We start from the raw sequence: 144,179 nt of genomic DNA, 5'->3' as shown, positions 1-144,179 counted from the left end.
GAGAAGGAGACTCCAGCCCCGTCTCTGTAGTAAACACAGTATAAGGGAGAAGGAGACTCCAGCACTGACCCTGTAGTAAACACAGTACAGAGGAGAAGGAGACTCCAGCCCTGACCCTGTAGTAAACACAGTACAGAGGAGAAGGAGACTCCAGCCCCGACCCTGTAGTAAACACAGTACAGAGGAGAAGGAGACTCCAGCCCAGACTCTGTAGTAAACACAGTATAAGGGAGAAGGAGACTCCAGCCCCGACCCTGTAGTAAACACGGTACAGAGGAGAAGGAGACTCCAGCCCCGACCCTGTTGTAAACACAGTGCAGAGAAGGAGGAGACTCCAGCCCCGACCCTGTAGTAAACACAGTGCAGAGGAGAAGGAGACTCCAGCCCTTTTCCTGTAGTAAACACAGTGCAGAGGAGATGGAGACTCCAGCTCTGGCCCTGTAGTAAATACAGTACAGAAGAGAAGGAGACTCCAGCCCCGACCCTGTTGTAAACACAGTGCAGAGAAGGAGGAGACTCCAGCCCCGACCCTGTAGTAAACACAGTGCAGAGGAGAAGGAGACTCCAGCCCTTTTCCTGTAGTAAACACAGTGCAGAGGAGATGGAGACTCCAGCTCTGGCCCTGTAGTAAATACAGTACAGAGGAGAAGGAGACTCCAGCCCCGACCCTATAGTAAACACGGTATAGAGGAGAAGGAGACTCCAGCCCCGACTCTGTAGTAAACACAGTAAAGAGGAGAAGGAGACTCCAGCCCTGACCCTGTAGTAAACACAGTACAGAGGAGAAGGAGACTCCAGCCCTGACCCTGTTGTAAACACAGTGCAGAAGAGAAGGAGACTCCAGCCCGACCCTGTAGTAAACACAGTACAGAGGAGAATTAGACTCCAGCCCCGACCCTGTTGTAAACACAGTGCAGAGGAGAAGGAGACTCCAGCCCCGACCCTGTAGTAAACACAGTATAGAGGAGAAGGAGACTTCAGCCCTGACCCTGTAGTAAACACAGTGCAGAGGAGAAGGAGACTCCAGCCCCGACCCTGTTGTAAACACAGTGCAGAAAAGGAGGAGACTCCAGCCCCGACCCTGTAGTAAACACAGTGCAGAGGAGAAGGAGACTCCAGCCCTGGCCCTGTTGTAAACACAGTGCAGAAAAGGAGGAAACTCCAGCCCCGACCCTGTAGTAAACACAGTGCAGAGGAGAAGGAGACTCCAGCCCCGACCCTGTAGTAAACACAGTGCAGAGGAGAAGGAGACTCCAGCCCCGACCCTGTAGTAAACACAGTGCAGAAAAGGAGGAGACTCCAGCCCTGGCCCTGTAGTAAACACAGTGCAGAGGAGATGGAGACTCCAGCTCTGGCCCTGTAGTAAATACAGTACAGAAGAGAAGGAGACTCCAGTCCCGACCCTGTTGTAAACACAGTGCAGAGAAGCAGGAGATTCCAGCCCCTACTCTGTAGTAAACACAGTACAGAGGAGAAAGAGACTCCAGCCCTGGCCCTGTAGTAAATACAGTACAGAGGAGAAGGAGACTCCAGCCCCGACCCTATAGTAAACACGGTATAGAGGAGAAGGAGACTCCAGCCCCGACTCTGTAGTAAACACAGTAAAGAGGAGAAGGAGACTCCAGCCCTGACCCTGTAGTAAACACAGTACAGAGGAGAAGGAGACTCCAGCCCTGACCCTGTTGTAAACACAGTGCAGAAGAGAAGGAGACTCCAGCCCGACCCTGTAGTAAACACAGTACAGAGGAGAATTAGACTCCAGCCCCGACCCTGTTGTAAACACAGTGCAGAGGAGAAGGAGACTCCAGCCCCGACCCTGTAGTAAACACAGTATAGAGGAGAAGGAGACTTCAGCCCTGACCCTGTAGTAAACACAGTACAGAGGAGAAAGAGACTCCAGCCCTGACTCTGTAGTAAACACAGTATAAGGGAGAAGGAGACTCCAGCCCCGACCCTGTAGTAAACACGGTATAGAGGAGAAGGAGACTCCAGCCCCGACCCTGTTGTAAACACTGTGCAGAGAAGGAGGAGACTCCAGCCCCGACCCTGTAGTAAACACAGTGCAGAGGAGAAGGAGACTACAGCCCCGACCCTGTAGTAAACACAGTACAGAGGAGAAGGAGACTCCAGCCCCGACTCTGTAGTAAACACAGTATAGAGGAGAAGGAGACTCCAGCCCCGACTCTGTAGTAAACACAGTATAAGGGAGAAGGAGACTCCAGCCCTGACCCTGTAGTAAACACAGTGCAGAGGAGAAAGAGACTCCAGCCCTGACCCTGTAGTAAACACAGTATAGAGGAGAAGGAGACTCCAGCCCCGACTCTGTAGTAAACACAGTATAAGGGAGAAGGAGACTCCAGCCCTGACTCTGTAGTAAACACAGTACAGAGGAGAAGGAGACTCCAGCCCCTACCCTGTAGTAAACACAGTACAGAGGAGAAGGAGACTCCAGCCCAGACTCTGTAGTAAACACAGTATAAGGGAGAAGGAGACTCCAGCCCCGACCCTGTAGTAAACACGGTACAGAGGAGAAGGAGACTCCAGCCCCGACCCTGTTGTAAACACAGTGCAGAGAAGGAGGAGACTCCAGCCCCGACCCTGTAGTAAACACAGTGCAGAGGAGAAGGAGACTCCAGCCCTTTTCCTGTAGTAAACACAGTGCAGAGGAGATGGAGACTCCAGCTCTGGCCCTGTAGTAAATACAGTACAGAAGAGAAGGAGACTCCAGCCCCGACCCTGTTGTAAACACAGTGCAGAGAAGCAGGAGACTCCAGCCCCTACCCTGTAGTAAACACAGTAAAGAGGAGAAGGAGACTCCAGCCCTGACCCTGTAGTAAACACAGTACAGAGGAGAAGGAGACTCCAGCCCTGACCCTGTTGTAAACACAGTGCAGAAGAGAAGGAGACTCCAGCCCGACCCTGTAGTAAACACAGTACAGAGGAGAATTAGACTCCAGCCCCGACCCTGTTGTAAACACAGTGCAGAGGAGAAGGAGACTCCAGCCCCGACCCTGTAGTAAACACAGTATAGAGGAGAAGGAGACTTCAGCCCTGACCCTGTAGTAAACACAGTGCAGAGGAGAAGGAGACTCCAGCCCCGACCCTGTTGTAAACACAGTGCAGAAAAGGAGGAGACTCCAGCCCCGACCCTGTAGTAAACACAGTGCAGAGGAGAAGGAGACTCCAGCCCTGGCCCTGTTGTAAACACAGTGCAGAAAAGGAGGAAACTCCAGCCCCGACCCTGTAGTAAACACAGTGCAGAGGAGAAGGAGACTCCAGCCCCGACCCTGTAGTAAACACAGTGCAGAGGAGAAGGAGACTCCAGCCCCGACCCTGTAGTAAACACAGTGCAGAAAAGGAGGAGACTCCAGCCCTGGCCCTGTAGTAAACACAGTGCAGAGGAGATGGAGACTCCAGCTCTGGCCCTGTAGTAAATACAGTACAGAAGAGAAGGAGACTCCAGTCCCGACCCTGTTGTAAACACAGTGCAGAGAAGCAGGAGATTCCAGCCCCTACTCTGTAGTAAACACAGTACAGAGGAGAAAGAGACTCCAGCCCTGGCCCTGTAGTAAATACAGTACAGAGGAGAAGGAGACTCCAGCCCCGACCCTATAGTAAACACGGTATAGAGGAGAAGGAGACTCCAGCCCCGACTCTGTAGTAAACACAGTAAAGAGGAGAAGGAGACTCCAGCCCTGACCCTGTAGTAAACACAGTACAGAGGAGAAGGAGACTCCAGCCCTGACCCTGTTGTAAACACAGTGCAGAAGAGAAGGAGACTCCAGCCCGACCCTGTAGTAAACACAGTACAGAGGAGAATTAGACTCCAGCCCCGACCCTGTTGTAAACACAGTGCAGAGGAGAAGGAGACTCCAGCCCCGACCCTGTAGTAAACACAGTATAGAGGAGAAGGAGACTTCAGCCCTGACCCTGTAGTAAACACAGTACAGAGGAGAAAGAGACTCCAGCCCTGACTCTGTAGTAAACACAGTATAAGGGAGAAGGAGACTCCAGCCCCGACCCTGTAGTAAACACGGTATAGAGGAGAAGGAGACTCCAGCCCCGACCCTGTTGTAAACACTGTGCAGAGAAGGAGGAGACTCCAGCCCCGACCCTGTAGTAAACACAGTGCAGAGGAGAAGGAGACTACAGCCCCGACCCTGTAGTAAACACAGTACAGAGGAGAAGGAGACTCCAGCCCCGACTCTGTAGTAAACACAGTATAGAGGAGAAGGAGACTCCAGCCCCGACTCTGTAGTAAACACAGTATAAGGGAGAAGGAGACTCCAGCCCTGACCCTGTAGTAAACACAGTGCAGAGGAGAAAGAGACTCCAGCCCTGACCCTGTAGTAAACACAGTATAGAGGAGAAGGAGACTCCAGCCCCGACTCTGTAGTAAACACAGTATAAGGGAGAAGGAGACTCCAGCCCTGACTCTGTAGTAAACACAGTACAGAGGAGAAAGAGACTCCAGCCCTGACCCTGTAGTAAACACAGTACAGAGGAGAAAGAGACTCCAGCCCTGACCCTGTACTAAACAAAGTATAGAGAAGAAGGAGACTCCAGCCCTGACCCTGTAGTAAACACAGTACAGAGGAGAAAGAAACTCCAGCCCTGACCCTGTAGTAAACACAGTATAGAGGAGAAGGAGACTCCAGCCCCGACTCTGTAGTAAACACAGTATAGAGGAGAAGGAGACTCCAGCCCTGACCCTGTAGTAAACACAGTACAGAGGACAAAGAAACTCCAGCCCTGACCCTGTAGTAAACACAGTATAGAGGAGAAGGAGACTCCAACCCGACCCTGTTGTAAACACAGTGCAGAGGAGGAGGAGACTCCAGCCAAACCCTGTTGTAAACACAGTACAGAGGAGAAAGAAACTCCAGCCCTGACTCTGTAGTAAACACAGTATAGAGGAGAAGGAGACTCCAGCCCCGACCCTGTAGTAAACACAGTATAGAGGAGAAGTAGACTCCAGCCCTGACCCTGTAGTAAACACAGTATAGAGGAGAAGGAGACTCCAGCCCCGACCCTGTAGTAAACACAGTACAGAGGAGAAGGAGACTCCAACCCGACCCTGTAGTAAACACAGTGCAGAGGAGAAGGAGACTCTAGCCCGAACCTGTAGTAAACACAGTACAGAGGAGAAGGAGACTCCAGCCCTGACCCTGTAGTAAACACAGTAAAGAGGAAAAGGAGACTCCAGCCCCGACCCTGTAGTAAACACGGTATAGAGGAGAAGGAGACTCCAGCCCCGACCCTGTAGTAAACACAGTACAGAGGAGAAGGAGACTCCAGCCCCGACTCTGTAGTAAACACAGTGCAGAGGAGAAAGAGACTCCAGCCCTGACCCTGTAGTAAACACAGTGCAGAGGAGAAGGAGACTCCAGCCCCGACTCTGTAGTAAACACAGTATAAGGGATAAGGAGACTCCAGCCCTGACCCTGTAGTAAACACAGTATAGAGGAGAAGGAGACTCCAGCCCTGACCCTGTAGTAAACACAGTATAGAGGAGAAGGAGACTCCAGCCCTGACCCTGTAGTAAACACAGTACAGAGGAGAAAGAGACTCCAGCCCTGACCCTGTAGTAAACACGGTATAGAGGAGAAGGAGACTCCAGCCCCGACTCTGTAGTAAACACAGTATAGAGGAGAAAGAGACTCCAGCCCTGACCCTGTAGTAAACACAGTACAGAGGAGAAAGAGACTCCAGCCCTGACCCTGTAGTAAACACAGTATAGAGGAGAAGGAGACTCCAGCCCTGACCCTGTAGTAAACACAGTACAGAGGAGAAGGAGACTCCAGCCCCGACCCTGTAGTAAACACGATGCAGAGGAGAAGGAGACTCCAGCTCTGGCCCTGTAGTAAACACAGTATAGAGGAGAAGGAGACTCCAGCCCCGACTCTGTAGTAAACACAGTATAGAGGAGAAGGAGACTCCAGCCCTGACCCTGTAGTAAACACAGTACAGAGGACAAAGAAACTCCAGCCCTGACCCTGTAGTAAACACAGTATAGAGGAGAAGGAGACTCCATCCCGACCCTGTTGTAAACACAGTGCAGAGGAGGAGGAGACTCCAGCCAAACCCTGTTGTAAACACAGTACAGAGGAGAAAGAAACTCCAGCCCTGACTCTGTAGTAAACACAGTATAGAGGAGAAGGAGACTCCAGCCCCGACCCTGTAGTAAACACAGTATAGAGGAGAAGTAGACTCCAGCCCTGACCCTGTAGTAAACACAGTATAGAGGAGAAGGAGACTCCAGCCCCGACCCTGTAGTAAACACAGTACAGAGGAGAAGGAGACTCCAACCCGACCCTGTAGTAAACACAGTGCAGAGGAGAAGGAGACTCTAGCCCGAACCTGTAGTAAACACAGTACAGAGGAGAAGGAGACTCCAGCCCTGACCCTGTAGTAAACACAGTAAAGAGGAAAAGGAGACTCCAGCCCCGACCCTGTAGTAAACACGGTATAGAGGAGAAGGAGACTCCAGCCCCGACCCTGTAGTAAACACAGTACAGAGGAGAAGGAGACTCCAGCCCCGACTCTGTAGTAAACACAGTGCAGAGGAGAAAGAGACTCCAGCCCTGACCCTGTAGTAAACACAGTGCAGAGGAGAAGGAGACTCCAGCCCCGACTCTGTAGTAAACACAGTATAAGGGATAAGGAGACTCCAGCCCTGACCCTGTAGTAAACACAGTATAGAGGAGAAGGAGACTCCAGCCCTGACCCTGTAGTAAACACAGTATAGAGGAGAAGGAGACTCCAGCCCTGACCCTGTAGTAAACACAGTACAGAGGAGAAAGAGACTCCAGCCCTGACCCTGTAGTAAACACGGTATAGAGGAGAAGGAGACTCCAGCCCCGACTCTGTAGTAAACACAGTATAGAGGAGAAAGAGACTCCAGCCCTGACCCTGTAGTAAACACAGTACAGAGGAGAAAGAGACTCCAGCCCTGACCCTGTAGTAAACACAGTATAGAGGAGAAGGAGACTCCAGCCCTGACCCTGTAGTAAACACAGTACAGAGGAGAAGGAGACTCCAGCCCCGACCCTGTAGTAAACACGATGCAGAGGAGAAGGAGACTCCAGCCCCGACCCTGTAGTAAACACAGTGCAGAGGAGAAGGAGACTCCAGCCCTGGCCCTGTAGTAAACACATTGCAGAGGAGAAGGAGACTCCAGCCCCAACCCTGTAGTAAACACGGTATAGAGGAGAAGGACACTCCAGCCCCGACCCTGTTGTAAACACAGTGCAGAGAAGGAGACTCCAGCCCCGACTCTGTAGTAAACACAGTACAGAGGAGAAGGAGACTTCAGCCCTGACCCTGTAGTAAACACAGTATAGAGGAGAAGGAGACTCCAGCCCCGTCTCTGTAGTAAACACAGTATAAGGGAGAAGGAGACTCCAGCACTGACCCTGTAGTAAACACAGTACAGAGGAGAAGGAGACTCCAGCCCTGACCCTGTAGTAAACACAGTACAGAGGAGAAGGAGACTCCAGCCCCGACCCTGTAGTAAACACAGTACAGAGGAGAAGGAGACTCCAGCCCAGACTCTGTAGTAAACACAGTATAAGGGAGAAGGAGACTCCAGCCCCGACCCTGTAGTAAACACGGTACAGAGGAGAAGGAGACTCCAGCCCCGACCCTGTTGTAAACACAGTGCAGAGAAGGAGGAGACTCCAGCCCCGACCCTGTAGTAAACACAGTGCAGAGGAGAAGGAGACTCCAGCCCTTTTCCTGTAGTAAACACAGTGCAGAGGAGATGGAGACTCCAGCTCTGGCCCTGTAGTAAATACAGTACAGAAGAGAAGGAGACTCCAGCCCCGACCCTGTTGTAAACACAGTGCAGAGAAGCAGGAGACTCCAGCCCCTACCCTGTAGTAAACACAGTAAAGAGGAGAAGGAGACTCCAGCCCTGACCCTGTAGTAAACACAGTACAGAGGAGAAGGAGACTCCAGCCCTGACCCTGTTGTAAACACAGTGCAGAAGAGAAGGAGACTCCAGCCCGACCCTGTAGTAAACACAGTACAGAGGAGAATTAGACTCCAGCCCCGACCCTGTTGTAAACACAGTGCAGAGGAGAAGGAGACTCCAGCCCCGACCCTGTAGTAAACACAGTATAGAGGAGAAGGAGACTTCAGCCCTGACCCTGTAGTAAACACAGTGCAGAGGAGAAGGAGACTCCAGCCCCGACCCTGTTGTAAACACAGTGCAGAAAAGGAGGAGACTCCAGCCCCGACCCTGTAGTAAACACAGTGCAGAGGAGAAGGAGACTCCAGCCCTGGCCCTGTTGTAAACACAGTGCAGAAAAGGAGGAAACTCCAGCCCCGACCCTGTAGTAAACACAGTGCAGAGGAGAAGGAGACTCCAGCCCCGACCCTGTAGTAAACACAGTGCAGAGGAGAAGGAGACTCCAGCCCCGACCCTGTAGTAAACACAGTGCAGAAAAGGAGGAGACTCCAGCCCTGGCCCTGTAGTAAACACAGTGCAGAGGAGATGGAGACTCCAGCTCTGGCCCTGTAGTAAACACAGTGCAGAAGAGAAGGAGACTCCAGTCCCGACCCTGTTGTAAACACAGTGCAGAGAAGCAGGAGATTCCAGCCCCTACCCTGTAGTAAACACAGTATAGAGGAGAAGGAGACTCCAGCCCTGACCCTGTAGTAAACACAGTATAGAGGAGAAGGAGACTCCAGCCCTGACCCTGTAGTAAACACAGTACAGAGGAGAAAGAGACTCCAGCCCTGACCCTGTAGTAAACACGGTATAGAGGAGAAGGAGACTCCAGCCCCGACTCTGTAGTAAACACAGTATAGAGGAGAAAGAGACTCCAGCCCTGACCCTGTAGTAAACACAGTACAGAGGAGAAAGAGACTCCAGCCCTGACCCTGTAGTAAACACAGTATAGAGGAGAAGGAGACTCCAGCCCTGACCCTGTAGTAAACACAGTACAGAGGAGAAGGAGACTCCAGCCCCGACCCTGTAGTAAACACGATGCAGAGGAGAAGGAGACTCCAGCCCCGACCCTGTAGTAAACACAGTGCAGAGGAGAAGGAGACTCCAGCCCTGGCCCTGTAGTAAACACATTGCAGAGGAGAAGGAGACTCCAGCCCCAACCCTGTAGTAAACACGGTATAGAGGAGAAGGACACTCCAGCCCCGACCCTGTTGTAAACACAGTGCAGAGAAGGAGACTCCAGCCCCGACTCTGTAGTAAACACAGTACAGAGGAGAAGGAGACTTCAGCCCTGACCCTGTAGTAAACACAGTATAGAGGAGAAGGAGACTCCAGCCCCGTCTCTGTAGTAAACACAGTATAAGGGAGAAGGAGACTCCAGCACTGACCCTGTAGTAAACACAGTACAGAGGAGAAGGAGACTCCAGCCCTGACCCTGTAGTAAACACAGTACAGAGGAGAAGGAGACTCCAGCCCAGACTCTGTAGTAAACACAGTATAAGGGAGAAGGAGACTCCAGCCCCGACCCTGTAGTAAACACGGTACAGAGGAGAAGGAGACTCCAGCCCCGACCCTGTTGTAAACACAGTGCAGAGAAGGAGGAGACTCCAGCCCCGACCCTGTAGTAAACACAGTGCAGAGGAGAAGGAGACTCCAGCCCTTTTCCTGTAGTAAACACAGTGCAGAGGAGATGGAGACTCCAGCTCTGGCCCTGTAGTAAATACAGTACAGAAGAGAAGGAGACTCCAGCCCCGACCCTGTTGTAAACACAGTGCAGAGAAGCAGGAGACTCCAGCCCCTACCCTGTAGTAAACACAGTAAAGAGGAGAAGGAGACTCCAGCCCTGACCCTGTAGTAAACACAGTACAGAGGAGAAGGAGACTCCAGCCCTGACCCTGTTGTAAACACAGTGCAGAAGAGAAGGAGACTCCAGCCCGACCCTGTAGTAAACACAGTACAGAGGAGAATTAGACTCCAGCCCCGACCCTGTTGTAAACACAGTGCAGAGGAGAAGGAGACTCCAGCCCCGACCCTGTAGTAAACACAGTATAGAGGAGAAGGAGACTTCAGCCCTGACCCTGTAGTAAACACAGTGCAGAGGAGAAGGAGACTCCAGCCCCGACCCTGTTGTAAACACAGTGCAGAAAAGGAGGAGACTCCAGCCCCGACCCTGTAGTAAACACAGTGCAGAGTAGAAGGAGACTCCAGCCCTGGCCCTGTTGTAAACACAGTGCAGAAAAGGAGGAAACTCCAGCCCCGACCCTGTAGTAAACACAGTGCAGAGGAGAAGGAGACTCCAGCCCCGACCCTGTAGTAAACACAGTGCAGAGGAGAAGGAGACTCCAGCCCCGACCCTGTAGTAAACACAGTGCAGAAAAGGAGGAGACTCCAGCCCTGGCCCTGTAGTAAACACAGTGCAGAGGAGATGGAGACTCCAGCTCTGGCCCTGTAGTAAACACAGTGCAGAAGAGAAGGAGACTCCAGTCCCGACCCTGTTGTAAACACAGTGCAGAGAAGCAGGAGATTCCAGCCCCTACCCTGTAGTAAACACAGTACAGAGGAGAAAGAGACTCCAGCCCTGGCCCTGTAGTAAATACAGTACAGAAGAGAAGGAGACTCCAGTCCCGACCCTGTTGTAAACACAGTGCAGAGAAGCAGGAGATTCCAGCCCCTACCCTGTAGTAAACACAGTACAGAGGAGAAAGAGACTCCAGCCCTGGCCCTGTAGTAAATACAGTACAGAGGAGAAGGAGACTCCAGCCCCGACCCTATAGTAAACACGGTATAGAGGAGAAGGAGACTCCAGCCCCGACTCTGTAGTAAACACAGTAAAGAGGAGAAGGAGACTCCAGCCCTGACCCTGTAGTAAACACAGTACAGAGGAGAAGGAGACTCCAGCCCTGACCCTGTTGTAAACACAGTGCAGAAGAGAAGGAGACTCCAGCCCGACCCTGTAGTAAACACAGTACAGAGGAGAATTAGACTCCAGCCCCGACCCTGTTGTAAACACAGTGCAGAGGAGAAGGAGACTCCAGCCCCGACCCTGTAGTAAACACAGTATAGAGGAGAAGGAGACTTCAGCCCTGACCCTGTAGTAAACACAGTGCAGAGGAGAAGGAGACTCCAGCCCCGACCCTGTTGTAAACACAGTGCAGAAAAGGAGGAGACTCCAGCCCCGACCCTGTAGTAAACACAGTGCAGAGGAGAAGGAGACTCCAGCCCTGGCCCTGTTGTAAACACAGTATAGAGGAGAAGGAGACTCCAGCCCTGACCCTGTTGTAAACACAGTGCAGAAAAGGAGGAAACTCCAGCCCCGACCCTGTAGTAAACACAGTGCAGAGGAGAAGGAGACTCCAGCCCCGACCCTGTAGTAAACACAGTGCAGAGGAGAAGGAGACTCCAGCCCCGACCCTGTAGTAAACACAGTGCAGAAAAGGAGGAGACTCCAGCCCTGGCCCTGTAGTAAACACAGTGCAGAGGAGATGGAGACTCCAGCTCTGGCCCTGTAGTAAATACAGTACAGAAGAGAAGGAGACTCCAGCCCCGACCCTGTTGTAAACACAGTGCAGAGAAGCAGGAGACTCCAGCCCCTACCCTGTAGTAAACACAGTACAGAGGAGAAAGAGACTCCAGCCCTGGCCCTGTAGTAAATACAGTACAGAGGAGAAGGAGACTCCAGCCCCGACCCTATAGTAAACACGGTATAGAGGAGAAGGAGACTCCAGCCCCGACTCTGTTGTAAACACAGTGCAGAGAAGGAGGAGACTCCAGCCCCGACCCTGTAGTAAACACGGTATAGAGGAGTGAATAAGGAGGAGGGGGAGTGAGGGTATGTTACTGTATCAATGGGATAAACTTCAGATGTAGTTTATTAAATGGCAGCTTCATTTATGGTAGGGTATTATTTATTATATTTTGTTTAGTTCTGTGCACTTCTTGCTGAATTTGGAGTAAAGTTGCTTGGTCAACTGTCTGGGCTATCCTCACTCACGAGTCACGAGCATTCCAATCTCTCCTCAAACATGGCCCTTCTAGCCCACTTTCACCACTCTTCTCGTGGCACGCTATGGAAGGCAGTTTTTGTCATGTATTTATTGACACAGCTAATATTGTAGCGTATCACAGGCCTCACTCTTCTCCCCAGTTACTGGGGCTCCACTACCTGACACTCCATGTCTCCTCAGCCTCTGTACCCTCCAACCAGTCTCTGTGAATGAGCTCTGTGTTCCCCAGCCCAGTAAATTAGAAGCTAGTCGACAGCTCCAGGCCGGGGAGGTCCCTCATGCTTTCACGCCTATAATAGGACCTCTCCTCTTGCATCTCTCTCTCTCTCTCTTGCGCTCTCTCTTTCTTGCTCCATCCATCCATCCCTCCCTCCCTCTCTTTCTCTCTCTGTCTACCCTCTCTCTCTCGCTCTCTCTCTCTCTCTCTCTCTCTCTCTCTCTCTCTCTCTCCTGCTCTCCTGCTCTCTCTCCTGCTCTCCTGCTGCTGAGGCCTGTGGCCTGTGTAGGGCCAGTGGTGCCTCTCCTCTCCTGCTGCTGAGGCCTGTGTAGGGCCAGAGGGGCCTCTCCTCTCCTGCTGCTGAGGCCTGTGTAGGGCAGAGGGGCCTCTCCTCTCCTGCTGCTGAGGCCTGTGTAGGGCCAGTAAGGCCTCTCCTCTCCTGCTGCTGAAGCCTGTGTAGGGCCAGAGGGGCCTCTCCTCTCCTGCTGCTGAGGTCTGGAGGGCCAGAGGGGCCTCTCCTCTCCTGCTGCTGAGGCCTGTAGGGCCAGAGGGGCCTCTCCTCTCCTGCTGCTGATGCCTGTAGGGCCAGTGGGGCCTCTCCTCTCCTGCTGCTGAGGCCTGTGTAGGGCCAGTAAGGCCTCTCCTCTCCTGCTGCTGAGGCCTGTGTAGGGCAGAGGGGCCTCTCCTCTCCTGCTGCTGAGGCCTGTGTAGGGCCAGAGGGACCTCTCCTCTCCTGCTGCTGAGGCCTGTGTAGGGCCAGTGGGGCCTCTCCTCTCCTGCTGCTGAGGCCTGTGTAGGGCCAGTAAGGCCTCTCCTCTCCTGCTGCTGAGGCCTGTGTAGGGCCAGAGGGGCCTCTCCTCTCCTGCTGCTGAGGCCTGTGTAGGGCCAGAGGGGCCTCTCCTCTCCTGCTGCTGAGGCCTGTGTAGGGCAGAGGGGCCTCTCCTCTCCTGCTGCTGAGGCCTGTGTAGGGCCAGAGGGACCTCTCCTCTCCTGCTGCTGAGGCCTGTGTTGGGCCAGTGGGGCCTCTCCTCTCCTGCTGCTGAGGCCTGTGTAGGGCCAGTAAGGCCTCTCCTCTCCTGCTGCTGAGGCCTGTGTAGGGCCAGAGGGGCCTCTCCTCTCCTGCTGCTGAGGTCTGGAGGGCCAGAGGGGCCTCTCCTCTCCTGCTGCTGAGGCCTGTAGGGCCAGAGGGGCCTCTCCTCTCCTGCTGCTGAGGCCTGTAGGGCCAGAGGGGCCTCTCCTCTCCTGCTGCTGAGGCCTGTGTAGGGCAGAGGGGCCTCTCCTCTCCTGCTGCTGAGGCCTGTGTAGGGCCAGAGGGACCTCTCCTCTCCTGCTGCTGAGGCCTGTGTAGGGCCAGTGGGGCCTCTCCTCTCCTGCTGCTGAGGCCTGTGTAGGGCCAGTAAGGCCTCTCCTCTCCTGCTGCTGAGGCCTGTGTAGGGCCAGAGGGGCCTCTCCTCTCCTGCTGCTGAGGCCTGTAGGGCCAGAGGGGCCTCTCCTCTCCTGCTGCTGAGGCCTGTAGGGCCAGAAGAGGGACCTCTCCTCTCCTGCTGCTGAGGCCTGTAGGGCCAGAGGGGCCTCTCCTCTCCTGCTGCTGAGGCCTGTAGGGCCAGAGGGGCCTCTCCTCTCCTGCTGCTGAGGTCTGTAGGGCCAGTGAAACATACTCCTCACCTTTACAGTGTGAGGCCTGTTATCCCTTTGTTCCACCTTTGACAGGTCGTCATTTTAAATAAGAATCTCTTGATTGACTTACCTGTATAAATAAATGGTAGATCAAATAAATTGCCAGCTCTCTTACAGTGCTGGCTGGCTCTGCCATGGGCCTGTCAACAGATGGTAGGAAAACCATCACAAGAGGGGTGAAACCTCTCTCTCTCTCTCTCTCTCTACCCCCAAGCCCCTTTGCTCAATACGTTGGACACAGCAAAACCCCTCTGGTTGTTGGGTTCTGAACAGCTGTAACACATGTCAGAGGAGTGGGCTGCCTGCACCACAATATAACTATTTCTCCCCTTAGAAAGCCATGGATATGGAACTCACCGCTCCATACACTTGGATTCAGGACGTGTTTGACATGACAGGAGACTGTATGAATTATTTGCTCCGTAACCAGCCAAAGGCCTGACAACCTAGTTTTGGAAAGCTAAAATATTTATATGAAGTGAGCCAGGCAGGCAGCACAGAAGGGTGCTGTTGACATCCTGTGAGTATATCTGTTCGGAGGTATCAGACCAGACCACAAACCCAGAGATCATTACCCAGCCTGCCCCACTCTCCCCTGCTATCAGCTCTGGGGTGTCTGCAATGGTTATGTCACATGTCAGGAAGACTTAGATCACACCAGGAAGGAAAGTCTGTATGTACAAATGGAAAGAGATAGGCCATCTCAGATCGTCTGCCTGGGAGGATGTATTCCATTTGTCAGACTAATATCATCATCGGCGAATAGCATTATTGGTGTTAGAGTTTCAGAAGGTAGTAGAGCGTAACCCACAGCCAGAGGTAGAACATCTGAGAGTGGCTTGGCTATCACCACAAACTCTCTTCATACAAAACAGAGACACAAAGATCCATAAGCCGTTCAGAGGTGGTCCTCACCACATATTTATGAGGACATTCATGTTTAATCTGTGTTGACGAAAATACTTACACCTCCAGTGGCCCTCTGCAGCAGACAGGTGTAGAAAAGACTGTCTGTAGACTACCTCTGTGTGTCTGTCTGGTGTGCCAGGTCAGCTCTGATGGAATGTCAGCAGAGTTGCTCTGTCCATCTGAGGACTCACACACACACACACACGCACACACACACACACGCACACACACACACACACACACACACACACACACACACACACACACACACACACACACACACACACACACACACACACACACCTCCACCCTCCTGTAATGCCTCTCCTCTCCCCATCCGGGTCAGTGTCGGGAGCTGCAGAGAAGAAACATTCAGCTTTCTAATGTGTTCCAGTCATTTAGTGGAGCAGATAGCCTCTCTGAGACCTACCCTGAATCTGTTGTTCATCTCTCCATCTCTCTATCTCCCCCTGGCGTTGTTGACGTATCACTCTCCTCATGGTATGTGTGTGTGCATGTGCATTTTTGCTCAAACATGTGTAGATGTGCATACGAGTGTATGTGTGTGTCCGTCCATAGATTTGTGTGGTGCGTGTGTTAAGTGGATAAGTGCGTCAGAATACGTCTCAAGTGATTCAGTCAGCATACTCAATAGTACTGGGTAATGTTTTAACACATACAGAGTATGTTTTCTGTCATTAGTGTAATGTTTTAATACAGAGTATGTTTTCTGTCATTAGGGTAATGTTTTAATTCAGAGTATGTTTTCTGTCATTAGGGTAATGTTTTAATACAGAGTATGTTTTCTGTCATTAGGGTAATGTTTTAATTCAGAGTATGTTTTCTGTCATTAGTGTAATGTTTTAATTCAGAGTATGTTTTCTGTCATTAGGGTAATGTTTTAATACAGAGTATGTTTTCTGTCAATGGGGTAATGTTTTAATACAGAGTATGTTTTCTGTCATTAGGGTAATGTTTTAATACAGAGTATGTTTTCTGTCATTAGGGTAATGTTTTAATTCAGAGTATGTTTTCTGTCATTAGTGTAATGTTTTAATTCAGTGTTACGGTGCGTGAATGAGGACCCAAAAGCGAATTAACTTAAACAGAGCTTCTTTAATTACCAAACATAGGTAGGCTCAGACGGACCGGCAGATTCCGACAGGACAAGACAAGGTTACAGCAAACATGACGACAGTCTGGTTCAGGCATGAAACACAACAAACAAGAATCCGACAAAGACAGGAGCAGAAACAGAGAGAGATATAGGGACCTAATCAGAGGGAAAAAGGGAACAGGTGGGAAAAGGGGTGACGAGGTGGTTAGGAGGAGACAAGGCACAGCTGGGGGAAAGAGGGCGAGAAAAGGTAACCTAACAACGACCAGCAGAGGGAGACAGGGTGAAGGGAAAGGACAGAGACAAGACACAACATGACAGTACATGACAGTACCCCCCCACTCACCGAGCGCCTCCTGGCGCACTCGAGGAGGAAACCTGGCGGCAACGGAGGAAATCCTCGATCAGCGCACGGTCCAGCACGTCCCGAGAGGGAACCCAACTCCTCTCCTCAGGACCGTACCCCTCCCAATCTACGAGGTACTGGTGACCACGGCCCCGAGGACGCATGTCCAAAATTTGGGTGCGCCCTCGACAAGGATGGGGGGGGGGGGGGGGGGAGACGAGCGGGGGCGCGAAGGACGGGCTTGATGCAGGAGACATGGAAGACCGGGTGGACGCGACGAAGGTATCGCGGAAGAAGAAGTCGAACTGCGACAGGATTAATGACCCGAGAAATACGGAACGGACCAATGAACCGCGGGGTCAACTTGCGAGAAGCCGTCTTAAGGGGAAGGTTCTGAGTGGAGAGCCAAACTCTCTGACCGCGACAATATCTAGGACTCTTAGTTCTACGCTTATTAGCAGCCCTCACAGTCTGCGTCCTATAACGGCAAAGTGCAGACCTGACCCTCTTCCAGGTGCGCTCGCAACGTTGGACAAAAGCCTGAGCGGAGGGGACGCTGGACTCGGCGAACTGAGATGAGAACAGCGGAGGCTGGTACCCGAGGCTACTCTGAAAAGGAGATAGCCCGGTCGCAGACGAAGGAAGCGAGTTGTGGCCGTATTCTGCCCAGGGGAGCTGTTCTGACCAAGACGCAGGGTTGCGAAAAGAAAGACTGCGTAAGATGCGACCAATAGTCTGATTGGCCCGTTCTGCTTGACCGTTAGACTGGGGGTGAAAGCCGGAAGAGAGACTGACGGAAGCCCCAATCAAACGGCAAAACTCCCTCCAAAATTGAGACGTGAATTGCGGACCTCTGTCCGAAACGACGTCTGACGGAAGGCCATGAATTCTGAAAACATTCTCGATGATGATTTGTGCCGTCTCTTTAGCAGAAGGAAGCTTAGCAAGGGGAATGAAATGAGCCGCCTTAGAGAACCTATCGACAACCGTAAGAATAACAGTCTTCCCCGCTGACGAAGGCAGTCCGGTGACAAAATCTAAGGCGATGTGAGACCACGGTCGAGAGGGAATAGGAAGCGGCCTGAGACGGCCGGCAGGAGGAGAGTTACCGGACTTAGTCTGCGCGCAGACCGAACAAGCAGCCACGAAACGACGCGTGTCATGCTCCCGGGTGGGCCACCAAAAACGCTGGCGAATGGAAGCAAGCGTACCCCGAACGCCAGGGTGGCCGGCTAACTTGGCAGAGTGAGCCCACTGAAGAACGGCCAGACGAGTAGGAACGGGAACGAAAAGAAGGTTCCTAGGACAAGCGCGCGGCGACGGAGTGTGAGTGAGCGCTTGCTTTACCTGCCTCTCAATTCCCCAGACAGTCAACCCGACAACACGCCCCTCAGGGAGAATCCCCTCGGGGTCAGTGGAGGCTACTGAAGAACTGAAGAGACGAGACAAAGCATCAGGCTTGGTGTTCTTAGAGCCCGGACGATAAGAAATCACGAACTCGAAACGAGCGAAAAACAGCGCCCAACGCGCCTGACGCGCATTAAGTCGTTTGGCAGAACGGATGTACTCAAGGTTCCTATGGTCAGTCCAAACGACAAAAGGAACGGTCGCCCCCTCCAACCACTGTCGCCATTCGCCTAGGGCTAACCGGATGGCGAGCAGTTCGCGGTTACCCACATCATAGTTACGTTCCGACGGCGACAGGCGATGAGAAAAATACGCGCATGGGTGGACCTTGTCGTCAGAGAGGGAGCGCTGAGAAAGAATGGCTCCCACGCCCACCTCTGACGCGTCAACCTCGACAACGAACTGTCTAGAGACGTCAGGTGTAACAAGGATAGGAGCGGCTGTAAAACGATTCTTGAGGAGATCAAAAGCTCCCTGGGCGGAAACGGACCACTTAAAGCACGTCTTGACAGAAGTAAGGGCTGTGAGAGGAGCTGCCACCTGACCGAAATTACGGATGAAACGACGATAGAAGTTCGCGAAGCCGAGAAAGCGCTGCAGCTCGACGCGTGACTTAGGGACGGGCCAATCAATGACAGCTTGGACCTTAGCGGGATCCATCTTAATGCCTTAAGCGGAAATAACAGAACCGAGAAATGTGACGGAGGAGGCATGGAAAGTGCACTTCTCAGCCTTCACAAAAAGACAATTCTCTAAAAGGCGCTGGAGGACACGTCGAACGTGCTGAACATGAATCTGGAGTGACGGTGAAAAAATCAGGATATCGTCAAGGTAAACGAAAACAAAGATGTTCAGCATGTCTCTCAGGACATCATTGACTAATGCCTGAAAGACAGCTGGAGCGTTAGCGAGGCCGAAAGGAAGAACCCGGTATTCAAAGTGCCCTAACGGAGTGTTAAACGCCGTCTTCCACTCGTCCCCCTCCCTGATGCGCACGAGATGGTAAGCGTTACGAAGGTCCAACTTAGTGAAAAACCTGGCTCCCTGCAGGATCTCGAAGGCTGAAGACATAAGAGGAAGCGGATAACGATTCTTCACTGTTATGTCATTCAGCCCTCGATAATCTATGCAGGGGCGCAGAGACCCGTCCTTCTTCTTGACAAAAAAAACCCCCGCTCCGGCGGGAGAGGAGGAGGGGACTATGGTACCGGCGTCAAGAGCTACAGACAAATAATCTTCGAGAGCCTTACGTTCGGGAGCCGACAGAGAGTATAGTCTACCCCGGGGGGGGGGGGGGGTGGTTCCCGGAAGGAGATCAATACTACAATCATACGACCGGTGTGGAGGAAGAGAGGTGGCCCTGGACCGACTGAACACCGTGCGCAGATCGTGATATTCCTCCGGCACCCCTGTCAAATCACCAGGCTCCTCCTGTGAAGAAGAGACAGAGGAAACAGGAGGGATAGCAGACATTAAACATTTCACATGACAAGAGACGTTCCAGGAGAGGATAGAATTACTAGACCAATTAATGGAAGGATTATGACAAACTAGCCAGGGATGGCCCAAAACAACAGGTGTAAAAGGTGAACGAAAAATTAAAAAAGAAATGGTTTCACTATGATTACCAGAAACAGTGAGGGTTAAAGGTAGCGTCTCACGCTGAATCCTGGGGAGAGGACTACCATCCAGGGCGAACAAGGCCGTGGGCTCCTTTAACTGTCTGAGAGGAATGTCATGTTCCCGAGCCCAGGTCTCGTCCATAAAACAGCCCTCCGCCCCAGAGTCTATTAAGGCACTGCAGGAAGCTGACGAACCGGTCCAGCGTAGATGGACCGACAAGGTAGTGCAGGATCTTGAAGGAGAGACAGGAGTAGTAGCGCTCACCAGTAGCCCTCCGCTTACTGACGAGCTCTGGCCTTTTACTGGACATGAAGTGACAAAATGACCAGCGGAACCGCAATAGAGACAGAGGCGGTTGGTGATTCTCCGTTCCCTCTCCTTAGTCGAGATGCGGATACCTCCCAGCTGCATGGGCTCAGCACCCGAGCCGGCAGAGGAAGATGGTAGTGATGCGGAGAGGGGGGCAACGGAGAACGCGAGCTCCTTTCCACGAGCTCGGTGACGAAGATCAACCCGTCGCTCAATGCGAATAGCGAGTTCAATCAAGGAATCCACGCTGGAAGGAACCTCCCGGGAGAGAATCTCATCCTTTACCTCTGCGCGGAGACCCTCCAGAAAACGAGCGAGCAAAGCCGGCTCGTTCCAGCCACTGGAGGCAGCAAGAGTGCGAAACTCAATAGAGTAGTCTGTTATGGATCGATTACCTTGACATAGGGAAGACAGGGCCCTGGAAGCCTCCTCCCCAAAAACAGATCGATCAAAAACCCGTATCATCTCCTCCTTAAAGTCCTGATACTGGTTAGTACACTCAGCCCTTGCCTCCCAGATTGCCGTGCCCCACTCACGAGCCCGTCCAATAAGGAGAGATATGACGTAGGCGACACGAGCAGTGCTCCTGGAGTAAGTGTTGGGCTGGAGAGAAAACACAATATCACACTGGGTGAGGAACGAGCGGCATTCAGTGGGCTCCCCAGAGTAACACGGCGGGTTATTGATTCTGGGCTCCGGAGATTCGAAAGCCCTGGAAGTGGCCGGTGGATCGAGGCGGAGATGGTGAACCTGTTCTGTGAGGTTGGAGACTTGGGTGGCCAGGGTCTCAACGGCATGTCGAGCAGCAGACACTTCCTGCTCGTGTCTGCCTAGCATCGCTCCCTGGATCCCGACGGCTGAGTGGAGAGGATCCGAAGTCGCTGGGTCCATTCTTGGTCGGATTCTTCTGTTACGGTGCGTGAATGAGGACCCAAAAGCGAATTAACTTAAACAGAGCTTCTTTAATTACCAAACATAGGTAGGCTCAGACGGACCGGCAGATTCCGACAGGACAAGCCAAGGTTACAGCAAACATGACGACAGTCTGGTTCAGGCATGAAACACAACAAACAAGAATCCGACAAAGACAGGAGCAGAAACAGAGAGAGATATAGGGACCTAATCAGAGGGAAAAAGGGAACAGGTGGGAAAAGGGGTGACGAGGTGGTTAGGAGGAGACAAGGCACAGCTGGGGGAAAGAGGGCGAGAAAAGGTAACCTAACAACGACCAGCAGAGGGAGACAGGGTGAAGGGAAAGGACAGAGACAAGACACAACATGACAGTACATGACATTCAGAGTATGTTTTCTGTCATTAGGGTAATGTTTTAATACAGAGTATGTTTTCTGTCAATAGGGTAATGTTTTAATACAGAGTATGTTTTCTGTCATTAGGGTAATGTTTTAATACAGAGTATGTTTTCTGTCATTAGGGTAATGTTTTAATTCAGAGTATGTTTTCTGTCATTAGGGTAATGTTTTAATTCAGAGTATGTTTTCTGTCATTAGGGTAATGTTTTAATTCAGAGTATGTTTTCTGTCATTAGGGTAATGTTTTAATTCAGAGTATGTTTTCTGTCATTAGGGTAATGTTTTAATTCAGAGTATGTTTTCTGTCATTAGGGTAATGTTTTAATACAGAGTATGTTTTCTGTCATTAGGGTAATGTTTTAATTCAGAGTATGTTTTCTGTCATTAGGGTAATGTTTTAATTCAGAGTATGTTTTCTGTCATTAGGGTAATGTTTTAATTCAGAGTATGTTTTCTGTCATTAGGGTAATGTTTTAATTCAGAGTATGTTTTCTGTCATTAGGGTAATGTTTTAATTCAGAGTATGTTTTCTGTCATTAGGGTAATGTTTTAATTCAGAGTATGTTTTCTGTCATTAGGGTAATGTTTTTTATTGAGCTCAGACTTCAGACTTCAGACCTCTTCCCTTTTTCCACATTTCGTTACGTTACAGCCTTATTCTAAAATGAATTAAATACAAAAAACCCTAATCAATCTGCACACAATAACCCATAATGCCAAAAAAGGCACACGACAGCCCGTTTGAAACTTTCAAAAAGGCACCTAAGATTCAACAAGATTCTCTGGTCTTATGAACCCAAGATTGAACTATTTGTCCTGAATTCCAAGCATCACGTCTGTGATAAACCTGGCACCATCCCTATGGTAAGCATGGGGGTAGGGATGTTTTTCAGCTGCAGGGACTGGGAGACTAGTACAGAGAGATCATTGATGAAAACCTGCTCCAGAGCTCTCAGGACCTCAGACTGGGGTGAAGGTTCACCTTCCAACAGGACTATGACCCTAAGCACACAGCCAAGACAACGCAGGAGTGGCTTCAGGACAAGTCTCTGTATGCCCTTGAGTGGCCCAGCCAGAGCCTGGACTTGAACCAGATCGAACATCTCTGGAGAGACCTGGAAATAGCTGTGCAGCCACACTCCCCATCCAACCTGACAGAGCTTAAGAGGATATGTTGAGAAGAATGGGAGAAACTCACCAAATACAGGTGTGCCAAGCTTGTAGCGTCATACCCAAGAAGACTTGGGGCTGTAATCGCTGCCAAAGGTGCTTCAACAAAGTCCTGAGTAAAGGGTCTGATATTTCAGTTTTTTTTAATACATTTGCAAAGATTTCTAAAAACCTGTTTATGCTTTGTCATTATGGGGCATTGTGTGTAGATTGATGAGGTCAATTTTTAAAATCAGTTTTAGAATAAGGCTGTAACGTAACAAAATGTGGAATAAGTCAAGGGGTCTGAACACTTTCCAAATGCGCTGTATATATTAAAGTGATTGATGATCTAAGTATGGCATTTTTGGTATGGTATTTGTATGGTATTTGTAACAATTATTGGAATCAATGGGTTTCATAATGATAATACAGTAGGCTCAGTCAGTCAAGCACTCTGTCACAGTCATGTACACTCCACTATATACAGTACAGTATGTGTTTACCCCCGTTTCCTCTGCAGTATCTCAGGCCTACAGCACATTTGTTTTTATTATTATCTCTGGTTGTAGTGGTTAATACTGGGTATTATACAAATGACATGTTTTTTATGTATTTATTTACAACCCATAAACACTGTTAGTGATAACTAAGTTTTGTTCTCCTTTTATTTTACTCAGTGAATCTACCTTAGCCCTTCCCTTATCTATTTGACAGCAGGCAGAAATAACTGTGACCTCTCGGCCACTTGTCAAACGCTCCCAACCTCCAGGCTCCCCCCCCCCCCCCCAACCATCTGTGATCCCCCCCACAGTACCCCCCCTCAACCGCCCCTCAACCGCCCCTCAAACATCCAACACCCCCCCCCCCCCCCCGAAAACCTCTCCCTTCATTCCCCAAACCCATCCCATCACCACCTCCTCCGAGCCACCATCCCAGTCCAGCCCAATCGAAAAGCTACCAATAAAAATTGAAAAATTGAAAAAAAGACAAGAACAAAGGAAAACAACAACAATAACAATGTAAAACCAAATACCACATGATTGTGTGTGTTTGTGCGTGTGTGTGAGTTTGAATCGGAGTGTGTGTGTGTGAGTTTGATACGGAGTGCGTGTGTGTGAGTTTGATACGGAGTGCGTGTGTGTCTCAGGCAAACAGACATTGGATGTAACAAGCTTCCTTTTAGTGTCCTTTTAGTTGTTGGTATTTATTTGTTGACCGTCATTTTACCCCTCACTCAGCTGCTTCACTCCCACTCATCTCCCGTTCCACATTCCAACCCTCGGTTTCCCTCATCCCATCCCACCTATCTCTGCTGGCCACCCTCTTCGGATGTTTGTGCTAGCCTGTGATGTTAAATTAAAACATGTTAATCTAATTGTGAGTACTTTTCTTAAGAGTATTAATATATTAGCGATTGACTGACCAGGTCTTTCCAAATCTCCCAACAATGCTATTTCTAGGGTCAATTTTAGATTCACTGTATGCTTTTTCAGCCATTCCTGAACCTGAGACAAGAACCATAGTGGATAAGACATTTAAATGAGTATGTAACTATGTTAATTATGTAAACATGACCTGAAAGTGTGGTCATTTATATTATCATAATAAATGCCATTTGATTTACGGTCATTTGTGTTTATTCTTCTCGAGGAAGAGGAGACCGCCAGACCGAACATTTATCTGAGACGGACAGAGAGGACAGGGTTAGACAATGATCATCATCACACATACTGGGGATTACACGGATGGGTAAGGCAGAGAGAGAGACCCAGGACAGAGAGAGAGATGAGAATAGAAGGGGTGCAGAAGGGTGTAGAGAGAAGAGAAAATAAGAGAAAGAGAAAACAGAGCGGGAGAGAGAAAGAGAGAGGACCCAACAGGGGGAGATAAACAGTGATGGAGAATCAAATCTGGTTAAAAATGTCAGATGCCCTTGGCCTGTAGCAGGCTAGCAGCAGCTGACACCAGTGATCATCATTAGGTCAGAGAGACACACACGGAGAGAGAGGGAGAGAGGCAGCACAGCAGCACTCTGTTTAATAACATTAGCCATGGACCATGATGGCCAAATAGCGTAGAGCAGACAGCTTTGTTCCAAGGTGTCAGAGAACAACACATCCTACACTTTTTCACTGTTGACCACCATCTCATCTTCATATCTGTTTGTTATCTTGTTCACCCAGTTTATCGTTGTTTTGTAACCTTTCGCCTGTGATGCATGATATACAAGAGACATGTTATTGTGCTGATGTTATGACAGTTGAGTTGACTTACTTAACATGTTGGCACACAGATATCACATTGGAATTGAGACTTGAGGCAGACCGTCTCCATTCCAGAGCAGTGACACTGGAGAGCACCTATAGAGAACCGCTATCACCAACTTAGTGGTCGCAACTTTGAAGAGTTTTTCACCACACACGCACAAAGATATTTATGTGATATACTGTATATGTACAAATATCAAATGAAAGATGAGCTCATCACACTCTGAATGGTTCTGGTTCACTCACGCAAGTTGCCATCACTTACTGTCATAGCAACAGGAAATGACGTCAAAGCAAGCCACAACAACGCACACCAGTCGGCCGGCTCACCTATTACTCAGATCGTCTGAGGCGTCATTGGATTTTATGACTCCTTCAGAGGTCTTCCTCCCTACAATGTTTCACTGTTAGAATAACAATATCTCTGTCAAACATAAACACAAAGGTACTGCCACTGTGTTAATGACTGTAGCTCTCTGACTCAGTCCTGAGGTTGACCTCTCTCTCTTTATTTCTCCCTCTAATGCTTGTTTCTTATTATTTATTCATTATTTTACCAGGTAAGTTGACTGAGAACACATTCTCATTTGCAGCAACGACCTGGGGAATAGTTACAGGGGAGAGGGGGATGAATGAGCCAATTGTAAACTGGAGATTATTAGGTGACCGTGATGGTTTGATGGCCAGATTGGGAATTTAGCCAGGACACCGGGGTTAACACCCCTACTCTTACGATAAGTGCCATGGGATCTTTAATGACCGCAGAGAGTCAGGACACCTGTTTAACATCCCAATCGAAAGATGGCACCATACAGCAGTGTCCCCAATCACTGACTTGGGGAATTGGGATATTTTTAAGACCAGAGGAAAGAGTGCCTCCCACTGGCCCTCCAACACCACTTCCAGCAGCATCTGGTCTCCCATCCAGGGACTGACCAGGATAAACCCTGCTTAGCTTCAAAAGCAAGCCAGCAGTGGTATGCAGGGTGGTATGCCGCTGGCTCAGGGATCAGAGGGAGCACACAGAGTTTGTGACCATGGTGCCTTGGGAAAACTTATTTATAGAGTTGTTTTATTCATCTGCTCTCAGAGCAGCAGAGCAGGGCTAGGACCCACGGCTGGAGCTAGGGCCGCTGGATTCCTCCCCATGTGTCACACAATTTATTATTATTATTATTTATTCCCTGTTTGAGCATCTGACTACTATTCATTGACTATGGTCTCTCTTCCTGTCAGTCCTATTGATCATCGGTGTTGACGCTGTAGGCTAATGCCTTGGATAACTGGCATGCCAAATGTATTTGCATGCTCTATCAGTCAAATAATGTAAATTCTATTCTATTCCATTATTTTCTATTCTATTCTAACTGACTGACAGTCCAATACCGGTCAGTTTATAACTCTCATAACATGTATGTTATCTCTCCTCGTCATCCTGCAATAAGAGATTGTCCCCCAGCACTGGTTGATAAACATGCAGTGTATGTGACAACAGTTGGTGGTATATGTCTCACCTCTGACCCCCTGACCCCCTGCCCTTTCCTTTCTGGAACACTTTCTCCAGGCTAATCTCTAATGCCTCACAGGCTCCACTCTAATTCATTACTTCCATCTTCTTCTCTCAACCTGGACACATAAACAAATGCACCGCTGACCCCCACAACATTGCCCCCCCCCCCATCACTACGCCTGCCATGTCCCCCTTGACACCTCCTGCATAGCCTCTCCAATCCAGACCCTCACAACATCCCCCCATTGTCCTCCTCATTGACCCTCACTGCTACTGTGGCAATGCTGGCCTTACGTTTGAAGCTCCTCAATACTATTGTATCCTCAGTTTCTACAGAGCAAGGTGCCAGCATGGTAACAATAGCTGTAGGTCGGAATAGTGTAGCACTATGAGTTATGGTGAAAAAATATGGCAACTTTCCCAAGATTTCCAGGTTTTCCAGAACTCCTGGTTGGAGGATTCTGGATTTCCTGGTTTCCCCCTCCTAATTCCTGGATCTTCCAACAGGGATTTTGGGGAAAACTGGGGAACTTGTGGAAAGTTATTGGATTGTTGCAACCCTAATGGTGACAATATTTGTGTTGGTCTTTATTGCAACAGTGGAAATGCTGATGTGATATTTGAAGTGCCTCCTCAATGCTATTGTGTCCCAATTGATATAGACTCTATAGTGAAGACGCAAGGTGAACAATATCTGCAGGTCAGAGGATTGTAGAGCTCTGTGAGTTATGGTGACATTGAGAGAACTCCAGTCTATTAAGCCAAAGCAGGAGCTGTGATGGAGGTCTTTGCAAAGTGAACTTGAATAAAGATGACGGACTGCAGTGGTTTGGGAACAGGGAAATGTATGTTGCATAGTGCAAGGCCTAGGCTCCGGTAATGGCTACAGTAAAAAGTCACCAGAATATGATATAAAGCAGGGGAATTTATTCTACCAATGTAAAGTAGAAGGGTTATGTATTTGGGGGTATATTACCTTGTGTTACCCTGGGTTGAGTGATCTTATCTGATGTCAGTGAGGTACCAGGTCATTCTCTTATTCGCTCATTTACAGCATTTTAACATGATTTGCTAAATAGTCATCATTATACAATCGTTAAACACAGGTGTCAAGGAATATGACCAGGAGCCTTATATTGTTGAAACTATTTACAGCAAGCAGACATGGGAAGTCTATGGCTGACGTGACATCACTACAAATGGGACATGATTCATTATATTGAGGTCCTGTAGGTATCTTTTAACCACCAGTTTTATTCATCTTGTTTTATCTACAGTAGATGTTGAAACGGCCAACTTCAGTCAGCTCATTCTAGCCATCCCTTCTGGTTGTTCTAGTCGGGCAGCTTAGTCTCCCATTCAGAGGACCCCCACTTTTGTTAGTGTCTTATTGGTCACGGTCATGCCAAATACTTATTACCACATCTCCTTCAGCCTATCAATGGCCTTGATTCCCGGGACTTCAGTTTCAGTTAGTCTATGACCACAGCACGCTGTGTGGTCAAAAACGTGCTTTCCCCATCCTGATGGGCTCCCGAGTGGCGCAGCGGTGTAAGGCACTGCATCTCAGTGCTAGAGGCATCACTACAGACCCTGGTTCAATTCCAGGCTGTTTTGCAACCGGCCGTGATTAAGAGTCCCATAGGGTGGCACACAATTGGCCCAGCGTCTTCCGAGTTAAGGTTTGGCCGGGATAGGCCGTCATTGTAAATAAGAATTTATTCTTAAGTGACTTGCCTAGTTAAATAAAGGTAAAATAAATAAATGAATGAGCACCACAGTTTTCCCTCCTGCTGAACTTTTCCTCCTGTGGGCTGAATCCTTGTATGTCTGATGTTAAATTGTACGTGTATCTAAAAGACCACATAGTTAATGTCAGTTCTCACTCGAAGTCGATGCCTCTCCTTGTTCGGGCGGTGCTCGGCAGTCGACGTCACCGGTCTTCTACCGAAGTCGATGCCTCTCTTTGTTCGGGCGGTGCTCGGCGGTCGACGTCACCGGTCTTCTACCGAAGTCGATGCCTCTCCTTGTTCGGGCGGTGCTCGGCGGTCGACGTCACCGGTCTTCTACCGAAGTCGATGCCTCTTCTTGTTCGGGCGGTGCTCGGCGGTCGACGTCACCGGTCTTCTACCGAAGTCGATGCCTCTCCTTGTTCGGGCGGTGCTCGGCGGTCGACGTCACCGGTCTTCTACCGAAAACGATGCCTCTCCTTGTTCGGGCGGTGCTCGGCGGTCGACGTCACCGGTCTTCTACCGAAGTCGATGCCTCTCCTTGTTCGGGCGGTGCTCGGCGGTCGACGTCGCCGGTCTTCTACCGAAGTCGATGCCTCTCCTTGTTCGGGCGGTGCTCGGCGGTCGACGTCACCGGTCTTCTACCGAAAACGATGCCTCTCCTTGTTCGGGCGGTGCTCGGCGGTCGACGTCACCGGTCTTCTACCGAAGTCGATGCCTCTCCTTGTTCGGGCGGTGCTCGGCGGTCGACGTCACCGGTCTTCTACCGAAGTCGATGCCTCTCCTTGTTCGGGCGGTGCTCGGCGGTAGACGTCACCGGTCTTCTACCGAAGTCGATGCCTCTCCTTGTTCGGGCGGTGCTCGGCGGTCGACGTCGCCGGTCTTCTACCGAAGTCGATGCCTCTCCTTGTTCGGGCGGTGCTCGGCGGTCGACGTCACTGGTCTTCTACCGAAAACGATGCCTCTCCTTGTTCGGGCGGTGCTCGGCGGTCGACGTCACCGGTCTTCTACCGAAGTCGATGCCTCTCCTTGTTCGGGCGGTGCTCGGCGGTAGACGTCACCGGTCTTCTACCGAAGTCGATGCCTCTCCTTGTTCGGGCGGTGCTCGGCGGTCGACGTCACCGGTCTTCTAGCCATCATTGATCCATGTTTAATTTTCCATTGGTTTTGTCCTACACACCTGCTTCCAATCCCATTAATTAATTGTTGTGTATTTAACCCTCTGTTTCCCCTCATGTCCTTGTCAGAGATTGTTTATCGTTATGCTCGTGGTTTATGGATTGGTGTGCGACGGGTTCTTGTACCCATGTTTATTTTATTATGTACTTTGGTTTTGGAGTTTTTGTTTTACGTTATTAAACTACTCCATTATAGCAAATTTGATTCTCCTGCGCCTGACTTCCCTGCCACCTACACACACGACATGACACTGGACATGATTCTCAGTTATCTTAACCATGAATGGTCAGATATGTGTGTGTGAGTATGGAATTCTTCCATTAAACTCACCTTAACCTGGACATCCGCCTCTCCCTTGTTCTGACGAACATTCTGTGGTGGTTCTGTAGTGGCACCTAAGATTTCTTATTACATTCATGGTTCTTGGATTCTCTACAACCCTACCCCTATTTTAGATAACATCTGTGTTAGTTATATATAATATATGTTATATTTGGCTCATTTCATATCAGAGGGTGTTAGCTAACGAAGCATAGCAAGTTGATATATTCTGGGCACATATTCCCGGTTGACGATGTAGGTATTGGCGGTTGCTTACTTGATTCTCTCACACAATTTGTTATGTGGTATTTCATTCACAGTCCTGCCAGCAGCCTTCAGAGAACATTCCATAACTCTTAGGGAGTGAGAGATTTTTAATTAAAATGAAGACCGCTGGCTAAAGCATAATATTATAGACGTCACAAATAGATACCGTCCCAAATGCCACCCTATTCCCTATATAGTGCGCTACTTTTGACCAGGCCCCATTTGGCTTTGGTGAAAAGTAGTGCACTATACAGGAAATAGGGTGCCATTTGGGACATATACATAGTTTCCCCCTTAAAATGGATCCCATCAACGCCTGCAGGACTCAGATTGCAGCCGTTTCCTGCTTTTTGAAGAACTCGTTAATCACAGCTAGTCCTTCATTTAATGATCAACACCTATAGATTGATGCTGTCCAGAGGCTGCAGGATGTGGAGAAACCAGGGATTTCAATCGCTTCATTCACGTGTCTAGATTGTCATCTGTCCATGTTTCTGTATTATACAGTATACTGATATAACTAGGACCCACACATTTTCCATATTGGATTTTTTTATTGGTTACCTTTGAACTGAACCTGTTCTAAATAATTACCACTGACCTCTATATGTGAAGAACACAGGTCGTGTGTGTGTGTGTGTGTGACAATAGTTTGCTTTTAGTCAAGGCCTGGGAGGTGTACCGTTTGTACCTTAGGTCACTTATTTTGAGTGTACTGGGAGACTTGATATGGTGTGTGTGGGAGGAATGTTGCCCCCTGGGCCGTTTAGAGGGGTGGGAGTGTCAAGGTGATGTTCATAAATCCCTCCTAGTAGGGCCAGAGCCTAATTGAAAAGGCTGGAGTTGGAGTGGGACCCCTGAACTGTGTCCCCTGGCCCCTCCCAACTGACCCCTGGATATTCTGTCACAGCTCTGTGAAGAACCGTGTCAGGATTAAAGAACCGTGTCAGGATTAAAGAAGAGTGTCAGGATTAAAGAACAGTGTCAGGATTAAAGAACCGTGTCAGGGTTAAAGAACAGTGTCAGGGGTTAAAGAACAGTCAGGATTAAATAACCGTGTCAGGGTTAAAGAACCGTGTCAGGGTTAAAGAACAGTGTCAGGATTAAAGAACCCATTCAGGATTAAAGAACCCATTCAGGATTAAAGAACCCATTCAGGATTAAAGAACCGCGTCAGGGATAAAGAACAGTGTCAGGACTAAAGAACAGTGTCAGGATTAAAGAACAGTGTCAGGGTTAAAGAACAGTGTCAGGGTTAAATAACAGTGTCAGGGTTAAATAACAGTGTCAGGATTAAAGCACAGTGTCAGGATTAAAGCACAGTGTCAGGGTTAAAGAACAGTGTCTGGATTAAAGAACAGTGTCTGGATTAAAGAACAGTCAGGGTTAAAGAACAGTGTCAGAATTAAAGCACAGTGTCTGGATTAAAGAACAGTGTCTGGATTAAAGAACAGTGTCTGGATTAAAGAACCGTGTCAGGATTAAATAACCGTGTCAGGATTAAAGAACCGTGTCAGGGTTAAAGAACAGTGTCAGGATTAAAGAACCCATTCAGGATTAAAGAACCCATTCAGGATTAAAGAACCCATTCAGGATTAAAGAACCGCGTCAGGGATAAAGAACAGTGTCAGGACTAAAGAACAGTGTCAGGATTAAAGAACAGTGTCAGGGTTAAAGAACAGTGTCAGGGTTAAAGAACAGTGTCAGGGTTAAAGAACAGTGTCAGGATTAAAGCACAGTGTCAGGATTAAAGCACAGTGTCAGGATTAAAGCACAGTGTCAGGGTTAAAGAACAGTGTCAGGATTAAAGAACAGTGTCTGGATTAAAGAACAGTCAGGGTTAAAGAACAGTGTCAGAATTAAAGCACAGTGTCTGGATTAAAGAACATTGTCTGGATTAAAGAACAGTGTCTGGATTAAAGAACCGTGTCAGGATTAAAGAACCGTGTCAGGATTAAAGAACCGTGTCAGGGTTAAAGAACAGTGTCAGGGTAAAAGAACAGTGTCAGGGTTAAAGAACAGTGTCTGGATTAAAGAACAGTGTCAGGGTAAAAGAACAGTGTCAGGGTTAAAGAACAGTGTCAGGGTTAAAGAACAGTCATGATTAAAGAACCGTGTCATGGTTAAAGAACCGTGTCAGGGTTAAAGAACAGTGTCAGGGTTAAAGAACAGTGTCAGGGTTAAAGCAGAGTGTCAGGGTTAAAGAACAGTATCAGGGTTAAAGCACAGTGTCAGGGTTAAAGCACAGTGTCAGGGTTAAAGCACAGTGTCAGGATTAAAGAACAGTCAGGGTTAAAGAACCGTGTCAGGGTTAAAGAACAGTGTCAGGGTTAAAGAACACTTTCAGGGTTAAAGAACCGTGTCAGGATTAAAGACCCGTGTCAGGGTTAAAGAACCGTGTCAGGGTTAAAGAAAAGTGCCAGGGTTAAAGCACAGTGTCAGGGTTAAAGCACAGTGTCAGGATTAAAGAACAGTGTCAGGATTAAAGAACCGTGTAAAGGTTAAAGAACAGTGTCAGGGTTAAAGAACAGTGTCAGGATTAAAGCACAGTGTCAGGATTAAAGAACAGTCAGGATTAAAGAACAGTGTCAGGGTTAAAGAACAGTCAGGATTAAAGAACAGTGTCAGGATTAAAGAACAGTCAGGATTAAAGAACAGTGTCAGGGTTAAAGAACAGTCAGGATTAAAGAATAGTGTCAGGATTAAAGAACAGTGTCAGGGTTAAAGAACAGTCAGGATTAAAGGACAGTCAGGCTTAAAGAACAGTGCCAGGATTAAAGAACAGTCAGGATTAAAGAACAGTCAGGTTTAAAGAACAGTGTCAGGGTTAAAGAACAGTCAGGATTAAAGAACAGTGTCAGGATTAAAGAACAGTCAGGATTAAAGAACAGTCAGGATTAAAGAACAGTGTCCGGGTTAAAGAACAGTCCGGATTAAAGAACAGTGTCAGGGTTAAAAAACAGTCAGTGTTAAAGAACCATATCAGGGTTAAAGAACCGTGTCAGGGTTAAAGCACAGTGTCAGGATTAAAGAACAGTGTCAGGATTAAAGAACCGTGTCAAGGTTAAAGAACAGTGTCAGGGTTAAAGAACAGTGTCAAGATTAAAGCACAGTGTCAGGATTAAAGAACAATCAGGATTAAAGAACAGTCAGGATTAAAGAACAGTGTCAGGGTTAAAGAACAGTCAGGATTAAAGAACAGTGTCAGGGTTAAAGCACAGTGTCAGGATTAAAGAACAGTCAGGATTAAAGAACCGTGTCAGGATTAAAGAACAGTGTCAGGGTTAAAGAACAGTCAGGATTAAAGAACAGTGACAGGATTAAAGAACAGTGTCAGGTTTAAAGAACAGTCAGGATTAAAGAACAGTCAGGATTAAAGAACAGTGTCAGGGTTAAAGAACAGTCAGGATTAAAGAACAGTGTCAGGATTAAAGAACAGTCAGGATTAAAGAACAGTGTCAGGGTTAAAGAACAGTCAGGATTAAAGAATAGTGTCAGGATTAAAGAACAGTGTCAGGGTTAAAGAACAGTCAGGATTAAAGGACAGTCAGGCTTAAAGAACAGTGCCAGGATTAAAGAACAGTCAGGATTAAAGAACAGTCAGGTTTAAAGAACAGTGTCAGGGTTAAAGAACAGTCAGGATTAAAGAACAGTGTCAGGATTAAAGAACAGTCAGGATTAAAGAACAGTCAGGATTAAAGAACAGTGTCCGGGTTAAAGAACAGTCCGGATTAAAGAACAGTGTCAGGGTTAAAAAACAGTCAGTGTTAAAGAACCATATCAGGGTTAAAGAACCGTGTCAGGGTTAAAGCACAGTGTCAGGATTAAAGAACAGTGTCAGGATTAAAGAACCGTGTCAAGGTTAAAGAACAGTGTCAGGGTTAAAGAACAGTGTCAAGATTAAAGCACAGTGTCAGGATTAAAGAACAATCAGGATTAAAGAACAGTCAGGATTAAAGAACAGTGTCAGGGTTAAAGAACAGTCAGGATTAAAGAACAGTGTCAGGGTTAAAGCACAGTGTCAGGATTAAAGAACAGTCAGGATTAAAGAACCGTGTCAGGATTAAAGAACAGTGTCAGGGTTAAAGAACAGTCAGGATTAAAGAACAGTGACAGGATTAAAGAACAGTGTCAGGTTTAAAGAACAGTCAGGATTAAAGAACAGTCAGGATTAAAGAACAGTGTCAGGGTTAAAGAACAGTCAGGATTAAAGAACAGTGTCAGGGTTAAAGAACAGTCAGGATTAAAGAACAGTGTCCGGGTTAAAGAACATTAAGGACTAAAGAACAGTATCAGGGTTAAAGAACAGTGTCAGGGTTAAAGAACAGTCCGGATGAAAGAACAGTGTCAGGGTTAAAGAACAGTCAGGGTTAAAGAACCATATCAGGGTTAAAGAACCGTGTCAGGGTTAAAGAACCATATTAGGGTTAAAAAAACAGTCAGGGTTAAAGAACTATATCAGGGTTAATGAACCGTATCAGGGTTAAAGAACAGTGTCGGTGTTAAAGAACAGTGTCGGGGTTAAAGAACAGTGTCGGGGTTAAAGAACAGTGTCAGGGTTAAAGAACAGTGTCAGGATTAAAGAAGAGTGTCAGAGTTAAAGAAGAGTGTCAGGGTTAAAGCACAGTGTCAGGGTTAAAGAACAGTGTCAGGGTTAAAGAACAGTCAGGATTAAAGAACAGTGTCAGGATTAAAGAACAGTGTCGGGGTTAAAGAACAGTCAGGGTTAAAGAACAGTGTCAGGGTTAAAGAACCGTGTCATGGTTAAAGAACAGTGTCAGGGTTAAAGAACAGTGTCAGGGTTAAAGAACACTTTCAGGGTTAAAGAACCGTGTCAGGATTAAAGACCAGTGTCAGGGTTAAAGAACCGTGTCAGGGTTAAAGAACAGTGCCAGGGTTAAAGCACAGTGTGAGTGTTAAAGCACTGTGTCAGGATTAAAGAACAGTGTCAGGATTAAAGAACCGTGTCAGGGTTAAAGAACAGTGTCAGGGTTAAAGAACAGTGTCAGGATTAAAGCACAGTGTCAGGATTAAAGAACAATCAGGATTAAAGAACAGTCAGGATTAAAGAACAGTTAGGATTAAAGAACAGTGTCAGGGTTAAAGAACAGTCAGGATTAAAGAATAGTTAGGATTAAAGAACAGTGTCAGGGTTAAAGAACAGTCAGGATTAAAGAACTATTAGGATTAAAGAACAGTGTCAGGGTTAAAGAACAGTCAGGATTAAAGAATAGTGTCAGGATTAAAGAACAGTGTCAGGGTTAAAGAACAGTCAGGATTAAAGAACAGTCAGGATTAAAGAACATTGCCAGGATTAAAGAACAGTCAGGATTAAAGAACAGTCAGGTTTAAAGAACGGTGTCAGGGTTAAAGAACAGTCATGATTAAAGAACAGTGTCAGGATTAAAGAACAGTCAGGATTAAAGAACAGTCAGGATTAAAGAACGGTGTCAGGGTTAAAAAACAGTCAGGGTTAAAGAACCATATCAGGGTTAAAGAACCGTATCAGGGTTAAAGCACAGTGTCAGGATTAAAGAACAGTGTCAAGATTAAAGAACCGTGTCAAGGTTAAAGAACAGTGTCAGGGTTAAAGAACAGTGTCAGGATTAAAGCACAGTGTCAGGATTAAAGAACAATCAGGATTAAAGAACAGTCAGGATTAAAGAACAGTGTCAGGGTTAAAGAACAGTCAGGATTAAAGAACAGTGTCAAGGTTAAAGAACAGTGTCAGGGTTAAAGAACAGTGTCAGGATTAAAGCACAGTGTCAGGATTAAAGAACAGTCAGGATTAAAGAAGAGTGTCTGGATTAAAGAACAGTCAGGATTAAAGAACAGTCAGGATTAACGAACAGAGTCAGGGTTAAAGAACACTCAGGATTAAGAATAGTGTCAGGATTAAAGAACAGTGTCAGGTTTAAAGAACATTCAGGATTAAAGAACAGTCAGGAGTAAAGAACAGTGTCAGGGTTAAAGAACAGTGTCGGGGTTAAAGAACAGTGTTGGGGTTAAAGAACAGTGTTGGGGTTAAAGAACAGTGTCAGGGTTAAAGAACAGTGTCAGGGTTAAAGAACAGTGTCAGGGATAAAGAACAGTGTCGGGGTTAAAGAACAGTCAGGGTTAAAGAACAGTGTCGGGGTTAAAGAACAGTGTCAGGGTTAAAGAACAGTGTCGGGGTTAAAGAACAGTGTCGGTGTTAAAGAACAGTGTTGGGGTTAAAGAACAGTGTCAGGGTTAAAGAACAGTGTTGGGGTTAAAGAACAGTGTCAGGGTTAAAGAACAGTGTCAGAGTTAAAGAAGAGTGTCAGGGTTAAAGCACAGTGTCAGGGTTAAAGAACAGTGTCAGGGTTAAAGAACAGTCAGGGTTAAAGAACAGTGTCGGGGTTAAAGAACAGGGTCAGAGTTAAAGAACAGTATCAGGGTTAAAGAACAGTGTCAGGGTTAAAGAACAGTGTCAGGGATAAAGAACAGTCAGGATTAAAGAACAGTGTCAGGATTAAAGAACAGTGTTGGGGTTAAAGAACAGTGTCAGAGTTAAAGAACAGTATCAGGGTTAAAGAACAGTGTCATGGTTAAAGAACAGTGTCAGGGTTAAAGAACAGTCAGGATTAAAGAACAGTCAGGATTAAAGAACAGTATCAGGGTTAAAGAACATTCAGGACTAAAGAACAGTATCAGGGTTAAAGAACAGTGTCAGGGTTAAAGAACAGTCCGGATTAAAGAACAGTGTCAGGGTTAAAAAACAGTCAGGGTTAAAGAACCATGTCAGGGTTAAAGAACCGTGTCAGGGTTAAAGAACCATATTAGGGTTAAAAAACAGTCAGGGTTAAAGAACCATATCAGGGTTAATGAACCGTATCAGGGTTAAAGAACAGTGTCATTATTAAAGAACAGTGTCGGGGTTAAAGAACAGTGTCATTATTAAAGAACAGTGTCGGGGTTAAAGAACAGTGTCATTATTAAAGAACAGTGTCGGGGTTAAAGAACAGTGTCGGTGTTAAAGAACAGTGTCGGGATTAATGAACAGTGTTGGGGTTAAAGAACAGTGTCGGGGTTAAAGAACAGTGTCGGGGTTAAAGAAGAGTGTCAGGGTTAAAGCACAGTGTCAGGGTTAAAGAACAGTGTCATTATTAAAGAACAGTGTCGGGGTTAAAGAAGAGTGTCAGGGTTAAAGCACAGTGTCGGGGTTAAAGAACAGTGTCAGGGTTAAAGAACAGTGTCGGGGTTAAAGAACAGTGTTGGGGTTAAAGCACAGTGTCGGGGTTAAAGAACAGTGTCGGGGTTAATGAACAGTGTTGGGGTTAAAGAACAGTGTCGGGGTTAATGAACAGTGTTGGGGTTAAAGAACAGTGTCGGTGTTAAAGAACAGTGTCGGGGTTAATGAACAGTGTCGGGGTTAATGAACAGTGTCGGGGTTAAAGAACAGTGTCAGGGTTAAAGAACAGTATCAGGGTTAAAGCACAGTGTCAGGATTAAAGCACAGTGTCGGGGTTAAAGAACAGTGTCGGGGTTAAAGAACAGTGTCAGGGTTAAAGCACAGTGTCGGGGTTAAAGAACAGTGTCGGGGTTAATGAACAGTGTTGGGGTTAAAGAACAGTGTCGGGGTTAATGAACAGTGTTGGGGTTAAAGAACAGTGTCGGGGTTAATGAACAGTGTTGGGGTTAAAGAACAGTGTCGGTGTTAAAGAACAGTGTTGGGGTTAAAGAACAGTATCAGGGTTAATGAACAGTGTCGGGGTTAATGAACAGTGTCGGTGTTAAAGAACAGTGTCGGGGTTAATGAACAGTGTCAGGGTTAAAGAACAGTGTCAGGGTTAAAGCACAGTGTCAGGGTTAAAGAACAGTGTCAGGATTAAAGAACAGTGTCGGGGTTAAAGAAGAGTGTCAGGGTTAAAAAAACAGTCAGGGTTAAAGAACCATATCAGGGTTAATGAACCGTATCAGGGTTAATGAACAGTGTCGGTGTTAAAGAACAGTGTCGGGGTTAAAGAACAGTGTCGGGGTTAATGAACAGTGTTGGGGTTAATGAACAGTGTCGGGGTTAAAGAACAGTGTCAGGGTTAAAGAAGAGTGTCAGGGTTAAAGAACAGTGTCGGGGTTAATGAACAGTGTCGGGGTTAAAGAACAGTGTCAGGGTTAATGAACAGTGTTGGGGTTAATGAACAGTGTCGGTGTTAAAGAACAGTGTCGGGGTTAATGAACAGTGTTGGGGTTAAAGAACAGTGTCGGGGTTAAAGAACAGTGTCGGGGTTAAAGAAGAGTGTCAGGGTTAAAGCACAGTGTCAGGGTTAAAGAACAGTGTCATTATTAAAGAACAGTGTCGGGGTTAAAGAAGAGTGTCAGGGTTAAAGCACAGTGTCAGGGTTAAAGAACAGTGTCATTATTAAAGAACAGTGTCGGGGTTAAAGAAGAGTGTCAGGGTTAAAGCACAGTGTCAGGGTTAAAGAACAGTGTCATTATTAAAGAACAGTGTCAGGGTTAAAGAAGAGAGTCAGGGTTAAAGCACAGTGTCAGGGTTAAAGAACAGTGTCAGGGTTAAAGAACAGTGTCGGGGTTAAAGAACAGTGTCGGAGTTAAAGAACAGTGTCAGGGTTAAATAACAGTGTCAGGGTTAAAGAACAGTGTCAGAGTTAACGAACAGGTGCTCTTGTTCTCCATGGACTTTACAGTGTCCCAAAACCTTTTGGAGTTAGAGCTACAGGATGCGAATTTCTGCTTGAAAAAGCAAGCCTTTGCTTTCCTGACTGACTGCGTGTATTGGTTCCTGACTTCCCTGAACAGTTGCATATCGTGGGGAGTATTAGATGCTTTGGCAATCTGCCACAGGATGTTTATGTGCTGGTCAAGGGCAGAGTGAACCAAGGGCTATATCTGTTCTTAGTTCTGCATTTTTTGAACGGGGCATGCTTATCTAAGATGGTGAGGAAATTACTTTAAAGAATGACCAGGCATCCTCGACTGACGGGATGAGGTCAATATCCTTCCAGGATACCCGGGCCAGGTCGAATAGAAAGGCCTGCTCGCAGAAATGTTTTAGGGAGCGTTTGACAGTGATCAGGGGTGGTCGTTTGACCGCAGACCCATAGCGGATACAGGCAATGAGGCAGTGATCGCTGAGATCCTGATTGAAAACAGAGGAGGTGTATTTGGAGGGCAAGTTGGTCAGGATAATATCTATGAGGGTGCCCATGTTTACGGATATAGGGTTGTACCTGGTGGGTTCCTTGATGATTTGTGTGAGGTTGAGGGCATCTAGCTTAGATTGTAGGACTGCCGGGGTGTTAAGCATTTCCCAGTTTAGGTCACCTAACAGAATGAACTCTGAAGCTAGATGGGGGGGCGATCAATTCACAAATGGTGTCCAGGGCACAGCTGGGAGCGGAGGGGGTCGATAGCAGGCGGCAACAGTGAGAGACTTATGTCTGGAGAGGTTAATTTTTAAAATTAGAAGTTCAAACTGTTTGGGTATAGACCTGGAAAGTATGACAGAACTTTGCAGGCTCTCTCTGCAGTAGATTGCAACTCCTCCCTATTTGGCAGTTCTATCTTGACGGGAAATGTTGTAGCTGTATGGAAATCTCAGAATTGTTGGTGGCCTTCTTAAACCAGGATTCAGACACGGCTCGGACATCAGGGTTGGCGGAGTGTGCTAAAGCAGTGAGTAAAACAAACTTAGGGGGGAGGATTCTGATGTTAACATGCATGAAACCAAGGCTTTTTCGGTTACAGAAGTCAACAAATGAGGGTGCCTGGGGACACGCGGGGCCTGGGTTTACCTCCACATCACCCGAGGAAGAGGAGGAGTAGGATGAGGGTACGGCTAAAGGCTATCAAAACTGGTCGCCTAGAGCGTTGGGGACAAAGAATAAAAAGAGCAGATTTCTGGGCGTGGTAGAATAGATTCAGGGCATAATGTGCAGACAGGGGTATGGTGGGGTGCGGGGGTAAACCCAGCGGGGGTAAACCCAGGCACAGAGTGATGATAAGAGAGGTTGTATCTCTGGATAAGCTGGTTATAATGGGTGAGGTCACCGCATGTGTGGGAGGTGGGACAAAGGAGGTATAATGAGTGGAACTACGGGTTCCATTGTAAACTAAAACAATGATAACTAACCTAAACAACAGTCTACAAGGCATATTGACATATGAGAGAGGCATACAGCGAGGCATAAAGTAATCACAGGTGTTGATTTGGAGAGCTAGCGAAGACAACAACAACAGCTAATCAGCTGAAACAACAGGTAAAATGGCGATGAATGGGCAGAGGGTTGGTTAACTACACACAGAGCCTGAGTTCGCGGCTGGGGCCAGCAGATAAACAAACCAAAAAAATAACTATGTAGTGTTTACATTAAGCAGATCTTCCCATCCTGTGTTGTTTTGGACTTTTAACATCTCAAAAGAATCATAAGCATGAATGCAGCATGCTTACCTCTCACAGAGTAACCATATCCTCTGTACTCTTCACATTGTACTCACAGATGACACATAGCTGGCTTTTGAAGCCCACTCGGCAAGAAAGGACTAAATCTGTCATTTCACACGCAGAAGGAAATCCACACTGGGTGGCCATTGTGCCAGAGTCAGCCAGACAATAGGTAGGAGGTGGATAAACATAATTTTGACATGTACATTGAGCTTATGACAGGGACAGTTTTACTGCTGCTGCCAGAGGGTTGTCTGATGTTACAGTACTTTTACCATCTGAGGAGCAGGACCTGAATGGGGATTCTCTCTCTCTCTCTCTCTCTCTCTCTCTCTCGTCTCCTCCCCCTGCTAACTCTAAGCCTGACATAACTGCACGTTTTGCTTTGTCACTATGTCACACTTCTGCTTCAAGTGAGATGATTCCTCCCTCTTTTCCTCCCACTCCTCCTCTCTTCTCACCATGGCTCTCAGCTGTTTGACCATTCAGAGGTGTGAAGTCCTGATGTCCACCTGGGGACAGACCTGGAACAGAGCAGAGCAGCTGTGGTGATGGTGCAGAGCAGAGCAGCAGTTGGGTTGGCTTTAGTGGTGGGGGGACATAGTGCCTGACGGCTGGTTGGACAACTGGGTGTCTTGGAGGTGTAACAGAAACAATCCCATTAAGGGGTGGATCGCCTTTCACACAGATTACTGAGCATCTGTTAGTCCTACTGGAGGGCCAGGGGCAAGGTCCCCACAGGGCTGGTCATGGCTCCCCCTGTTTCCCTCCATTCCCCAGGGACACATAGAGAGGGCTGGTCAGGGACCCCTGGAGCTGCTGACAGAAAATGGACAGACTGTAATATTTGATTTTAGATTATAATGATTATAATGTTTTTAGACAAGTCCAGTTTATTCAATTTTACAATACATTTAGGATGAATAATCAATTATACAGAGATATTTATCCTTCCATTTTTCCTCACCAGGTCTGTAATAATGACAACAAGGACAACACAAGACTATTGTGCATGTCAGAGAGTGTAACCTGATCTTTACTGTACTGTATATCTTCCTTATTAACACATACTGTAGAAATAAAAACCAAGAGGTCCTCCCCTCCACAGTCTGTAATGGATCCTCTGGATGACAGGATCATTCGTTTTCAGCATATCTTTGACACGTGTACATTTTCTCACCAGGTGTCATGTCTATCTTGTCACCAAAAAATATCAACAGTTCTCTGAGAGCTTCGGCCTTAGACTATAGAGGGGAAAGAATAGAACTGACCAGTTCAAGTGTTACACACTGATCCCATCTGTGTTCAGAGTGCCACACACACACACACACACACACACACACACACACACACACACACACACACACACACACACACACACACACACACACACACACACACAAACGTAAAGGAGCAGCAGAGATGTCACGGAGATGACATGGACACAGTGCCATCAAATGATGGTTAACTGAGTAAGTGTAAATGGTAAATGACGGACGCACATCACGTCACAACGACACACTACTACTATCTAAAACTAAAAAGGGTTCTGCGGCCATAGGAGAACCGGTTTTGGTCCCAGGTAGGACTCTTTTAGGATTCCATGTAGAACCTTCTGTGGAAAGGGAGGGTTCTACATGGAACCCCAAATAATTCTACCTGGAACCAAAATGTGTTCTTTAAAGGGTCCTCCTATGGGGACAGTCAAATAAGCCTTTTTGGTATTAGATAGTAGTAGTGTGTCCTTAGCATTAGCCCATTGGAACAGCAGGTGGCAATGCTTTGTGTGACGTGATGTGCATCCGTCACGGATGAGGTGCGGAGGTGGGAGGACAGACCGTGTCAAAGGGCTGCAGTCTCTAATTAGGTGTGGCGGGACAGTGTGTGTTTCTTCCTATAGACTAAGTGTTATTGTGTTATCGTGTTCTCCTCTCTGTTGGGCTGGGGCTCTGTGTTTTTTCTCTGTCTGTGTGTGATGTCGCCTCTCCTTCTCCCTGGGTGAAAGGTGAGAACTCTGAGAAAGCATTCTGGTCTGCTAGAGAGACCTGACTTGTTCTGCATGCTTGACTTGGGGAGGGAGGGAGAGGAGAGGGGGGAGACAGAAGGGGGAAGGATAGGGTGAGAGAGGGAGAAAGGAAAGCAGGGGGGGGAGAAACATAGAGAGTACAAGGACGACAGAGAGACAGGACAGCGAGTGGAAGAAGGAGGTAGGTACAAAGAATAATGAGATAGGGAAAGAAATAAACAGCGGGATTGAGTAAAGGAGAAGCTCAGATAAACATAGAGAGAGAGGAAGAGACAGAGGGACAGAGGGAGACAGATAGACAGAGGGAGAGCTAGAGGGACAGGGAGAGAGATAGACAGAGGGAGAGATGGAAGAGACAGAGAGCGAATAGACAGAGGGAAGAGATAGAGAGGGAAGAGACAGATAGAGGGAAGAGACAGAGAGGGAAGAGACAGAGAGGGAAGAGACAGAGAGGGAAGAGACAGATAGAGAAGAGAGTTAGAGAGAGAGAAGGGGCAGGCAGACAGAGAGAAGAGGGAAGAGACAGAAGAGACAGATAGAGAGCAGATACAGAGAGAAGAGACAGATAGAGAGCAGATACAGAGGGAAGAGACAGAAGAGACAGATAGAGAGGAAAGAGAGAGACAGAGAGAGAGAGAGCAGATACAGAGAGAGAGAGAGCAGATGCAGAGAAAAGAGACAGATAGAGAGAAAGAAAAAACAGATAGGGAAGAGACAAATTGATAGAGAGAAGAGATAGATAGAGGGAGAGGGAGAGACAGATAGACAGAGGGAAACAGAAGAAGAGAGGGCTGTAGCCAGTGTCTGGTCTGGCCTAGTAGTAGTAGTAGTAGTAGTATCTGTTTCAGGGGTGCATCCTCTCATGTCACTGGATACAAGAGGAGTGAGCAGAGAAGAGATGAGAACTAAGATGAGAACATCTCCACCTGTATACATCTTCAGTCTCCACCCCTTACTTATACCCACCACCCACTCTCCACACAGATACTGATCTCAGCTTGAGAATTAAGAGATATTCATACAACATTATTACAGGAACACTGCATTCGGACCCCTTGAAATTTTCCACATTTTGTTAGGTTACAGCCTTATTCTAAAATTGATTAATTGATTTTCCATCATCAATCTACACACAATACCCCATAATGGCAAAGCCAAAACAAGTTTTCAGAAAATATTGCTAATTTAAATATCACATTTACTTAAGCATTCCGACACTTTACTCTGTTGAAGCATCTTTGACAGCGATTACAGTCATGAGTCTTCTTGGGTATGATATGCTCAAGCTTGGCACACCTGTATTCTTCTATGCAGATCCTCTCAAGCTCTGTCAGGTTGGATGGGGAGCATTACTGCACAGCTATTTTCAGGTCTCTCCAGAAATGGTCGATTGGGTTCAAGTCCTGGCTCTGGCTGGGCCACTCAAGGACATTCAGAGACTTGTCCCAAAGCCACTCCTGTGTTGTCTTGGCTGTGTGCTTAGGGTCGTTGTCCTGTTGGAAGGTGAACCAACGACCCAGTCTGAGGTCCTGAGCTCAATGGAGCAGATTTTCCTCAAGGATCTCTGTGTACTTTGCGCCGTTCATCTTTCCCTCAATCCTGACTAGTCTCCCAGTCCCTGCCGCGGATAAACATCCCCACAGCATGATGCTGCCACCACCATGCTTCACCGAAGGGATGGTGCCAGTTTTCCTCCAGATGTAAAACCTGGCATTCAGTCTTTAGGTGCCTTTTTGAAAGCTCCGGGCAGGCTGTCACGTGCCTTTTACTGAGGAGTGGCTTCCGTCTGACCACTCTACCATAAAGGCCTGATTGGTAGAGTGCTACAGAGATGGTTGTCCTTCTGGAAGGTTCTCCCATCTCCACAGAAGAATTCTAGAGCTCTGTCAGCATGACCATCGGCTTCTTGGTCACCTCCCTGACCAAGGCCCTTCTCCCCCGCTTGCTTTGGCCGAGCGGCCAGCTCTAGAAAGAGTCTTGATGGTTCCAAACGTCCATTTAAGAATGATGGAGGCCACTGTGTTCTTCGGGACATTCAATGCTGCAGAAATGTTGGTACCCTTACCCAGATCTGTGCCTCGACACAATCCTGTCTCGGAGCTCTAAGGACAATTCCTTTGACCTCATGGCTTTGTTTTTGCTCTGACATGCACTGTCAACTATGGGACCTTATATAGACAGGTGTGTGCCTTTCCAAATCATGTCCAATCAATTGAATTTACCACAATTGGACTCCAATGAAGTTGAAAAACATCTCAACGATGATCAATGGAAACAGGATGCACCTGAGCTCAATTTCATTTCTCATAGCAAAGGTTCTGAATACTTATGTTATTTCATTTTGTATGTTTTTTTTTACTACATTTGCAAAATGTTTTAAAAATCTGTTTACGCTTTGTCATTAATGGGACTTGTGTATAGATTGATGAGGATTAAAACTTTAAAATACATTTTAGAATAAGACTGTAACCTGACAGAATGTGTAAAAGTTAAGACGTCTGAATACTTTACGAAGGCACTGTGGTAGTGAACGTTGTCATCAAATGAGTTGGAGATGTATTGACAGATTGCTTTGTGTGACATATCTTCAAAATCAGAGAAAGAGAAACTGAACTCACATTCCTTTCGCTCCTTCCTCAAATGAACTCAGCTGACACAGTTGTCCGTTTATCTCCCTGAGCATCCACTCCCGTGATGAGTAGACGGGAGAGGGAGGGGAAGGAGGACACAAAAAGTGGAGGGCTTTATAAATAGCAAGCCACTGGAGTGGAGACAGGAGAGCAAAACAAGTTGCTGAACGCTTCATGGCTGCTGTCTTCAAAACAATGCAGATGCGCTTTCATTTATGGCCACTCTCTGGGATGGGAGAAGAAAACTCAGGATCGATCCGTGGCCCTTGCTTTCACCTGTTAAGAGCTTTCCTCATAATTGGCTGCTACCGCCGCGGCTGGGGCTGGGTCCCAAATGGCATCCTATTCCCTATACAGGATAAATGCCATTTGGGATGCAGACTACAACTGCTGCCAAAACTCCTGGCGGCAGCTGCATCCTCCGACAACGCACACTAGTATGTTAAAGTATGTGTAAACCATGGCTATTTTTCTTCCCCTCAGGCTATTGATTTTAAATGAAGTATCAAAGAAAATCTATAGTAATCAACAAATAGAAGGCAACCTGCTGTAGTGTCACATCCAGGGGCTGGGCTTAATCAATTTGGCTGCCTGTCACAACATGTAAGGGTGGAGGGAAGGGGGAAAATGAAGTTTGGAACCTGGATGGAATGGAAAGTGAGTTGTGGGATGGAATGAATCGTTTGTCATTGGAAGAGAGAAAGAGAGCGAGAGCGAGACACAGAGAGAGAGAGAAAGAGGCAGAGAGAGAGACAGAGAGAGCGAGAGACAGAGAAAGAGAGAGAGAGAGAGAGCGAAAGCAAGGTTGTATGGAGGTACGGGATAGAGATGACAGGCATGTCCGATCCACACCCCTCCCTTCAAATATATGTTCATCCCCCTTTCCTGGAGTCTCCTCTCTGCCTCTCTCCCTCCTCTCCTCCTCACCTCTCCTCTTTCTCCTCTCCTCTCTCACCCTGTGACGGAGCAGTCACCTTCGGTTGGGTATTCTGGTGTAAAAACATTACAGTATCCCCAGGCTGTGTATCATGTTACCGTCAACCGAGGCCCAGTCCAAAGAAACCTGTCCAAAATGCTTAATGAATGTCCTAGTGAACTGTGAAACTGGTAGTCTACCTGCCACCACCTGTCAGCACCTAGCCATCTGTCTCTGCCACAGCTCTCCTTACATACTGCATACCTGAACGTTGAGCCAACGTTGGGGCCACAACGTCGACCAGGCAGACAGATTTAACGAACCGAAACAGAATGAGTATTTTGGATTGAATGTGTTGATGTGATGGTGGTTTTGTCAGGCAGATTTCCTACTTTGTATTTTGGGCCAGTTGAATGAGTCAAATACTGTAGGTGTTAACATACTGTAGGTTCTCTGATCATATCAGTCCTTTCAATTAGATGTTCTGTATTAGTTTGATGACATCATTTGATGTACAGGGCTTTTATACAGACCAATAAATGCATAGAGTGGTCTGTTCTACAGTTTTTTATTCGTATTTATTTTTACCTTAATTTAACTAGGCAAGTCAGTTAAGAAAAATTCTCATTTATAATGACGGTGTAAAGGTTTTCCTCCTCTTCTGAGGAGGAGTAGGAACGATCGGACCAATGCACAGCGTGGTAAGTATCCATATTTGAATGAAATCTAACCGAACACTGAATACAAACGAACAAGAGAAAATAAATGAAAACCGAAACCGTTCTGTATAGTAAAACACAGAAAACAACTACCCACCACCCATAGTGGGAAAACAGGCTGCCTAAGTATGGTTCTCAATCAGAGACAACGATCGACAGCTGCCTCTGATTGGGAACCATACCAGGCCAAACACAGAAATACAAAACCTAGAATACACAACATAGAATGCCCACCCCAACTCACGCCCTGACCAAAATAAAACAGAGACATAAAAAAGGAACTAAGGTCAGGACATCACTGTACAGTAAGTAGCTAAGTGGCCTGGTTATCTTCTGTACATAAAGTGGTACGGTAATATTATAATACATGTCAATACTGGAGAAAATATCAAGTTTAGAAAAGGGTCTGCACACTGACCTGACAAAGGGTGAATTAATGTCCTTGTCACGCCCTGACCTTTGATTTGTATGTTTATAGGTTTTGTTTGGTCAGGGTGTGATCTGAGTGGGCATTCTATGTTGGATGTCTAGTTTGTCTGTTTCTGTGTTTGGCCTGATATGGTTCTCAATCAGAGGCAGGTGTTAGTCGTTGTCTCTGATTGGGAACCATATTTAGGTAGCCTGTTTTTGTCATTGTGGGTTGTGGGTGATTGTCTATGTGTAGTGTTTGTGTCAGCACAGTTTGTAAATAGAGTCCCGGTCGTTCATTTATTGTTTTGTTCAGTTTACTTTGTTTTCGTCATCCAATAAAATGATGCATTCACACCATGCTGCGCTTTGGTCCGCTTCTTACGCGATCGTGACAGTCCTGTGATGTAAAGATGTGATTAGAGCACCTGAGTGTGCTGGTGTCACATCACACTTAGCACTTTTCTCTCCACTCAGCCACAGACTGCCTGGTCCAAGTGTCCCCTGCTCCTGCTGTGAAAGTTGGTCTGAATAAAGCTTTACACCCCATCACCTTCACTTATTAGGTGTTTACCTGTGACTTTGTCCCTGCTAGCAGCAGCACTCTAGTGTTCATCAGAAAATGGCCCTCAGGTTGAATAGTCTAATAAAGGGACTGGCACACAGTGTTTGTGTGTCTGTGTGAGCATGCACGCATGCATGCATGCGCGTGTGTATGTGCGTGTGTCAGCCAGTGGTGAGAGAGTGACAACACGAGGGGCATTCTGTTCCCTGCCACTCAGACACAACCACCACAACCCCATGCAGGCCTGCTGCTGTTAAAAGGAAAAAGCTTTTAGAGGTTGTAAATGGCCATGGCGATGGGAGGAATTGTGTGTGTGGGGGAGGGGGGGTCCAGGCTGGTGAACACCACCTGGGTGAGATTAGCCATTTTATTGAGGCACATAACCTGTCAAATGCTTTCTCACAGCACGGACAGACCCATGATTACCAAAGACTCGTGAGGTTAAATACTGTGCTGTGTTTCCTTCTAAAATGTGACCTTTTTTCTTCAGTCTTGAAATTACTCTGTGTTTTTTCCGTAAATGTACTCCCTATGTTTGAGTTTTTTTATTTTTTTTTACAGGGACAGTGCACATTAATCAATGTTTCAGTAAAAGTGCCGGTTTTAGCCAGCCGGCTAATTTTCAACAGCTAATTTTCAACAATTTTCGCAGTCCCGGGGCAGATTACTAACAACTATTACAATTACGATACAGACAACCAATGAGCAGTGAGCACATGCAGAGCAACGTAGGACAAGCAACACGTAGCATGCACTTCTACCACTCCTTTCTTTAAAAAAATCTTGTATTCAAAGATTCAGTCGTTTTCATGGCTCCATCTAATTCCAGATCACTCAATTGAAGACCAACACAGGATGACCTGTTCAGATTTGCTGTGTTTCTGGTCCATGAATGCATGTGCTCGCTACTTACACAGGCTGCCATTAAACTAGATATATGAGTTCTGTCACTTTGTGGTAAGCAGCATTAAATAATGTACAGAAATTCCTCAGCGAGCTCTTTTTATGACACAAGCTGTCTGCATCCATCTTCAGTAGAGTTGAATGGAGAGACAGCTAACTGATGAATTGATTATAAGTTCAGGCTTTGAAGCCTTCGCTGTGTTTTCCCCGCTGCGACTGATTACTCATATTTATAACCCCGGCCCATTTAACTGGGCCTGCTGTTAGGTCTGCTGTAACCGCAATATATGGCTCAGCAATTGGTCCTTGTTTAACCTTGGTGATTGTAAAGCTGTCATTCAGGAATAATGTAATATTCACCTTGATGAAGGATGCCAAATATGGGTCATACAGGTTCGACTGAAACAGAGAGAAATTGGAAACTCTGGAGTTTGGTTCTGTGTCTCCAGGAGATTAGTAGAGACTAGAGATAATATACTTAGGATATTACTTGCTGGTCCGGGAGCTGTCGGTCGGTGTGTGACTGACTGCTTCTGAACTCCCAATGAGAATACACAGGGCAAGAGCCTCTCAATTCTTCCTTTTCCACGTCCTCTCCATGTTACTATGACTTCCTTAGGGGACTTCCTGTATCTAATATGTGATTTACTGTTAGCAGGAACAGCTTTGTTGTACTGTGTGAATTGTTATTTTGTGCAAGGATCCTCCTCTCCCTCTCTCTCTCCCCACCCCCCCCTCTCTCTCTCTTTCTCTCCTCCCTTATCCCCCCCCCTCTCCCGCCCTCTCCTTCTTCTTCCCTATCCAAATAAATTATTCCATCCCTCCATCTTTTGAATCTGTTTTGCAAGTGGAAAAAATATCTGGCCCCTATCCACTTACTGCATGACAATATATTCATATTGTTGACTTTGTCCTGATGTAATATTGTTTTCTCCGTTTGTGCAAAGCGCATAATTCTCAATCAGTGTAATTTCTGTGTGTGTGTGACAAGGATGCACTAACGTTGCCATAATCAGAGCTGGAGAGGGAGAGAGCCCTGAGCCTTATAGTTTATTTGATTATAGCTGTATCTGCTGAACACACTGGATGCTAATGGCTTTCTCCCATTATTACAACGGCTAGCCTGCCTAGCTACAGTCTTTCCTAGCGTGACTGTCTGTGTTCAGCAGGTCACATCAGGTACCCCTAGAATTTGACTGCGAGCATGTCTCAATTTGGCCTTCCTGTATAGCTAAAAACAAATGGATCTGACTGCATCATGGACCACAATAAGTAACTATTTTCCAGGAATATGAATACTTTTCCTTAATAGTGTCCATCTTACAATAAAAATAAATCTTCATCGTTTTTGATGGATTTATGGCACAGGGTCTTCTCCTAATAATTATTCCTGAAGGAATAATAACTAGCTTAGTTTCAGGTCATGTCTCCACTCTACCTGTGTCCAGCTGTGTCCATGCCTATTAGTCCGTACCTGGCCCTCTAGCCCTAGCATGGTGTGGTGTGATTGACAGGTGAAGGCTCTCACCTGTCATTGGCTGGCAGGGTTGTAAGTGGGATCTCTGGCGCCAGTCCAGTCTAAACAGGGCTTCACCCTACTGTGTCTGTCTCAACAGGTCTGCTGCTGCTCCACGCTCAGCACATCCCGTCACAGCCACACACACTGAGGAACTAGTCATCCATCACTCACTCTGACACACACACAGATACAGACTGATATACACACACACGCACGCAAAACACCATTCTCAACATCAACAGTAAAGAGGTGACTCCGGGATGCTGGCCTTCTAGGTAGAGTTCCTCTGTCCAGTTTCTGTGTTCTTTTTCCCATCTTAATCTTTTATTTTTTTTGACCAGTCTGAGATATGTATTTTTCTTTGCAACTCTGCCTAGAAGGCCAGCATCCTGGAGTCACCTCTTCACTGTTGACGTTGAGACTGGTGTTTTGCAGGTACTATTTAATGAAGCTATTTGTTTCTCAAACTAGACACTTGTTTAGTTGTGCACCAGGGCCTCTCACTCCTCTTTATATTCTGGTTAAAGTCAGTTTGCGCTGTTCTGTGAACGGAGTAGTACACAACATCTTCAGTTTCTTGTCAATTTCTCACAAGGATTAGCCTTAATTTCTCAGAACAAGAATAGACTGATGAGTTTCAGAAGAAAGTTATTTGTTTCTGGCCATTTTGAGCATGTAATCGAACCCACAAATGCTGATGCTCCAGAGACTCAACTAGTCTAAAGAAGGCCAGTTGTAGCTTCTTTAATCAGCACGACAGTTTTCAGCTGTGCTAACATAATTGCAAAAGGTTTTTCTAATGATCAATTAGCCTTTTAAAATGATAAACTTGGATTAGCTAACACAACGTGCCATTGGAACACAGGAGTGATTGTTGCTGATAATGCGCCTATGTAGATATTCATTTACAACATTAACAATGTCTAACCTGTATTTCTGATCAATTTTATGTTATTTTAATGGACAAAAAATTTGCTTTTCTTTCAAAAACAAGGACATTTCTAAGTGACCCCAAACTTTTGAACGATAGTGTACATACATACACACATATGCACACATACGAGCACACTCACACATTATGAGGCTTGGGGTATCAGTTCTCATGTCTCTCTCCATGTCACAGTGTGAGCGATAGGAGGGAGGGAAGGGGGGCAGGACTGTGTGTGAGTGATGCAGGAGCCAGACCATCTGTTTAGCTGGGTCAGAGTGTGCTGATATCCCTTCTGTCTTGAACACACACATACAAACTGATACACACACACAGACACACACACACACACACACACACACACACACACACACACACACACACACACACACACACACACACACACACACACACACACACACACACACATAGCACTGCAGCCCTGCTGCAGATGTTTCAGTTGTTTTTAGGTCAGTGTTGTTTTGGGTTCCATTCCTCCGTTTAGAGCTGAGGGATTAACATGGTGGTTCACTGAGGGACATCTGAAGAAGTGTTAGTTTGGACTGATGCTGAGGGTCACTCTTGTTCAAACAAGTCTCAACCCTAGCATGGTTCATACAAAGATTGTTGATCTGCTTATCATGCTTGTGTTTGAAAACAGTACATGGAAGGATGTATGTTGGCTTGTCTCCTTCAGTCATCTCTGTCCATGATTTACTTGGAATTATTCAAAACCGTTTTTCACCTTTGACTGATTGTCCGTTGTTTCCTTGTGCCTGCTATAGCCATGACTCACTGTGACTGACTGGTGCTAAGGAGACCTGTAGGTGCAGTGAGTCTGCTCTCTCTCTTCTCTGCTTCTGGACTCTGTTGTCTCCAGTTTATCTCCAGTCAGCTGGCAGAGGAAGTCTTGTCTGGTTTGGCTGGATCTGATTCAAAAGTCTTATCTAAGTGTGTCAGGGCTGGGTAGCTGGGTAGTGACAGACAGACAGCTATCAGCCTAGCTCTGGCCTGCCTCAGACCACCCCACACATCTAACCAATGGCAATGACCATAGGAGTTGGCTATGCAGCAGGAACAGATCTGGGACCTGGCTACCCCACATTATTATGGAGAATTTAAAGTTGTCCGTTGTATTAACTTAGCCTAAGGCCTGACAGACAAATAGTAATAATACAAAATATAAATATTTCAATGTTTCCTGATGATAGGAAACCTCCATGATTGTTTAAAAATGTCCCTTTGTCTTTTTTTAACTCACTGTCTATCACTAATGAGGAACGCCAGGAACCTCAAAAAGTTGTTATTCTTCACTATGTTTGGAGGTGTGAATGGAACGCTGTTGACTTACTGGTGGAGAGAGCTGGGCTGCGACCGCCATTACTGGATAGTCATTCCAGGTCGGATCATCATTGGAGCGCTGGAGAAACCAGGAAACCAGAGACAGGCCAAATAAACAAGCATGTCAGCCATAGCATGGCCCTCTGACCTCTCCTGTCCCAACTGTTTTCATATCTTCTCAAGGCCTAATGCTAAGAACAAGTGACACTTCTTGTTTGTAAGTTGTGGGTCTCCATTTCTGTGTTATCATTCCCTCTGTCTCCTTTCCTCTCTCAATCCTAGTTTGATCCTAGTCAAGAGAGGATAGTTTTTGTAATTATTCTAGCACAATTCTGATCAAGCTACTGTTTATCATCTGTATGTGTTGATCCTGGATCATCATTTAACCTGTGTTGGACATCATTTAATCTGTGTTGATCCTGGATCATCATTTAACCTGTGTTGAACATCATTTAACCTGTGTTGATCCTGGATCCTCATTTAACCTGTGTTGATCCTGGATCATCATTTAACCTGTGTTGAACATCATTTAACCCGTGTTGATCCTGGATCATCATTTAACCTGTGTTGATCCTGGATCATCATTTAACCTGTGTTGAACATCATTTAACCTGTGTTGATCCTGGATCATCATTTAACCTGTGTTGACCATCATTTAACCTGTGTTGATCCTGGATCATCGTTTAACCTGTGTTGACCATCATTCAACCTGTGTTGATCCTGGATCATCGTTTAACCTGTGTTGACCATCATTTAACCTGTGTTGATCCTGGATCATCGTTTAACCTGTGTTGATCATCATTTAACCTGTGTTGATCCTGGATCATCATTTAACCTGTTTTGATCCTGGATCATCATTTAACCTGTGTTGATCCTGGATCATCATTTAACGTGTGTTGATCCTGAATCATCGTTTAACCTGTGTTGATCATCATTTAACCTGTGTTGATCCTGGATCATCACTTAACCTGTGTTGATCCTGGATCATCGTTTAACCCGTGTTGATACTGGATCATCATTTAACGTGGGTTGATCCTGAATCATCGTTTAACCTGTGTTGATCATCATTTAACCTGTGTTGATCCTGGATCATCACTTAACCTGTGTTGATCCTGGATCATCGTTTAACCCGTGTTGATACTGGATCATCATTTAACGTGGGTTGATCCTGGATCATCGTTTAACCTGTGTTGACTATCATTTAACCTGTGTTGATCCTGGATCATCGTTTAACCTGTGTTGATCATCATTTTACCCGTGTTGATCCTGGATCATCATTTAAACTTTGTTGATCCTGGATCATCGTTTAACCTGTGTTGATCCTGGATCATCGTTTAACCTGTGTTGACCATCATTTAACCTGTGTTGATCCTGGATCATCGTTTAACCTGTGTTGGCCATCATTTAACCTGTGTTGATCCTGGATCATCGTTTAACTTGTGTTGATCATCATTTAACCTGTGTTGATCCTGGATCATCATTTACCTGTGTTGATCCTGGATCATCGTTTAACCTGTGTTGATCATCATTTAACCTGTGTTGATCCTGGATCATCGTTTAACCTGTGTTGACCATCATTTAACCTGTGTTGATCCTGGATCATCATTTAACCTCTGTTGATCATCATTTTACCCGTGTTGATCCTGGATCATCATTTAAACTTTGTTGATCCTGGATCATCGTTTAACCTGTGTTGATCCTGGATCATCGTTTAACCTGTGTTGACCATAATTTAACCTGTGTTGATCCTGGATCATCGTTTAACCTGTGTTGGCTATCATTTAACCTGTGTTGATCCTGGATCATCGTTTAACTTGTGTTGATCATCATTTAACCTGTGTTGATCCTGGATCATCATTTACCTGTGTTGATCCTGGATCATCGTTTAACCTGTGTTGATCATCATTTAACCTGTGTTGATCCTGGATCATCGTTTAACCTGTGTTGACCATCATTTAACCTGTGTTGATCCTGGATCATCATTTAACCTCTGTTGATCATCATTTAACCTGTGTTGATCCTGGATCATCATTTGACCTGTGTTGATCCTGGATCATTGTTTAACCTGTGTTGACCATCATTTAACCTGTGTTGATACTGGATCATCGTTTAACCTGTGTTGAACCTGGAACATAATTTAACCTGTGTTGATCCTGGATCATCGTTTAACCTGAGTTGACCATCATTTAACCTGTGTTGATCCTGGATCGTTGTTTAACCTGTGTTGATCATCATTTAACCTGTGTTGATCCTGGATCATCATTTAACCTGTGTTGATCATCATTTAACCTGTGTTGATCCTGGATCATCATTTAACCTGTGTTGATCCTGGATCATCGTTTAACCTGTGTTGACCATCATTTAACCTGTGTTGATCCTAGATCATTGTATAACCTGTGTTGATCCTGGATCATCGTTTAACCTGTGTTGACCATCATTTAACCTGTGTTGATCCTGGATCATCGTTTAACCTGTGTTGATCGTCATTTAACCTGTGTTGATCCTGGATCATCATTTAACCTGTGTTGATCCTGGATCATCGTTTAACCTGTGTTGACCATCATTTAACCTGTGTTGATCCTGGATCATCGTTTAACCTGTGTTGATCCTGGATCATCGTTTAACCTGTGTTGGCCATCATTTAACCTGTGTTGATCCTGGATCGTTTAACTTGTGTTCATCATCATTTAACCTTTGTTGATCCTGGATCATCGTTTAACCCGTGTTGATCCTGGATCATCATTTATCCTGTGTTGATCCTGGATCATAGTTTAACATGTGTTGACCATCATTTAACCTTTGTTGATCCTGGATCATCGTTTAACCCGTGTTGATCCTGGATCATCATTTATCCTGTGTTGATCCTGGATCATCGTTTAACCTGTGTTATCATCATTTAACCTGTGTTGATCCTGGATCATCATTTAACCTGTGTTGATCCTGGATCATCGTTTAACCTGTGCTGACCATCATTTAACCTGTGTTGATCCTGGATCGTCGTTTAACCTGTGTTAATCATCAATTAACCTGTGTTGATCCTGGATCACCATTTAACCTGTGTTGATCCTGGATCATCATTTAACCTGTGTTGATCCTGGATCATCGTTTAACCTGTGTTGATCCTGGATCATCATTTAACCTGTGTTGATCCTGGATCATCTTTTAACCTGTGTTGACCATCATTTAACCTGTGTTGATCCTGGATCATCGTTTAACCTGTGTTAATCATCAATTAACCTGTGTTGATCCTGGATCACCATTTAACCTGTGTTGATCCTGGATCATTGTTTAACATGTGTTGACCATCATTTAACCTTTGTTGATCCTGGATCATCGTTTAACCCGTGTTGATCCTGGATCATCATTTATCCTGTGTTGATCCTGGATCATCGTTTAACCTGTGTTATCATCATTTAACCTGTGTTTATCCTGGATCATAATTTAACCTTTGTTGATCCTGGATCATCGTTTAACCTTTGTTGATCCTGGATAATCGTTTAACCCGTGTTGATCCTGGATCATCGTTTAACCTGTGTTGATCCTGGATCATCGTTTAACCTGTGTTGACCATCATTTAACCTGTGTTGATCCTGGATCATCATTTAACCTGTGTTGATCCTGGATCATCGTGTAACCTGTGTTGACCATCATTTAACCTGTGTTGATCCTGGATCATCATTTAACCTGTGTTGATCCTGGATCGTCGTTTAACCTGTGTTGACCATCATTTAACCTGTGTTGAACCTAGATCATTGTTTAACCTGTGTTGATCCTGGATCATCGTTTAACCTGTGTTGACCATCATTTAACCTGTGTTGATCCTGGATCATCGTTTAACCTGTGTTGATCGTCATTTAACCTGTGTTGATCCTCGATCATCATTTAACCTGTGTTGATCCTGGATCATCGATTAACCTGTGTTGACCATCATTTAACCATCATTAATCATTTAATCAACCCGTGTTGATCCTGGATCATCATTTATCCTGTGTTGATCCTGGATCATCATTTATCCTGTGTTGATCCTGGATCATCATTTAACCTGTCATCATTTAACCTGTGTTGATCCTGGATCATCATTTAACCTGTGTCGATCCCGGATCATCGTTTAACCTGTGTTGATCCTGGATCGTCATTTAACCTGTGTTGATCCGGGATCATTATTCAGCCTAGACAGCTAATTGTATAAAATAAATAAATAGCATAGATCTGTGTCTGGACAGTGGACACAGCCTATCGTTCATGTCCATGGTTTTCAGCCCTGTCACCCGTAACATTCCATTACTCCACTACTCCCCTCTCACCCTAATCAATAAGATGTAGATGGATCAGTAGCAGCTGCCATGGAGGTTCTATAGAGGTGAATATACAGTCCCTTCTACTGGCCAGCCAGCTGGAACACTGCTGCTAACCTGTAGGCCTGGGAATCACCAGACACATCACACATGTTGGGGGGCCATTTAACCTTTGTTGATCCTGGATCATCGTTTAACCTTTGTTGATCCTGGATAATCGTTTAACCCGTGTTGATCCTGGATCATCGTTTAACCTGTGTTGATCCTGGATCATCGTTTAACCTGTGTTGACCATCATTTAACCTGTGTTGATCCTGGATCATCGTTTAACCTGATTGATCCTGGAACATCATTTAACCTGTGTTGTTTCTGGATAATCGTTTAACCTGTGTTGACCATCATTTAACCTGTGTTGATCCTGGATCATCATTTAACCTTTGTTGATCCTGGATCATCGTTTAACCCGTGTTGATCCTGGATCATCGTTTAACCTGTGTTGATCCTGGATCATCGTTTAACCTGTGTTGACCATCATTTAACCTGTGTTGATCCCTGATCATCGTTTAACCTGATTGATCCTGGAACATCATTTAACCTGTGTTGTTTCTGGATCATCGTTTAACCTGTGTTGACCATCATTTAACCTGTGTTGATCCTGGATCATCATTTATCCTGTGTTGATCATCATTTAACCTGTGTTGATCCTGGATCATCATTTAACCTGTGTTGATCCTGGATCATCGTGTAACCTGTGTTGACCATCATTTAACCTGTGTTGATCCTGGATCATCATTTAACCTGTGTTGATCCTGGATCATCGTTTAACCTGTGTTGACCATCATTTAACCTGTGTTGAACCTAGATCATTGTTTAACCTGTGTTGATCCTGGATCATCCTTTAACCTGTGTTGACCATCATTTAACCTGTGTTGATCCTGGATCATCGTTTAACCTATGTTGATCGTCATTTAACCTGTGTTGATCCTGGATCATCATTTAACCTGTGTTGATCCTGGATCATCGTTTAACCTGTGTTGACCATCATTTAACCTGTGTTGATCCTGGATCATCGTTAAACCTGTGTTGATCCTGGATCAGCGTTTAACCTGTGTTGGCCATCATTTAACCTGTGTTGATCCTGGATCGTTTAACTTGTGTTGATCATCATTTAACCTTTGTTGATCCTGGATCATCGTTTAACTCGTGTTGATCCTGGATCATCATTTATCCTGTGTTGATCCTGGATCATCGTTTAACCTGTGTTATCATCATTTAACCTGTGTTGATCCTGGATCATCATTTAACCTGTGTTGATCCCGGATCATCATTTAACCTGTGTTGATCCAAGATCATTATTCAGCCTAGACAGCTAATTGTATAAAATAAATAAATAGCATAGATCTGTGTCTGGACAGTGGACACAGCCTATCGTTCATGTCCATGGTTTTCAGCCCTGTCACCCGTAACATTCCATTACTCCACTACTCCCCTCTCACCCTAATCAATAAGATGTAGATGGATCAGTAGCAGCTGCCATGGAGGTTCTATAGAGGTGAATATACAGTCCCTTCTACTGGCCAGCCAGCTGGAACACTGCTGCTAACCTGTAGGCCTGGGAATCACCAGACACATCACACATGTTGGGGGGCGGGGGGATAGAAAGTTAAGGGTGTCAATCATTGATAACTGGGCGGAGCCAGGGGCTGTTAATGGTTTTCCCCCGAGAGGGGAGGGGACAAGGGGAGGAGATGGAGGGAGAAAGCTGGGGGATAATGGGGGTGTTGTAATAGGAGGGGAGGGGACAGGAGAAAGAGGAAAGGGACAGAGCGATGAGGGGAGGGAGGAGGGGGACGGAGGGAGGAGGGGGAGGGGTGTGTAACAGGAGAGGTGGTGTTCAGGGAGGAAGCAGTAAGTGTGCAAGCTGTCATGCTGTAGGAGAGTGTGCTCCAGTGAGCTGCATCTGCTAGCAGCCACAGAGGCCATGCCTTGGGGTTCAGGGTTAGAGGTCACGGGGCTAGTCATCCCTCTCTAGGGTGAAGGGATCAGATATCCATCCTCACTAACTCAATAGAATAGAAGAGACAACTCACACGACTCCATTCACCATTCACCATACTCCTGACTCTATAGAATGAGATGTAGTGATTATACTAGACCTTCATGGAGCTTTGTGTTTTGTTATGTTATTGTTTACCAAATGAATGTCAAGTAAATCTGTGGTCAATACCATGGCTTAGTTTGCGTTCTGCCACACTGCAATAACATCATTGAGCGCAGTGTCCCACCTTTTTATTCAATAAACTTCCTTATACCAGAGACAGAGCTTTAGTGAGTGTGTTTCTAAAGGCTTGATCCTCTCATTTCCTTCACTTCTTGAAACCTTGTTTCGGTCTCTGAGCTACCACCATCTTAGTTCCTCATCTTAGTTCAGTGGGATAGGGGAGGTCCAGAGGGGAGGGGCAGCCCTGTGAACCAGACAAGGGAGCACTTCCTGTTCCAATCCCCAGTCAGACGTAAATAAACTCAACCTGTTTCTATGCTGGTAGCCCATCTACAGCAGTCTGTCCTGGAGGTCAGGACCACGTCCTCCTTTGACCTAACCACCATCTCTCATGTCATGGAGCCACCCTACCTGACGTTTGTTTTCCCTTGCTGCACTATCTGATCCAGTGTCCACTTTCTGTCTTTCACCCTTTAAAGGCAGGGGGATAAGACCCTGCAGCGCCTCTCTCACTCAGACACGACACACTCCCCCCCTGATATCCCCACCAAAAAAAGTCTGGCGACGTCTGTAACCCCTCTGCGCTTCTCCCTCTGTGACCACTAATGGTTTAGTTTGTGTCAGATCACATTTCAATTTTCCCCCTCAAATTTTCAGGACAACTTTCCCTGTTGCACGACTTTAACCAGTCATGAGCTCACATGTTTACGTTTCGATGCAGAGAGTTTGCCACTGGCTCTCAAATAAAACATAGCTGAGATGGACTGTGTTTATGGCACAGCGGGGACTGTCAGAAACACTCGGCCAGCAGATCTGTTCAGTACCGTGGGTATTTGGGGTAAGTAGGGGTAGGTATGGGTGGGTATTGGGGGTATTTGCAGTCTCATTTGACAGTTGTCAAGGCCTGGCTCCTGGGTCCCTAGTGTGGCTGATTGGTGACTGGCATATGGCTTAAAAACAAAAATCGATGTTTTGAGTGAGAAGTAGGCATTGGTCTGAAGCCAAAGAAGATAGTAAATTCACAAGCACCGCAATGCCTAATCCACCCATGCTCTACCAAGGTTTTTCAGCACAAAGCTTTCACCTACTACAAACCTTCTCAAACAGCCTAATTCATACTCTTCACAGTACCAGTCAAATGTTTGAACACACCTACTCATTCAATGGTTTTTCTTTATTATGACTATTTTCTACATTGTAGAATAATAGTGAAGACATCAAAACTATGAAATAACACATATGACATCATGGAGTAAACTGTAACGAGTGCGCTGAAAGTCAGGAAGCAAATTCAGTGAGTGTCTTAATAAATAAACATAACATAATCCAAAACAAGAAAACACAAACAACGCACAGACAAGGAACAGAAACAATGACTCCTGGGGAAGGAACCAAATGGAGTGACATATAAAGGGCAGGTAATCAAGGAAGTGATGGAGTCCAGGTGAGTGTCATAATGTTGCGCGTAACAATTGTTGCTCGTAACGATGGTGACATGTGTGCGCCATAACGAGCAGCCTGGTGACCTAGAGGCCAGACATAAACAAAAAAAGTGTTAAACAAATCAACAAATATTTGATATTTTAGATTCTTCAAAGTAGCCACCCTTTGCCTTGATGACAGCTTTGCACACTCTTGGCATTTTCTCAACCAGCTTCATGAGGAATGCTTTTCCAACAGTCTTGAAGGAGTTCCCACATATGCTGTGCACTTGCTGGCTGCTTTTCCTTCACTCTACGGTCCAACTCATCCCAAACCATCTCAATTGGGTTGAGGTCGTGTGATTGTGGAGGCCAGGTCATCTGATGTAACAGAATGTGGAAATATTGGCTGGGTTTAGATTCAACATAGCTAACTGTTTCCTCGTATGCCAACTCATTTTATCAGCTACAGTTTGTGGGATTCTGATCTGAGGAAATGTAGACTAGCATGTGTGGCAGATGGCGCCAGAGAGTAGGGCTGCCGTCTTATCAGCTCTTAACCAACCATGCTATTTTGATTGTCTTTTCAGGTTGTTCTTAAAACTTGTTTTGTACATAATGTTGCTGCTACCGTCTCTTATGACCGAAAAGAGATTCTGGACATCAGAACTGGGATTACTCACCTCAAGTTGGACGAGGTGTTCTTCTCAATGAGTCGGACGCAAGGGAAATACCATAGACGCCCAACCAGGCCCAGATCCCCGTGATTTGCTGGAAAAGGAAAGTTTGGGGTCACTTAGAAATGTCCTTGTTTTTGAAAGAAAAACAATTTTTTTGTCCATTAAGATAACATAAAATTGATCAGAAATACAGTGTAGACATTGTTAATGTTGTAAATTACTATTGTAGCTGGAAACGACCAATTTTTCTATAGAATATCTACATAGGCGTACAGAGCCCCATTATCAGCAACCATCACTCCTGTGTTCCAATGGCATGCTGTGTTAGCTAATCCAAGTTTATCATTTTAAAAGGCTAATTGATCATTAGAAAACCATTTTGCAATTATGTTAGCACAGCTGAAAACTGTCATGCTGATTAAAGAAGCAATACAACTGGCCTTCTTTAGACTAGTTGAGTATCTGGAGCATCAGCATTTGTGGGTTCAATTACAGGCTCAAAATGCCCACTAACAAAGACCTTTCTTCTGAAACTCATCAGTCTATTCTTTTCTGAGAAATTAAGGCTATTCCATGAAAGAAATTGCCAAAAAACTGAAGATCTTATACAACGCTGTGTACTACTCCATTCACAGAACAGCACAAACTGTCTCTAACCAGAATAGAAAGAGGAGTGGGAGGTCCCGGTGCACAATTGAACAAGAGGACAAGTACATACCCCAACCAGAAGCCATGGATTACAGGCAACATCCACACTGAGCTAAAGGCTAGAGCTACGGCTTTCAAGGAGCGGGACTCTAACCCAGAAGCTTATAAGAAATCCTGCTATGCCCCCCGACGAACCACCAAACAGGCAAAGCGTTGTCATGACATTGGCCTAGGGGTTAGGTTTATGAAAGTCATAAATACCTCTTCCCCCCTTTTTCCTCTCTCTACCATACTGATGTTACATTTGCAAAAACCTTGGTTAACATAGAGATTCTGGGAACATCAAAAGGTGGGGGGAAATGAGCTATATTCTGGTAACCGAACAATTGAACATATGCGGTGGTACTTAATAATGAATATGATGTCAGTTTGGTTGTCATCTGGGACATTCTCATCAATGATAAGATGACATAAACTCTACAGTGGAAAGTCTACACATCAGAGTTATCGGATTCACATGTAATTGTTGTTCAATTTAAATGTTTGAATATGAAATTATTTGTGATGGGATGAAATGTGATTTTAGCTTCTAAAATGTGAGATTTGGGTTTTCATAAGACAGGGCTCTGCTCAATCAGTGGCCCGCCCCTGTGAAAGGACATGGGCTATAAAACTTTTCAAACACGCCCTCCTCTCCCTTCCTATATAAGCCCTTGACGACAATATAACTTCCTGTTCCGAAGATGTTAGGACGACGGTCCTATGTCAGAATGGTTCAGATAATAACTACAGAATGAAGCCAACATCAGCGTGAGCTTTGGTTGCAAATGGTATGAACTTTGAACTCTTATTCACTACAGAAGTGATACCTCCTAGCCGTTGAGTTAGCAACAGCAGCTGCAAACGCAGGTTAGGAATGAACAGACAGAGTATCCCGTCTACCACACAACGACGTTACTATAACGTATCAAATTGACAACCAGAGACATTCTTCAAAGGACTCGTTTGGGCAACACGGCCTTCCATCTACCACCAACCTACCGAAGCGCAGCTCAGAGTAAATATTTATTGCATTTTCCTTTTCCAAATGGGCGGTAATTTAGAATGCATAAGATACTGTATTTACGATAGCACAGCTTCGGCCTTTGTTCCTCAGTCCTCAGTTCCTCATCTCCTTCACTCAAACCCAGCCCCTTTTCTTTTGTGTAACAAGCTGTCATATCTGTTCCGCCCGCTAGGGGCGTTTTCCTTTATGACGTAATTTGTAATCACGTTATGATTTAATTATGTGTATGTGTAATTCTGTGTGATTAGTTAGGTATTTAGTAAATAAATGATTAAACCCAATTTTGTATTGCTTGATTTAAATTGCTAGCCAGGGTTCGTGCAGATAACCAAGAATTTACAACTTTCAGATGAGACTGAATTAAGACGAAGATTAATATTGACTGCCATTGATGCAAAATATTACTAGGTCTTTAAGAGTTTATTCAGAAGATAACAGCTCTATAAATATTATTTTGTGGTGCCCTGACTCTCTAGTTAATTACATTTACATGATTAGCTCAATCAGGTAACATTAATTACGGATAAATTATTTTATAGAAAAGCATGTCATATCACTTAATCCGGCATAGCCAAAGACACAACAGCATCAATACAGGAATAAGATCGAATCGCACTACACTGGCTCTGACACTCATTGGATGTGGCAGGGCTTGCAAATTATTACAGACTACAAAGGGAAGTACAGCCGAGAGCTGCCTGGTAACACAAGCCTACCAGACAAGCTAAATAACTTATATGCTCGGCTGCGAGGCAAGTAACACTGAAACTTGCATGAGAGCACCAGCTGTTCCAGACGATTGTGTGATCACGCTCTCCATAGCCGATGTGAGAAAGACCTTTAAACAGGTCAGACGAATTACCAGGAAGTCTCCCTGTCTGAGTCTGTAATACAGAAATGTTTAAAGCAGACCGCCATAGTCCCTGTGCCCAAGAACACTAAGGTAACCTGCCTAAATGACTACTGAACCGTAGCACTTACATTTGTGGCCATGAAATGCTTTGAAAGGCTTATCATGGCTCACATCCAAACCATTATCCCAGAAACCCTAGACCCACTCCAATTTGCATACCGCACCAGCAGATCCACAGATGATGCAATCTCCATTGCACTCCACACTGCACTTTTCCACCTGGACAAAAGGAACACCTACAGTGAGGGAAAAAAGTATTTGATCCCCTGCTGATTTTGTACGTTTGCCCACTGACAAAGAAATTATCTGTCTATCATTTTAATGGTAGGTTTATCTGAACAGTGAGAGACAGAATAACAACAAAAAGATCTAGAAAAACGCATGTCAAAAATGTTATAAATTGATTTGCATTTTAATGATAGAAATAAGTATTTGACCCCCTCTCAATCAGAAAGATTTCTAGCCCCCTATTGTCCTTTATACAGGTATCGGGCTGAGATTAGGAGCACACTCTTAAAGGGAGAGCTCCTAATCTCAGTTTGTTACCTGTATAAAAGACACCTGTCCACAGAAGCAATCAATCAATCAGATTCCAAACTCTCCACCATGGCCAAGACCAAAGGGCTCTCCAAGGATGTCAAGGACAAGATTGTAGCCCTACACAAGGCTGGAATGAGCTACAAGACCATCACCAAGAAGCTTGGTGAGAAAGTGACAACAGTTGGTGCGATTATTCGCAAATGGAAGAAACACAAAAGTACTGTCAATCTCCCTCAGCCTGGGGCTCCATGCAAGATCTCACCTCGTGGAGTTGCAATGATCATGAGAACGGTGAGGAATCAGCCCAGAACTACACGGGGGATCTTGTCAATGATCTCAAGGCAGCTGGGACCATAGTCACCAAGAAAACAATTGGTAACACACTGCGCCGTGAAGGACTGAAATCCTGCAGCGCCCGCAAGGTCCCCCTGCTCAAGAAAGCACATATACATGCACGTGTGAAGTTTGCCAACGAACATCTGAATGATTCAGAGGACAACTGGGTGAAAGTGTTGTAGTCAGATGAGACCAAAATGGTGCTCTTTGGCATCAACTCAACTCGCCATGTTTGGAGGAGGAGGAATGCTGCCTCTCCCCAGCCGCCTCCTCCGAGCATGCGCAGACCAGCTGGCTGGTGTGTTACCGGAAATATTCAATCAATCCTTATCCTCAGTCTGCTGTTCCCATATGCCTCAAGAGGGCCACCATTGTTTCTGTTCCCAAGAAAGCTAAGATAACTGAGCTAAACGACTACCGCCCCGTAGCACTCACTTCCGTCATCATGAAGTGCTTTGAGAGACTAGTCAAGGACTATATCACCTCCACCCTACCTGACACCCTAGACCCACTCCAATTTGCTTACCGCCCAAATAGGTCCACAGACGATGCAATCTCAACCACACTGCACACTGCCCTAACCCATCTGGACAAGAGGAATACCCATGTGAGAATGCTGTTCATCGACTACAGCTCAGCATTTGACACCATAGTACCCTCCAAACTCATCATCAAGCTCAAGACCCTGGGGCTCGACCCTGCCCTGTGCAACTGGGTACTGGACTTCCTGACGGGCCGCCCCCAGGTGGTGAGGGTAGGCAACAACATCTCCACCCCGCTGATCCTCAACACTGGGGCCCCACAAGGGTGTGTTCTGAGCCCTCTCCTGTACTCCCTGTTCAGCCACGACTGCGTGGCCATGCACGCCTCCAACTCAATCATCAAGTTTGCGGACGACACTACAGTGGTAGGCTTGATTACCAACAACGACGAGACGGCCTACAGGGACGAGGTGAGATCCCTCGGAGTGTGGTGTCAGAAAAATAACCTCACACTCAACGTCAACAAAACTAAGGAGATGATTGTGGACTTCAGGAAACAGCAGATGGAGCACCCCCCTATCCACATCGATGGGACAGTAGTGGAGAGGGTAGTAAGTTTTAAGTTCCTCGGCATACACATCACAGAAAAACTGAAACGGTCCACCCACACAGACAGCGTGGTGAAGAAGGCGCAGCAGCGCTTCTTCAACCTCAGGAGGCTGAAGAAATTCGGCTTGTCACCAAAAGCACTCACAAACTTCTACAGATGCGCAATCGAGAGCATCCTGTCGGTCTGTATCGCCGCCTGGTATGGCAACTGCTCCGCCCACAACCTTAAGGCTCTCCAGAGGGTAGTGAGGTCGGCACAACGCATCACCGGGGGCAAACTACCTGCCCTCCAGGACACCTACACCACCCGATGTCACATGAAGGCCATAAAGATCATCAAGGACAACAACCACCTGAGCCACTGCCTGTTCACCCCGCTATCATCCAGAAGGCGAGGTCAGTACAGGTGCATCAAAGCAGGGACCGAGAGACTGAAAAACAGCTTCTATCTAAATGCCATCAGACTGTTAAACAGCCACCACTAACATTGAGTGGCTGCTGCCAACACACTGACTCAACTCCAGCCACTTTAATAATGGGAATTGATGGAAATGGATGTAAAATATATCACTAGCCAGTTTAAACAATGCTACTTAACATAATGTTTACATACCCTACATTACTCATCTCATATGTATAGACTGTACTCTACACCATCTACTGCATCTTGCTTATGCAGTTCTGTTCCATCACTCATTCATATATCTTTATGTACATATTCTTTATCCCTTTACACTTGTGTGTATAAGGTAGTAGTTTTGGAATTGTTAGGTCAGATTACTTGTTGGTTATTTCTGCATTGTCGGAACTAGAAGCACAAGCATTTCGCTACACTCGCATTAACATCTGCTAACCATGTGTATGTGACAAATAAATTAGATTTGATTTTTGATGACCCCAAGAACACCATCCCCACCGTCAAACATGGAGGTGGAAAGATTATGCTTTGGGGGTGTTTTTCTGCTAAGGGGACAGGACAACTTCATCGCATCAAAGGGACGATGGACGGGGCCATGTACTGTCAAATCTTGGATGAGAACCTCCTTCCCTCAGCCAGGGCATTGAAAATGGGTTGTGGATGGGTATTCCAGCATGACAATGATCCCAAACACATGGCCAAGGCAACAAAGGTGTGGCTCAAGAAGAAGCACATTAAGGTCCTGGAGTGGCCTAGCCAGTCTCCAGACCTTAATCCCATAGAAAATCTGTGGAGGGAGCTGAAGGTTCGAGTTGTCAAACATCAGCCTCGAAACCTTAATGACTTGGAGAAGATCTGCAAAGAGGAGTGGGACAAAATCCCTCCTGAGATGTGTGCAAACCTGGTGGCCAACTATGAGAAACGCATGACCTCTGGGTTTTGCCACCAAGTACTAAGTCATGTTTTGCAGAGGGGTCAAATACTTATTTCCCTCATTAAAATGCAAATCAATTCTTAACATTTTTGACATGTGTTTTTCTGGATTTTCGTTGTTGTTATTCTGTCTCTCACTGTTCAAATAAATCCACCATTAAAATGATAGACTGATAATTTCTTTGTAAGTGGGCAAACGTACAAAATCAGCAGGGGATCAAATACTTTTTTCCCTCACAGTATGTGAGAATGGTATTCATTGACTACAGCTCAGCGTTTAACACCATAGTGCCTTCAAAGCTCATCACTAAGCTAAGGACCCTGGGACTTAACACCTCCCTCACAACTCGATCCTGGACTTCCTGACGGGCCACCCCCATGTGGTAAGGGTAGGTAACAACACATCTACAGTGCTGATCCTCAACACAGGAGCCCCTCAGGGGTGCATGCTTAGTCCCCTCCTGTACTCCCTGTTCACTCATAACTGCACGGCTAGGCATGACTCCAACACCATCATTAATTTTGCTGATGACGCAACAGTGGTAGGCCTGATCACAGACAACAATGAGACAGCCTATAGGGAGGAGGTCAGAGATCTGACCGTGTGGTGCAAGGACAACAACCTCTCCCTCAATGTGATCAAGACAAAGGAGATGATTGTGGACTTCAGGAACAGGAGGACTGAGCATGCCCCCATTCTCATCGATGGGGCTGTAGTGGAGCAGGTTGAGAGCTTCAAGTTCCTTGGTGTCCACGTCCCCAACAAACTAATGTGGTCCAAGCACACCAAGACAGTCGTGCAGAGGGCGCGACAAAACCTATTCCCCCTCAGGAGACTGAAAAGTTTTGGCATGGGTCCTCAGATCTTCAAAATGTTTTACAGCTGCACCATCGAGAGCATCCTGACGGGTTGCATCACTGCCTGGTATGGCAACTGCTCGGCCTCCGACTGCAAGTCACTACAGAGGGTAGTGCGTACAGCCCATTAAATCACCGTGCCAAGCTTCCTGCCATCCAGGACCTCTATATCAGGCAGTGTCAGAGGAAGGCCCTAAACATTGTCAAACGCACGGCAAGAGTTACCTGAGCACAAAGTCTAGGTCGAAGAGGCTTCTAAACAGCTTCTACCCCCAAGACATAAGACTCCTGAACAGCTTCTCAAATGGCTACCCAGACAATTTGCATTGTCCCCCCCCCCCCCCCCCCCCCCACCCACGCTGCTGCTAATCTGTTATTATCTATGCATAGCCACTTTAATAACTCTACCTACATGCACATAATTACCTCGACACTGGTACCCCCGCACATTAACACATTGACTCTGTACCGGTAACCCCTGTATATAGCCCCACTATTGTTATTTACTGCTGCTCTTGAGTTATTTGTTATTCTTATCTCTTACTTTTTTGGGGGGTATTATCTTAAAACTTTATTGTTGGTTAAGGGCTTATAAGTAAGCATTTCACTGTAAGTCTACACCTGTTGTATTCGGCGCATGTGACAAATACAATGTGATTTGATTTAATTTGATTTAGCTAGTAGTGTTTGTGCTGAAACTGACATCTGGCTACACACGTAGCTATCTAACCAGTTAGACTGTATCATGCCGGAGTAACTAGATAATAAATGCCCATTGCATGTATTATAAGTTAATAGCATGGCAGTTAAAGTTTGGTGTGGACTATGCACTTTACTTCCTTAGCTAGCTATGCTTTATGGAAGAATGTAGCTAGCTAGGATATATTGTCAACATTGATTGGTACCTTCTTTTATGCTTGTAGTTAATTGGCTATAATAGCAGCCAACGATGTTCGCTAACTTATTTATTTGTACTCTGATTTAGTTTACACTGACTTCACCATATAAAAAACCATCCTCAGCAAAATATACCTAACTTTATTTGCTTGTGGCTTGATTCTCATCTGACTGGTGCTAGCTAGCTACAGCTGCTAGCATGCTACTAGCTAGCTGCTTCTGTTGCGCAGCAACCAAGTTGTTGGTCCTGTTTCAGAACTGAGATTCGGCTGAAAAGATGTTAGCGTTGTCAAAAATGCTACAAAAAGGTAGCACATCGAAATGAGCACGTGAGTGATACATTTTATAATCTGTTGCACCTAGAAACTTGGTCAAGCCAACATTTTTTTAATCCATTGGTCACTTTATAGACGCTATAGTCTCATTTTAATCCATCTAGTTTTTGAGCTAGGTAGGCACAGAAAATACTATTAAAACTGGTATATGGTTCTCGGTAACAGCCAGACGGTTCATGGGGAGAGGTTGATTTGCTCATTTTCATCGATTGATGTCATATTGGCTTACATATGATGGTAGGGAGCTTCAACCAATGCCTATCAATGGAGGCTCCTCAGAGGAGGAAGGGGAGAACCATCCTTCTCAGTGAATTTCATAAAAATAAAAATAGTGAAGCATTACAAAGTTATTATTTTAACATAAAACTATACTTAATATTTAATATGTCACCAAATAATGTATTAAAACACATTGTTTTGCAAAGCAGGTCTACAGTAGCCTCAACAGCACTCTGTAGGGTAGCACCATGGTGTAGCCGGAGGACAGATATTTTCAATACAAAACCTAGGAGGCTCATGGCACCGCCTTCCATAGACTTACACAGTAATTATGACAACTTCCAGAGGACGTCCTCCAACCTATCAGAGCTCTTGCAGCATGAACTGACTTGTTGTCCACCTGATCAAAGGATCAGAGAATTAATCTAATACTGAAAGAATAAGCTACAGCTAGCTAGCACTGCAGTGCATATAATGTGGTGAGAAGTTGACTCAAAAATAGAAAGACAATAGGTGAACAGCTTTGAACAAATTAATTTCTTCAAAAGGAAGGAGAAGCAAGAGAGAGAGAGAAAGAGTGAGAGCTAGCAATATTTTGTATTTTTTTCACTTTCACTTTTGCTTACTTAGGTAGCAAATGCAGCTAGCTAGTTTAGCCTACTCAAACACTCGGATCAAACAGAGAGAGATGCTATGTTACCTAGCTGGCTATGGCTATCCAACACTTGAACTCTTCCAAGTCAAGGTAAGCTTTTGGTTTTATTCATTTATTGCTAACGGCGCACGCCGGTGTAACTGCTAAACTGCTTGCTAACTGTACACTGTACTGCATGACTGTAGCGGGTTTACTAACGCGTTAGTTCTAGTAGCTATGTTGACTGACATTGGCTAATATGGCGACAATGATGTAGGCTATGTGTAGAGGTTAGCGGTTATAATATAAAGGTTTGGCTTGGAAAGGTTTCTTCACCTGGTCACAAACAGCTAATGTGATGTGCACTGAAGTCCACAAGCGAAGGGAAAAGGTGGGAGGAGGAGAGCATGTAGATGTGAGAAGGAATTATCCAATGATCAAAGGGATAATGTGGTTTGTTTTGGCTGCCTTGAAATTGAACTCTGTTTGTGTGTGATCAGGGGTGTATTCATTCCACCAATTCTGTTGAAAAATCTTTCTTAAATGTAAACAAATGGAACCAGACAGGTGTAAACATACCTGAATTTGTCCAATAGAAACTCTGGTTTGCAACTGTTGGACTAATGTTTACACATACATCAGCTACTGTAGATGCAGGCAAGATTGTGCAAGGTGGTATTGAATGTGTGTCTGTTGTGTCTGTTACCTTGATTACTAAAATTTCTCTCCATCTGGTAGCAAACTCATGATGGGTATCGGAAAATGTTTTGTATCATGTAGTAGCCTAAACCTATCGATGTTCCATTGAGCTGGGTGAATGGAATGTGAATGACAGTCATTCAATGTGCTGTATTAGAAATAAGGCCATGCTCCTGAAAAAATAATAATCTTAAACGGCACTGGCCGCCACTAATGCCTATGCTATATTAGGGCATACTCATTGGTAGTAACTGCATTGGTAGAAACCCAAAGTAACACTAGTAATCTTCCAGCATCACAATGGAGTGGACCTCGAATGACTAATTAGGTGTATTTGACTTTAAAATGCATTGTTTACTCTGACTGTTTTGTCTGATTGACGAGAACCATGTCAGACTAATTAACTGCACTGACTTCAACCTGAACTACCTCTCTCCTCAGACATTCCCTAACACCACCTCTCCTCAGACATCCCCTAACACCTCTCTCCTCAGACATCCCCTAACATCTCTCTCCTCAGACATCCCCTAACATCTCTCTCCTCAGACATCCCCTAACATCTCTCTCTTCAGACATCCCTGAACCACCTCTCTCCTCAGACATTCCCTAACACCACCTCTCCTCAGACATCCCCTAACACCTCTCTCCTCAGACATCCCCTAACATCTCTCTCCTCAGACATCCCCTAACATCTCTCTCCTCAGACATCCCCTAACATCTCTCTCCTCAAACATCCCCTAACATCTCTCTCATCAGACATCCCCTAACACCTCTCTCCTCAGACATCCCCTAACATCTCTCTCCTCAGACATCCCCTAACACCTCTCTCCTCAAACATCCCCTAACATCTCTCTCCTCAGACATCCCCTAACATCTCTCTCCTCAGACATCCCCTAACACCTCTCTCCTCAAACATCCCCTAACATCTCTCTCCTCAGACATCCCCTAACACCTCTCTCCTCAGACATCCCCTAACATCTCTCTCCTCAGACATCCCCTAACATCTCTCTCCTCAGACATCCAATGACATCTCACTCCTCAAACATCCCCAAACATCTCTCTCCTCAAACATCCCCTAACACCTCTCTCCTCAGACATCCAATAACATCTCTCTCCTCAGACATCCCCTAACATCTCTCTCCTCAGACATCCCCTAACACCTCTCCTCAGACATCCCCTAACATCTCTCTCCTCAGACATCCCCTAACATCTCTCTCCTCAGACATCCCCTAACATCCCCTAACATCTCTCTCCTCAGACATCCCCTAACACCTCTCTCCTCAGACATCCCGTAACACCACTCTCCTCAGACAACCCCTAACATCTCTCTCCTCAGACATCCCCTAACAACTCTCTCCTCAGATATCCCCTAACATCTCTCTCCTCAGACATCAAATAAGATCTCTCTCCTCAGACATCCCCTAACACCTCTGTCCTCAGACATCACTTAACATCTCTCTCCTCAGACATCCCCAAACACCTCTCTCCTCAGACATCCCCTAACATCTCTCTCCTCAGACATCCCCTAAAACCACTCTCCTCAGACATCCCCTAACATCTCTCTCCTCAGACATCCCCTAACATCCCCTAACATCTCTCTCCTCAGACATCCCCTAACACCTCTCTCCTCAGACATCCCGTAACACCACTCTCCTCAGACAACCCCTAACATCTCTCTCCTCAGACATCCCCTAACAACTCTCTCCTCAGATATCCCCTAACATCTCTCTCCTCAGACATCAAATAAGATCTCTCTCCTCAGACATCCCCTAACACCTCTGTCCTCAGACATCACTTAACATCTCTCTCCTCAGACATCCCCAAACACCTCTCTCCTCAGACATCCCCTAACATCTCTCTCCTCAGACATCCCCTAAAACCACTCTCCTCAGACATCCCCGAATCACCTTCCTCCTCAGATATCCCCTAACATCTCTCTCCTCAGACATCCAATAAGATCTCTCTCCTCAGACATCCCCTAACATCTGTCTCCTCAAACATCCACTAACATCTCTCTCCTCAGACATCCCCTAACACCTCTCTCCTCAGACATCCAATAAGATCTTTCTCCTGAGACATCCCTTAACATCTCTCTCCTCAGACATCCAATAAGATCTCTCTCCTCAGATATCCCCTAACATCTCTCTCCTCAGACATCCCCTAACATCTGTCTCCTCAAACATCCCCTAACATCTCTCTCCTCAGACATCCCCTAACATCTCTCTCCTAAGACATCCCCTAACACCTCTCTCCTCAGACATCCCCTAACATCTCTCTCCTCAAACATCCCCTAACATCTCTCTCCTCAGACATCCCCTAACATCTCTCTCCTAAGACATCCCCTAACACCTCTCTCCTCAAACATCACCTAACATCTCTTTCCTCAGACATCCCCTAATATCTCTCTCTTCAAACATCCCCCAACATCTCTCCCCTCAGACATCCTCTAACATCTCTCTCCTCAAACATCCCCTAACATCTCTCTCCTCAGACATCCAATGACATCTCTCTCCTCAAACATCCCCAAACATCTCTCTCCTCAAACATCCCCTAACATCTCTCTCCTCAGACATCCCCTAACATATCTCTCTTCAGACATCCCTGAACCACCTCTCTCCTCAGACATTCCCTAACACCACTCTCCTCAGACATCCCTGAATCACTTCTCTCCTCCGACATCCCCTAACATCTCTCTCCTCAGACATCCAATAAGATCTCTCTCCTCAGACATCCCCTAACACCTCTCTCCTCAGACATCCACTTACACCTCTCTCCTCAGACATCCCCTAACATCTCTCTCCTCAGACATCCCCTAACACCTCTCTCTTCAGATATCCCTGAACCACCTCTCTCCTCAGACATCCCCTAACATCTCTCTCCTCAGAAATCCCTGAATCACCTCTCTCCTCAGACATCCCCTAACATCTCTCTCCTCAGACATCCCCTAACATCTCTCTCTTCAGACATCCCTGAACAACCTCTCTTCTCAGACATCCTTACATCATCTTTCTCCTCAGACATCCCCTAACATCTCTCTCCTCAGACATCCCCACACCACCTCTCTCCTCAGACATCACTGAATCACCTCTCTCCTCAGACATCCCCTAACATCTCTCTCCTCAGACATCCCTGAACCACCTCTTTTCTCAGACATCCCCACATCATCTCTCTCCTCAGACATCCCCTAACCACTCTCTCCTCAGACATCCCTGAACCACCTCTCTTCTCAGACATCCCCACATCATCTCTCTCCTCAGACATCCCCTAACATCTCTCTCCTCAGACATCCCTGAATCACCTCTCTCCTCAGACATCCCCTAACCACTCTCTACCCAGACATCCCTACACCACCTCTCTCCTCAGACATCCCTGAATCACCTCTGTCCTCAGACATCCCCTAACATCTATCTCCTCATCCCTGAACTCAGACATCCCTGAACCACCTCTATTCTCAGACATCCCTGAACCACCTCTCTTCTTAGACATCCTTACATCATCTTTCTCCTCAGACATCACCTAACATCTCCTCAGACATCACTGAACCACCTCTCTTCTTAGACATCCTTACATTATTTTTCTCCTCAGACATTCCCTAACATCTCTCTCTTCAGACATCCCTGAATCACCTCTCTCCTCAGACATCCCCTAACATCTCTCTCCTCAGACATCCCCTAACATCTCTCTCTTTAGACATCCCTGAACAACCTCTCTTCTCAGACATCCTTACATCATCTTTCTCCTCAGACATCCCCTAACATCTCTCTCTTCAGACATCCCCTAACATCTCTTTCCTCAGACATCCCCTAACATCTCTCTCTTTAGACATCCCTGAACCACCTCTCTCCTCAGACATCCCCTAACATCTCTCTCCTCAGACATCCCTGAACCCCCTCTCTTCTCAGACATCCTTACATCATCTTTCTCCTCAGACATCCCCTAACATCTCTCTCATCAGACATCCACTAACATCTCTCTCATCAGACATCCCCTAACATCTCTCTCCTCAGACATCCACTAACATCTCTCTCATCAGACATCCCCTAACACCTCTCTCCTCAGACATCCCCTAACATCTCTCTCCTCAGACATCCCCTAACATCTCTCTCCTCAAACATCCCCTAACATCTCTCTCATCAGACATCCCCTAACATCTCTCTCCTCAGACATCCCCTAACATCTCTCTCCTCAGACATCCCCTAACACCTCTCTCCTCAGACATCCCCTAACATCTCTCTCTTCAGACATCCCTGAACCACCTCTCTCCTCAGACATTCCCTAACACCACTCTCCTCAGACATCCCCTAACACCTCTCTCCTCAGACATCCACTAACACCTCTCTCCTCAGACATTCCCTAACACCACTCTCCTCAGACATCCCCTAACACCTCTCTCCTCAGACATCCCCTAACATCTCTCTCCTCAGACATCCCCTAACATCTCTCTCCTCAGACATCCCCTAACATCTCTCTCCTCAGACATCCCCTAACACCTCTCTCCTCAGACATCCCCTAACATCTCTCTCTTCAGACATCCCTGAACCACCTCTCTCCTCAGACATTCCCTAACACCACTCTCCTCAGACATCCCCTAACACCTCTCTCCTCAGACATCCACTAACATCTCTCTCATCAGACATCCCCTAACATCTCTCTCCTCAGACATCCCCTAACATCTCTCTCCTCAGACATCCCCTAACATCTCTCTCCTCAGACATCCCCTAACATCTCTCTCCTCAAACATCCCCTAACATCTCTCTCATCAGACATCCCCTAACACCTCTCTCCTCAGACATCCCCTAACATCTCTCTCCTCAGACATCCCCTAACACCTCTCTCCTCAAACATCCCCTAACATCTCTCTCCTCAGGCATCCCCTAACATCTCTCTCCTCAGACATCCCCTAACACCTCTCTCCTAAAACATCCCCTAACATCTCTCTCATCAGACATCCCCTAACACCTCTCTCCTCAGACATCCCCTAACATCTCTCTCCTCAGACATCCCCTAACATCTCTCTCCTCAGACATCCAATGACATCTCACTCCTCAAACATCCCCAAACATCTCTCTCCTCAAACATCCCCTAACACCTCTCTTCTCAGACATCCAATAACATCTCTCTCCTCAGACATCCCCTAACATCTCTCTCCTCAGACATCCCCTAACACCTCTCTCCTCAGACATCTCCTAACATCTCTCTCCTCAGACATCCCCTAACATCTCTCTCCTCAGACATCCCCTAACATCTCTCTCCTCAGACATCCCCTTACATCTCTCTCCTCAGACATCCCCTAACACCTCTCTCCTCAGACATCCCGTAACACCACTCTCCTCAGACAACCCCTAACAGCTCTCTCCTCAGACATCCCCTAACAACTCTCTCCTCAGATATCCCCTAACATCTCTCTCCTCAGACATCAAATAAGATCTCTCTCCTCAGACATCCCCTAACACCTCTGTCCTCAGACATCACTTAACATCTCTCTCCTCAGACATCCCCGAACACCTCTCTCCTCAGACATCCCCTAACATCTCTCTCCTCAGACATCCCCTAAAACCACTCTCCTCAGACATCCCTGAATCACCTTCCTCCTCAGATATCCCCTAACATATCTCTCCTCAGACATCCCCTAACATCTCTCTCCTCAGACATCCAATAAGATCTCTCTCCTGAGACATCCCTTAACATCTCTCTCCTCAGACATCTAATAAGATCTCTCTCCTCAGACATCCACTAACATCTCTCTCCTCAGACATCCCCTAACATCTGTCTCCTCAAACATCCACTAACATCTCTCTCCTCAGACCTCCCCTAACACCTCTCTCCTCAGACATCCCCTAACATCTCTCTCCTCAAACATCCCCTAACATCTCTCTCCTCAGACATCCCCTAACATCTCTCTCCTAAGACATCCCCTAACACCTCTCTCCTCAAACATCACCTAACATCTCTTTCCTCAGACATCCCCTAATATCTCTCTCTTCAAACATCCCCCAACATCTCTCCTCTCAGACATCCTCTAACATCTCTCTCCTCAAACATCCCCTAACATCTCTCTCCTCAGACATCCAATGACATCTCTCTCCTAAAAACATCCCCAAACATCTCTCTCCTCAAACATCCCCTAACATCTCTCTCCTCAGACATCCCCTAACATCTCTCTCTTCAGACATCCCTGAACCACCTCTCTCCTCAGACATTCCCTAACACCACTCTCCTCAGACATCCCTGAATCACTTCTCTCCTCCGACATCCCCTAACATCTCTCTCCTCAGACATCCAATAAGATCTCTCTCCTCAGACATCCCCTAACACCTCTCTCCTCAGACATCCACTTACACCTCTCTCCTCAGACATCCAATAAGATCTCTCTCCTCAGACATCCCCTAACACCTCTCTCCTCAGACATCCCCTAACATCTCTCTCCTCAGACATCCCCTAACATCTCTCTCCTCAAACATCCCCTAACATCTCTCTCATCAGACATCCCCTAACACCTCTCTCCTCAGACATCCCTGAACCACCTCTCTCCTCAGACATTCCCTAACACCACTCTCCTCAGACATCCCCTAACATCTCTCTCCTCAAACATCCCCTAACATCTCTCATCAGACATCCCCTAACACCTCTCTCCTCAGACATCCCCTAACATCTCTCTCCTCAGACATCCCCTAACACCTCTCTCCTCAAACATCCCCTAACATCTCTCTCCTCAGGCATCCCCTAACATCTCTCTCCTCAGACATCCCCTAACACCTCTCTCCTCAAACATCCCCTAACATCTCTCTCATCAGACATCCCCTAACACCTCTCTCCTCAGACATCCCTAAACATCTCTCTCCTCAGACATCCCCTAACATCTCTCTCCTCAGACATCCAATGACATCTCACTCCTCAAACATCCCCAAACATCTCTCTCCTCAAACATCCCCTAACACCTCTCTTCTCAGACATCCAATAACATCTCTCTCCTCAGACATCCCCTAACATCTCTCTCCTCAGACATCCCCTAACACCTCTCTCCTCAGACATCTCCTAACATCTCTCTCCTCAGACATCCCCTAACATCTCTCTCCTCAGACATCCCCTAACATCTCTCTCCTCAGACATCCCCTAACATCTCTCTCCTCAGACATCCCCTAACACCTCTCTCCTCAGACATCCCGTAACACCACTCTCCTCAGACAACCCCTAACAGCTCTCTCCTCAGACATCCCCTAACAACTCTCTCCTCAGATATCCCCTAACATCTCTCTCCTCAGACATCAAATAAGATCTCTCTCCTCAGACATCCCCTAACACCTCTGTCCTCAGACATCACTTAACATCTCTCTCCTCAGACATCCCCGAACACCTCTCTCCTCAGACATCCCCTAACATCTCTCTCCTAAGACATCCCCTAAAACCACTCTCCTCAGACATCCCTGAATCACCTTCCTCCTCAGATATCCCCTAACATATCTCTCCTCAGACATCCCCTAACATCTCTCTCCTCAGACATCCAATAAGATCTCTCTCCTGAGACATTCCTTAACATCTCTCTCCTCAGACATCTAATAAGATCTCTCTCCTCAGACATCCCCTAACATCTCTCTCCTCAGACATCCCCTAACATCTGTCTCCTCAAACATCCACTAACATCTCTCTCCTCAGACCTCCACTAACACCTCTCTCCTCAGACATCCCCTAACATCTCTCTCATCAGACATCCCCTAACATCTCTCTCCTCAGACATCCCCTAACATCTCTCTCCTCAGACATCCCCTAACATCTCTCTCCTCAGACATCCCCTAACATCTCTCTCCTCAAACATCCCCTTACATCTCTCATCAGACATCCCCTAACACCTCTCTCCTCAGACATCCCCTAACATCTCTCTCCTCAGACATCCCCTAACACCTCTCTCCTCAAACATCCCCTAACATCTCTCTCCTCAGGCATCCCCTAACATCTCTCTCCTCAGACATCCCCTAACACCTCTCTCCTCAAACATCCCCTAACATCTCTCTCATCAGACATCCCCTAACACCTCTCTCCTCAGACATCCCCTAACATCTCTCTCCTCAGACATCCCCTAACATCTCTCTCCTCAGACATCCAATGACATCTCACTCCTCAAACATCCCCAAACATCTCTCTCCTCAAACATCCCCTAACACCTCTCTTCTCAGACATCCAATAACATCTCTCTCCTCAGACATCCCCTAACATCTCTCTCCTCAGACATCCCCTAACACCTCTCTCCTCAGACATCTCCTAACATCTCTCTCCTCAGACATCCCCTAACATCTCTCTCCTCAGACATCCCCTAACATCTCTCTCCTCAGACATCCCCTAACATCTCTCTCCTCAGACATCCCCTAACACCTCTCTCCTCAGACATCCCGTAACACCACTCTCCTCAGACAACCCCTAACAGCTCTCTCCTCAGACATCCCCTAACAACTCTCTCCTCAGATATCCCCTAACATCTCTCTCCTCAGACATCAAATAAGATCTCTCTCCTCAGACATCCCCTAACACCTCTGTCCTCAGACATCACTTAACATCTCTCTCCTCAGACATCCCCGAACACCTCTCTCCTCAGACATCCCCTAACATCTCTCTCCTCAGACATCCCCTAAAACCACTCTCCTCAGACATCCCTGAATCACCTTCCTCCTCAGATATCCCCTAACATATCTCTCCTCAGACATCCCCTAACATCTCTCTCCTCAGACATCCAATAAGATCTCTCTCCTGAGACATCCCTTAACATCTCTCTCCTCAGACATCTAATAAGATCTCTCTCCTCAGACATCCCCTAACATCTCTCTCCTCAGACATCCCCTAACATCTGTCTCCTCAAACATCCACTAACATCTCTCTCCTCAGACCTCCCCTAACACCTCTCTCCTCAGACATCCCCTAACATCTCTCTCCTCAAACATCCCCTAACATCTCTCTCCTCAGACATCCCCTAACATCTCTCTCCTAAGACATCCCCTAACACCTCTCTCCTCAAACATCACCTAACATCTCTTTCCTCAGACATCCCCTAATATCTCTCTCTTCAAACATCCCCCAACATCTCTCCTCTCAGACATCCTCTAACATCTCTCTCCTCAAACATCCCCTAACATCTCTCTCCTCAGACATCCAATGACATCTCTCTCCTCAAACATCCCCAAACATCTCTCTCCTCAAACATCCCCTAACATCTCTCTCCTCAGACATCCCCTAACATCTCTCTCTTCAGACATCCCTGAACCACCTCTCTCCTCAGACATTCCCTAACACCACTCTCCTCAGACATCCCTGAATCACTTCTCTCCTCCGACATCCCCTAACATCTCTCTCCTCAGACATCCAATAAGATCTCTCTCCTCAGACATCCCCTAACACCTCTCTCCTCAGACATCCACTTACACCTCTCTCCTCAGACATCCCCTAACATCTCTCTCCTCAGACATCCCCTAACACCTCTCTCTTCAGACATCCCTGAACCACCTCTCTCCTCAGACATCCCCTAACATCTCTCTCCTCAGAAATCCCTGAATCACCTCTCTCCTCAGACATCCCCTAACATCTCTCTCCTCAGACATCCCCTAACATCTCTCTCTTCAGACATCCCTGAACAACCTCTCTTCTCAGACATCCTTACATCATCTTTCTCCTCAGACATCCCCTAACATCTCTCTCCTCAGACATCCCCACACCACCTCTCTCCTCAGACATCACTGAATCACCTCTCTCCTCAGACATCCCCTAACATCTCTCTCCTCAGACATCCCTGAACCACCTCTTTTCTCAGACATCCCCACATCATCTCTCTCCTCAGACATCCCCTAACCACTCTCTCCTCAGACATCCCTGAACCACCTCTCTTCTCAGACATCCCCACATCATCTCTCTCCTCAGACATCCCCTAACATCTCTCTCCTCAGACATCCCTGAATCACCTCTCTCCTCAGACATCCCCTAACCACTCTCTACCCAGACATCCCTACACCACCTCTCTCCTCAGACATCCCTGAATCACCTCTGTCCTCAGACATCCCCTAACATCTATCTCCTCATCCCTGAACTCAGACATCCCTGAACCACCTCTATTCTCAGACATCCCTGAACCACCTCTCTTCTTAGACATCCTTACATCATCTTTCTCCTCAGACATCCCCTAACATCTCTCTCCTCAGACATCGCTGAACCACCTCTCTTCTTAGACATCCTTACATCATCTTTCTCCTCAGACATCCCCTAACATCTCTCTCCTCAGACATCCCCACACCACCTCTCTCCTCAGACATCACTGAATCACCTCTCTCCTCAGACATCCCCTAACATCTCTCTCCTCAGACATCCCTGAACCACCTCTTTTCTCAGACATCCCCACATCATCTCTCTCCTCAGACATCCCCTAACCACTCTCTCCTCAGACATCCCTGAACCACCTCTCTTCTCAGACATCCCCACATCATCTCTCTCCTCAGACATCCCCTAACATCTCTCTCCTTAGACATCCCCACACCACCTCTCTCCTCAGACATCCCTGAACCATCTCTCTTCTCAGACATCCCCTAACATCTCTCTCTTCAGACATCCCTGAATCACCTCTCTCCTCAGACATCCCCTAACATCTCTCTCCTCAGACATCCCCTAACATCTCTCTCTACAGACATCCCCTAACATCTCTTTCCTCAGACATCCCCTAACATCTCTCTCTTTAGACATCCCTGAACCACCTCTCTCCTCAGACATCCCCTAACATCTCTCTCCTCAGACATCCCTACACCACCTCTCTCCTCAGACATCCCTGAATCACCTCTGTCCTCAGACATCCCCTAACATCTATCTCCTCATCCCTGAACTCAGACATCCCTGAACCACCTCTATTCTCAGACATCCCTGAACCACCTCTCTTCTTAGACATCCTTACATCATCTTTCTCCTCAAACATCCCCTAACATCTCTCTCCTCAGACATCGCTGAACCACCTCTCTTCTTAGACATCCTTACATCATCTTTCTCCTCAGACATCCCCTAACATCTCTCTCCTCAGACATCCCCACACCACCTCTCTCCTCAGACATCACTGAATCACCTCTCTCCTCAGACATCCCCTAACATCTCTCTCCTCAGACATCCCTGAACCACCTCTTTTCTCAGACAGCCCCACATCATCTCTCTCCTCAGACATCCCCTAACCACTCTCTCCTCAGACATCCCTGAACCACCTCTCTTCTCAGACATCCCCACATCATCTCTCTCCTCAGACATCCCCTAACATCTCTCTCCTTAGACATCCCCACACCACCTCTCTCCTCAGACATCCCTGAACCATCTCTCTTCTCAGACATCCCCTAACATCTCTCTCTTCAGACATCCCTGAATCACCTCTCTCCTCAGACATCCCCTAACATCTCTCTCCTCAGACATCCCCTAACATCTCTCTCTACAGACATCCCCTAACATCTCTTTCCTCAGACATCCCCTAACATCTCTCTCTTTAGACATCCCTGAACCACCTCTCTCCTCAGACATCCCCTAACATCTCTCTCCTCAGACATCCCTGAACCCCCTCTCTTCTCAGACATCCTTACATCATCTTTCTCCTCAGACATCCCCTAACATCTCTCTCCTCAGACATCCCCTAACACCTCTCTCCTCAGACATCCCTTAACATCTCTCTCCTCAGACATCCCTGAACCATATCTCTTCTCAGACATCCTCTAACATCTCTCTCCTCAGACATCCCCACACCACCTCTCTCCTCAGACTTCCCCTAACATCTCTCTCCTCAGACATCCCTGAATCACCTCTCTCCTCAGACATCCCCTAACATCTCTCTCCTCAGACATCCCCTAACATCTCTCTCCTTAGACATCACTGAACCACCTCTCTTCTCAGACATCCCCTAAAACCTCTCTCCTCAGACCTCCCCTAGCATCTCTCTCCTTAGACATCCCTGAATCACCTCTCTCCTCAGACATCCCCTAACACCTCTCTCCTCAGACATCACCTAACATCTCTCTCCTCAGAAATCCCTGAATCACCTCTCTCCTCAGACATCCCCTAACACCTCTCTCCTCAGACATCCCCTAACATCTCTCTCCCAGACATCCCCTAACATCTCCCCCCGCAGACATCACTGAACCACCTCTCTCCTCAGACATCCCCTAACATCTCTCTCCTCAGACATCCCTGAACCACCTCTCTTCTGAGACATCCTTACATCATCTTTCTCCTCAGACATCCCCTAACATCTCTCTCCTCAGACATCCCTGAATCACCTCTCTTCTCAGACATCCCCTAACATCTCTCTCCTCAGACATCCCCTAACACCTCTCTCCTCAGACATCCTCTAACATCTTTCTCCTCAGACATCCCCTAACACCTCTCTCCTCAGACATCATCCCCTAACACCTCTCTCCTCAGACATCCTCTAACATCTTTCTCCTCAGACATTCCCTAACACCACTCTCCTCAGACATCCCCTAACACCTCTCTCCTCAGACATCCACTAACATCTCTCTCATCAGACATCCCCTAACATCTCTCTCCTCAGACATCCCCTAACATCTCTCTCCTCAGACATCCCCTAACATCTCTCTCCTCAGACATCCCCTAACATCTCTCTCCTCAAACATCCCCTAACATCTCTCTCATCAGACATCCCCTAACACCTCTCTCCTCAGACATCCCCTAACATCTCTCTCCTCAGACATCCCCTAACACCTCTCTCCTCAAACATCCCCTAACATCTCTCTCCTCAGGCATCCCCTAACATCTCTCTCCTCAGACATCCCCTAACACCTCTCTCCTCAAACATCCCCTAACATCTCTCTCATCAGACATCCCCTAACATCTCTCTCCTCAGACATCCCCTAACATCTCTCTTCTCAGACATCCCCTAACATCTCTCTCCTCAGACATCCAATGACATCTCACTCCTCAAACATCCCCAAACATCTCTCTCCTCAAACATCCCCTAACACCTCTCTTCTCAGACATCCAATAACATCTCTCTCCTCAGACATCCCCTAACATCTCTCTCCTCAGACATCCCCTAACACCTCTCTCCTCAGACATCTCCTAACATCTCTCTCCTCAGACATCCCCTAACATCTCTCTCCTCAGACATCCCCTAACATCTCTCTCCTCAGACATCCCCTAACATCTCTCTCCTCAGACATCCCCTAACACCTCTCTCCTCAGACATCCCGTAACACCACTCTCCTCAGACAACCCCTAACAGCTCTCTCCTCAGACATCCCCTAACAACTCTCTCCTCAGATATCCCCTAACATCTCTCTCCTCAGACATCAAATAAGATCTCTCTCCTCAGACATCCCCTAACACCTCTGTCCTCAGACATCACTTAACATCTCTCTCCTCAGACATCCCCGAACACCTCTCTCCTCAGACATCCCCTAACATCTCTCTCCTCAGACATCCCCTAAAACCACTCTCCTCAGACATCCCTGAATCACCTTCCTCCTCAGATATCCCCTAACATATCTCTCCTCAGACATCCCCTAACATCTCTCTCCTCAGACATCCAATAAGATCTCTCTCCTGAGACATCCCTTAACATCTCTCTCCTCAGACATCTAATAAGATCTCTCTCCTCAGACATCCCCTAACATCTCTCTCCTCAGACATCCCCTAACATCTGTCTCCTCAAACATCCACTAACATCTCTCTCCTCAGACCTCCCCTAACACCTCTCTCCTCAGACATCCCCTAACATCTCTCTCCTCAAACATCCCCTAACATCTCTCTCCTCAGACATCCCCTAACATCTCTCTCCTAAGACATCCCCTAACACCTCTCTCCTCAAACATCACCTAACATCTCTTTCCTCAGACATCCCCTAATATCTCTCTCTTCAAACATCCCCCAACATCTCTCCTCTCAGACATCCTCTAACATCTCTCTCCTCAAACATCCCCTAACATCTCTCTCCTCAGACATCCAATGACATCTCTCTCCTCAAACATCCCCAAACATCTCTCTCCTCAAACATCCCCTAACATCTCTCTCCTCAGACCTCCCCTAACATCTCTCTCTTCAGACATCCCTGAACCACCTCTCTCCTCAGACATTCCCTAACACCACTCTCCTCAGACATCCCTGAATCACTTCTCTCCTCCGACATCCCCTAACATCTCTCTCCTCAGACATCCAATAAGATCTCTCTCCTCAGACATCCCCTAACACCTCTCTCCTCAGACATCCACTTACACCTCTCTCCTCAGACATCCCCTAACATCTCTCTCCTCAGACATCCCCTAACACCTCACTCTTCAGACATCCCTGAACCACCTCTCTCCTCAGACATCCCCTAACATCTCTCTCCTCAGAAATCCCTGAATCACCTCTCTCCTCAGACATCCCCTAACATCTCTCTCCTCAGACATCCCCTAACATCTCTCTCTTCAGACATCCCTGAACGACCTCTCTTCTCAGACATCCTTACATCATCTTTCTCCTCAGACATCCCCTAACATCTCTCTCCTCAGACATCCCCACACCACCTCTCTCCTCAGACATCACTGAATCACCTCTCTCCTCAGACATCCCCTAACATCTCTCTCCTCAGACATCCCTGAACCACCTCTTTTCTCAGACATCCCCTCATCATCTCTCTCCTCAGACATCCCCTAACCACTCTCTCCTCAGACATCCCTGAACCACCTCTCTTCTCAGACATCCCCACATCATCTCTCTCCTCAGACATCCCCTAACATCTCTCTCCTCAGACATCCCTGAATCACCTCTCTCCTCAGACATCCCCTAACCACTCTCTACCCAGACATCCCTACACCACCTCTCTCCTCAGACATCCCTGAATCACCTCTGTCCTCAGACATCCCCTAACATCTATCTCCTCATCCCTGAACTCAGACATCCCTGAACCACCTCTATACTCAGACATCCCTGAACCACCTCTCTTCTTAGACATCCTTACATCATCTTTCTCCTCAGACATCCCCTAACATCTCTCTCCTCAGACATCGCTGAACCACCTCTCTTCTTAGACATCCTTAAATCATCTTTCTCCACAGACATCCCCTAACATCTCTCTCCTCAGACATCCCCACACCACCTCTCTCCTCAGACATCACTGAATCACCTCTCTCCTCAGACATCCCCTAACATCTCTCTCCTCAGACATCCCTGAACCACCTCTTTTCTCAGACATCCCCACATCATCTCTCTCCTCAGACATCCCCTAACCACTCTCTCCTCAGACATCCCTGAACCACCTCTCTTCTCAGACATCCCCACATCATCTCTCTCCTCAGACATCCCCTAACATCTCTCTCCTTAGACATCCCCACACCACCTCTCTCCTCAGACATCCCTGAACCATCTCTCTTCTCAGACATCCCCTAACATCTCTCTCTTCAGACATCCCTGAATCACCTCTCTCCTCAGACATCCCCTAACATCTCTCTCCTCAGACATCCCCTAACATCTCTCTCTACAGACATCCCCTAACATCTCTTTCCTCAGACATCCCCTAACATCTCTCTCTTTAGACATCCCTGAACCACCTCTCTCCTCAGACATCCCCTAACATCTCTCTCCTCAGACATCCCTGAACCCCCTCTCTTCTCAGACATCCTTACATCATCTTTCTCCTCAGACATCCCCTAACATCTCTCTCCTCAGACATCCCCTAACACCTCTCTCCTCAGACATCCCTTAACATCTCTCTCCTCAGACATCCCTGAACCATATCTCTTCTCAGACATCCTCTAACATCTCTCTCCTCAGACATCCCCACACCACCTCTCTCCTCAGACTTCCCCTAACATCTCTCTCCTCAGACATCCCTGAATCACCTCTCTCATCAGACATCCCCTAACATCTCTCTCCTCAGACATCCCCTAACATCTCTCTCCTTAGACATCACTGAACCACCTCTCTTCTCAGACATCCCCTAAAACCTCTCTCCTCAGACCTCCCCTAGCATCTCTCTCCTTAGACATCCCTGAATCACCTCTCTCCTCAGACATCCCCTAACACCTCTCTCCTCAGACATCACCTAACATCTCTCTCCTCAGAAATCCCTGAATCACCTCTCTCCTCAGACATCCCCTAACACCTCTCTCCTCAGACATCCCCTAACATCTCTCTCCCAGACATCCCCTAACATCTCCCCCCCGCAGACATCCCTGAACCACCTCTCTCCTCAGACATCCCCTAACATCTCTCTCCTCAGACATCCCTGAACCACCTCTCTTCTGAGACATCCTTACATCATCTTTCTCCTCAGACATCCCCTAACATCTCTCTCCTCAGACATCCCTGAATCACCTCTCTTCTCAGACATCCCCTAACATCTCTCTCCTCAGACATCCCCTAACACCTCTCTCCTCAGACATCCTCTAACATCTTTCTCCTCAGACATCCCCTAACACCTCTCTCCTCAGACATCATCCCCTAACATCTCTCTCCTCAGACATCCCCTAACATCTCTCTCCTCAGACATCCCCTAACACCTCTCTCCTCAGACATCCCTGAATCACCTCTCTCCTCAGACATCCCCTAACACCTCTCTCCTCAGACATCCCTGAATCACCTCTCTTCTCAGACATCCCCTAACACATCTCTCCTCAGACATCCCCTAACATCTCTCTCCTCATACATCCCCTAACATCTCTCTCCTCAGACATCCCAGAACCACCTCTCTTCTCAGACATCCACTAGATGGCTCTGCTAAGGAAGCAGCCAGGGAGCCACTGATCCAGAATCAGTGGCTGTTCCTTCCCTCTAGAACAGCTCCTGTGGTTCACTGATACTCTACGCTGTTAAGATTAGAGATGAAGGAAACAGGGGGAATCAGACCATGTGTAGTCATTCCTCTGCCGTGTGCTGTCAGCAGAATAACTCCCTGCCTCTGTGGCGCTGAGAAACAACTGCTTTCGTTCCTTTGTGTGTGGAGAGGGTCCTTGTTTCCCACTGCTGTTTGGAGGAGCTGTCCGAGACTGAGATCCAGACAGACCTATGTTATATAGGTCTGTCTGGATGAATCAGAGAGAGGGGGGGTGACTATGTTATATAGGTCTGTCTGGATGAATCAGAGAGAGCGGGGGTGACTATGTTATATAGGTCTGTCTGAATGAATCAGAGAGACTATGTTATACAGGTCTGTCTGGATGAATCAGAGAGAGGGGGGTGACTATGTTATATAGGTCTGTCTGGATGAATCAGAGAGAGGGGGGTGACTATGTTATATAGGTCTGTCTGGATGAATCAGAGAGAGGGGGGGTGACTATGTTATATAGGTCTGTCTGGATGAATGAGAGAGAGGGGGGGTGACTATGTTATATAGGTCTGTCTGAATGAATCAGAGAGACTATGTTATACAGGTCTGTCTGGATGAATGAGAGAGACTATGTTATATAGGTCTGTCTGGATGAATCAGAGAGACTATGTTATACAGGTCTGTCTGGATGAATCAGAGAGACTATGTTATATAGGTCTGTCTGGATGAATCAGAGAGAGGGGGGTGACTATGTTATATAGGTCTGTCTGGATGAATGAAAGAGAGGGGGGGTGACTATGTTATATAGGTCTGTCTGGATGAATCAGAGAGAGGGGGGTGACTATGTTATATAGGTCTGTCTGGATGAATGAGAGAGAGGGGGGGTGACTATGTTATATAGGTCTGTCTGGATGAATGAGAGAGAGGGGGGTGACTATGTTATATAGGTCTGTCTGGATGAATCAGAGAGAGGGGGGTGACTATGTTATATAGGTCTGTCTGGATGAATCAGAGAGAGGGGGGTGACTATGTTATATAGGTCTGTCTGGATGAATCAGAGAGAGGGGGGTGACTATGTTATATAGGTCTGTCTGGATGAATGAGAGAGAGGGGGGGTGACTATGTTATATAGGTCTGTCTGGATGAATGAGAGAGAGGGGGGGTGACTATGTTATATAGGTCTGTCTGGATGAATCAGAGAGAGGGGGGTGACTATGTTATATAGGTCTGTCTGGATGAATCAGAGAGAGGGGGGGTGACTATGTTAAATAGGTCTGTCTGGATGAATGAGAGAGAGGGGGGGTGACTATGTTATATAGGTCTGTCTGGATGAATCAGAGAGAGGGGGGTGACTATGTTATATAGGTCTGTCTGGATGAATCAGAGAGAGGGGGGGTGACTATGTTATATAGGTCTGTCTGGATGAATGAGAGAGAGGGGGGTGACTATGTTATATAGGTCTGTCTGGATGAATCAGAGAGAGGGGGGTGACTATGTTATATAGGTCTGTCTGGATGAATCAGAGAGACTATGTTATATAGGTCTGTCTGGATGAATCAGAGAGACTATGTTATATAGGTCTGTCTGGATGAATCAGAGAGAGGGGCTATGTCGTAGTTGAAGAGTCGTCCCAGTGTTGGAGATCCTGTCTCCATGTCGGGTGCACACAGTAAACCCTCCTTCATCCTGTCAAGGTGGGACTAAGAGAGGGGGAAAGGAGGAAACTGAGGAAATATCCTCTTTCTTGGACGTCTTGCTTCCTGATTTATTAGATTGCTAATGCATACAAAGCAGGATTTTGACGAGTTGAGTTGGGATTCATAAAATGCGTTTAAGACCTGTATTGTTGATTGTATGGAGTTTGCATTCCTATGGTACACACACACACACACACACACACACACACACACACACACACACACACACACACACACACACACACACACACACACACACACACACACACACACACAGAGCTGTTTATGTATAATCACCCTGGCAAATTGACTGCAGCATTCATAATAGAAATGATTCTGGATCTACCAGAAGGTTTTGTTAGTGCTGTATGAGACGTGTTTACCATGGCTTCACTAGGCATCTATTTAGGACTCTTGAAGTGCACACTACAGCATGTGATTTTCTACTGTAAACTAAATTCAAAAAATGTTACTGAAAAATAAACAATTTGAGGAACTGGCCATTTTAAGATTTGGTTATGGTTTTGGTTTTGGTTTTGAAATTGTGTGATTTAGATTAGAGCTCCACAGCCTCCATGACAGACACATAGACACATTAACCTGACGACTTGCAGGAACGAATAGCCCAACACCAGACAGTCCCACTCAGTACAGACTGCAATACATCTCACTGTCCAATCAAAAGTGTCTGTTAGAATGTTGTTACAGCACCCATCAACAAACCACACTGAAAATCTCTGGTGGGGAGGATAGAGGTAGAAATGTATAGTGTTGGAGACAGCAGGATGGTCCTGCACAGTATTCATATGAACATGGGCTGAGAGGACATTTCTCTCACTCATTTAATAACTGAGTTTAACTTTAGAGTGAAGTGATATCTGATTTATTTTGTGTTGCGGGTCAGCTCTGTCAAATCAGTTATTTCATCTCTCCAATTTTGAGCAACAAATAAAAATGTGTGTATGTGTGTGCTTGTGTGCCTGCCTGTGTTTGCCTGCGTGCACGTGTGCTCTCACTCCTGTGTGTTGTAGCAGTAGCAGGCTGTCAGGCCTTAAGGCACAGAGTTCACCACGGGCCACCCTGGGCCACCCTGGGCCACCCTGCATCACTCCTAGTCCTTCTAATGAACTCCCAGACAGTTGTTCCCCATCTGTTGCCCCAGGTCCCCCTCCCTCCCTCTCCTCTCCTCCCTTTCCTTCCTCCTCATCTCTCCCCCCTCTTCTCCCCCCAGTCTGTCAGCTAATTAGAGTATGGGGTGGCAGTGGAGGGGAGGGGTGGGAGGAGCAGAAGGCCAAGGAGGGGGGAGTACAAAGACCCATCTGGCCTGCCCACTACTACACCACTCCTCCCAGTCCTCTGTCCTTTCTGCCCATTAACCTTCGCTTAGCCTTTTGATTAGCGTGTGGAACGCAGGCCACAAAGGAGGATAATTGGATACAACTCCCTGGCTGTCCTGTCATTCAAGTTTGGGCCAGGGTTGTGCCTTCCCTCCTCTCTAACCGTCCCCTTGTGTTTGTCTGCAGCCTGGCTATATGGTTGAATGAGCCTTCATCCCAAATGGAACCCTATTCGATATATAGTGCACTACTTTTGATCAGAGCTATATAGGCACTACTGTATATAGGCAATAGGGTGCCATTTGGGATGCAGATAATAAATGAGCCTCTGATCTGATCTAGTTACTGGTCAGTCAGTCAGTCTGACCCTGGAGGAAGAACAAGCCAGGAAGAATAGATAGAATGTTAGAATTTCCACAGTCCTGTATTTGCAGTATGTTTGGTCAACTATCGGGATTTTAAAATGGCTTCTCTTTGTTCTTGTCTCTGAATAGGAATCTGTCAGTTAAATGAGTGAGAGAAATGTCCTCTCAGCCCATGTTCATATAAATACTGTGCAGGACCATCCTGCTGTCTCCAACACTATACATTTCTACCTCTATCCTCCCCACCAGAGATTTTCAGTGTGGTTTGTTGATGGGTGCTGTAACAACATTCTAACAGATACTTTTGATTGGACAGTGAGATGTAGTGCAGTCCGTACTGAGTGGGACTGTCTGGTGTTGGGCTATTCGTTCCTGCAAGTCGGCAGGTTGATGTGTCTATGTGTCTGTCATGGAGGCTGTGGAGCTCTAATCTACCTCACACAGCAGGTAAAACAGAGGACAGAATATAGATTCTATTCAGTAGACGTTGGCTGTAACCTGATCATTTTTCCTCATGCCAGTCCGACATATTTCTGGCTACCTCATCACTAGGCAATAAAGAAGAAACCTGCACACTGCTCTTGCTAGTATCACTGCTTTTAATAAGCTTTAGGTATCAGCCTCAAGGCCTTCGTCAAGCTCTGGGGAAGAACTTGAGGCCGATACGTAAAGCTTAATGAAGGTCAGTGATACTAGCGAGAGCAGTGTGCAGGTTTCTTCTATTTTCTCATGTTATTCAACTGTTACCGTGCACCTGCAACAAAGATAGCTCAGATGTTCGAGTGGCTTTTGAATTTGTACCTCATCACTAGGAAAATCCTTCTTGTGGCTCGTCAGTGATTGACAGAGAAGGAGCTTACATGAAATTGAGGGGAAAGCTTCCTCTGTTCCTAGTTGAAATGTGATCAGGCTTGCAGGCCTAGAGAACAAAAGCACCCACACTGGAAGACTGGCATAGTGTCTGGTAGAAGTTGGCATGGTTAGGAAGTTGGTGAACATCTGTGAACTTTTAGAACCGTTTGAGACAAACCATCTCCATCATCATACCATCCCCAAAACCCACATACATAACAAACCCACATACACAACCACACAGACACAACCACACAGACACAACCTCACAGACACAACCACACAGACCCAACCACACAGACCCAACCACACAGACACAACCACACAGACACAACCTCACAGACACAACCACACAGACCCAACCACACAGACCCAACCACACAGACACAGCCACACAGACACAACCACACAGACACAGACACAACCACACAGACCCAACCACACAGACACAACCACACAGACACAACCTCACAGACACAACCACACAGACCCAACCACACAGACACAAGCACACAGACACAACCACACAGACCCAACCACACAGACATAACCACACAGACACAACTACACAGACACAAACACACAGACACAACCACACAGACACAGACATAACCACACAGACACAACCACACAGACACAACCACACAGACACAACCTCACAGACACAACCACACAGACCCAACCACACAGACATAACCACACAGACACAACCACACATTCACAACCACACAGACACAAACACACAGACACAACCACACAGACCCAACCACACAGACATAACCACACAGACACAACCACACAGACACAAACACACAGACACAACCACACAGACACAGACATAACCACACAGACACAACCACACAGACATAACCACACAGACACAACCACACAGACACAGACATAACCACACAGACACAGACATAACCACACAGACATAACCACACAGACACAACCACACAGGCATAACCACACAGACATAACCACACAGACATAACCACACAGACACAACCACACAGACACAGACATAACCAGACAGACACAACCACACAGGCATAACCACACAGACATACCCACACAGACATAACCACACAGACACAACCACACAGACATAACCACACAGACACAACCACACAGACATAACCACACAGACACAACCACACAGACACAAACATAACCACACAGACACAACCACACAGGCATAACCACACAGACACAACCACACAGACACAACCTCACAGACACAACCACACAGACCCAACCACACATACCCAACCACACAGACACAAGCACACAGACACAACCACACAGACCCAACCACACAGACATAACCACACAGACACAACTACACAGACACAAACACACAGACACAACCACACAGACACAGACATAACCACACAGACACAACCACACAGACACAACCACACAGACACAACCTCACAGACACAACCACACAGACCCAACCACACAGACATAACCACACAGACACAACCACACATTCACAACCACACAGACACAAACACACAGACACAACCACACAGACCCAACCACACAGACATAACCACACAGACACAACCACACAGACACAAACACACAGACACAACCACACAGACACAGACATAACCACACAGACACAACCACACAGACATAACCACACAGACACAACCACACAGACACAGACATAACCACACAGACACAGACATAACCACACAGACATAACCACACAGACACAACCACACAGGCATAACCACACAGACATAACCACACAGACATAACCACACAGACACAACCACACAGACACAGACATAACCAGACAGACACAACCACACAGGCATAACCACACAGACATACCCACACAGACATAACCACACAGACACAACCACACAGACATAACCACACAGACACAACCACACAGACATAACCACACAGACACAACCACACAGACACAAACATAACCACACAGACACAACCACACAGGCATAACCACACAGACACAACCACACAGACACAACCACACAGACATAACCATACAGACATAACCACACAGACACAGACACAACCACACAGACACAACCACAACCCTGTGCCTCTGTAAAGTGCTGTCTCTTCAAACAGAGAATCTTTAACCTAAAGGAATCTGAGGAAGTATGTAAATATTACCTGACTGCCGACTACCACAGACAGAGAAAGATACAGTAGGCTGTTCATTTAGCTAAAGCTATTACCACTCAGTCAGTCAGTTAAGATGTTTGGTGTTCATTTTAAGATACACAAATGAAACTTTTAAGTCACACTACAAGCACAGTTTGTCAGTTCTCACAATTGACCTCACTTGTTGCCTGTCAAAACGGCTTAAAATGAAATATGTGGGTTTAGAAATGTTTTATCTAAACAACAGCATGAATTAATGTAATACATTAAAACATCTCAAAAATTAAATCAATGCATAAGTAGGCTATTTCAGATCAAGATCAATCATTTGCTAATAAGAGGACAGATCTTATTGATCATTTGAAACCTTGAAAGAAGGAGAACCGCCCTCTCTCTCTCGCGCTCAGTGAAATGATTTAGTAAGCGGAAGGATGATGAATAAATGATGTGTTTTTAAACACTCTTGCTGAGTGTTTTCAATAGGAAGTTAATTCCTCCCCTTCAAAGGGTGTTCAATGGGCTAAGTATCTCAACCATGTCAATGGCTATCTGGCCTTTTGATGGAGATGGACTCTTCTCTCTCTCTGTGTCTCTCTCCCTCTATGTGTCTCTCTCTCTCTCTCTCTCTCTCTCTCTCTCTCTCTCTCTGTGTCTCGTCTCTCTCTCTCGCTTTCTCTCTCTCTCTCTCACACTCTCTCTCTCTGTATCTATCTATCTATCTATCTCTCTGTATCTATCTCTCTCTGTATCTATCTATCTATCTATCTCTCGCTCTGTATCTATCTATCAATCTATCTATCTCTCTGTATCTATCTCTCTCTGTATCTATCTATCTATCTATCTATCTATCTCTCTGTATCTATCTCTCTCTCTGTATCTATCTATCTATCTATCTATCTATCTATCTATCTATCTATCTATCTGTCTATCTGTCTGTCTGTCTGTCTGTCTGTCTGTCTGTCTGTCTGTCTGTCTGTCTGTCTGTCTGTCTGTCTGTCTGTCTGTCTGTCTGTCTGTCTGTCTGTCTGTCTGTCTGTCTGTCTGTCTCTGTCTCTGTCTCTGTCTCTGTCTCTGTCTCTGTCTCTGTCTCTGTCTCTGTCTCTGAATTCAATTCAAGGGCTTTATTGGCATGGGAAACATGTGTTACAGTGTTTTTCGATTGCTAAACGACAGCGGACACAACTGGAGTCACATGTGCAAAACTCTAACTACAGTCTGCACAGCAGCAGTTCATGTGGACCAAACTCTAGTTCATTTTTCATTGCTTGAACACAGTTTTCAAAACTCTACACACTTATCCCATGACTTTAACCACAACCTGCACAACACTGGATTTACAGCACTTTGTTCAAATGCTAACACACTGCTGTCAAAACTGTGAACCACACATTCAAAACGGAATAGATTTCAGCCTTGTGCCTTTCAAACACTGAAAGCTGAAAGGCTAAGCAGGTGTCTTGTTTTAGACTTGTTAGTGAACACACACACATATTACAGTATATATAGGTAGAGCTCAGAAAGACTCATTTTGGAAATGGAACAAGGAAGATGGATTCGTGGAGGGAGAAGGGTGGCAGGGAGAGGGCGGATGCGTGGAGGAAGACAAAGAAGACAAAGAGTGAACACTGGAAAGACCTGGAAAGACCACATTCATTTGTATTTATTGATGAAGCTGGATTTAACCTTGCCAAAACACGGCGCAGAGGAAGGAATGTTATAGGTCAAAGGGCCACTGTGGAGGTTCCAGGCAAAAGGGGGGGAAATATCACCATGTGTGCTGCAATGGCCAATGATGGTTTGCTTCTCAACACACCACTCATTGGCCCATACAACACAGAAAGGCTTATAGCTTTCCTAGAACAGCTCTATGCTCAGCTAGTGCCAGCAGAACAGGGGGAGCCAGTAAGTTTTTCTCATAGTTTGCGATAACATTGCTTTTCACCACTCTGCAGCTGTCACAGATTGGTTTGCAGCACATCACAGATTTATGGTTTTGTACCTGCCTGCATATTCACCCTTCCTCAACCCAATAGAGGAGTTTTTCTCTGCCTGGAGGTGGAAAGTGTTTGGTCACCACCCACATGACCAAATGTCTCTTTTGGAAGCCATGCGTGCCGGATGTGAGGACACGAGTCCAGAGGACTGCCAGGGATGGATAAGGCACTCCAGAAGGTTCTTCCCCAGGTGCATGGCAAGAGAAAACATTAGATGTGATGTTGAAGAAAACCTGTGGCCTGATGCTAGAGAGAGGCAGGATTAGTCCCTCAATTATTTGTTCGAATTACAGTATGTACTTTTAGTTTCTACCTTTTTTTTCTCATTATTGTAATTCTGTAAATTACTACAGACTATTGAAGCAAACTGCTAATTTTCATTTACCTTAAATAATTGTTATGTTCTAAAAATTGTAATAAATCATGTGAAAAAATGTCACTCTTTTCTTTGAAGAAAATATTACTTTGTATGAAGTCACTGATATTGTTCAAACTGTAAAGATGAAACGTTTGTATTTTCTGTATTGGTGTTTGATGCTAGTGTTTTTACTCTCAGTGTGTTCTGAGTGACAGTGCGTGTTATCTCAGTGAGGGTTGTGCATAGTGTTTGGCTGCACAGAGCGTGTTTTGAGCCATGTGTTAAGAGTTGTGTTGCTTGGAATGAGTTTTGCAGGTGATGTGAACTGTTTAGCTCAGGTGACTGTTGGTAGTGCAGACTGTAGTTAGAGTTTTGCACATGTGACTCCAGTTGTGCCCACTGTCGTTTAGCAATCGAAAAAAACGTGTTAACATTGCCAAAGCAAGTGAGGTAGATAATATATAAAGTGAATATATAAAGTGAAAAACAATCAAAATTAACAGTAAACATTACACATACAGAAGTTTCAAAACAATAAAGACATTACAAATGTCATATTATATATATACAGTGTTTTAACAATGTACAAATGGTTAAAGGACACAAGATAATATAAATAAGCATAAATATGGGTTGTATTTTCAATGTTCTTCACTGGTTGCCCTTTTCTCGTGGCAACAGGTCACAAATCTTGCTGCTGTGATGTCACACTGTGGAATTTCACCCAGTAGATATGGGAGTTTTTCAAAATTGGATTTGTTTTCGAATTCTTTGTGGATCTGTGTAATCTGAGGGAAATATGTCTCTCTAATATGGTCATACATTGGGCAGGAGGTTAGGAAGTGCAGCTCAGTTTCCACCTGGGCAGTGAGCACATAGCCTGTCTTTCTCTGTCTCTGTCTCTCCCTTATATCTCTCTCTCCCTGTCTCTCTCTCTCCCTGTCTCTCTCTCTCCCTGTCTCTCTCTCTCTCTCTCCCTGTCTCTCTCTCTCTCTCGCTCTCTCTCTCTCTCCCTGTCTCTCTTTCTCTCTCCCTGTCTCGCTCTCTCTCTCCCTGTCTCCATCTCTCTCTCTCTCTCTCTCTATCTCTCTCTCTCTCAATTCAATTCAATTCAAGGGGCTTTATTGGCATGGGAAACATGTGTTAACATTGCCAAAGCAAGTGAGGTAGATAATATACAAAAGTGAAATAAACAATAAAAATTAACTGTAAAAATTACACATACAGAAGTTTCAAAACAATAAAGACATTACAAATGTCATATTATATATATATATATATATATATATATATATATATATATATATATATATATATACAGTGTTGCAACAATGTACAAATGGTTAAGGGTACACAAGGGAAAATAAATAAGCATAAATATGGGTTGTATTTACAATAGTATTTGTTCTTCACTGGTTGCCCTTTTCTTGTGGCAACAGGTCACAAATATTGCTGCTGTGATGGCACACTGTGGAATTTCACCCATTAGATATGGGAGTTTATCAAAATTGGGTTTGTTTTCGAATTCTTTATGGATCTGTGTAATCTGAGGGAAATATGTGTCTCTAATATGGTCATACATTGGACAGGAGGTTAGGAAGTGCAGCTCAGTTTCCACCTCATGTTGTGGGCAGTGTGCACATAGCCTGTCTTCTCTCAATAGCAAGGCTATGCTCACTGAGTCTGTACATAGTCAAAGCTTTCCTTAAGTTTGGATCGTTCACAGCTTTGTGGAAGTTACCTGTGGCGCTGATGTTTAGGCCAAGGTATGTATAGTCTTTTGTGTGCTCTAGGGCAACGGTGTCTCTCTCTCTCACTCTGTCTCTCCGTCCCCTGTATGAGGAAAGACCTCCCTGCCTCTGGTAGAATGGAGACAGGGGTGGTGGTGCTAGCTCACCCTGACTACTGGGGGGTGAGGGGTGGTGGTGCTAGCTCACCCTGACTACTGGGGGGTGAGGGGTGGTGGTGCTAGTGCACCCTGACTACTGGGGGGTGAGGGGTGATGGTGCTAGCTCACCCTGACTACTGGGGGGGTGTGGGGTGGTGGTGCTAGCTCACCCTGACTACTGGGGGGTGTGGGGTGGGGTTGCACTTTTGAGATTTAGCAGGAATGTTTTGGGGGATCGCTCTGTTTCGGATTTCACCTCAGCTCTCTTCTGGGGGGGAGGGATGGGGGCAGGGCCCGGGGAGGGATGGGGGCTGTGTAGGGGGAGGAGGTGGGAGGGATGGGGCTGGGTAGGGGGAGGAGGTGGGAGGGATGGGGCTGGGTAGGGGGAGGAGGTGGGGGAAATCTTTCCTCTGTGAAGATAATTTGATACTCTGACTTGGCTGGCTGTTCTTGACTGTGTCTTGTTCTGCCCGTCACAGAACAATGCAGATGGAGTAATATTTCAGGTCGGAGGGGAACACTGATTCTGCAGGCAGGTAGCTGCTACTTCTTCTAACCCTCCCCTCCTCCATCCCTCCCTCCCTCCCCTGCTCCTCCTCCCTTCTCCAGTCCCACACATTCCTCACGGCTCCAGTAAGCCCTCCATTCCACACACAGTAAAGCACTGCAATACACTGCTACCCAGTAGAAGCCTGTTTTCTCTGCCTCCATCCTAACCTGTTTTTCATCACTACAGAGAACACAGGCCGTGTCCAAATACCCATATTAGCATACTACATACTTAAACTGTGTACTATGTACTCATCATCGCATACTATTTAGCATGTACCGTTTAGTCAAATGTATGCAGTGTGCCATGGCTGTAATGCAGTAGCGGCTCCTGACTGGCTGAGTAGGTGGATTTTTCCAAATTCAACAGACATGCATCGCATTAACCAGCCTGATAATAGCTCATTTCCTAATGTATTAATTTCTCTAAACTCTGAATAGAATATGAATGGAGTTATAGGCCTACTCAGGCTGGTTATAGGTATACTATCACATTCAACCTATACCATAGCCCATATAGCCTGTCGATCCTATTTAAAAAGGAACTGAATATTAGGAAGGTGTTCCTAATGTTTTGTATACTCCACGTATATAAATGAAATCAAATAGCCTAGTACACACACTAAAGCTGTTCAAATGCTCAAGTCAAAAGGCTATTGCACAGAAAAACGTGAACAGTCGGGTTCATCACACATTCAGAACCACTGGACAGCAACATAATAAACTAAAGTACTGATCATTGGGAACGAGATCAGAATGACTGCTAAGACTTGATCCATAAATTAAATAGGTAGCCACGCCTACAAAACTAAAACAATCCATATGTTCAAATCAGAAGGCCTGATGAACATGACATCATTAACACAGCCACATCCTGAGTCCCCGGTACAGAAACTCAGAAATCAGAAGGCCTGATGAACATGACATCATTAACACAGCCACATCCTGAGTCCTCGGTGCAGAAACTCAGAAATCAGAAGGCCTGGTGAACATGACATCATTAACACAGCCACATCCTGAGTCCTCGGTGCAGAAACTCAGAAATCAGAAGGCCTGATGAACATGACATCATTAACACAGCCACATCCTGAGTCCCCGGTACAGAAACTCAGAAATCAGAATGGCCTGACGAACATGACATCATTAACACAGCCACATCCTGAGTCCCCAGAGCAGAAACTTAGAAATCAGAAGGCCTGGTGAACATGACATCATTAACACAGCCACATGCTGAGTCCCCGGTACAGAAACTCAGAAATCAGAATAGCCTGACGAACATGACATCATTAACACAGCCACATGCTGAGTCCCCAGTACAGAAACTCAGAAATCAGAAGACCTGATGAACATGACATCATTAACACAGCCACATCCTGAGTCCCCGGTACAGAAACTCAGAAATCAGAAGGCCTGGTGAACATGACATCATTAACACAGCCACATCCTGAGTCCCCTGTACAGAAACTCAGAAATCAGAAGGCCTGGGGAACATGACATCATTAACACAGCCACATCCTGAGTCCCCTGTACAGAAACTCAGAAATCAGAAGGCCTGGTGAACATGACATCATTAACACAGCCACATCCTGAGTCCCCGGTGCAGAAACTCAGAAATCAGAAGGCCTGATGAACATGACATCATTAACACAGCCACATCCTGAGTCCCCGGTGCAGAAACTCAGAAATCAGAAGGCCTGGTGAACATGACATCATTAACACAGCCACATCCTGAGTCCTCGGTGCAGAAACTCAGAAATCAGAAGGCCTGATGAACATGACATCATTAACACAGCCACATCCTGAGTCCCCGGTACAGAAACTCAGAAATCAGAAGGCCTGGTGAACATGACATCATTAACACAGCCATATCCTGAGTCCCCGGTACAGAAACTCAGAAATCAGAAGGCCTGGTGAACATGACATCATTAACACAGCCACATCCTGAGTCCCCGGTACAGAAACTCAGAAATCAGAAGATGGTTTAGTATTTAGTTTAAAAGCTTTGACAAAGGCCTTGAGAACAAGAAACACTTTTCAATGAGAAAACAGAAATTCACTTTAGGTATAATAAAAATAAAAAAATACATCTGTTTTAAAAGATGTAGCCTACGATGCGATACTCGTGATCATTTTAAGGAGAACAAAAACAACTTATCCTACATTTGAACACCACCGCAGAAGCTTCAATATTCGGCATCTTCCCAATTAAGTAGCCTAGTTTTGTTGTTTGGCTACTTGAAGAGTCTTAGGGCCTATCACTCCCAGCCCACCTCTTCCAATGCATTATGGAAGTGTTCATCTAATTGTGCTAGATGAAGAGCCTAAGTGAGTATAACGTCCTGGCATTAAAACCATACTTGATTTTAAAAATTCACATACTATGAACATAACCGCGGGAAGTAAGGGTGGTGAGGGTTCTGCATAATAATAATAAAATATATATTAATTTTTTTTCTCCTCAAAATTTGTGCACTGGGCCTTTACTAATCCTCTATTAGCCAATCGATATAGCCGTCTGTAGTGCAGCTACCCTCAAACATCTTCCCGCAGCTATGATTATAAAACATTCTATTTTCGCGTATTGAGAATGTGTCATGCGTGATTTTCCACTACATGTTGATTTCGGTAGCGCATCCACATATGTAAAGGATCAGCTGTTGTCGAAGCTGAAATTGTATTGTAGTATTGGGACAGTTACACTCAGTTATCAAACACAGCTTTCTTTGCAGTTCATTACATTCTCTTTCAAAGGAGAACATGCTTTCATTTAAACCAAATTAATAGTTTTTCTCTGTTGTTTATAAAGAAGCAAATATTTCCCTTCACTTGTTTTTCCCTCTGTCCTGCTCTGATGTACCGACTGTCCATTAGTTCTATTCCTCACTGTAGAAGCTTCTTGTTTGTAAGTTGTGTGTCTGTCGCCATGTCTGTGTTATCATTCTCTCTCTCTCCATCTCTCTCTCTCTCTCCATCTCTCTCTCTCTCCATCTCTCTCTCTCTCCCCCCGTCTCTCTCTCTCCATCTCTCTCTCTCTCCCCCCGTCTCTCTCTCTCCATCTCTCTCTCTCTCCCCCGTCTCTCTCTCTCCATCTCTCTCTCTCTCCCCCCGTCTCTCTCTCTCTCCATCTCTCTCTCTCTCCATCTCTCTCTCTCTCCATCTCTCTCTCTCTCCCCCCGTCTCTCTCTCTCTCCATCTCTCTCTCTCTCCCCCCGTCTCTCTCTCTCCATCTCTCTCTCTCTCCCCCCGTCTCTCTCTCTCCATCTCTCTCTCTCTCTTCCGTCTCTCTCTCTCTCCATCTCGCTCTCTCTCTCCATCTCTCTCTCTCTCCATCTCTCTCTCTCCCCCGTCTCTCTCTCTCCATCTCTCTCTCTCTCCCCCGTCTCTCTCTCTCCATCTCTCTCTCTCTCCCCCCGTCTCTCTCTCTCCGTCTCTCTCTCTCTCCCCCCGTCTCTCTCTCTCTCCATCTCTCTCTCTCCCCCCGTCTCTCTCTCTCTCCATCTCTCTCTCTCTCCATCTCTCTCTCTCCCCCGTCTCTCTCTCTCTCTCCATCTCTCTCTCTCTCCCCCCGTCTCTCTCTCTCTCCATCTCTCTCTCTCCCCCGTCTCTCTCTCTCTCCATCTCTCTCTCTCTCCCCCCGTCTCTATCTCTCTCCATCTCTCTCTCTCTCCATCTCTCTCTCTCTCCATCTCTCTCTCTCCCCCGTCTCTCTCTCTCTCTCCATCTCTCTCTCTCTCCCCCCGTCTCTCTCTCTCTCCATCTCTCTCTCTCTCCCCCGTCTCTCTCTCTCTCCATCTCTCTCTCTCCCCCGTCTCTCTCTCTCTCCATCTCTCTCTCTCTCCCCCAGTCTCTCTCTCTCTCCATCTCTCTCTCTCTCTCTCTCTCTCTCGCTCTCCATCTCTCTCTCCCTCCCCCGTCTCTCTCACTCTCTCTCTCTCCCTCTCTCTCTCTCTCCCCCGTCTCTCTCTCTCTCCATCTCTCTCTCCCCCCGTCTCTCTCTCTCTCCATCTCTCTCTCTCTCCTTCTCTCTCTCACTCCCCCCGTCTCTCTCTCTCTCCCTCTCTCTATCTATCTCTCTCTCTCGCGCTCTTCCCCGGTCTCTCTCTCTCCCCATCTCTCTCTCTCTACCCCATCTCTCTCTCTCCCCCCGTCTCTCTTTCTCTCTCTCCCCCCGTCTCTCTCTCTCTCTCTCTCTCTCTCTCTCTCTCTCTCTCTATCCCTGTTTCTCTCTCTCAATTCAATTCAATTAAATTCAATGGGCTTTATTGGCATTGCCAAAGCAAGTGAGGTAGATAATATACAAAAGTGAAATAAACAATAAAAATTACAGAAGAAATTACATACAGAAGTTTCAAAACAATAAAGATATATATATATATGTGTATATATATACACTGTATATATAATATCTCCCCCCATCTCTCTCTCTATCTCTCTCTCTCTCTCTCTGTAAGTCTGAACTCATACCATTTCCACCACTAAAAGCTTCTAATGGACTGGAATGGCCACTCCAGCCCTCATTATCATTAGCTAAGTTTCCTTTCTGCCCATTAATGTATAAAAGCTATGTATATTTATAATGCTTTTACAGGGCTAGAGGGACGATCGATATCATAATCTACCGCTGTTGGAGGAATATGAAGTCAAGTTCTGCATTAGGGAGAAAATAACGGTTTGAAACTGCAAAACAAGGAAGTCTGTTTGATCAGGGTGTGGTTTTGCTTCTAGAATGTGGATGTGTCTGTGTGCTGATACAGGTAGATGGGATAGCGAGTTACTTTTCCTCTTCCTGTTCTATAAAGGTTCTGATTGGGAGAAGGTATTTCTTTCATTACATCCACTCCTTCAGCCTATTGTTTGACTTTCACCTGACATTGTTAGGCAAATGGCTCGTTCCACAAACGGAAAGCCTTGTGACATTATGTGTGTACATTTTGATAAAACACTCAAGTTAACAGTTGGATCACATACATATACGCTATAACTAAACAAATCCATGTTCAACATTTGAATAGTCATGTTTTTAGAATCAACAAAAATGTGTCCCACGTCATGTTTCTCTGACTTCTAGGAATATTTGAACCCACTTAACCTCCAGATGTGTCCAGGTTTTCTGCATCATTGTAAAGCCCTAGTTATTCTGTTCCTGTTCTCTACAGTCAGATGTTTAGATTCCTAGATTTATGGTTGAGCTCATCTCTGTTGCATATCAAAAGCTTCCATTCCCCGTAACAAGCAGAGTTATGGTGGATTGAAGATGAAATGTTATGGTCAAACCTGTTACTAGAATTGGCACCTTTTATAGTATTGTATGTATTTTTTTACTTCTGGAGATGGGAAAACGTGTTTGTTATGAAGTTGAACATGTGCTATTTATGACACAATGCTATTATTATGTTAATGTTAACATGACCAAATTACACTACCCAAAAGGCACTCTATTTGTGGAACGACCCAAATGTTAACTTGATGATTAGTCTTATTGTGATGATTAGCATGTTTATTAGGGCATGCCTGGAGTGCTCGTGGTCACAGATTAATGCTCCATGACAAGACACTTCCTGAACAGGTTGTCCATATTGGTACCGGCATAGCAGAGAGAAGGAGAGCAGAGCAGGCTGATGAAGGTGGTCTGGCGGTAGAGAATGACCAGGCTGAGAGGGCTTCCCCAGCACCTCTGCTTCCTGTGGCTGAGTGGCTGAATGGAGGGGCGGGTTGGTGCTGGGACTTTGTGGAGGGCTGGGGGTCAGCTGGCTTTATGAGCCATTCCTCTTCTTATCAGTGGTGTTGAGAAGCCTGAGCTGCAGGAGGGCAGTGAGGGCAGTGAGGGCTCCCAGCATCTCAACTGCTTTCCATATCAGCTCTAAACTGAACCTGTGATAACCCTGTCAATGCTGACCTCCCTCCCAGGCCAGGGAGCTGTAAACCCAGGGCCCTGATGGTGGTCCACAGTATCACTCCTCTACCTCTCTGGGTCATCTTGTACCAGCCTGCCAGTCAGGATCACTCCTCTACCTCTCTGGGTCATCTTGTACCAGTCTGCCAGTCAGGATCACTCCTCTGCCTCTCTGGGTCATCTTGTACCAGTCTGCCAGTCAGGATCACTCCTTTACCCCTCTGGGTCACCTGTACCAGTCTGCCAGTCAGGATCACTCCTCTACCTCTCTGGGTCATATTGTACCAGTCTGCCAGTCAGGATCACTCCTCTACCTCTCTGGGTCATCTTGTACCAGTCTGCCAGTCAGGATCACTCCTTTACCCCTCTGGGTCACCTGTACCAGTCTGCCAGTCAGGATCACTCCTCTACCTCTCTGGGTCATATTGTACCAGTCTGCCAGTCAGGATCACTCCTCTACCTCTCTGGGTCATCTTGTACCAGTCTGCCAGTCAGGATCACTCCTCTACCTCTCTGGGTCATATTGTACCAGTCTGCCAGTCAGGATCACTCATCTACCTCTCTGGGTCATCTTGTACCAGTCTGCCAGTCAGGATCACTCCTCTACCTCTCTGGGTCATCTTGTACCACTCTGCCAGTGAGGATCACTCTTCTACCTCTCTGGATCATCTTATACCAGTCTGCCAGTCAGGATCACTCCTCTACCTCTCTGGGTGATCTTGTACCAGTCTGCCAGTCAGGATCACTCCTCTACCTCTCTGGGTCATCTTGTACCAGTCTTCCAGTCAGGATCACTCCTCTACCTCTCTGGGTCATATTGTACCAGTCTGCCAGTCAGGATCACTCCTCTACCTCTCTGGGTCATCTTGTACCAGTCTGCCAGTCAGGATCACTCCTCTACCTCTCTGGGTGATCTTGTACCAGTCTGCCAGTCAGGATCACTCCTCTACCTCTCTGGGTCATCTTGTACCAGTCTGCCAGTCAGGATCACTCCTCTACCTCTCTGGGTCATCTTGTACCAGTTTTCCAGTCAGGGTCACTCCTCTACCTCTCTGGGTCATCTTATACCAGTCTGCCAGTCAGGATCACTCCTCTACCTCTCTGGGTCATCTTATACCAGTCTGCCAGTCAGGATCACTCCTCTACCTCTCTGGGTCATCTTGTACCAGTCTGCCAGTCAGGATCACTCCTCTACCTCTCTGGGTCATCTTATACCAGTCTGCCAGTCAGGATCACTCCTCTACCTCTCTGGGTCATCTTGTACCAGTCTGCCAGTCAGGATCACTCCTTGACCTCTCTGGGTCATCTTGTACCAGTCTGCCAGTCAGGATCACTCCTCTACCTCTCTGGGTCATCTTGTACCAGTCTGCCAGTCAGGATCACTCCTTTACCTCTCTGGGTCATCTTGTACCAGTCTCTCTGGATCTGTCCAGCTCTGAACTTCAGCCAGAGACATACAGTAACTTCAGCTTAAGTTAATCTCCTTCCAGTACCAGTATCGACCGCCACCTCTTAAATTACTCCTGTAATGAACTAATAAGACAACAGAGGGAAGGCGAGACATCCTCCTCTTTTGAAGCATCCTCGTCCCTGAGGCTTGATTTTCATCTTGTTATCATTCCATTAATGAGAGAATCATTTTCTAACTGAAAACATTTGATTTTAATATGTCCGCGATTCGTGGCTTTGCGACACTCCGGAAGCTTCGGTAGACACAGGGGTTTGGGAGAAAATATAATATAATATAATGGAATGGAATATTGTCCTATTTGTCCAATCTTGTTTACAAACCTGTTCATTTTACACCAACAGACAAACAAACGAAGAAACCATCACCCAGACATGTATCAACCAATCAAATGTGTTTATACAGCTCGTTTTACGTTCAGTACTATACCTTCTAGTGTCCCAGTGAAGGTCAAGTGTCTGCTGTTGGAGAAGAAAAGGCTTTTGTTACACATAAATAACCAGCTCCTGACTGTTCAGAAATATGTACAGCCATTTTCTGAGACGCTGACATCTCAAAGTCCCCAAGAACACAACATTAGCAATATGTTATCTCTCTCTCTCAGCTTTTTTCTCTCTCTCTCTTTATACACCCTCCCCATCTCTCCCAGAGGCCTGTAATGATTGATTTTTGTTTTGGTAATGTTACTCCCTCTCAGAGTTTCCTTGAACCAAGCGGGCAGCAGATTGGCCACGCTAAGTGTTGCTGTAATTCATGTGATGCAGGGGAGGAGAGATTATGAGAAGCCCGTGATAGATTATGTTTGGAATTACAAAAACGTGAAATACCACAGTGTTAGTTAGTTCTACAAATCTAACTCTGCAAGGTTCCAAAATGGTTCTTCAGCTGTCCCCATAGGAGAACCCTTTTAGGTTCCAGGTAGGATGCTTTTGGGTTCCATGTAGAACCCTCTGTGGAAATGGTTCTACATGGAACCCAACATGTTCTACCTTGAACCAAAAGAGTTCTACCTGGAACCAAAAAGGGTTCTTCAAAGGGTCATCTTATGGGGTGGTGAGTTTTTTTATCACTGCTAAATGTATGAACATTATTGAAATATTACTGAAATGTCAAGAAATGCTAACCATGAAGCAACCTGTTCATACAGTACACAACATCTGGATATTCAATTCAAATAGAAGTCTTTATCAGTATCTATTTGAGTAATGAAACATGACAATGCTGCAATAGTTTTGTTCAGTTGAAGTACAGTTTGTACAGTCCAAGTGTCTTCTCTCCACAGTAATCCCCTGGAGACAAACTGCTAATGGGGTAGATTCTCCAGGCTGTCACTTGCTTCCCTTTAAATTATCCGTGTGTGCACGGTGTGTGTGCGCCCGGGTGTGCGTGCACAGTGTGCGTGTCAATCCCTGCGGGTCGGTTTTGTCTCTTTGGGGGACTAGTGATCCCAGTATGTCTGCTCTGAGTGGCCCTCTGCAGCTACATTCTCATATTATTGGCTTAGAGGAGAGAGACTCCCGAGTGGTGCAGCGGTCTAAGGCACTGCATCTCAGTGCAAGAAGTGACACTTCAGTTCCTGGTTCAAATCCAGGCTGAATCACATCCGGCCGTGATTGGGAGTCCCAACGCTGGGTGATGCACAATTGGCCCAGTGTTGGCCGGGGTAGGAAGTCATTATAAATAAGAATTTGTTCTTAACTGACTTGCCTAGTTAAATAAAGTAATAATAATATACACTACAATTCAAAAGGCCAGCATCCCGTTGTCTCCTCTTCACTGTTGACATTGAGACTGGTGTTCTAATGAAGCTGCCATTTGAGGACTTGTGAGGCGTCTGTATCTCAAACTAGACACTCTAATGTACTTGTCTTCTTGCTCAGTGGTGCACTGGGGCCTCCCACTCCTCTTTCTATTCTGGTTTGTGCTGTTATGTGAACAGAGTAGTACACAGCATTGTATGAGATTTTCAGTTTCTTGGCAATTTCTCGCCTTCATTTCTCAGAACAAGAACAGACTGACGAGTTTCAGAAGAAGGTTCTTTGTTTCTGGGCATTTTAAGCCTGTAATTGAACCCACGAATGCTGATGCTCCAGATACTCAACTAGTCTAAAGAAGGCCAGTTTTATTGCTTCTTTAATCAGCACGACAGTTTTCAGCTGTGCTAACATAATTGCAAACGGGTTTTCTAATTATCAATTAGCCTTTTAAAATGATAAACTTGGATTAGCTAACACAACGTGCCATTGGAACACAGAAGTGATGGTTGCTGATAATGGGCCTCTGTACGCCTATGTAGATATTCCATAAAAAGTATTCCGTTTCCAGTTACAATAGTCATTTACAACATTAACAATGTCTACACTGTATTTATGATCAATTTGATGTTATGCATGGATGCAACGTGTGTGTGTGTGTTTGTGCAGATCCATTGTAACTCCAGTAGGTGCTGCTGGAGTGCAGTAGAACATGTACAAGTGGAGGTGTGTGTGTGATTCTGGTCCTTAGAATCTGGGCTCAGCACCAGCCTGCTGTCAGCATATACAAGCCCAATACCCACAAACCCTCCAGAGACTCAACAAGACAAAGCTACGCACACACACACAAACACACACTCTGCTAGCGCCTTGACTGATTCACACACATACATACCTCTTGTCTGATCAGTGAAGGACAGAGCAACGACTCTCAGAATGAGAGAGAGAACTCATCTTTTACATGAGAGAAAGGAGGGGTCTGATACCTCACACTGTTGTTGGCAGACACTACTACAGTCCGGATCATATTAACAAGTTCTTTAAACACCAGGAGTAAATAAACAGGACTAAACGGGCTTAGGGAGTTTTGTAAACAAACACTACTCCTCACACAATGATTTGTCACAGACTCTTCTTTTCCCCCTTAGCTTAGAGTAGAAACGTAATAGAAAATGCTTCATTGTTATACAATAGCCATTACTTTGTACTTTCTCACACATTGTAATTATATGATAGGGGAAATGATGTTTTCAGTTAGAAATGATAGGGGAAGGTGAAAGGCAGATGTGCTGTCCTAGTGAAAAGTGATTAAGACTACAGAGGGACATAGTGTGATGATGGTATCAGGGTTCCGTTGGCACAGATTTTAATTTCACTCTCTGAGAGTATTAGAGGACATGTTGCGTGAAATAACTTGGCAGGTTACTCAGATATTTGCTTGGCTATATGAGTAATCATTTCCTGTTTATTGTTTTGGCAGGATTTATACCAAAGGAGCAATCAGTCACAAGATAAGGATCAGTTTTTGTCTAAAAGTACAGTATATGTTTACTACGGAGACTATGTGAGAGGTTTCTTTCAGGTCATGTTTAAGAGTCCAACATGAGCCCTGGTCTAGCCCTGGGTGTACCCTGTCATATGTCTATACAGTAATATTAACCCTTTATATCCTGGGCCTGCAATCCCCTGGTCCAGCAGCAGCCACTGACAAGGTTAATCTATTTAGAGTAGGTAGGAAGATTACACAGTTTATTATCCACATCTCCTCTTCTCTCTCCCCCTTCCTCCGTCTCCGTCCACCAGGCAGCATAGGCCAGGTCCCAGCTCCCAGCTCCCAGCTCCCTCCGAAACTAATCCCATGTCTACAAGATAAGGCTGTATTATGGGAGAGAGAGATTAACAATATGCCCGTTGTTTGTTGCCCCGTGCAGTCTGGCAGGCGGGTGGGCACGGGTAGTGCAGGCGAGCGGGCACGGGTAGTGCAGGTGGAGCGGGCACGGGTAGTGCAGGCGGAGCTGGCTGGGTAGTGCAGGCGGAGCGGGCACGGGTAGTGCAGGCGGAGCGGGCACGGGTAGTGCAGGCGGAGCGGGCACGGGTAGTGCAGGCGGAGATGGGCACTAAAGCGAAGAGTCGGGTTGTTAGGAAGCCAGAGATGTCGGATATGAACTCTGACAGGGAGAGAGAGAGGGGGTTAGAGGTAGGGGAAGAGCGACATAGGGGGAGAGAGAGAGAGTAAGGGAGAGGGGGGGGGGGGGGGGGGGGGGAGGAATGCACAATGCATCCGGCTGAGATAGTCCCGACCTCCAGATGAAACTCTGCTGCATACTTCCCCAGTAACAGGAGAATGGGGAAAGCATGTCACCCACCAAACCACTGACATGGCCTGTCAGCATGGAGGGGTGGAGAAGAGGAGGGGGAGAGGGAGGCACACACACACACCAGTAGTATTATGCGCAGGTTAATCACTGGCAATTATAGGAAGGAGGAGCAATCAAAAGGCAGTGATGTAGATGAAGGCCCTGGCTGGGTGGAAGACAGGGCTGTGTCATCATAAACCACTTGTGTCTCAACCCGTTTGTTCCTGAAACATTGAACAGTGAATGTTATAATCCCTGAGGACTGGGAGGGGCTGATATATGTGTAGTTACTGACTGGTACACTGTTGTGGTACTATGAGCTGGTGTTGATGAGGACGATAAACAGATGGACCTTTTAACAGCAGCTTTTTAAAAGGGATGTCTGTGTGGTCCAGACTAATAAGGTATATTAGTAATAATAATTCATCTGGTTCCATGATTGCTAATCACAAACATAACAATGACATTATCCTCCTCCATATCTTTCTTAACTCTGATTAAGTAGATAATCCTATTCAAATGTAACATGTCTTGTTTTAATAACCAGTTTAAACACATATCTGTTGGTGATAATAAATGAAATCCAACCAAAATAAATTCAAACAACAAACTAACCTGCGTGTTCTATTTCTAAACTGCTGTTTTGAATCCAGGTTCATTGAGCAGCGGCCCAGGCCCTCTATAACATCCTATAGTCTTTGAAATACCCTCTGGGGGTTTTATGTGCCTAGATGTTCCGTGTAATACTCCAATTTGCAGCTGATGAATATGTATGACGTTAGGCAGCGTGCAGTCCCAGTGCCGCTGTGCATCTAGCCAACACGTTTATCAGTTATGTTCTGTCCCAGACCATTTGTATTAGGTTGCTGACAGTCGACAGCTGTTCTGCCTTTAATAAGATTAGAGTAAAGAAATTAGTAGTGGTCTCTTTAATCTGCCATTTAACAGTGGAGGCCACCTGGGGCTCTCTGCCTGCCTTGTCCTCTACACTCTGAATGGCTAATGAGAGAGAGGGGAGGAGAGGAGAGACGCTTGGCATTAACCCTAGAGAGAGGGCCCAGCACACAGCCATAGCACTTCTCTCTCCACTGCACATCCCCCCTTAACCTCACTGCTCCACAGCCACACACATGCATAAAGCTTATACTATAAGTGTTCATGCTCAAATGGATTGAAATTGATTCTCTGAGATGATGATGAACTTGATGGAGTTGATAGTGAATGATCAGCATAGTGTCTATGTGCAAACAATGACTTCTCCATTGTGTATTGTTCTACTGTGCCTTTATTGGCAACAGCTAAACCCTTGCCAGCAATTAAAAAAAATATTTTCTACCTTAATTTCACTCGACAAGTCAGTTAAGAACAAATTCTTATTTACAATGACGGCCTAGGAAAAGTGGGTTAACTGCCTTGTTCAGGGGTAGAATGACAGAGTTTTACCTTGTTAGCTCAGGGATTTGATCTAGCAACCTTTCGGTTACTGGACCAATGCTCTAACCACTAGACTACCTGCACCCCAAATAACACAGGATCAGAGAAATACTAACCTCAAACAGCCTGATACGGTCTGAGGTAGAAAAAAAAATACATATATATATATATATATATATATATATATATATATATATATATATATATATATATATATATATATATATATATATTTATTTTTTTTACCTCAGACTGTATATATATATATATATATATATATATATATATATATATATATATATATATATATATATATATATATATATATATATATATATATATATATATATATATATATATATATATATATATATATATATATATATATATATATATATATATATATATATATATACTATTATTATTATTTTTTACCTCAGACCATATCAGGCTGTTTGAGGTTAGTATTTCTCTGATGTGTATATATATACATAAAAAAACATGAGACAATATTTCACCCTGCAAATACAGCCTGATTCCTTCTTAGCGGGAGTCTGTAAACGTTGGTTAGCGAGGTCTGGTCTCCCGTCCCGGTGGGAGCAGCAGTGGGTTAGGGGAGAGGCAGAGCATGCAGAGCCACACAAACAGGCCTTTTTTCTGGGCATATCGTTCAGGCAGCCTGGGGGCTGGAGGTGGGGCTGTCGCTGGACCCCTGCCCAGAAAGCACAGTTTGGAGGGTGTCTCAGCTTACCTCTGTCTGTACTCTGCTCTGCTGACTGGACTGACTAACTGGACTGACTGGCTGAGTGACTGAAAGGAGCCTGTATTATAACTTCTGATTCCTCCACTCCAGAACTCTCCTCCTTCTCTCCTCTTCTATTCTCTTCTCCTCTCTCTTCCCTTCTCTTCCACTTCTCTCCTCTCCTCTCCTCTCCTCTCCTCTCCTCTCCTCTCCTCTCCTCTCCTCTCCACTCCACTCTCCAGCTCAACAGATTGTTGCATCTGATCTGAGGAATATGTCATATTGTCTTCCTCTATTGGCCGTACACCTCTCTGAGATCCCAGCAATCAGTTATGACATTTCCACTGTAGAGACATTTACCTTCCTGAAAGCTGAGGCAGATATATTTTCACAATATTCAAATCTCCTCGATCTGTAGCTACCAGGAGTGCTGTGTATACAGTGCCTCACCAGACTAACGTTACAAACTGCATGCGGTTTTATGATGTTTATGCCCGATGAGGATTTGGTTGAAAACAAGGAGCAGATGGGAAAAGTTAGTGTCGATATGGAAATGTTTATGTCAAGACTTAAACATGGTTTTACTTTGAAAAATGCATTATATGAGTCAGATCGGTTTGTTTCGTTCCTTGTGAAATATACTCTGAGAATATCCGCCCATGTTGGATTCTAGATGGGAGTATGTAGCTAGGATGAACAGGGCCAGACATTTTCCTGACAACGTGATCTGACCAGGAAAACACTAGGGCAGGAGTTCTCCCTGCAAGTCACTTGGTCATTGAAACTAGCGATGATGAACCATGGTTACATACACTGTTGTACAGATCTTTGCTGAAACAGGTGCTACAGCGGGAAGTTTACTGAGGTCATTGATTATCATGTTTCCCTGCAAAAGATCACTTCAAATCAAATCAAATGTTGTTTGTCACATGCGCTAGATACAACAGATAGACCTTACAGTGAAATGCTTACTTACAAGCCCTTAAACCAACAATGCTTTTAGAAGTTAAGATTTTTTTATGTAGGTGTTAAGTAAAAAATAGATAAGTAGAAAATAGAAAAGAAAAGTAACAAATAATTAAACAGCAGCAGTAAAATATCAAGCGAGTCTATATACAGGTGGTACTGGTACAGAGTCAATGTGCGGGAGCACCGGTTAGTTGAGGTAGATGAGGTAATATGTACATGTAGGTAGAATTAAAGTGACAATGCATAGATAATAAACTGAGAGTAGCAGCAGCATAAAGAGGGGTCTGGGTAGCCCGTTGATTAGCTGTTCAGGAGTCTTATGGCTTGGTGGGGGAAGCTGTTAAAAAGCCTTTTGGACCTCGACTTGGCGCTCCGGTACCTCTTGCCGTGCGGTAGCATAGAGAACAGTCTATTTGGTATTATTGTGTTTTATTAGGATCCCCATTAGCTGTTGTAAAAGCAGCAGCTACTCTTCCTGGGGTCCACACAAAACATGACATAATACAGAATGACACCGCCTGGTATAGAGGTCCTGGGTGGCAGGAAGCTTGGCCCCAGTGATGTACTACCTTCTGTAGTGCCTTGCGGTCGAGGCCGAGCAGTTGCCATACCAGGCAATGATGCAACCAGTCTCAATGGTGCAGCTATAGAACCTTTGACGGATCTGAGGACCCATGCCAAATCTTTTCAGGAACTTGAAGCTCTCAACCTGTTCCACTACAGCCCCATCGATGAGAATGGTGGCGTGCTCAGTCCTCCTTTTCCTGTAGTCCACAATCATCTCCTTTGTCTTGATCACGTTAAGGGAGAGGTGGTTGTCCTGGCACCACACGTCCAGGTCTCTGACCTCCTCCTTCATCTCTGTGAATGTGCCCTGGGGTGTAATGGACTGTGCTGCTCTTACTGCTCTGTGCCACAGGACCTGTACAGGACAGGTCATTGAGTGGATGATCGATGGTTTTCTGATGGGAACCCGAAGTTGCCTGCTTGTCTCTCGTATCTCTCTTCTCTGAGTATTGGTCAGCCGGTCACAGATTAGATTGGTGGTTGACAAGGTGGAATCTGACAAGACAAGTGAGTGGGACACTTCCTACACACACACACAATCACAAACAAATACACATACACGCAGGCACGCACACACGCAGGCACGCACACACACACACACACACACACACATACACACACATACATACAGTGCCTTGCGAAAGTATTCGGCCCCCTTGAACTTTGCGACCTTTTGCCACATTTCAGGCTTCAAACATAAAGATATAAAACTGTATTTTTTTGTGAAGAATCAACAACAAGTGGGACACAATCATGAAGTGGAACAACATTTATTGGATATTTCAAACTTTTTTAACAAATCAAAAACTGAAAAATTGGGCGTGCAAAATTATTCAGCCCCTTTACTTTCAGTGCAGCAAACTCTCTCCAGAAGTTCAGTGAGGATCTCTGAATGATCCAATGTTGACCTAAATGACTAATGATGATAAATACAATCCACGTGTGTGTAATCAAGTCTCCGTATAAATGCACCTGCACTGTGATAGTCTCAGAGGTTCGTTAAAAGCGCAGAGAGCATCATGAAGAACAAGGAACACACCAGGCAGGTCCGAGATACTGTTGTGAAGAAGTTTAAAGCCGGATTTGGATACAAAAAGATTTCCCAAGCTTTAAACATCCCAAGGAGCACTGTGCAAGCGATAATATTGAAATGGAAGGAGTATCAGACCACTGCAAATCTACCAATACCTGGCCGTCCCTCTAAACTTTCAGCTCATACAAGGAGAAGACTGATCAGAGATGAAGCCAAGAGGCCCATGATCACTTTGGATGAACTGCAGAGATCTACAGCTGAGGTGGGAGACTCTGTCCATAGGACAACAATCAGTTGTATATTGCACAAATCTGGCCTTTATGGAAGAGTGGCAAGAGGAAAGCCATTTCTTAAAGATATCCATAAAAAGTGTTGTTTAAAGTTTGCCACAAGCCACCTGGGAGACACACCAAACATGTGGAAGAAGGTGCTCTGGTCAGATGAAACCAAAATTGAACTTTTTGGCAACAATACAAAACGTTATGTTTGGCGTAAAAGCAACACAGCTGAACACACCATCCCCACTGTCAAACATGGTGGTGGCAGCATCATGGTTTGGGCCTGCTTTTCTTCAGCAGGGACAGGGAAGATGGTTAAAATTGATGGGAAGATGGATGGAGCCAAATACAGGACCATTCTGGAAGAAAACCTGATGGAGTCTGCAAAAGACCTGAGACTGGGACGGAGATTTGTCTTCCAACAAGACAATGATCCAAAACATAAAGCAAAATCTACAATGGAATGGTTCAAAAATAAACATATCCAGGTGTTAGAATGGCCAAGTCAAAGTCCAGACCTGAATCCAATCGAGAATCTGTGGAAAGAACTGAAAACTGCTGTTCACAAATGCTCTCCATCCAACCTCACTGAGCTCGAGCTGTTTTGCAAGGAGGAATGGGAAAAAATTTCAGTCTCTCGATGTGCAAAACTGATAGAGACATACCCCAAGCGACTTACAGCTGTAATTGCAGCAAAAGGTGGCGCTACAAAGTATTAACTTAAGGGGGCTGAATAATTTTGCACGCCCAATTTTTCAGTTTTTGATTTGTTAAAAAAGTTTGAAATATCCAATAAATGTCATTCCACTTCATGATTGTGTCCCACTTGTTGTTGATTCTTCACAAAAAAATACAGTTTTATATCTTTATGTTTGAAGCCTGAAATGTGGCAAAAGGTCGCAAAGTTCAAGGGGGCCGAATATTTTCGCAAGGCACTGTACATACACACACTCATCCCGCCACTCTGTTTCTCTCTTTGTCCATAGGAATGTGTCACACCACTCTGGTAATACACGCAAGCAGTGAAAAGGAAAGCATTCCAGAAACGTCAGACCAACTGTTTATTATAACCATGACTTGAGAATCCCATTATTGTATATTTTAACAAAGTGTCAATATTTGTGTGTGTCAGCTGTCAGGCTCCAGCTGAAGGAACTAGGAAGGCTCTATGACAGGTGTCCAGCTGTATGGTCACACACACACACACACACACACACACACACACACACACACTACTCAGCAGGATCACATTTAGATGAGTGCTGATTCTACTCACTGTGTATTATTTGTTATGACTTCTGGCACTGTGTCAAATGGAAAATGGACATTAAGTTTTAAAGGTGATTCCTTGTGAAAATAATATTACAATTTGATCCACCTTTTGTTTATTAATACAATTACGAAAAACCAACATCTCATCATGATTTCACAATTTTGAGAAATGCGCTTGACAGATTACAAAAAGTCTTTAGCTAATTGAAACAATATCCAAAATGACATTCATTGGCCAATAGAACAGGACACACTTTGGCTGTTGGTGTAATTCAGAAGAGCGATTGTAGAATTACAAATGTATTCATATGCATTTTGTCCTCTTTAGTATTTATTAAATGATTTCATTTCAGTTTCATTTTAAATGTATATCAATGAGTATTACTGTATGACTGTAGACTATAATTCCCCTCCTCTCCATAGCTGTGTGACCTGCCTCAGTGGGAGCATGTTTAGTCCACAGCAGAGTCTCCTGAGCCTGGCAATTTTTTAATTGAAAAGTTATGTTCTCTTGGCATGAATAATTCAATAGAGAGCTACTGGAATTAGAACAGCATGGAGGTGACAATTCATCCACTAGTATGCACTATCTATAGCAGGGGTATTCAACTCTGACCCTACGAGGTCCAGAGCCTGTTGGGTTTCTGTTTAACCTGATCATTAATTGCACACATCTGGTGTCCCAGGTCTAAATCAGTCCCTGATTAGAGGGGAACAATGAAAAATGCAGTGGGACTGGCTTTGAGGTCCAGAGTTGAGTTTGAGGGTACTACACTGTACAGAGATTCCTAGTTTGTTACTGTACAGAAGAGACTATAGAGCTTCACAGTATGACAACTACAAGATGAAAGATTTTATATTTTTGGATAGTATTGTTTGTAATAGATGCATGTTAACTAAAGGTGTGTGTTGTTATTTAATCGTGTTGGAATAACTGTCAATTTGCAAAGATGTTATGACATTCTCAGATTGTTTTTCTTTGCATTGACATCTACCACGTGATGCTTTGTCCTCATTGGTTCATCTAAAGGAAATACAGTAAAGCTGAATGTGTCAGTGTATTGTGTAAACTGAACCATACAGACTAAACTAAATAACTCAGTCTAGTATACTGTCATTCAGTCAAACATACAGCATATGGAAAATATTATATGCAGAGTTGACATTGTTTCGCTGCTAGTTGGTTCAAATTTTGAGTGGCACATGCTGTAATATTATACAGCAAAGCCAGGTGTCATAACCAACTCAATTGCTGTTATGAAATGTTAGTAAATCCAGATTATGTTCAGATACACACACGTCTCTCACTCTCTTTCTCTCTCTCTTTCTGTGCCAAAGTTATTGTTGTCCTGCTGTGGGTCTAAATGGTTCACAGCCAGATGATGACAGTTGAAGGTCCTTGGTAGTTAGCCTCTCAGCAGTTATCTGAGCAGGCTAACACACAGACACAGACACACATACACACACACACACACACACACACACACACACACACACACACACACACACACACACACACACACACACACACACACTAACAGGGGGGACGCAGGGTACCCTTACACCCTGAGAAATACTTCTGAGGCTTCTCACCCTCCTGGTTCTGGCACAGCACCAGAACTAATCTGTCACGGTGGGTTTTAAACCACTAACTGTCACGCCCTGGCCATAGCAAGGCTTTTATTCTCTATTTTGGTTAGGCCAGAGTGTGACTAGGGTGGCCGTTCTAGTTTCTTTATTTCTATGTTTTCTATTTCTTTGTTTTTGGCCGAGTGTGGTTCCCAATCAGAGGCAGCTGTCTATCGTTGTCTCTGATTGGGAATCATACTTAGGCAGCCTTTTTTCCAACCTGGTTTTTGTGGGTAGTTGTTTTCTGTATAGTTGATTTGCCTTACAGAACTGTTCGTTTTTCTCTTTGTTATTTTATTTGAGTGTTTTGATCAATAAAGAATCATGAACACTTACCACGCTGCGCTTTGGTCCATGCCTTCCGACGAGAGACATGACACTAACTTTAGCCCTGAGCTAATGAATAATAAAACAACATGCTATTATTCATGTTCCAATGTTACAGGATGATTCTCACCTACACCAATCATCTCCAGGAGTGAGACAAATACTGTTAGAATGAGCTACTCCTCTCTTATTTTGCCTATTTGGACTGTTTAATTATGTTGACAGCTTTTTTTGTTACTGTTAGCAGTCCTAAGAACATATACACAAATTGTTCCTGTGGAATGCATAAATATTTCAAAGCCAAAGTAATGCAACAACATTCTGGAGTTTTCCTGCAAATTCTCTTACTGACTGGTTTGTGTTCATCATAGACACATCTCAATATTCTCTCCCCATAGTGACAGACCTGGGTTCAAATACTATTTGAAATTATTTTGCTTGCCTGGCTTAATGGGATTCCTGGCAGACTAGGGTATTTAAAATAGTTCAAATAATATTTGAACCCAGATCTGCTGGTCTGTACCCAACTGACCAGGTCTGCTGATCAGGCAGGGTTCTCCCCGTAGCCTGGTGATGAAACTGATCTCCATGTTAACGTGAGCCAAACATTTGTATTTCAGACTGCGTCTGTGTGTTAGCTAGCAGTGAAGTGCTGTGCTGGACCTCTGCCTACTGGGGAAAAACCTACCATGGCCAGGGTTCTGGAATTACAGCTGACTAGGGTTCCAGCCAGGTCTCCATGGCTGAGCAGTATTTAGGACATTTAGCTTGAGTCCCAAATGGCACTCTACATAGGCCCTGGTCAAAAGTAGTGCACTATATAGGGAATAGGGTGCCATCTGGGACGCATCCTAAGATGTTGTTGATACTCTGGGGTTTCAAGCAGATACATCATTCATATGAATAACTTGTTAATAGATAATGTTTAATATTTATGAAGTGCTTTTAATTGAGCCCACTTTTTACTGCTGTGTTGCTGGCAGAGAAAGAGTCAGGCAGGGCTAGCAGGGGAAGGGTCTTTAGTTGTAGCCGGTGTTGATGTAAGTGATCAGGGTTGGCCTGACTCCCTGGGTGTTCTGCCATTAATGGATATCACTGTGTTTTGATAAATAGTGGCTCGACCGGGAGGATTGACTTGTAAAATACCACAGAAAATGTATGTGTCGTACCTGCCTTAAGAAGTTTGACTACTGGATACTCCCTACTTGAAACACCACGTACATACACATACTGTAATTCCTATACTCTTCACTCCCCTCTCTCTCTCTTACTCTTTCTGTCTCACACACACACACACACACACACACACACACACACACACAGTGCTAATTGTCATCTACCACCAACCACTGCTCTGGCTACCTCCCAGCCAATTTTCTGTATTTCAGCCATTGCATTTCTCAGTTCTAAAAATATCATAGTTTAAATTATAGGTGGATTTTTTGTACATTTTTTACAGGGTGTATTTCACCTGATGAGTTCAGGATTTGTAGCTATACACCCTACGCATTTCCGTTGCCATCTTATAGGCTTTTATGTGATCAGTAGAGAGCAAAACCTTCAGAACAAGCTATAAATATGACAACAGAATCACTATTAATATGAAGCTCTTGGAAAGATGCCCCGAAGAAAATATCCTTGGATGTTAACTTGGAAGCAATTTGGCCTTTTGGCCTCTCATCTCAGTCTGGTCCATACAGTATGTTATTGGGCAATGCTCCATTCAATGTTACTACGTACACTGCTGGTGGATGCAAGATTACAAGTCATTGAGTGATCAGTGCAGTGGGTCACGTAAACTAGCTGTCAGATTGATATCAAGGAAACACATAATCAGGCTTGTCTCATCTTTTATAGGGTTAGGGTTAGGATTAGGTTTGGGTTATGGTATGGTTAGTGTTAGGGTTAGGTTAGGATTAGGTTTGGGTTAGGTTAGGGTTAGCGTTAGGTTTAGGGTTAGGGTTAGGTTAGGATTAGGTTTGGGTTAGGGTTAAGGTTAGGATTAGGTTAGGGTTAGTGTTAGGGTTAGCGTTAGGTTATGGTTAGGGTTATGGTTAGGGTTAGGTTAGGTTAGGGTTAGAGTTAGGGTTAGGTTAGGATTAGGTTTGGGTTAGGGTATGGTTAGGGTTAGTGTTAGGGTTAGGTTATGGTTAGGGTTAGGTTAGGGTTAGTGTTAGGGTTAGGTTATGGTTAGGGTTAGGTTAGGGTTAGGTTAGGATTAGGTTTGGGTTAGGGTATGGTTAGGGTTAGGTTAGAGTTAGGGTTAGGTTAGGATTAGGATTAGGTTTGGGTTGGGGTTAAGGTTAGGATTAGGTTAGGGTTAGTGTTAGGATTAGGGTTAGGTTATGGTTAGGGTTAGGTTAGGATTAGGTTTGGGTTAGGGTATGGTTAGGGTTAGTGTTAGGGTTAGGTTATGGTTAGGGTTAGGTTAGGGTTAGTGTTAGGGTTAGGTTATGGTTAGGGTTAGGTTAGGGTTAGGTTAGGATTAGGTTTGGGTTAGGGTAAGGTTAGGGTTAGGTTAGAGTTAGGGTTAGGTTAGGATTAGGTTTGGGTTGGGGTTAAGGTTAGGATTAGGTTAGGGTTAGTGTTAGGATTAGGGTTAGGTTATGGTTAGGGTTAGGTTAGGGTTAGGTTTGGGTTGGGGTTAAGGTTAGGATTAGGTTAGGGTTAGTGTTAGGATTAGGGTTAGGTTATGGTTAGGGTTAGGTTAGGGTTAGGTTAGGGTTAGAGTTAGGGTTAGGCCATATAGTCAGTACTAGTAGGAGGAGAGTCTAGTTGGACAGAGATGTGAGGAAAAACAGATGATGACCCTAATGTTAAGGACCAAACCCTAGTTTCTTCTCATTGTCCCAGGCCAGTACACACACAGGCCCTGTCAGTGAGAACCCCTAGCAGAAAATAACCCGATTAAAATACTTGAGGGCCATAAGGTATTTGCGCTTTTTGACAGCACTTTTGACCTCATGTGGTGTTCCTCACATAAAAATGTTATAAAAATGAAACACTTTTACACTGTGGCACTGGCTACTATCCCTTATAACATTGAGCCTCCTCAGTCAGCCAGACAAATTACACTCAAAAAGCATCTGTTGTGTTGCAGGGAAACCATAGAGGAGGATAATGTCATAACAGCAGCTTAAGTTCAAGTGACAGGTGACCTGTTGAGTGCTGCTTGGGAGAAGAGAAGGAGGAGACATAGAAATGTTCATAATTACCAGTATGTGAAAGTGGCCTGTCTTGACTGACAATCGTAACAAAGAGAGGGAGCGTGAGAGAGGTGGGGGTCAAGGGGGAGAGGGGGCAGGCGAGGGCAGGTTTAGAGTTATAAACAATACTCTCAGTTAGAATACTGGTGTGTTCTAAAGAACCTAAAGTAAATGTTGGGATTGTGACCGACTGGGAGGTCCTGTCTGAGAGGTGATTGATTGACAGCTCTCTCCCCCTGGACATCACTGAACTGTAGCAGGGCAGGGCTGTGTCCATCCTCATGGCAGACAGACATACCTGAGACTAGACAGACAAGGTGAGACAGATCCCTGATCCCCCTGATCCTTCTGGCCCCTCCCCTCAGGGCTCCTCCCTTCAGGCTGACCGGTCACCCAACAACACAGGCAGAGTCGACATGGCGACAGACAGAGTAATAGCCCAATTACCAGTGATTTGTTAGGGAGTGGGCGGAGAGAGAATTCTCCCTGGACCAGTCATTGGCAGACAAATTAGCGATATCACAATAATACATCGCTGGACGGCCGTGGTGGGCTACTGGGTTTTAGCCCTTAAAGGTGGAGGTATCGAGTGTCGCTGAGACTATTGTGGCTACAACTACAGGGAATTCTATTGTGACTTTTGTGTGGAGGAGGAGGGATTCGTTTTAGTTTTTCACTCCAGTCAGCGCTTTGCTTTCTCATCCCTTCACCCACTTTCAAATGTATTGTGTTTAGTTCAAAGTTTAAAATATCCTGAACTAAAATATAAGCGCAACATGCAACAATTTCAACGATTTTACTGAATACAGTTCATATAAGGAAATCATTCAATTGACATAAATTCATTAGGCCCTAATCTATGGATTAGGGCTAACCCTAACCCACCCACCTGGGAGCCAAGCCCAGCCAATCAGAATAAGTTTTTCACCACAAAAGGGCTTTATTTCAGACAGAAATACTCCTCAGTTTCATCAGCTGTCCGGGTGGCTTGTCTCAGACGATCCCGCAGGCGAAGAAGTCAGATGTGGATGTCCTGGGTTGGTGTGGTTAGACGTGGTATGCGGTTGTGAAGCCAGTTGGACATAGTATCAAATTGTCTTAAACCATGTTGGAGGTGGCTTATGGTAGAGAAATTAACATTCAATTCTCTGGTAACAGCTCTGGTGGATATTTCTGCAGTCAGTATGCCAATTGCACCTTCCCTCAAAACTTGAGACATCTGTGGCATTGTGTTGTGTGACAAAACTGCACCTTTTAGAGTGGCCTTTTATTGTCCCCAGCACAAGGTGCACCTGTGTAATGATCATGCTGTTTAATCAGCTTCTTGATATGCCACACTTCAGGTGGATGGATTATCTTGGTAAAGGAGAAATGCCAACTAACAGGGATGTAAACACATTTCTTCACAACATTTGACAGAAATAAGCTTTTTGGAAATTGACATTTTTCTGGGATCTTTTCAGCTCATGAAGCATGGCACCAAGACTTTACATATTGCATTTATATTTTGGTTCAGTATACATTAAAACAGCAGTAGTTTGTTTTATGAAAATGTGTTTTATTAAAATGTTAAATAAATATATTTATATTTAGGTGGTTGAAGCCCTAACGCACCATATTCTATCACAGTTGGCAGCTCTCCTTCCAAATGCTAAATAGTGCTGCTTAACATGCTCTGGCACTGTGCCTCAGTACACTAACTGTCTGGAGCGAGGGGTTGAATGCCCACCACTTCCCCACAGCTAGGCTATATCATGTTCTGCTTCATCATTCTTCCCAGGCTCTCTCCTCTCAGAGTGGGTCTGTCTGTCTGTCATCTAACAAATCTTTTTTTACTGGGCCAATGAAATGTGCGAGCTGCTGGTTTTCCAATCCTGGACAGACGGTGGACGGAAAGGATGGAAGGCTTCCATTTCAGTAATGCAGTAATTTCCTCTGATCTGTAGACAACGGCTGGTCGCTGGATGTTTGCTGCTGTCCAAGCCATCAGTCCTTTCTGGGTTGGGGAATGTGGGTTGCATCCCAAATGGCACCCTATTCCCTATTATGACCAGGATCCATGAGCCTCTGGTCAAAAGTAGTGCACTATATAGGGAATAGGGTGCAAGTTGGGGAAACGTCCTGTGATGGTGATCTATAGGGTACACAGACAACAGGAAGAGGTTGACCTGCATTCTCAACTACTCACCATAAAGTCTCACTTCCATTACCGACTGGGCATCTGTGTTTCAGTGTCTTTGAGAAAGACAGATAGAAGTCGATTCCATGTTATAGGGATGCTTTGAAGTAATAGTTGTAGTATCTGTGGATGTGGATGTGGTCAATCTGATGGAGGCTCTGTCTTTGCACAGTATCCGTAATATCTTAAGGAGCCAGACCACAGCTACTCAGATACATCAAACCAATTATTAACAGTGGCAGTAGAATCAAACAACCATTTTGCATGTTTTTTCTTCATACTAACCACATAATCTCATTTCACAAGTTAAGTAGTAACATCTATGCATGGTGCCAAAAACCTTGTTGAAGTGTTTTTTCAGACATTCTTGCCTGTGTCTTCTGAATGCTCTGTGCATACTGCTTACCTCAGCACCCACTCCAGCTGACTTGTGTTGTAATGACATTACAATGTGTTCCAAATGGGTCCCTCTTCCCTTTATAGTGCACTACTTTGACATGGGCTCATGCCATTTGAGATGCACTCACTGAGTCATTCCACAGGCCCACCACAACCCCTCCACTCCACTCGACTCCACCACACAGTAGCCAGAGAATGCTAACTGTTTATGGTGAGGAACACATGATACTAAGTTTATCTATGCAAGTTATTTAGCAGCTTTCAATAGTGAGGGATGTTGGTTGGGATTCTGTTGGCATATTGCTGGCTGGTAGGGTTTTGTGATGATTCTGTTTGAGTTCTTGTGAAATGTCTAAATGTCTGTGCTAAAAACATATATATTGTTTTACCCCTTTTTCTCCCCAATTGGTAGTTACAGTCTTGTCCCATCACTGCAACTCCCCTATGGACTCGGGAAAGGCGAATGTTGAGAACCATGCGTCCCCCGAAACACGACCCTGCCAAGCCTCACTGCTTCTTGATACACTGCTCGCCTAACCTGGAAGCCAGCCGCACCAATGTGTCGGAGGAAACACTGTCCAGCTGGAAACCGAAAGTCAGCATGCAGGTGCCCGGCCCGCCACAAGGAGTCACTATAGCACGATGAGACAAGGAAATGCCGGCCAAACCCTCCCCTAACCTGGATGACGCTGGGCCAATAGTGCGCCGCTTCATGGGTCTCCCAGTCACGGACTGCTGTAACACAGCCTGGGATCGAAACTGGGTCTGTTGTGACGCCTCAAGCACTGCGATGCAGTGCCTTAGACCGCTGCGCCACTCGGGAGGCCCCCTCGGTTTTCTATTCAAATTGAAATGATAACTTACACGGAAGCAGCCTTTAATGCATCAATATTTCACATAGCATCCCCCTATTATTTACCTTTATTATACAGGCCAGGCGTTTTTGACAGGTATAAACTTACTTGGATTTCCCCCCTAACTCAACAAAGACAAACTTGTCTTCAGCGCTGTCTCTGATGAGGACATCAAGCCCTTATGGCGTCCATTTAGTGCCATCTGACAGCCCTGACCCGGCAGTGTCCGGGAGACGCATTGATTTCAGTAGGAAGCTGTGGAAACTTAGTGTCCGTCTGACTCAGATTCAGAAGACGTTAGAGGGATGGAGGATGGAGGGGAATTGGCTGCAGTTACAATGGTAGTAGCCATGCCCAGATATCTCAGTACAGCATTAAGCCTTGACCAGGCAACCTCTCACACAATCAGGCCCTTACATTGTGGAGGTATTGGCATACACCTTCCCATCCTGTGCTTAGCGTGCCCCAGAGTTAGGGATACCCGCACGTCGCATTTATGACAGGAAGTTTAGACTCACCACCCGAGGGGAATCTAGTCCAATTTAGAAATGAAAATGTTTGCTGACTCATTATAACATTACAAAATTGTTTGGGATTTAACTTGGTACAGACATATACAGTACACACACACACCAATTTGCTTCAGCTCTTCAAGATCAGACAGATTAATGTTTGTTTGTTTGTGTACCTGCCTGTCCTGCCTGTCTGCCTCAGCCAGACAACACTGACATTTATTGGGTTTAACTGACTGTGGACCGACCAAGACTAATTACATAATGAGTTTATTAGAGGTAATTATCTTGAATCAAATATTCAGTATTACGTTGCGTCCCCCTTTCATCCAGTAAGGAACAAGGAGGTCTTTTCAGGATATGGCTCTGCTCTCCAGCTGTCTGGAGTGTGTAATCGCTCCATTTTATAACTATTTTAGCTCTGGAGCCAAAGACTGCATGTCTTTTCTATCACATTGGGAGTTATTTGGGAGTCATCAGGAAGACCAGCTCTTTCACACATTGATATATGCAGTAATAGTAGGATTCCATTAAGGCTGTGAAGGTTGTCTGCTGACTCCTGACTCTAACTCTTGTCCATAGACTCCCGTTCCTTAGACTCTGTACTCTGCTGTAACAAGGATGACATTAGTTAGTTCAACAGTCAGAAAAAATAAGCTTAAACCCTCATCCAAAGAAAGATCCCTTCAGCCCATCAGCTTTGTGAAACCTCCACCAGGTTGTGTGTGGGGGGGGGCATTACCTGTCCTCCTAGCACATAAGATATCACTTCACTTCTCCATCACAATGCAGGTTTAAATGGTTCAACTGTATAATGACATGTGCAGGAATGTACAGAGCCTTGTCCAGACCCCAGCTTAGTCCTACCGTAGTACCCATATCATTAGAACTGCTTCCCAAATGGCACCCTATTCCCTAACTAGTCACTACTTTTGACCAGAGCTTTATGGAACCTTGTCATTAGTAGTGCACTATATAGGGAATAGGGTGTAATTTGGGATGCATCCTTTAGCTGTCAAAGTCACATTCCTATGGGATTTAGAGTATTCCTACCAGCTTCTGTTTTAGCACCACTAGAAAACAGAGAGTTTGGTGGGGGTGAATTAAGTGCGTCCTCTGTGTAACAGACGGCCAAAGAAGTAAGAGGTCTAAGTATATAAATCAGGTGAACACATTTTGTGCTACACACTATGATCTATAATTTTTTTTAATTAACTAATTGATTATAACAAGCCCTCATCATACAGCCATACAGACAAGCCCTCGTGCCTCAGAGCCACTGCAAACCCTAATTTTGCTTTCAGTTACCCAATGAGTTCCTGAACCTGATAGGCATGTTAAAGAAGGGCTCCCAAGTGGCGCAACGGTCTAAGGCACTGCATTTCAATGCTAGAGGCATCACTACAGACCTTGGTTCGATTCCAGACTGTATCACAACTGGCTGTGATTGGGAGTCCCATAGGACGGTGCACAATTCACCCAGCGTTGTCCGGGTTAGGGTTTGGCTGGAGTAGGCCGTCATTGTAAATACATATTTGTTCGTAACTGACTTGCCTAGTTAAATAAATGTAACATTTTTAAAAAGCCTTACCAACACACAGCAGTATTGGTATGGGAAGAGACAGGCCTGGTTAGTGGGTATAGCTGTCACCCACAGGCAGTAAACCACTTGACAACAACATGGCTCTGGTTTCTAACTCCACCAGTCTGGCTCAGATAATATTTCCCCAATTTATAAAATCCTCAGGTTGTCATAGAGGTTGTCAGCTAATTCCCCTCAGTTTAGACGCTTTTCCTTCCCTCCCGGTATATTCAATCAGAAATATTGATGTAATCTGTGTTTGTTCTGATTGTCATAAAACCAATAAATAAATTTCAATCTCAAAGCTACACTCTTAAAAACTTCTTAGGGCTGCAATCCCGTTAACGGGATGATATGACAACAGCCAGTGAAAGTGCAGGGCGCCAAATTCAAAACAACAGAAATCTCATAATTAAAATTCCTCCAACATACATGTATCTTATACCGTTAAAGGTTAACATGTTGTTAATCCCACCACAGTGTCTGATTTCAAATAGGCTTTACAGCGAAAGCACCACACACGTTTATGTTAAGTGACCACCAACTCACAGAAAAACCCAGCCGTTTTCCTAGCCAAAGAGAGGAGTCACAAAAAGCACAAATAGACCAAAAAAATAATCACTAACCTTTGATTATCTTCATCAGATGACACTCATAGGACTTCATGTTACACAATACATGTATGTTTTGTTTGATAAAGTTCATATTTATATCAAAAAATCTGAGTTTACATTGGCGCGTTACGTTCACTAGTTCCAAAAACATGCAGTGATTTTGCATAGCCACAACAATTCAACAGAAATACTCATCATAAATGTAGATGAAAATACAAGTTATACACATGGAATTATAGATATACATCTCCTTTATTCAACCGCTGTGTCAGATTTCCAAAAAACTTAACAGAAAAAGCAAACCATGCAATAATCTGAGACGGCGCTCAGAAAATAAATAACATTTTCCGTCATGTTGGAGTCAACAGAAATCAGAAATCACATTATAAATATTTCCTTACCTTTGATGATCTTCATCAGAATGCACTTGATTTGTTCGAAAATGGCCATTATTTATGTCCAAGTAGCTACTTTTGTTAGCGCGTTTAACACACAAATCCAGACGCTCTTGCAGGTCCATCCGAACGTCGGACGAAAACTTCAAAAAGTTATATTACAGGTCGAAGAAACTTATCAAACTAAGTATAGAATCAATCTTTAGGGTGTTGTTATCATAAATCTTCAATAAAGTTCCAACCGGAGAATTCCTTTGTCTGTAGGAAAGCCATGGAATGCAGGTCACTCTCATGTGAATTGCGCGGTGACCAGCCTTTGGCTCTCTGCCAGACACCTGACTCATTCAGCTCCCATTAAGCCCCACAACACAGTAGAAGCCTCATTCAAGTTTCTAAAGACGGTTGACATCTAGTGGAAGCCCTAGGAATATATCCCACTGTGAATTCAATAGGGGCTGGGTTGAAAATCGACCAACCTCAGATTTCTCAATTCCTGTTTGGATTTCTTCTCAGGTTTTTACCTGCATATGAGTTCTGTTATACTCACAGACATCATTCAAACAGTTTTAGAAACTTCAGAGTGTTTTCTATCCAATACTAATAATAATATGCATATATTAGCAACTGGGACTGAGGAGCAGGCCGTTTACCTTGGGCACCTCTGGGCACCTTTCATCCAAGCTACTCAATACTGCCCCTGCAGCCATAAGAATTTAATTAAAGCATATAGGATGTATCCTACAAGCACTAGAAATAACTGTACAATGTCCTACTATCATGCATCCCATTCCCAATACTCAATCAGTAGACACACAGCACCATTGCCTTGCAGCCCAAACTTGATGTTTCGGTGTTCTCATTGTTGCTCCTGCAGGGCTACCATTAGGAAAAGACGTTTCCTCACCGAGCATGACCTCTGACCTGGGCTAATCTGTCATGGACAGACAGGTCAGGGAACGCTCAAGGCTCAGCGCAAACCTGAACAGTCACATAGCTGCTGGACTGGACATACACCCACAATGGCCACTGGAGCCATAGTCTCTCACAAATAATCTCTGCTACAAACCTGGGTTCAAATCCTTTTAGCATTGGCTGTAGCCTGGATGGAGTGCCAGATGGGTGGGGTATGCACTTTTGCGAATATTCCATTGGTTCTATTTTGCCAGGTAAGCTCAATCAAACACAGATAAAGCATTTGAAATTATTTCAACTAGTATTTGAACACAGGTCGTCTCTTCTCATCTGGGACATTGAAGGATGGGGGGACAACATGGCTGAACTAAATCAGGAACAATCAAACAGCGAGAAGGAAGGAAGCTAAAGCAGAGCCATGCCGTTATTCATACCTTGATGTGTACTGTAATTACAGCTCAACTGACCTCCTGAGGTTATACACCACACGCACACACACACCATGCTAACCCTAACCCTATTCGAACCAGCTGGGGGTAGAATACTGTTTTATTTACATTTTAAATAATGGACTTCCTTCATGTCAGTGGTATAATCACCTTGTGGTTCATATTATCTAACATCCAATACTGCAGCAAGCAGCAAATAAGCGCCACAGGCTGCAGAGGTTGAACCCACTCTCCTTTTCTCTGACAATCTGATGAAAATCTCCTATGGCTCTGCCATGCCCCAGATCATGTACTCTAGAAAACAAGGAAAGGATTAGAGTGAGTTTAAGCAGGGGAACCTTCAGGTGTTTTAGGACTGTTCCTCAGGTGGGCTCAGCCTGTGCGTTCCAGCCCAGTAAGTCCCCACCTAAGTGGGATTCTTAACATGCACTGAAGGAAGATACTATCAGTCACATACTGCTCTGGTTCGGACTGTGCTTTTTTTCTCTTTTCAATGTTTTATTGTTGTTTTTAATGACTGTGTGCGCGGTTTGGTCTGTAACAAGCCTCTGATACAGGCAGAGTTGGATCAAAAGCCATGAAACAAAATTACAATTCAGGTTTATTTATGCCAAGGAAAACATGTTTTGAAAGATCTTCTTTGTCAAGTTGGGGGGTAGTGGATAGGTCAGGATTGTTTTAGTGTTGTTGCTGTGTTTAATAATGTGTCAGTTTGGAGATGCCCCAACACACTCACAGTTGCACTTTCGCACGCACGCACGCACACACACACACACACACACATACACACACACACCTTCTCTCTCGGAGGACCTGAGCCCTAGGACCATGCCTCAGGACTACCTGACATGATGACTCCTTGCTGTCCCCAGTCCACCTGGCCGTGCTGCTGCTCCAGTTTCAACTGTTCTGCCTGCGGCTATGGCATCCTGACCTGTTCACCGGACGTACTACCTGTAGTGGTAGAGATACTTTTAATGATCGGCTATGAAAAGCCAACTGACATTTACTCCTGAGGTGCTGACTTGCTGCACCCTCGACGACTACTGTGATTATTATTATTTGACCATGCTGGTAATTTATGAACATTTGAACATCTTGGCCATGTTCTGTTATAATCTCCACCCGGCACAGCCAGAAGAGGACTGGCCACCCCTCATAGCCTGGTTCCTCTTTAGGTTTCTTCCAAGGTTTTGGCCTTTCTAGGGAGTTGTTCCTAGCCAACGTGCTTCAACACCTGCATTGCTTGCTGTTTGGGGTTTTAGGCTGGGTTTCTGTACAGCACTTTGAGATATCAGCTGATGTACGAAGGGCTATACAAATAAAATACTATTATGTCAGGGTGGGGGGCAGCAAGTTGTTTTCTATCTCAAGAAGCTATGATATAGTAAATTATGTTCAGGAACTGTCAGGGTGGAGGCATCAAGTTGTTGTCTATCTCAATAAGCTATGATTTAGTAAATCATGTTCAGGAAGTGACAACCTAAATCATATATTAGGTTAGTGTCTTCAGAATTCACATACTCACTTCAAATTACTTTTATGTTCTAGCCAGTTCACATCTATGTTCATATTCAATGATTATGTGATGAGAAATACATAGAGATGATAATTAATTGTACATGTAAATGAGACTATCATCTTTACATCTTAATTCTTCCCAATGGATCTCCATACAGGCAGACATGAAGCCTGGCTGCTGCAGGATGTTCAGAGGAGGGGGTGGATGAGGTCTTTCTCCTCATTCATCAACCAAAGCAACAAAAGGTGCCTCTGTAAATATTTCAACTGGTTTGACACCTTGGTCGTGTCCCACAGCAGGCAGTCTGTTGCCTCTCAGAGAGACCCATTGTGTTCAGTGAGGGTGGTGAGGAGAGGCCTGCTTTGTGCCGTGTGCTGCCCTGATAACTCACTGTGTGTGTGTGTGTGTGTGTGTGTGTGTGTGTGTGTGTGTGTGTGTGTGTGTGTGTGTGTGTGTGTGTGTGTGTGTGTGTGTGTGTGTGTGTGTGTGTGTGTGTGTGTGTGTGTGTGTGTGTGTGTGTGTGTGTGTGTGTGTGTGTGCCCTTTGAGGAGGCAGCAGTGCTTGCATGCATAGCGTACAGCAGCGGACTGACTAGGTTTGCGTCCCAAGTGGTCTCTGGTAAATTGTGCACTATGTAGGGAATAGGACATACTTTGTGACACAGACTGGAGGATTAAAGCCCTGGTTGGTTCCCTGTCCTGTGTCTAACTGGCTGCCATGCATGCTCCAACGCCTTGGCACAGGGGACACAGTGTGCCACAGTTGGCCTGTTCACTATCTCTGTTCCCCAGGCTACTTAAGTCAGCCATGTCCCTTGATACCATCACACCACCATCAGTAGAGTGGGTCTTCAGGGAGGTTTCCAATAAGAGTAATGTCTTCCCTCGCGTCAATCGCTCCGCCTGCGACCATTCAACAATTTACGGAGAGATTACAGATTCTAATAAAAATGTTGTAGTCTTAATTAAAGGATCTGCTCCTGATTTTATGACAGTTCCCCCCTTCTGTTGCTACTTCTCCAATCTAATTATACTGATATACCTCATTAGCATGAGCTGGCCATTGTTCAGCTCATTTGCATATTATATTTGATAATTGAATGAGGAGGCTGGTGATTAAATTAGAGGGAATGACAGATGATTCAGCTCCCGGTCCGTAAGGAACAATTAACAGAAGCTGGGAATTAGAGCTAGTTCATTTTCATGCATATTCATTTTGTTCCCCAGCTGGTTGCACTCTTGCTAATTTGAAATAGGCTCTGCACTACTGTGAAGTTGTGAGTCTACTCTTTACTCGCCACTGCAGATCACAAGCTGCTGTGTTGTGTTCCTTCCTGCTTGGCATGCTCTTCAGACCCTGTCACAGATATACATCTGTCTAAAATGGCACCTTATTCCTAATATAGTGCAGGACCTATAGGGCTCTGGTCAAAAGTAGTGCACAATAAAGGAATCAGGGTGCCATTTTGGACACCCAGAGAGAGAGCTGTAAAGGCTATGTCAGATGAAAGATAACACTTGGTGAATTGAAACATGTTTTGAAAGTGTAGCTTCATCACTGAGGCAACACGTTTACAGGATGAATGATAAGACAGATTGGAGCAGTGTTGAGACATTCATTTCTGAGCACTTCTAGTGTAAACACAGACTACTCCTAGCTGGAGTCTGTTACATTTACAACTGTTGCTGCTGCCATGGCTTTACTGATGCCTGCCTGGTCTAGAAAACACAAACACAAATACAAATGTTTTTTTTAATCAAATATGTTTTTTTTAATTTTTTTAAGTAAAACATGGTTTTAAGTGTCTATTTTCATGATAATTACATTTCCACATTCCAATTATACAAATGTTCAAATTCTGCAAATTAGCATTTTAATTGTTAAGAGCCATGTTGAGAAAAATATGTTATTTTTACACGTTTGAAAGCGTTCCTCTTATGTTATTAATCCTAAAGACATGTCCTCCTGGACAATGTAGAACAAGGCTCCCTGGAATGTTTCCACGCTGGATCCAGGTTCCAAGGCGTCCATACAGGCAGGATAAATGTTTAGAGGGGATATTTGGAGCAGCTTTAGCCTTTCACATGGTAATGTAAGCACTGGCGGCAGAAGAAAGCTGTCCTGACCCGGGGGGCACGCCGTGACACAGCCCCCTGATTCACCGCCCCCAGCCCGGAGCTTTGTTTATGTGTGTGCACAAGAAATAATGCAGAGCATAAAACAGGAGAACTTTGAAGGGGACCCACTACCCTGGATGATAAATGTTGCCTGCTCTAAGGGTATAAATAATCCATCCAATAGCACAAAAGTCATTTCAGGAGTGACTTATACATCGTCATTTGTACAATAACATTGGGGCATGTTTCCGCTCTCTCTACTGGGAACCTATCAGACTAGGGGTTTAATCATCCTCCTGGCGTTCCACACTTCTAACTTCTGAAGAAGACAGTTTGTAGTGAAGATATACTGTTTTTTTGCGATGTTTTTTTGCAATATTTAAAATAAAATGCTTAATTTGTTACCATTTGTATTAACTCCATTAGGCTACTGTAATTCAGTTGATTACTTTATCATCATTATAGGTAAGCAGAGTTACACCAGCAGGCATAGCTTTTGTGTCTTTATGTTTCTGTTGGACAAACTGATAGTTATTATTTTTTAAGATGGTTGTAACGTAATGCAATAATCTCTCCAGCAGTATGAAAGTGGTGGAGAATTCAAAAATCAGACATTTTCTATAGCCTAGATGATTAAAATAAACACTTATAGATGAGTAAGGTGGTGATTAAATATATTTACCTTTAGTTTCAAAAAAATTAAACGATTTTATGTGAGTTTGTGCTCTGTTTCTTTCAAGTTCCACTGCTGACGAACACAGTTAACCAGATATGGATATTTAAATCTGTTTGTAAGATCTTGTTGTTCTTGGTTTCCCTATTCATTGCCTTGCGAAATCTGTTCTCTTCCTACCCCAGTATACATCAATGCACAGACTGTCGTCTCATTGTCTGAACAGAGACAGTTTTAGGAGGCAGCGGAATTTACACAACCTTAGTTTGCTCTCATCTCACTATCTGTCAGTAGGTGGTAGGAGCTGTTAAGTGAAGTCCTTACATCAGTCACTTCCTCACAAGGGCTCTCTCTCTCGCTCCCCCCCTCTCTCTCTCTCACTTTGTCTCTCTCTCTCGCTGTCTTTCTCTCTCTCGCTCATGGTGTCTCTCTCTTTCTCGCTCTCTCTGTATCTCTCTTTCGGTAGCTCTCTCTCTCTTTCTCCTGGTCTTTCACTCTCTTGGTCTCTCTCTCTTGGTCTCTCTCTCTCTTCTTTCTTCATCTCTCTGATGCGGCCTCGGCTCTTATCAGTAACTTGACCGTGCCCACTTCCAGACTTCCAGCTAATGTAAATGTTTGCAGAGAAGATGGAGATCTGTTCTGTTGTTGTGTGTTTTGGGGGGGTTGAGATGAAACTGAGATTTGTGGAGCGGTAACACACACACACACATGCATGCACACACACACACTCAAGTCTCAAAGTTAAGGATGGCCAAGGTGTATAGACTAGCAAGGTAACAGGAACTGTAGCAATGTGTGTGAACTGATATATCTTTCCCTCTCTCACTCACTGAGTGCTTATGTAAGGAGAGAGTACAGTGTATACCAGCTACGCCCCCTGAGTAATTAGTGTTGTGTTCTCCATTAGGTACCTTGACCTCTGTTGCAAGAACATTTGTGACTCACAACCTGGATTCAGCCTTATGTAGCAAAATGTGAAGTTGTGTTTTTTTACATTGGATAAGAGTAGAGACTCAGAGCTACAAAACTGTATATCATACACTGCATTTGAGGAACAATGGGAAAGTAATTCTGCTTTGAAAGTTGATCAACTTGTAAACTGACATTTTAGAAAATTGCCTTTGAATGTTTTGGTATCTAGTGAAGAGCTCTTTGTCTACACCCACTCAGCATCGTTCACACCCTCTTAAGCTTTAGTCCCACCCATCTCGTTTTACCTCTGTATAACATGAAAACAGCCCAACTAGCTCTGCTGGCAACAATTTCATTATGCTTTTTTTGCAGACGTTTACTGACACCGGCCGTATTCAATGGATGTTGTACACACGTCACGTAACATTAGCTAACGAGCCGGCCAGCTAACGTTAGCTAGTTAAACAACAATGAACAACAGACTCTAACTAGAAAAGCAAACAGCTCTGGGAAACGAATAATAACGTCTGCTAGGGAGCCAGCCAGCTAACGTTAGCTAGCTAGCTAACAGTACACTTGATCTTAAGATCTTAAGACATATAGTTGGCTAGCTAGGTAAACAATGAACCTAGCTAGGTAAACTATGTTAAGACCACACATGTAACGTTAGCTAATGAGCCAGCCAGCTAACGTTATCTAGTTAAACAACAATGAACAAAGTGCCAAAAATGCCTAACATTAGGCTCTAACTAGAAAAGCAAACAGCTCTGGGAAACAAATAATAATGTCCGCTAGGGAGCCAGCCAGCTAACGTTAGCTAGCTAGCTAACAGTACACTTTAGCTTAAGACATATAACTAGCTAGCTAGGTAAACAACGTTTAAGATCACACATGTCACGTAACGTTAGATAAAAAATCAGCCAGCTAACGTTAGCTAGTTAAACAACAGTGAACAAAGTGGCAACAATGCCACAGTGCTGGGAGCTAACCAACCAGCTAGCTAACATTAGGCTCTAACTAGAAAAGCAAACGGCTCTGGGAAACAAATAATAACATCAGCTAGGGAGCCAGCCAGCTAACGTTAGCTAGCTAGCTAACAGTACACTTTATCTTGAGATGAAACCATTTTCTGTCAAAATTAGAAAGGTGTAATATCTGAAAATGTAGCTAGCTAACGCTTGACTATTTTACCTGTATACATCAACATGCATCATGGACACATCTCCCTGTCAGGAATGCCATACCACGGTTGCCCTTAATTTGAAGATGTAATCCAGAGACAGGTGTTTTCTCCATCTCTTTAGCTATCATACTCTAATTCCACTGATTTCAAAACTTGATCTTCCAGAAAATGGAGAGCAACACTTATGCAGCTCCACCACACAATACATTTTTTTAAAAGCCGTGTTTGACCTCAAATAGACAGACACTTTCAACATGGCAGACCCATCCTCTTTCGACATGTCCAGCCCACTCATTATCTCAGCCAATCATGGCTAGTGGGAAAGTTGCTACTTTTTCTGTGGCTTAACCAACAAGGCTCCTAATTTACCAATTTTATTCGTATTTACAGATGGCAAACAAGTTTGTTATTAAGGTGCATGAAAGTTCACATGTTCAAGAAGGCATTTCTGCCAAAAAACGCATTTTGATTAACAAATATTTTTTATGTTCAAACAGCTCTCCTGTGAAGTCGTGACTTGCGACATACGCCTAGTTTCCTGAATTGGGTAACATTTAGGTAGTCGTGTGTTACCTGAGTTCATGTTTAGGTAGGCCTATTTCACATTTAACTTGTCATTCATTATTCTCTCCTTTAATTGTTTATGTCCTGCTCCTCCGTACCATCTGTTCTTTTTCCCTTTCTTTGCTTTTCCATTCACTTGTAAAGCTAATCCAAATGTACATCTTCAGGGTGACGTCCTTAACCTCACGGTTCACAGTCATTGTAACGTTACAGACTTAATAACCAACTGCCCGACTAAAGACCCACTGTTGACCGTCTTGAACTACCTAGTTTCACAAAGTTAAGTTTACGTACCATTTGTTTTCCCAGAATAACTTCTTTAAGACTTCTGTAATGGGATGCCGTAAAAGCGCAGCAGCCCTGTCTGAGAGAAACACCCACCAGTTGTACTTCAGAAAGGGCAGATCTGTCAGGGCTAGGTCGCATTTTACGGTGTCTCCCTGTAATTGAGGGCTGATTCATCGGTTCGAACGCTTGTCATTACTTTTATTACCTTGAGGGTCTGGGTCTGGGTAGCTGATACCTCTGTGAATGAGGTAGGATCCAGTTCAGTGCCAAAGGCCTGTGGGTGAGGAGGAACAATGAGAGCAAAGTCATTTTTCTCCCCCGGCTGTATAGTTACTGGACTGGGGGGAAGCAGCTTTGAAAGGGCCACAGTTTTTGACACAACCCACTGGCCCTGGCACTGGCTGGCGAGTCTTGTTTTATGTCTTCTCTGCAGGGCACACACACGCACACACTTACATGCACAAACACACACACACACTTGAAGAAGGACAATTTGTTTGGCTGTTTGATGCTCCTCTAGACACAGGCTGGTAGAGGATTATATGTGATGGCTCAGTGATTAGTGGTTGTGGTGGTACGGCTACAGTAGTGTGCATTTGGTTCCAGGCTCTTGCTTTAACACAGACATCAGTTGTCCTAAAGTCCCGCTAACTTCTGAATGCTTGCATTATGAGGCTGACTACCTGCATGGTCCCTCAGGGAAGATGTTTATTCGGTATTGCTTTATGGATTACGTTACAGGTATATGTCCTGCTGAAAGAATCATTTCCCTGGGATTTCATTTTGGATTTATGAAACGCCTCTGTTGCCAGGTTCTCTTTAAGCATCCTGGCAAAGAAGATAATCATTGATTCACTGTGAAGCTTCGCGGTGCTCTCTCAAAAACAACCAAACGCTACTGTGAGGATAACCAGATCACACATGCAGAGAGAGAGAGCGAGCAAGAGAGAGAGGGTGAGCGAGAGAGAGAGAGAGAGAGAGAGGGCGAGAGAGAGAGAGAGGGCGAGCGAGAGAGAGAGAGGGTGAGCGAGAGAGAGAGGGCGAGCGAGAGAGAGAGAGAGAGGGCGAGGGCGAGCGAGAGAGAGAGAGGGCAAGCGAGAGAGAGAGAGGGAGAGAGAGAGAGGGCAAGCGAGAGAGAGAGAGGGAGAGAGAGAGAGAAGGAGAGAGAGAGAGAGAGAGAGAGAGAGAGAGAGAGAGAATGTGGAGTTGACATTTCCAGAGTTCCATTCATAATTTTTAGAAGCAGATCTTTATCTTCTGTTTAGTTAGTGCTATAGGAACTTAGCATTTTCGTATGACAGAAAAAATAATAACTTGATCAAATTAATAATCCAAATAAATTCATAATTAAATTCAAAATGAATGGACATGATACATACCATGTGAAAATACATACATTATGTGAAAACTGTGGTGCAAATACCTTCATAGCTCTCTGACTTGATGATGTGAACTTCAACTTCAAGTGACATGACGTGAACGTCCCATCTATTTGTTCTAGCTTTGCCTTCAACATTTGTCTCAATTCCACCGTTGTGTGCATTCATCCTTATGAGAGAGAGGTGGTGTTGTTTTAAACCTCTTCCAAAGCATCTTAAGATAGCTCTTCATTTGATACTGCACTGTTTGGAGGGAGCCTTTGAATGCTGCTGTAGAACCTAGTCCAGAAGGGCTTCACCTTTCAGATGATAAAACAGTGAATTATTGGTTTGTTTATCACGCTCTTAAACCCCAAAGTGCATTATTAAACAGAGAACACATTAAAAGGGGTATTGTTAAAAGTATTTTAAAAATCTTGTAAATCCCAGTAATTTATGTCGTCATGGTCAAGAACCTTCACCCTGGCCTTCTGGTTCCAATTTAGGCCTTGCTGTCTGGGTCTGGGTTAGTCTGTACCTGGGACTAGGATGCTGCAGTCACTACACTTTGGAAGCTAGAGAAACACACCGGAGGTCATGTCAGTAAATTGTAGCTGGGAAAAGGTAATAGTGTAGTGCCATTTTTCCAGACACAATTTACTGATCTGACCTCCACAGAGTTTCTCTTTCTACCTTCCTTCCATACTGACCACAGCCTGCCCTGACCCCGGCCCCAGCCTCTAGGGAAAGACAATAACGGTTCAGACCAGCAGACTAACTACGTCCCAAATTGCGCCCTATTGCCTTATTAGTGCACTAAGTTTGGCCAGGGTCTATGGGGCTCTATTCAGAAGTAGTGCACTATATAGGGTGTAGGGTGCCATTGGGACGCAAACCCAGAAGAGTCACCAGACCCCTTGGCTTCTTCTGCCTTGTGTGTTGATCCTTTCCTCTTCTCCTCTTCTCCAACTCTCCTCCTCTCCTCCTCTCATCCTCTCCTCCCCTCCTTAATCAAACAATCTGGGGAGTGATTGGATTTTAATATTACTGGGCCCAGTCATAATGGTGTGATGGACGGATGGAGGGGATGGTCGGCAGGGCCCTGGTGGATTGGAGCAACATGTCAGCTGCTCAACCCCACCCAGGGTTGGTTCCATTAATGGTATTGCTTAATTTCTTAAAGTGGCGGTAACACCGTGGGAGCTGGGTCACCGTGGTTGGTAGAGCCAGACCCTGCAGACTCTGCTCTGCCCAGCTGTCTTGTCCTGGACTGGGCTATTACTGTAACAATGGAGGCAGGCCATCCCACGAATACAAGGTGATTAATTCAGCAATACTATTTCAGTCAGTAGTTTTGAGATATGAGTCAGAGTTGGATTCATTTAATACCATTTAAAAACCTCTCCTGAACTGACATGAAATTGACCCCAACCCTGACATGAATAGGCGTACCAGAAGGTCTAACCTATCATTTTCTTTGATGCTTATCTTTGATGCAGTTGTTTTTTCCCTTCACTAAGTGACTCTTCCTCAATGCCTCATTGTCTCACAGCAATGACAGGTGATGTATGATGTATCTCACAACTAACTGCCTAATAACAGTTTGGTTCAGTGGAAAGGGATGTAGTATAGCTAACCCTTCACTGTGTTTTATAGGGAATAATTGTTGAGTGGGTGGCTTTGACCTTTATTTCTCCTCTTAATGGACGTTTGTGTGTTTTGTTTTTGCGCTAGATTTATGGTGGGTGGGGCTGGGTGATTTACGACGCTCTGACACTGTCGGCAGTGGGACCAGAGTGACTGACTGTACTCTGTGTGTGTTCCAGGTGATCCCATGCAGTCTGGCCACCAGCCCTGTGAGCTGTACACACATATGCACGGATGCGCATACATGCACATAAACACACACACATATAAATGAATACACACATACAGAAAAACAGACAGACAGACACGCACACACACAATATCTCTGTTGCCTCCCCTGTGCTCTGGTGAGCTGATTCTTGGCTGATATAGGAGTTCAACCCTGTTCAGTTCTCTTATCTGTGCTTTCTGTAACAGCCCCCCACACAAACCAGGACATCTATAGTAGGATATAACCCCCACACACACACGAGGTCATCTATAGTAGGATATAACACACACACACACGAGGTCATCTATAGTAGGATATAACACACACACACACACAAGGTAATCTATAGTAGGATATAACACACACACACACAAGGTCTTCTATAGTAGGATATAACACACACACACACACAAGGTCATCTATAGTAGGATATAACACACACACACCAGGTCATCTATAGTAGGATATAACCCACACACACACACAAGGTCATCTATAGTAGGATATAACACACACACACACACAAGGTCATCTACAGTAGGATATCTGACCATTCCTGGAGCAATACATACTGTCAATTAAATATAGAGTTCAGAATATATAAATATGTCTAATGATATAGCCTATATAACTGCTGGGTGAGAAGAGAATGTGTTGGCTAGTGTGTTTTTATGTTTTTCTCATACCACACCAACTAAATATTAAAACAAGAGCTACGGAATACTTACTGTGTTATTATGCCATTGACAATTATCCCTGTATGGCCCAGGCCTTCTCCTCCTCCTCCTCCTCCTCCTTCTTCTCCTCCTCCTTCTCCTCCATGCTTTTAAGGTTGACAATATCTGAATAATTACTTCATGGTGTCACTTTCCCATAAAAGCAGCATCCATTCCTCCAGATCGATAGAACACAAGTATCCAGTATTACATTGGGATGTTGACACACACACACAGTGCTCTTTCATTATCTGTGTAACCTAAGATGATTAAATTCTTGTCACTAGAAGTTAAATTGGCCATTACCCATCTAAGATGAATTGGTCCTTAAATGTCCTATTTAAGAGACCTGACAGTAAGTGCATGGGGGGGAGTGCAAATACTCAGTGCTGTTCATAATTTATTTGTTGACAGATGGAGTCAAAATAACATTTAGCTGTGGACATGTGTATTGGAAAATACCGAAAGACATAAAGGAGGATCCTTCAAAAAATAAGAACAGTATTTTGACAAACCCATTGTAAGCAGGAACAATAATATTATCTACTGTATGTGATGTAGCTAGTGATAGTGAAAATTCCTCTGTAAAGGGGACACGTTATTTGCTTTAACTCCTCCCAGCCTTTTCATAGTCGATTAAGGGTCAATAAGCCGTTCTCATTTCTCTGCATGGATCACATCAGTGGTAACTGCCATTGCTCATCATTTAACCTGACTTTAATCCTTAGTTTTCATTGTTATTCCTCAATATACAATGTTGCATGCTACTCTCTCCTCCCAGTCCTATTATTTGTCTCTTTTAAAACGCCCCATAGTCTCTATATTAAATCAAGCTGTCAGAGTGATTCCCTTGAGATGTTGGACTTGCAGCTTTTCCTTCCAGGTCAGTATGGCGGCCTCTCTTCCACGCTCATGCCTTGGCATTCATCTTTTAACGGCAAATGTGTATAGGCTACTATTCAATTAAACCTTAAACGTTAAATGTATCTGTCATTATTTTTTATACAAAAGTTATTATGGTCTTATGACAGCCCAAAATATGCATTATTAGTTTGTATCTGGCTCTTTTATTATGATAAGCTAAACCAATATAAATTATATTTGGAGCTAATTTAGTATTACACTAATTAGCGAAAGAATGATGCCAACCACACACCCCTTCTCGGTGTAGAACATTGGTGAGTTAGGTCTGGACCACTGTAACCTGCGCTATACAGTACTGCTCCATTCACTTTGCACTGCGTCTGATGGGACTGGGACAACACGCTGGAATCTATCCAAACAGGACCTGCTATTCGATTTCACAAGTCCAACCAATTAGAGTGTTGCATCACACCTTGACTTATGTAAATTGTTTGGTGTATTCAATCATTCATGATGTGGTACAATGCCCCTCAGAAGAGTCCAGTTGCACTGAGTGACCAGGTAGCAACTAAATGCCCTGTTGTTTTTAGACCGAGACAGTTGGCAGGCAAGCAGTCCTTATTTTCTCAAACACATTAATGAGGAATCAATAAAATGTTAATTGCATATATTGTGCAAGTGTCCGCTGAATCACAGATGCAAATGCAAAGGTAGGCTATATGACTGGATAAATGGATTGAAATCATAGTAATAATTTTTTACTCCTCTAAAACATAACTATTCATTTTTTCTGAATGGGATCAATTCATTGGTTGACAGGACTAGGTCAGAAAACGGGTTGTCATTCGGTTAGACCATATATTATTGTAATGGTGAAATTCTGTAGTGTCTCTCTAGTTAGCCTTAATAAATGTCATTAATTTCCTGCGCTATCTCAGTGTGTGTGTGTGTGTGTGTGCGCGCGCGCGCGCACGATCAGAACGCTCCCGCGAGCGGGTGTTAATAGTGTTTGTTGTGGTTCTGGTTTAACGCAATGGATAGACACGCCCATTGAATAGCTGATAAAAGATCAACAACAGACACTACATAGATGTTGCACTATCTTAAGTTTTTAGAACGTTCCAAACTTTTGGCATGAACTTTGCGTGCATGACTTTTCTTGAATGTTCTGTTTACACTGGCCAGTCGTTTTCATGGAATTTCGTAAGTCATGATTGTATATTTTCTTTTGCAATTAGTGTTGCCAACAGTGATTAAATCATACAGGCCTTAACTGGCGCGGTTATCAGCAAGCGCAACTGGAAACGTAATAAAATAAATGTAAATATGCAATGGTCTTCTCCAGGCTGCCCTGTGCAAAGCATCAATTAAAGCGAATTCAGGTTGATGTTATAGGATTATGTGATGGCTGTCGTGTGGTATTTTTTAAAAAAGTGTAATAAAAAATGATTTGATCTTATTAAGTGTTTTTATATTTTTATGTTGTAAAATATCAATAGATATGAGAAGTATAGGTTAAAATCCATCTGAAATTCAACTAATTCGACAGGATATCATGCACTATTTTTGCAACGGCCTACTCTGATAATTCCTGCAAAGAAATAGGTCAGATTGACTAAGGTTTGATAAAGTTGACATGTTTATTTGACCTATGATCTCGCTTAGATTTATCGATTGTGTTTGAAATAGCCTACCAATTCCAACAAAATTACCATAGGCCTATCCTTTTCCCACACTATTTTGCCCACTCTTAATTCACAATCCAAATTAAATATTCCAGGCATTTTAAGTGTATAGGGTTGAAATGTGTTTTACCTTAAAGGGAAGAATACAACTTTGTAAATGTTATGAATCTACAGTATAATAAATGTGTATCTAGGACATTTGTCTCTTGAAACTTTCCTCTCCAGGCAATATTGTTATTCCTCTGTCAGTAACTTCTGGTTATCTCCGGTTATCTCTAACAGGCAGCATTGTTTCCTGCAAAGTCTCTAAAACAGCTCAATTACACATCTATTATCTACCCATTGTCATTCAAACTTCCGATTAAGATTTCGGTTTTTGTTTTGTGTTTTCAGTTGTTTTCATTTTATTAGGAATGCAAATGTTTATGTGTGTATGTAGGTATGTATGTATGTATGTATGTATGTATGTATGTAAGTATGTATGTATGTATGTATGTATGTATGTATGTATGTATGTATGTATGTATGTATGTAAGTATGTATGTATGTATGTATGTATGCATGTATGTATGTATGTAAGTAGGTAGGTAGGTAGGTAGGTAGGTAGGTAGGTAGGTAGGTAGGTAGGTAGGTAGGTAGGTAGGTAGGTAGGTAGGTAGGTAGGTAGGTAGGTAGGTGGGTAGGTAGGTAGGTAGGTAGGTAGGTAGGTAGGTAGGTAGGTAGGTAGGTAGGTAGGTAGGTAGGTAGGTAGGTAAGTGTGTCCAGATATAAGTATGATAATATTATTACAGTGTATAAGCCCATGTAGGCTGGGAATCATGAAGATGCATGACACTATAATGAAATCAATCAATCAATAAATCGTAGGCCTAGCCAATAGTTGAGTTGAATTAGGATAATGGTGTTTAATACAAATTAAATTATATCTACAAGGTATAGAATTTCATTCCTGAGTCTACTTTTATCCTGTGATATTATGGTCAGACATTAAAATAACAAGTTAGACCCACTTTTAAACGGAATTTATAGTCAACTACAAATGGGATAATTAATAACAGGCTATATATTTCGTCTAAGTCTACTGTATTTTTTTTGTTAAATGTTCCTATTATCTCAAATTATTTGATGAGTGCTAACTAATTGTGTCCAGGTAGCCTAGTCTTTACGTAGCCCGGTTAAAAACACACAAAGGTACTTGGTTTGAGATGTCATTACTGAGACGTCTGACCCGTGCGTAATAACGCAATTGACTGAGTGGAATGAAAATAAACTGCGGCCAGATTAGGGTGGGTTTACGAGCTGATCTCTCCCCTAAACTAACTCTTTCCAAAGAGAGAAGTGGGTTTGTTGTGGCTTCATTCAATGTATCGTTTGCAGGTGATGCCAGGCGCAGATAAGAAGCCGCCGATCCTTGTTGGCTGTCTAGACTTGTGACTTACACAGTGAAACTGGATTGATCACAACACAAATTCGCCCCTAGAAAGTAAATGACCAGAAGCCAATCCACCTTAATTCCAATCTCCCAGCCTCAGAAAAACTATTGTTAAGCATTAGGTAGGCTGCGCTAACCCTCAAATTGAGGGTGTCTTATTTACTTTAAATAATATATATTATTGTTCATTGCACATGCAAGTTTTAAGCTCCAATGTTTTTTAAAGTTAAAATGATTAAATAGCCTGCGTAATAAAACCAACATAATAACATGATACTAAGGATTTCCCCCAAATCAATAGGCCTATCAGATTAGCATGATAATAGTTATAACATTCAACATTTATATGCAAAT

Source organism: Oncorhynchus mykiss, chromosome 26, assembly GCF_013265735.2.
Source record: "Oncorhynchus mykiss isolate Arlee chromosome 26, USDA_OmykA_1.1, whole genome shotgun sequence".
Classification (NCBI taxonomy): Eukaryota; Metazoa; Chordata; class Actinopteri; order Salmoniformes; family Salmonidae; genus Oncorhynchus; species Oncorhynchus mykiss.
The sequence above is the reverse complement of the archived record's forward strand: the minus strand, read 5'-3'. Positions refer to the sequence as shown.